Genomic DNA, 132,501 nt, shown 5'->3' with positions numbered 1-132,501 from the left:
ATGCAGAAAAGCAGTTTTTTCTGCTTTTCTGTACACATTCCCAGTGCTTTCTATGGTTAACGTCTGCCCTTGGGCAGGCGTTAATTTATGAGAGTAAAATGTGCGGCTTGGCCACACATTTTACTTTCAGTATTCCAGGGTAATAACTAATAGGCTCATCAACATGCATCTGCATGTGATGAGCACTATTAGTTTCAGGGTGGTTGGCTGTGCATTTTCCATGCACTATTACCCCTTACAGTATAAGGGGTAAGGGTTTCCACTCCCTGCCAGAGGTCCTGCGGCGGTGCAGAACTATGACATGCTGGCAGGGTTCCCACTCCCCGCCAACAAACAGAAGATCCCAGAGGCGCAGAACTGTGATGTGCTAGCGGGGTTCCACTCCACAATCCAGCGGCCGAAGAAGAATCACTGCGGTGCTGCCAGTGTTTCTCCCGCAGCTGGCAGCAGAGAGGCATTGCTGTGCAGACAGAGAAAACATTCAAAATATGTGTGTGAAAGAGACTTGCTCTGTGAGAGTGAGTGCTTGTGTGTGAGAGAGACTTTGTGAGTGTGTATGAGAGGGTGTGTGTATGCATATGAGAGGGTTGAGGTGTATGTGTGTGTGCATATATGAAAGGGTGGGTGTGTGTATGAGAGGGAGGGTGGGCTTGTCTGTATGAGAGGGTGTGTGTCTGTATGAGAGGGAGGGTGGGAGTGTCTGTATGAGAGGGTGTGTGTCTGTATGAGAGGGAGGGTGGGAGTGTCTATATGAGCGGGTGTGTGTATGAGAGGGAGAGTGGGAGTGTCTGTATGAGAGGGTGTATGTCTGTATGAGAGGGAGAGTGGGAGTGTCTATATGAGCGGGTGTGTATCTGTATGAGAGAAAGGGTGGGCGTGTCTGTATGAGAGGGTGTGTATCTGTATGAGAGGGAGGGTGGGAGTGTCTATATGAGAGGGTGTGTGTCTGTAGGAGAGGGAGAGTGGGAGTGTCTGTATGAGAGGGTGTATGTCTGTATGAGAGGGAGAGTGTCTGTATGAGAGGGTGTATGTCTGTATGAAAGGGAGAGTGGGAGTGTCTGTATGAGAGAGTGTATTGGGGTGAGTGTGTGTATGAGTAGGTGTGTGTATGTATGAAATGGGTGTGAATATGAAAGAGAGGTGGGTGTGGATAGATCTCTGTATGAGAGGATGTCTGTATGAGTAAGTGTATGTGTGCATATATATATTTGAGAGGGTGTGTGTATGTATGACAGAGTGGGGGGTGTATTATTTATTTATTTATTTATTTATTTATTTATTTAAGGAATTTTATATACCGCGGTTCGTTAGCAAACATCACCTCGGTTTACAAAGAACTTTAAATTAGCAACAAGCTTTACAATCCAACAGATAAAAGTAATGATATATAGCTGATAACATAGAACTTACAATAATTGAAATAAATTAAACTAGAAATTAGCTAGGGGTATAAGACTGGCGGATCAACTTAATAGTACATTATTAACAATACAGAAATTTTTCAGATCAGGATAAGATCGGAGATAATTACAATATTAATCATATTGCAGTAAATATTGCAGGTAAATAGGTGTATGTATGGGTGGTTGTGTGTATAGAGTGTGTGTGTATGAGAGGGTGGGTAAGGGGGTGTGTGTGTCTGTATATGAATGGATGATGTGTGTGTGTGTGTGTGTGTATGTCTGTTTGAGAGGGTGTGTGGGGGTGGGGTGTGTATGAGAGGGTGTGCGGGTGTGTGCATATATGTGTATATAAAAGAGGGGGTGTGTGTTTGTGTGTGTATGTGTATATATGAGAGGATGTTTGTGTGTGTGTATATATATATGTGTGTATGGGAGGGTTTTTGTGTGTGATTATGTGTATATGTGTGTCTTCGCACATGTGTGTATGTGTGTGTGAGAGAGAACCTGTATATATGTGTGTGAGAGAGGTTAAAGTTTGTGCTCCCTCCTCCAATCCACGACAATCTCAGGAGGACTGGAAATCTAAAGTTCCCAGGTATGGAGAGTGGGAAATTATTTTTTATCCTTGTTAGTTTTAGTTATTGGATGCAACGTGTCTGCTGTCTTGAAATATTTTATTACTGTTTGGTAATATTTTAAACATTTTTATACGTGTTTTTAATTAGCTGAATTTATCAGTGGCTTTGACTTTTTTTTATTGGTATGTTTAATGTTTTATATTTCTTGACTGTGTTTGCATTGCTTACAGAGTTTGACTTCTTGTGATTTCCAGTTCAGTTTTTGTCTGCACGTTTCTGTTTGTACTTTATGGTCTCTTCATTCTATATTTGATGAGGGTCTATCTGTGTTCTGCATGTGTGACTGAGACTTTAGGTAAGAACATAAGAACATAAGAAATTGCCATGCTGGGTCAGACCAAGGGTCCATCAAGCCTAACATCCTGTTTCCAACAGAGGCCAAACCAGGCCACAAGCACCTGGCAATTACCCAAACACTAAGAAGATCCCATGCTACTGATGCAATTAATAGCAGTGGCTATTCCCTAAGTAAACTTGATTAATAGCAGATAATGGACTTCTCCTCCAAGAACTTATCCAAACCTTTTTTGAACCCAGCTACACTAACTGCACTAACCACATCCTCTGGCAACAAATTCCAGAGCTTTATTGTGCGTTGAGTGAAAAAGAATTTTCTCTGATTAGTCTTAAATGTGCTACTTGCTAACTTCATAGAATGCCCCCTAGTCCTTCTATTATTCTGCTAGCATGTAGTTTCTGTGTAGGGATTTACAATAACCAGGCTTTAATCTGTTTTCCTAACAGGAGGTGTATTGATGTTTAAGGCCTGATGTAATATTTGCAGTATGGCTTTTTCATAGGTTGAGTGCTGGCAGTTATGATATGGAAGGCTTACTATATTGGAATTGTAGTTCAGTTTATTCCTGACTTTCTGTGGGCCAAGTCCTCACCCAGTGCTCTTTACCATAGGCCTAATACCATATGGGATCCAGTAAACCACCTTGATTACTATGAGAAAGGCAGTTTATTAAGTCTATTAAACTCCTGTTATTGAAAGAGGGAAAGTGAGAAACAGCAGAGACAGTGCAGGGGAGACTGAAGAGACAGGAGATACAGAGTGCTGCCAGAAATTAAAAGGATTTTGCAGCCACTGCCATGAAGACCCACATAGGATGAGGTAAGGGATGGGGGTGGGATGGGGGGCTGGCCCCAGTGCCCACCGTTGCTAACCTTAAGGCCTTTCCCTCCCCAAAACAAAACTCTTCAGTTCTGGCTAAGCCCATGTTGTGTGGGATGGCTTGACTATGAATCGCCGGAGGGAAAGCACAGTGACCCCTGAAGCAGGTGTATTTTGGAACGGGTAGACTGGTGCTAAGCTTACAGGCAGTGTTAGAAATCAGCATGGGGTGGGGGCGGGGGGGGGGGGTGCGCAGAGCACAGGAATTGTTTGTACCGGGCAGAAAAAAGCCTAGCACTGGCCCTGAGCGGTGATGCAGAGTTGCAAAAACTGTATTGTGATGGTGTGGTATGTATACATACATATATACAGTATTATATTATTACAGTGAGACTGTCGGGATGACGGACAGATCTAGCGTATGTGAACTTTATAGCTGCAATACGCTGAATGAGCAAAAAGTAAAAATACCAGGCCTGAAATTAGCTGCATGATAGATTCTGTGTGGGAAGAAGCTGGAGAACAGCCTGTTCCTGGCAGAGACCAAACCCGAGGCAGAAGAGAGTCCTGTACCACGCGCCGCGCTGCTCTGTGCAGAGTGCGCCGGGCCCTGGGCCTTCCCGCCTCCGAAAGGGCTTCTCTCCGGGAGGGAGGGAGCTGAAACCCTCTTCTCGTCACAGGAGACAGAAAGAGTCACTTTAAATGCCCTGCTCTGAAGGAGTGGACATTTTGTGGAGCTTCTAAAGGATCTTGGATGCTCAGTTTCCCTCCTCCCTCCCTGGGCTTTCAGATGTTTGCGTGCAGAAGTAAAAGGCGCCGAGCTCCTCGGGGGACGGCGTCTTCTCGGAGCAGAAGAGCTTCAGGAAAAGCCCACCTGCCTCTTCCTTGACTTTGCTACTCCCTTTTTCTTGTATTGATTTCTTTATATTTCAACAAATTTAAATGCCAGTTGCCTGGGTAGAGGACTGCAGCCGTCGAATATTCAAGCATAAGAAAGAGGGGTAAACCAGCTCGTCAGAGCCTGCGTTAGTCCTCCTGCTGGAGGGGAGGGGGAAAGAATGGGCGAAGGAGACTGCTGGAGCACAATCCCTGCGAATGAACTGATAAGGAAGGCCAGAAGCCAGGCCCCCAGGAGCCCGAGCTGGCTCCCGAGCTATTAGTGAGGTCCTGGGACACATCCGGAGGGCTCACTCCCCCTGCCATCCACACCTCCCCTCACGCCTAACATTAATGATTTAACTGAGCTGGGCCAAAAGTTGTTATCCACACATCTTCTACAAACACTTACAGGGGGACGGGGGACCGGAGGAAGAAACGCACTCCTGATGCCACCATGTCTTCTCTCTTACTACAAAAGCCGTAACCGCACAGCTTCAGAAAAACCAGGCAATGCAAATATTTTAGGGCCGGCGTTGGCTCTTTGTTGTTTTATTCCAAGGCCTCTTTTATCATTTTCTCCTCTAACTTCTTTTCTGCTTGGCTGGGAGGCTTTCAAGCAGCAGGCGCTCGCTGGAATACAGTGAAAGAGAGGGAGCATCCTTCCTGTATATAAAATGCTAATTCCCTTTTTTTTTCCTGCTTATCGTGATTTTAAGAGGCCGCTGAGTTAGCCCCCAATCTTTCTGCCTTCTGGGGCATCTGAAGAGAACCTCGCCTCTGATATTCATTCCCTGCTCTTTTCTCCCTGCAGATGGGCCTCTGCCACTTGTTTCTTTTTATCCAGGGGAATGACCTCCCTCTCTTTATCTTCGGCTGTACCTTAGGGCAGCCTAAGGGGCAAACATTCTCAAACTTGATTCCTATTTTCTTCCTTTATTTAACCTGCAATGACTGTATATTCAGTAGTTAAAGTCAACAAAGCTGGAAGGCCATCAACATCGTGTAGATGCGCTGCTTGTATCCCTCAGGAGATGGTCCCTGACAGCCGTCAATTAAATGGTTTGTTTGCAGGGGGTGGAGGGAGCTGATGATTCCTGTCTGAGAGTGTCTCTTTCAAATGTGGCGCTGCTACTCTTAGGATTTGATCCTCACACTTAAAATGTTATTCTCGTAACTTATCTCGCGCCGTTTCCATCTCGGCCTCACGCTGACAGGATTCCCGATCTGCCCCATGGATCTATTTGAAAAAAATAAAAATAAAAAAATGAAGAAAAATAAACTTTCCTGCTTTCACTTGTTTCCAGAGATTTGTAGAAAGAGCTTCCAAAGGAAAAAAAAAACAAACTACAATTAGAAAAACTCTAGACAGGTCTGTGGCAATACAGTCGTTTCCCTGGCACGGAGAGAGCGAAGGCGACTGGAAGATTCCGTAACCCGGCCTGATTTCTGAAAGGAGAGCCAGAGAATTAATCAACTGGGGTCTGTGGAACGTCAGCCGGAATGAAATGTGCAGGGTAGAGGGGGGGCCAGATCCCCTGTAACCTCAGTGCCCAGCTGCCACGCTGTGGCAGGGCTGTAGCGTTGGATGGCCACCTGCAGTTTTCTGTTAAGAGCCAGTCTGCAATCCTTTTTCTTAATTATTCCAAATGGGACAGTTTTAGTCTGCGAGATTAAAAATTCATTCCACATGCCTTCAAGATAGGTTTGGCCTGAGGTAGAGATGAGGAATGACCATTTCTTTTTTTTTTTAAAGAGAGCATGGAACACAGTTTCATGTGTGGCATGGAAAAAGTTAATAGCAGGCAATTATTTTACGCTTTTCACAAGGAACAGTGAGTGAGGCGATCAAACCTGCAGATGACACAAACTTATTCAAAGGCTGTTAAAACAGCAGCAGATTGCGAGGTACTGCAGAGGGGCCTTCTGAGAATAAGAGACTGGGCATCTGAATGGCAGGTGAAATTTAATGGGAAAAACTGCAAAGGGATGCACATAAGGAAAAATAGCCCCAACTACTGGTGTACGATGCTGGGTTCTGTGTCGGGAATCACCGCCCAGGAAAAGGACCTCAGAGTCCTTGTGGACGAATCCTCGGCACAGTGCACGGTGGCGGTGATAAAAGCAAATAGAACGTTAGGAATGATCTGAAAAGGAACCGAGAATAAAACGGAAAATCTCATACCGCCTCCGTATCGAATTATGGTGCGGTCGCGCCTTGAATACCGCGTGCAGTTCTGGTTGCCCAAATCTCAAAAACGACACAACGAAATTATAAAAGATGCAAAGGAAGGTGAGAACAATAATAAAGAGGATGGAAAGGCTCTCCTATGATGAGAGGTTGCGCAGCATGGGGCTCTTCAGCTCGGAGAAGAGACGGCTGAGAGGGGACGTGACAGAAGTTTAGAAAATCATGATTGGGGTGGAACGGGTAAATGAAGGACGGTTATTTACTCTCTCAAAAAATTCTAAATTGAGAGGACACTCCATGAAACCTACAGCCAGCAAATTTAAAACAAATGGTAGAAAGCACTTTTTCACTCAACACCCAGTCAGGCTGGTTAAGGTGACGAGCATCGCAGGGATTAAACGAGGAAAGGTCCACGAAACATTATTAGCCAGGTAGACTAAAGAAATCTATTGCTGTCCCCTGGGAGTGAGTGACAGGAATTAGATCTACTTTGTGGGATCTGCCAGGGTCTTGTGACCCGGACTGACCGCTGTTGGAGTCAGGATGGACCGTGCTCTGACCCAGCAGGGCCAATCTTATGTTCCTAGCAGTAGGACTAGGGGGCACAGCCTGAAAGTAACAAATTTAAGAAAGTATTTTTTTCAGTCAATCCACAATTAAACTATGGAACTTGTTGCCAGAAAATGGGGTTAAGGCTAGCAGGATAACTGAGTTTAAAAAAAGGTTTGGGCAAGTTCCTGGAGGCCAGGCCCATAAATTATTAGCCAGATAGCCTTTGGATTGTCCATCTCTAAATTCTTGGAGACAGAAACATGAAACAGATTTTCATATTGAGATTGTCCGGATACTTCCAGGCAACTTGGGCTGGTCACTGCCAGAGACGGGATGCTGGGCTCGATGGACCGTCAGTCTGACCCAGGATGGCACTTCTCATGTTCTCATATCGTGCTTCTATTTTGCCCTGCTTCTTTGGGATTCCAGCTCAGTCAGTACTAGGCCCTATTGGGCTATAGCTCCATGAACCTTCACGTGGCCCGGGCATTGAAGCAATGGTCCTCTGCCACGAGGCCACACGGACTCCGGCTTCTTCCAGCATGTGATGCTATGGACGCTGATTTTGGTTGGGGGCTTTCCTTCGCCCCCAGGAGCTGTAAGCATTGCCTCCTCAGCATCCTCGGCTGCTCCAGGGAGCAGAGTCCCGGGCTGGGAAGAAAACCCAGGCCCCGTGCAACATCAGAGGTTCCCTCATGCCTCTCTTTCTAATGTTTTAAATGTCATCTGTTTTGGAGCTCAGTCACTTGCCATTTTGGCATTTGTTTCCCTCTTCGTTGGGAAGCATTGCTCGGGACAAGATGTGTGGATGCATTGGAAACAGGTGGGTTGTTCTCTAGGCTTCAGTCCAGCTGCGGAGGCATCCCCACTGTTCCCGCTGCCAGCTGCATGTTTTGGGATGGCAGAGAGAGGAGCAGCATGAACAGCGGCTCGCCTGAGCACTGGAACACAAACATCGAGCGGCATTCACCCCACAGCTAGCTGGGATTTCAGGATATCCTTATCAAATAGAGGTGCATGCATTAAAGACAGCGAATGCAAATTTAGCTCATGCATAGTTGATCTGGATGTCCTGAACACCAGACAGTCAACAATTTTATTTATTTATTTATTTATTTATTTGTGTGTTTTTATATACCGAAGTTTGGTACCAGCCTTCACTTCGGTTTACAAATATAACAACTTCTTACAATGAATGAATGATTTAACAATTAAAACATATACATTGTGTTAACATTTAACAATTAAAACATATACATTGTGTTAACATTTAACTTTGTTATCGGTAACATGGTGATATTTCGCTTTCCTAATGGTGGGATGGTCATATTTAATAGGGTTACTGTTAAGTAATATTTATTTGTCCGAATTTTTGGTGCAGAGGTTTCTTATCTTGATGTGTAAGGTTGTTGAGGCTTTTGTTAACAGATGCCTTCTTTGTAAGTTTGTTGAAATAGCCATGTTTTATGTTGTTTTTTAAATAATTTCATGTCATTTTGTAACCTTAGATTTTCAGGTAAAGAGTTCCATAGACGAGTTCCGGCTATTGAAGCTGCTCTTTCTCTAATACTAGTGAGGCTAGTAGTTGTTACTGATGGAATGGCGAGCAGGGCCTTATTATCTGATCTGGTGTTGCATTGTGGGATATGTTTTTGGAATATAGTATTTAGACATTCCTTTTCACTGTTATTTATGTTTTTGTGTATTATGGAAAGTAATTTGTATTCTATGCGTTTCTCTATGGGCAGCCAATGTAGTTCCTTTAGTACTGGGGTGATGTGTTTCCTTCTTTTGTGACTGGTGAATATTCTCGCTGAGGCGTTCTGTAGTAGCTGAAGAGGGCGAGTGGTTGATTTGGGTAGTCCTATTAGTAGTGAGTTGCAGTAGACAAAGGTTGTGAATATTAGGGATCGAAGAATGGTTCGGAATTCAGGTTAGTTTAGGAGTGGTTTTAATCCTTTAAGTATTGAGAGCTTGTAGAATCCTTCTTTGGTTTTCATGGCTATGTGTTTTTTGAAGCTCAATTCAGGGTCGAGCCAAATCCCTAGGTCTTTTACATTTTCACTTAGATTGATCGTGGTGTTGTCTATTTGTATTGAGTTCTTGGGTTGGTTAAGTTGATTTTTTCTTTCAAGCACTATACATTCAGTCTTGTCCATGTTAAGGCATAAATTCATTTGATTTAGAGTATTTTTTATTGTGGTGAGATGGGTGGCGGCTAGTTTGAGAGCATTTTCAATGGTATTAGTTATGGGGATGAGTATTTGAATGTCATCTGCGTATAGATAGTAAGTGATGCTGAGGCTTGAAAGAAGTTGGCATAAAGGGAGTATGTAGATGTTGAATAGAGTGGCAGATAGGGCAGAGCCCTGTGGCACTCCGATTTCAAGAGGAATTAGTTCTGAGATGGAGTTGTTAATGTTTATCTGAAATGATCTGTTTAGAAGGAAGGAGTTGAACCAGTTTAAAGCTTTTTCAGTTAACCCAATTTCAGATAGTCTGTGGAGAAGTGTTTGATGGTTGACCTTATCGAAGGCTGCAGAAAGGTCCAGCAGTATGAGGATGTATTGTTGTCCTTTGTTGAAACCTTTTAGTATTGTGTTGGATTCTTCCAGATTGCACTGATCAGTCTCCGGCTCCTGCAGACTCCACAACAACCCCAGCTCTGGTCTCAGGGCTGTGTCAGGCCAGCTCAAGGACAGCGGAAAAAAGGGAAAAAAAAAATGAATTGGTGGCCAAGTTTATTCTCTTATTCGTTTTCTTAATCTCTGAATGTGCTGCTTAAAAAATGGTGGTTCACACGAGTTCCATCCCATAATCTCCATCCCCGTCAAAAGACTGGCCGGCTCTCTCCCCCCCTTTCATCCCTCCGGTTCCCTCACCTTCTCTCTGAAGAAACTCTGAGGATCTTTCTTGTTTGGAAGTTTAAGAAGGGGCAGTGACTTGAACTTTCTTTCTCACTTGTTTTCTTGCCTTCAAAGAAATTCTTAGAGCTGTTTTAGAAAACGGAGTGACAGAGGCTGAGCTTGTCAAAACAGCGGTCAATAAACCAATCAGCCGGCAACCGAGCTGGGCCTACTGATGACTGCTGGGGAGGCAAACCCTGGATAATATTTCGGCTCAGGTGACAAGGCCTGGTCCAGCCACAATAGAGACAGGGAGTGGTGGAACTAAAAAGACAAAAAAATAAAAAAGCCAAATAATAATATAGAATAAATTACCAAAGTATCTCGGGATTAAATTAATGCCTGCGAGCGTGTCGGCAAAACCAGCGTAACATCATATTTTACTTACAAAGATTCCTGTACCGCTTCCCTGCCCTTTTTCCGATCGCTCAAAGCGGTGCACGTACAACGTGAAAAGCAGTAAGAACATAAATACAGCAAAGCAATCTATAACCAGGTCTCAGGGCACGAAAGCTTTAAAACCGAATGCTAAAGAGCTGGACAAAAAAAAAAAGAAAAGTGCAATCAGGACAGGGCCACTTTTGGGCCTCCAAATGCCTGCTTCAGGAGCCATTGCAACATATCACTGACACACGCTGTGTGTGCCGAAATAATGAGCCATTGTTGAGGGTCTTTCCATGGGGAGCGCTCACACACAGGACGTTTTACAAACGCTTGCTCGGGACAGTGTCCAAACGAGGAGCGTTAATGCACTTGGACAAAATGTACAGTAACACAGTAAATGATGGCATAAAAAGACCCAATTGGTCCATCCAGTCTGCCCAGCAAGTTTATTTTCTGTATTATGCATTGATTTTTTTTTGGGGGTAGCCACTGCCGCTCCGTGCAGGTTACCCCTGTTAACTCAGGTTATGTAATGAAGCTGGCTGCTAGGAGGCTCCCCGCCAGCAGGGGTCCTCGGTGGGCCACTTGGACCCGCTCTAGCCTCCACCTTGAAGGCTGCACCATGCAGCGAGGTCAGCCCTATAACATCCTCCCTCGCAGCTCACTACCTGCCTTAGCGTGGAGCCTTCTCTCTGCCATTGGCCCCTTGTCTTTGTACTCTTTGCGTAGTATCCTTGTTCAGTCCCTTGCCTTGCTCTAGCTCTGTTTAGGCCTCCCAGTGGTCTTTCTAGTCTGTGCGCTCCTTGCACTGCTCTTGTCCTGTCTAAGCCCTCCAGTGGCATCTCTTGCCTGTGCGCTCCTAGCCTTGTCCTTGTCGTGTTTAGGCCTCTCAGTGGCCTTCCTTGTCTGTGTGTTACTTGTCTTATCCCTGTCTTGCCTAGGCCTCCCTGGGGCCTTTTTCAACGTTGTGTTCCTTATCTGGTTCCAAGCCCTTTCGAGGCCTCCCAGGGGCCTCCCGTGCCTTTGCGCCCCTAGCCCTGCTTTGGCATTGTCTGGGCCTTCCTGTGGTCCTTCCTACCCGTGTATTTCTAGCTGTTCCGTGCTTTGTCTATCTGTGGACCCCCGCTGCCCTGTTCTTGTCTGCCCCTGTCCTGCTGGTACACATCTTGTTTGAGTTCAGGATGCCCGGTCCCGGATCTGGCACAGCGTCTGCCATAAGACCTACCAGCCACCTGCACCGGAGGGCTCAACCTGAAGGGAAGGCAGAAGACCTCATGCCTGACCTGCCTGCTCCTGACCCCCTGCATTCCCCCACCCTTGGGGGGCGTCATCAAATTGGCTCACACGGCCGTGACAGGTTACTCCTCCTTTTCTTCACTTCCATCCTTCGCCACTAGGGATCTTCTGTGTTTATCCCATGCCCTTTTGAATTCCTCACCCGTTCTTGTCTTCACCACCTCCTCCGGAAGAGCATTACCTGCATCCACCACCCTTCCTCTGAAGACAGATTTCCTGATATTGTTCCTGTCCCTTTGGTTCTACAGCTTTCTTTCATTTGGAAAATATTTGATTCATTTGCAAAATTAATATTTTCAGGTATTTAAAAATCTGTATCATATCTCCCCTTAGGGACCTGCAGCTAGAAAAGTTTTAGGGTTTTTTATTTTTATTCGTTTCAATTTTATTATTTATTTTTGAGGGATTTCAGTTCATTTTTTAGTTAGTGCACACTATAAAAATAAGTTCACACTAAAAACGAAAATAAAAAACATTGAGTGCACATCCCCATCTCCCCAGTCCTTCCTCTCCTCCAGAGAATACATATTTAGGTCCTTCAGTCTCATCTTCACCATTTTGGTCGCCTTTCTCTGGTCTGCTTCCATGCTGTCTCTATCCTTTTTGAGATACGGTCTCCAGAACCGAACTCAGCATTCCAGGTGAGGCCTCACTAAGGACCTGTACAGGGGCATTGTCACCTCCTTTTTCCTACTGGCTATGTCTCTTTGCAGCTAAGCATTCCTCTGGCCTTAGCCACTGCCTTGTCACATTGCTTCGCTGCCTTCAGATTATCTGACACTTTCACCCGAGGTCTCTTTCCCTGAACATATACAGCTTTTTTGGATTTCTGCATCCCGAATGCATGACTCTGCACTACTTTGCATTGAATCCCACCTGCCAAACCTTTGACCACTCCTTGAGTTTTCTTATATCACGTCTCAGTATCTAAGCTCCTTCAGATGTGTCCACTCTGTTGCAGAACTTGGTGTCATCCATAAAAAAAACAAACGTTTCCTTCTAACCCTCCTGCAAGATCTCTCACAAAGATATGGAACAGAACTGGCCCCAGAGCAGATCCTTGAGGCTCTCCTCTTAACATTTTTCTCTGTGATCAATCAACCAAGTTGTAATCCATTCCACTACCCTGGGACGCACTCTCAAGCTTTTAATTTTGTTCATGAGCCTCCTATGCGGGACAGTATCAAAGATTTTGCCAAAATCCAGATAAATCACACCCAATTCTCGTTCCATAATCATACGGCATCAAACCTGTCATAATGTGCAATCACTGTTAATCTGCCGTACACACGAGTTCGTCTCAGTGATGTGAAAGAGGCAAAGTGAGAGTCAAACAGAGCACAGAGAATATTATGAATCCAAAATCCATATACAGGGAAAAATAATGTTGTGTTTTTAAAACAAAAGAGAAGATCTATAAATAAACCAGAGCCTCATTATTATCCATTACAATGAAATTAAAACCAGTGGAAATGAAATAGTAACCCATAAATGTTATGAGGATTTCAGTGCTTTTATTGAAACAGTGTAGAGACCACAAAACCCTAGCTACAGGTTCATACCATTGTCTCTAACGTTTGACTGAAGCACAGGCTCTATTACATGTCCTACAAGACAACGAAGATGAGACTCTGGAGATGGTTTTCTGGAAGGGGTAAAGAACAATCGGGCCAGCTCAGTGGCTCAGTGGCAAGTGCTGTGCAGAGGAGCTGAGTTCGGTGCCCAGGCCAGGACTCTGCTGCTCGGGTTGGCCAGGGCTGGGGGTACAGAGGGGTGAGAGAAGATGGCGCCCCAGTCTTCACTTAACAGCAACCCCTAGTGGCCAGATCTCGGTGTGCATTTTGGCCAGATTCCTGAGAGAGCTGCAGGATTATTGCCGCAATGGCCGGGTGGAGGCGGGAGAGGGGGTCAACAATACAACCCTGGTTCCGATCGAGCTGGAAACCCAAACAAGCAGGAAGGAATTGCCAGGCCAAAATAACCCCAACCTGTCAGCTATTTTGCCTTTTCTGCCTCCTAAAACCAGCACTACATCAATATGAATTGAGAGAAGCAGCCATGTTATCTACTGGTCCCGAGTGTCTATGTCTCGGATGATTTTGACAGACCGGCAGCACCTTGCATTGATTCTCTCTGTACAAAGACACGTGGTCCCGGACAGTTGGTGCGCTTTACAGCCTGGGGTTTTATGAAACACCACAAGCAAGGAGCGCACTCTCTCTCTCTCTGCAAAAGCAGAAGAAACATGCATAATTAATCAAAGCGCTTACCTTATTTATGGCAACACCTAGGGCTGCAAAGACAGGGAGATCCCGACTCTAATCACAGGCCGATCTGGTAGGGAAAACTGTTCAATAAAAATATGCTTTGATTGTCTTGTTTTAAGAACAGGTAAGCAAGACTCAGGGTATAAAGATGAAGTGGAAATATGCGAAGCTGACAGTATTTAAGGCCGGTTCCTCTGTTAATCTGTAAGACCGGAGCTGCTTGAATCTTGGGATAGTTGTTCTTAATATCTCTCGCTTTGATGTGTTGGAGTCCTCTGGTGCCTGCAATCACCTGTGGGCAGAGGTAACCGCAACCAGAAGTGACAGAATTCGTACACGAACGGGACAAATGCAGGTGGGCAGTGGGAAGGGTGAGGGAGAAGAGGAGAAAGGAAGGAAGGCCTGCAGTGACATAGTAAGCAGGGACAACTGGACAGAATTCATGATCCGAAAGGTCTTTGTCTGCCAATGGCTACTGTGTTACTAAGGCCTGAACCTTCTGTCTGAATGGAGAATGCAGCACTGCTGGGCCAGTGGCAGGCATTTGGCACAGAGTCTAGCGATGTATTCACACCACACCCAGTCTGGTACTATTATCAGAGATAAAAGAAAGACAGAATAATTTCTCAGCAAGTGCTAATCTTTCTGAAACACAAGCCAGAAAGGAAACAGCCTGTAAAGGAAATACATCAGCTTCTCATTCAGAGGTTTTTGTGGGACCTCACTATCCAGAGATCTTAAGAGGAGTTTTCCTGGGGCAGTGGAAGAGCTCAGTGGTACCGAGGTACTGCACACAGAAACAGAGAAGCACGATGGCAGATAAGGAACCTAAGTCTGCTCAGCCTCCTGCTCTGGCCGCCGTTCCCACTCCCAAGCGAGCGGCCACACCACCTCCCACCGATGACATCGTGGGCCGACCATTAGAGCCAGAGTGCTGCGGGAGCGAGAAGGTCCAAGGAGAAAGATGGAGCAGTGAGTTGCCGCAGAGGAAGAAACTGTTTGCCACAAGCTGCTGTTTCCATCCTGATGATGTCCAGAAGAGCTGGACTGCTGGGGGGAGATAGATCACTCCTGTAGGAGGGAAGGGATGGTTTTGGTAGTGTTTGGATGGGATGGGATGGGATGGGATGGGATGGGATAGAAGATCAGTCATCCCAAATGCTTGTGAGAGGAAACGCAGAGAAGGATAGTTATTGCCTTTTGACTATTTCTTTATATATGCTATTGTATTTGATATATTATGTATCTGATGCCTGTCTATATATATGCTATTGTATATGATGTATATATTTATGCCGATATAACATTGTAAGCCACCCTGAGTCCTTTGTTGGAAAAGGGTGATATATAAATACAAAATATAATGTAATTGCTGCGCAAGTGGACCCTTGGGCTGAGGTGGAGTTGGTGCAATCTGCAGGGAGGAGCCCTGCAGGCCCCCACCGTCGGCAGGCGGAGCTGGTTGAAGCAGAGACCCAACTGAAGCTTTACCAATACCAGCCCTCGGGTGCCGGTGCTGGCTGGGCTTAGGCAAGGGCCTCTGTAGAGGTGAAAATCCATCACATGGAAGACGTTGTGGGTCAGCACTGTAGAGGAAAGCATAGTCATGTCAAGCAGTGGTCAGGGCAGGCAATCAGTCAGGTTCAGGCTGAGGTCAGAGCCAAGTGGAGTTTACTCAGTGTCGTGCTTCTGGTGGAGGACTATCTAGCAGCTGAAAGTTGATGAACTTGCTATCCCTAGGCAGGTAAAGCTAGAGAAAATCCCTGGAGGAGGTCAGTGGCTGACCTGACATAATTTCTGTTCACCTAAGGCATCAACTGGGGAAAAGGCCAGGGATTCGAGTTTGGAAATTAATTTCCCCTTTGTTATTCCTTTGCTGATGCTGATTCTTGTAGTGGAGGACTGGATCCCCAGCATACCTGTCTCCCCTGAAAGCAATGGGAGAGCATCAACACACCAAAGCAGTGAGCGAGGGCCAAGGACTATGCAGCTGTCCAATGCATTCCAATGCATCAACTGAGGACAGGACCAAGGGAACAGGAATGGAGCTACAAACAATACCCCGAGGCACCAAGAGAAAAACAAGGCAGCAACAACACTCCAAGGCATCGAGAGAGGGGCAGAGGGACAGGACTAGTGGCATCTAAACCCTAAGGCACTGAGAGAGGTGCAAGATAGCAGGAGAAGTTGCATGAGCAAGCCCCAAGAACGAAGCATAGAGTAAAGACCAAGGAAGCAGGAGCAGAGATAAAGTCAGCCCCCCGAGGCACTGCAAGAGGGTGAAAGCACCAGAAACAGTGGCATGAAGACTGGCATGAGCAACCCAAGGCACTTGTGAAAGGGGCAGGGCATCAGAAGCAGTGGCATGTACTGTAAAAGTGTTTGACTTGTCCTTTAAAAATGGTATCACAACCTCCAAAGACTCTGACCAGGACTAATAGAGGTCCTAAAATTCTCCTTAAGAACTAAAGAAATATTCTCTCTGAACAAACACATTGTGGTGTTAAAAAAATAAAATTAAATGCAGCTTTTACCTCAAACCTGTAAACATGGGAAGGAAAAATGACAATATTAAGGGTTTATTCCATGCTGGTCACTGGAAGGCTGCTGGGAATGAAATATAGAAACATGACTGCAGAAAAAGACTTCATGGCCCATCCAGTCTGCCCATCCATCCAATTAATTGAGCATCACTTCCTTAGAGATCCCCTGTACTTATCCCATGCTTTCTTGAACTCAGTTACTGTTTTTGTCTCCACCACTTCCGCTGGGAGGCCGTTCCACGCATTTACCACACTCTCTGTAAAGAAACATTTCCTAAGATTACTCCTGAGTCTACCCCCTTTCACCCTCATCTCATGACCCCTCATTCTAGAGCTTCCTTTCCATTGAAAAAGGCTCACCTCCTGTGCATGGAAACCTTTGAGATATTTTAATGTCTCTATCACATCTCCCCTATCTCGCCTTTCCTCTAGGGTATACATATTTAGATTAATATATCCTCATATGCTTTAGAATGAAGACCACTTACTATTATAGTAGTCACCCTCTGGACTAATTCCATCCTGTTTATATCCTTTTGAAGGTGCGGTCTCCAGAACTGTATACAATATTCCAAGTGAGGTCTCGTTGGGAAGCTATACAGGGGCAATATCACCTCTTTTACTGCTGATCAGTCCTCTCCCTGTGCAGCCAACCATCTTTCTGGCTTTTGCTGTTGCTTTATCCACCTGTTTGGCCACCTTAAGATCATCAGATACAATTACCCCCAGTTCCTGTGCTTCCTTTGTGCTTAGAAGAATTTCTCCTCCAATACTGTACCTTTCCCTTGGATTTTTGCATCCTAAATGCATTACTCTGCATTTTTTAGCATTAAATCGTAGCTGCCACACCTTAGATCGTTCCTCAAGCTTCACTAGATCCCGTCTCATATTTTCCACTCCTTCCTGGCTGCTTAAAACACATGATATACTCCATGGATAAGATCAATTGTCAATAAGTACCATAGGGGAATTGTAAGACAGCAGAAACAGAGAAAAAACATCCAAAGGCACCAAGAGAGTGCAAAGCAGCAGATGCACTGGCATCAGCACCCAAAGACACTGATTGCAGAGCAACACAGCCAGAAAAGTGGCATCAGCACCCCAAGGCATAAAGTGTAGAGAAAGACAGGATGCCAGTGGCAACAACATCCGCATACATTGAGAAGGGGGAAAGGAAGGAAGCACAGTGGTTAACACCTCAAAAACAGAGTGAGTGGTAAGGCAGGAAAAGGAATGGCGTCAAACCCCCAAACTGCCAAAAGAGGCACAGCGGGCACTAACAAGACTGCATTAACACCCTATGGCACTGAAAGAGGGGCAAAGCAGCATAAACCGTAGCATGCCAAGTTCAAGGCACTGAAAGAAGGGGAAGGGACACCAACAACAGAAGCATGAAGACCCCCAAGACAGAAATAAAGTGAACACCCCAAGAGACCAGCAGAGGGGCAAAGGGCACCAATAGTAGGATGAAGACCTCAAGGCACTATAACAGGGGTAAAGGCCACCAATAACGCTGGCATAAAAACTTCAAGGCACCAAAAAAAAAAAGGGCACCAAAAGCAACATAAGCAAGTGATGGCAGCAAACAACCAAAATGGCCCATCCAGTCTGCCCAGCAGCAACCTGTTGACCCTGGGCAGAAGCGCACTCAAATCCCCACATGGAACTTGTTATCCCCTTACCCCGGGTCCCTCACCCAACCTCTCAAATTGTATCACCGCCTTTTGTTGAGCTATCGCTGCCACTCCATGCCTGATACTCCCGTGCCCAGGGCCGATGGTCTTCCGCAATTCTGCAGCCGTGGGAGGGGCCCCCAAAACACGCGCCCCTTCCCATGGAATGTCCTGGTCCCTGTGGAGTCGCTGCTGACTATCCCTGGTTAGCTTAAAATCAGCCAGATAAGTTTCTCCTGCTAACTCTAGGACTGCTCTTCAGCTGTCCTAAGCTTATCTGGGCTACGCTAGGTGGATAACGCCAATACAATGCCGCCCTGCCCTGGGATGCCCCCGACACAGCTGGATACGTTTTCAGACGGCTAAAAACTTCTCCATCTGCGTTGAGTAAGGAGACGGATTGGGATGAAGGTCAAGTAGCTCAGATTCTCCCAGCTAGCAACTGTGATATCTGTGAGATAGTGAGGTTGGCCAAATAGATCTATTTGGCACAGACAGAATGCTCCATTAACACCCTCTGCTGTGCCCACCATCCAGGCTACAGAGGGCTTATTCACCCACTAGCAATCTGGGCATTAAAACGCTTTGTGCTGGATTTCAGCTCATAATTGTAACACTCAGATTAAAAAATGTTTTTAAAACTGCAAATATGCTAATGATATGCTAATCCATTCTCACACTCGGATTAAAATGTTTTTAAAACTCCGGATATGCTAATGATATGCTAATGATAATGCATCGGGAGTTTAAAAAAAAAAGTGCCTGTAAAATGTGCATTCAGAATAGGGCAAAAATATATTTTAATCTGGGAAGGGGAGGAGAGGTGTGCCTGACAGGCAGATTACGTTCCGCAACCACTGCCACTTAGCCAGATAAGTACTGACATATTGGGCTATCTGGCGAGGTTTTGCCACTGCCACTTAGCTGGATAAGTTAGTACTTATCCGTGAAGTGCTTTTGTCTTTTTTTTGTTGTTGTTGTTTTTTACTGGTTTTAAGTGCCAGCGCAATAGTGTTGGAAATGTGACTCCATCTCTGACCCAGGAGTTAAGTTTCCAGTGCAGAGAGAGAGCCCGCTTTTGGCCAGCGCACATCTCTATGTCGTGGAGTATTGCTTAATGCCCTCGTTTACATGGGATTTCTATGCGAGGGCGCTATGCGGCAGTCCCGTTTCAGAGCGCACATTTTGTGAGCATAAGACTCCTCGCTGCACTGGTGGTAAGGTTTACGCTCACAAAATGAGCGTTCAAGTGCGGGCAAAGCTGTGCGTTGTCTAGAACGTTCCTTTCTGCATCGGCCTGAGAGTTAGGTGGCTTTTATTCATCATCCAGAACCCTCAAACCCAAACACATTTACACATGTCAGGGGCTGCAAGATCTCTGGAAAGTTCCTTGCTGCAGCTGTGTAGTTCTCATTGTTTATTAGAGAATCAATTTTGTCACTTTTATTTTTTCTTTTTTGCTCTCAAAGCAAAATTGACAAACCTAGCCCAAACAAACTGTGCTATATTGCATGTAATGAGAGGGAAACATGAACACACTTTCGGCTCTCTATAAATCGCTGACTGCATTGTCTTATGGTTAAGGCTGCTTTCACAGACATAGTCTGCCTTCTCTATAGCAGATCACAGCTTCCGTCTTTTTTTAATGTGCTTTGCCAGACCCTGCCTCCTGTACTAACCACCTAAAACTCAGTACACATGCCCCTTCCTTCCTTCCTATCCTACTGTATCTTCACCTCTTCTGTCTCCTACATACACTAGCAGTACACACACACACACACTATACACATGCACTCACATCCTTCATTCATGCTCATGTACATCTCTTAAAGGAATTCCTTAACCTTAAGCACGGTAAAGTTCATATTCACTATATTCCCACATCTCTCTTCTATGCACACTCAGGACTTGATAACAATCATGCATTATACCACTCTGGACTAGTTCACTAAATCTTTTTTCCCATTCTTTTTCAATGGGAAAAGAGTCTTGATACCTGGAATTATTGTTCTGATTCAAGTATAAGATTCAACATGGCATGCCTCAAGACTCAGAATTATCAGCCATTTTGTTTAATATTTCTTTATGCCCTTTGTGTAAGATGTTAGAAGACCAGTCTGTTTTCTTCAGGGTTTATGCTGATGATATTCAACTTGTCATCTCTGTAAGGGATTTTTCTTCCAGTTCTATTGAGTTTATTTCCTCTGCTCTACAATTGATAAATCTATGGCTTATACACGTGTTATTTTAGACTCTTAAATTCTAGTAGACGGTGTCAGCAACCAACTTAATTTGGCCTTTTGGACCACTTTTGAAGGATATCTGTGTTGTAAACATCTAATCCGCATGTCTGAGGCTTGTGTATTGAAATCATTGATGTTAGAACACAAAAGTTTTAATTTAGAAATTGGACCACAAATGAAGAGGATGGCAACTAGAAAAATGCAATAATGTGTTTGGTTTATGGGTAAATAGAAAACAAAAAAACTTCTGTTGCTTACATTAATAGTAATGTTAAGAAAAGAGATAGTATGACTGTCCCAAGAGTATGTGAATTGCAAATTATTGTTACAAGAATTTAACCAATGGAAAAAAATCACTTGACCAGATTATAAGCACATCATCGATATAGCGTTTCCATAGTTGAATAAACCATTTGAAGGGGCAGATAGGTAACCACTTGGCTCTGAAATCCCCTATGTAGAGATTAACAACATCAGATGCAATGGTCGCCCCCATGGCAGTCTCTTTTATCTGTTTAAATTTTTGTCAAAAAAGAAAAAATTCTCACAATTCTTGCTAGCTGCATAAAAAAGTGTGTAGGTACCCCAATCAGGTCCGCATGAGACTCCATAATGCAGTCAGTGATAGTTAAAGCCTCATCTTGAGGGATATTAGTGTAAAGTGAAACTATGCCGCAAGTCACAAGGATGAGGTTCTGATAGGGACCTTGATATTCTTCCAATAGCATGATGATATGCGTAGAATCTCTAATGTATGAGAGTAATATGGGAACAAAATCTCTCAAAATCTATCCACAAACACCGAGAGTGGTTCCAGCAAAGAGTTGCGTGATGAGATTATCGAGCGGCCTGGAGAGCTCACGAAGGTCTTATAAATCTTCGGCAGTGTGTAGAACACCGGACAGACCGAATGATGAACTTCTAGGAACCTCTGCTCTTGGTGGTAATCCAGCCATCCCATAGGGCATTCAAACTCAATAGAACATATGGTCAATATGCTTCTTTATTTAAAGAGTAGGGTCACTATGTACAGCAGCTAACAGATAACAAGTGCTTTAGAAAGGTGTTGAAGATCGTTTGTTTTATGAAGATTTTAATTATTGTATGACTTAAGTTTGATGTGTTTTAATTTGTATTTTAATTATTATTCTACAAGATTCTGGCAAGATGGCGGACTATAAACCTTGTAATAAATAAATAAGATTATCTTAATTGGTTTTATATAACCTTGCTGTGTTTCACAGGGAGGTTTGGCATGAGATCTGTGTTTTTATGTTTGTGTGCTTTGTTATTTTTTTTTTCCTAGTATCTGTTAGTGTTGATGTTTCTCTTGGGAAAAAGAGAGTTCCTCATTACAAAACAAAACCTTGATCACTTTTCTTTTTTTTTTTTTTTGCATGGTCTGGAATCCAGACAGCCTGTGTGCTTTCTTGGAATGGAACAGACATGGGATGGGGTGAGTTGAGGGGCTGAGAAGAAGGGAACGGGAGGAGCACATGGGTCATTTCTCTTCCCGCTGTGGAAGTCTTGCATAATCATTTTCAAATTTTGGTAGGGAATCTGAAACCCCCTGATTTGGATACAAATATATCAGCACTTGCTATTTCATTTACATTTCAATGCAGAATGGCCTCATAATCAGATTTCGAACTAAAGGAGCAAGCTTAAAATGAAGCACCTCTTTTAGCAAAAGTTCAGTCCCTTAAAATTAAATAATATCTGAGTCTACCTACCATTAAAGTGTATAAGACTAGAACAACCTGGAAGCATGCCCTGGGTGGGTGGGGGGCTTGGAGCGAGAACATTATTAGCTTGCCTTTTTCTATATGAGGTCAGGTAAACCCTGCTATTATTTAACTTTAGACCATGGAGTTTTAGTCTTGGTGGTGGTGGTGGTGGTAGTGGTGGTGGGGGAGGGGTTTGCCTCACATTTAATTAATTAGCCATTATCAATCATCTTTTGAAATAAGCAGCAAATAAAGATTTTTAAAAACCTAGTAAGTGATTTCTGATGATTGAGCAGAAATGAAAGCTTTCGTTTTAAAATGGCAAGTGTTTTGTTTTATGCTCACAACTGGCCATACCCAAGGAGGCAGAAAGGTTTACAACCAAAAGAAGGGATGCATTCAAAGTTTTTGAACGTCACTGGCACTGATCTAAATGATTGCTCCTCGGTGCTTCCCATGAAACAAAGTCCCCTGTTTCTTTCTTATAATAAGCGTGCATTTAATGGCAGAGTTGGCTGAATCTCTTGCAAGATGCAGGATGTGATGTCTTGGTTTGTCAGTGGTTTAGCAGCATTCCACACCCAGTGTAAAGGCTGCCTGTAATCTGCATAGGGTTATATAATATGTTTTGCTCTTGAAATGCCATCTGTCCTGCTGTGAGCGAGAACAATGTGAGCATAAAACTGGCAGTGTACCCCAGCTGGGTAAGCTGAAGATGTGAATCCCAGGTCCCCCTCCCCCCCCCTCCAGCTTCCGAAATTCTTCAGCAGGCTGCTTGCCCTGCTTCGGCTCAGCCTCAGAATGTATTCTCTCTCTCTTTGTTTTTTGCCTCTTAATTCTTTTCTGCTCCTGTGGGCTTCCAGCTCAGTCCGAACCTGCCCCTCTGTTCCCCGTCCCCCCCCCCCCCCCCTGCCATCTGGGTCAGTGGATGTCCCAGTGACTGGGACCGACGTTGTTTAACTTATTCATTAATGATCTGGAAAAGGGAGCAAGGAGTGAGGAGGTGATCGGATCTGCAGAGAACACAAAAATATTCAAAGAAGTTAAAACACAAGCGGAAAGATCTTGTCAGACTCAAGAACTGGGCGTCTAAATGGCAGATGAACATGTAATGTGGACAAGTGCAAAGTGATGCACATAGGAGAAAAGTAATCCTAACTATGAGTACACCAACCATGCTGAGCTCTGTATTAGGACTCACCACCCAGGCAAAGGATCTTGGGAGTCATTGAAATCCTCAGCTCAGTGTGTGGTGGGAGTGGACAAAAAAAGCAACTAGAAAGTTAGGAATGATTTGGAAAGGAATGGAGAATAAAATGGAGAATGTCATAATACCTTTTTATCAATCCATGATGTGGCCACATCTTGAGTGCTGCATTCAGTTATGGTCGCCCCCAACTCAAGAAAGATATAATGGGACTAGAAAAGGTACAACAAAAGGGCAACAAAAATGATAAAGGGATGGAAGGACTTTTATGAAGAAAGAGCTAAATAGGTTAGGGCTCTCGAGCTTGGAGAACAAATGACTGAGAAAGGATATGGTAGAGGTTTATCAAACCGTGAGTGTAAATAGGGGATGGTTATTAACACTTTCAGATAGTACAAAATCTGGGAAACAAATGGGTAGCAGATAGAAGAAAAACTGGTGAAAGCATTCTTTTTCAATCAATGCACAATAAATGTATGGAAAATGTTGTTAAAGGATGTGCTCAGAGCATCTAGCATAGCAGAGTTTAAAAAGGGTCTGGACAAGTCCCTGGAAGAAAAGTCCATAAACTATTATTAGCCAGGTGGGCTCAGGGAAACCCATCACTCATCCCTGGGAGTGGACAGTAAGAATGGGGTTTGATATTTGGGGGTCTGCCAGGTATTTTGGAAAGATCTGGACTGGCCACTTTGGAGGCAGGATACTGGGCCTGATGGATCCTTGGAGGGACTGGGTGAGGCGCTTCCTGCCTGCTTATGACCAGGGCTTTCTCCAGAACCTGCTGGCTGGGTACCCCAAGGTTGGTATTTTTGACTATTTCCTGATGCTGGGATTCCTCCTCACCCCACTTCCCCCACGCAACAGTGAACTCTGCCTCAGGGGCGTTCCCAGCCCCCAAAGCCAGTCTGGGGATCAGCTCCAGATCTCCGGCTACCTCTGCCTTTTCCGCAGCACTTAGCATTCCTTCATGTATGTTGTAAGCTTGTTGGTTCGATGACCTTTCAGTCTCTAATCATCTCTGCTCTGCAAAATTCAGAAATAAAGGTCACTAGCGAAGATGTAAGCGACACCTTTCAAAGGACTAATTAAGCCTGCAGAAATGATGCACAACAGTAAATCTGCTAAGGACAGAGCTAAATATCGAGGTACCTGACTTGACTGGCAGTTGTACAGCCTGAGAAAGATCAGTAACCAAAATTCTCCAGGTATTTGGACATTGAAATGTAACTCAGGAGTTCAGCAGTTGAGGGCTTCGTGATTTATTAATGCTGTGTCCAGGAATAGGTTCCTAAATCAGTAGGGGAGAATAAGCGGGAGAGCCCCACCAATAACTAGTCTTAGATCTATTTCACACTCAGGCTCATTTTCATTATTTTATTTCCCCGTAAAAAAAAACCCCAAAACTACTGAGAATATGTTTGAGCGTGACACACTTCGCCTGGGATCTATAAACTCCAGTCAACAATGTCAGGAAAATGACAACATTGCTCCCTACAATCTGTGAGACAAAATATAAAAAAGAAAGAAGAGATTTGACTGCCAAACCATAAACTGACGCAAACAAAAAATATAAAATAAAACCCAAAATCTGAATAGGCAACAGGATCGGGCCTCGACCGGCGCGTTAAGAGTTACTCAGACGCGTGTGCGCATCTAAACGTCTCAGCAATTCCTGTGTAGGAGCCGGAGAAAGGGGCAGCTTGAAACCGGCAGCGGCCGCCTTCCCATTGGCTGAAGCGCGACTCTCAGCATTCCAGGCACGGACCGCGCCCCCCTCCGCTCTGTCCACCCCGGAAGGAATTTCGCCCGCTGCGCCGATTCTCCCATTGTTATTATTGTCACCCTTTTTAGTGTTTTGGTCGGATCACGTAGCCACAATACCGAAACTCGACAAGGCTGCGGGATTTATTCCCTTTTCAAATATGCATTCTGCAATTATGACTTCACGGTGCATGGAAAAAGTCTGAGCAGCGCCGGGCTTTCCAGCAGATGATGTTTTCAATTATAAGCAATTTTTTTTAAAGTCACCCAAAATCCCCAAGTACCCGCCCGACCTCGTGAACTGAGTGTGTATGCGAGTCTCATCACTTCCAAGAACGATCAGGGAAAAGGCGTCTTATCCTAGCTTTGTCCAAAGGAAAATATTTTTAAAAAATATGCTGACACGCTCCCTTCTGAGTGCGAAGTGTCTATGCTGTGCATTTTTTTTTTTTTGGGTGGGGGGCGAGGGGATTTCTTCATAGATCAGAAGCAGTGAAATGTTTGAAAACAAAGAGATGGGAATATACTCTGGCGCTTGCAATTGCTGCTGCCTCGCAGAAGGAAGAGGCGAGACAACCCTTCCCCATCCTCCCCGAACTAGTGCGCCCCACCTAGTCTCGGCTTCTTTCTGCAGCCTTCCGACTCCCACTTGGCACAAAAGCAGGACGAGGCGTTCTGCTGAGACATCTCGCTAACTTTTGTATTCATCAAGCGAAAATGAGCGCTTCTGGGAAAGACAGGAGCAACACTGCCACCTGCAGGAGGCTGGGGGGCGAAGCAGCAGCGCCCACACACAGACTTGTCCTGGCACCGCACCATTGCCTGCTGGCAGAGAGAGAGAGAGTGTGTGTGTGTGTGTGTTCGCGGGGAGGGGGTTGTTCACTTCTCTTCCTTAACAGCCCCACCCTGCCACCACCGCAAGGGTTTCACTTCTTGAAGTCCTAACCAGACTTTTCGATGTCTGTACCAGGCTCCTTCCATCTAAGGTGGACGGAGGCCAGGGAAGGGTTTAAAAGCCTTGCGGGTGGCATCTAGCCACGTACGTAACGTAACTATCCTGAAGATTTTGTCCATCTTTATTTCTTTTATGTGAATCCAGGCTGTTGTTTTGTGCCTCAGGTTCTGAACCTTTTCCTTCTCTGTAATGGAGAACGTGTAGACCCCCCTCAGTCTCAGTCTAGCTCCCCTTCCATCCTTAATCTAAGTCCATGCCACTAGTTTGCCATCATTTCGTCTTTTCTTCTCATGCTCCCCAGGCCACCTTCCTTGTGGATTCTTGGTAGCTGAAGAGGGCAAACGACCTTCACTAGGGGGGAGACTTCCTCGATGCCAACACGAGTAAGATATGACGGGGCAGGGGAGAGCGTCCCAAGGTCCCATTCAAATGCACTATTCTGGAGGAGATTACAATTCAGTGGAAAGCTGAGGACTGGGCATTTGCTTTACATTCACAATGTAAGGGAGAGTTAGCAGCTCTGAGAGTCTGAGATCCTCCAGCTGGAACACCTCACTTTTCTCTTCTGACTGAATGACAAGTCTTGCTGAGCGGGTGGCACTGATTTTTATTTGGTTTTGGTTTTTTTTACAGTAGTTGGTGTCTGAAATGATTTTTCCTCTCTTGGTGTCTGGGAGGCTTGTTATTTTGTAGAAGTGCTTTTTTTTTGTCTCTCTCTTAAAATGCTTGGGGTAGATTCACCTATCTTGAGGACCTAAAGAAGCTCTGGATGAGCTGGAGCAGGCTGGGCAACTTAATCCAATCCCTTGTAGATACTTTTCTAAAGTCGTGGGAAGGACCATGGCGGTGTACAACCAGGAGAATACGTCAACATGAGGACATGAACAAAATAAAAACATTGAACAACAGACAAAGATAACATTTATTATTCAGCGTCAGACCAGAGGCTGAATGGGAACAAACAGAGAGAAAATGAAAGTACAACAAAGCATTTTGGGGCCTTCCTGCTCTGAGCTGTAGAATATATTAGTGGCCTTATTTCCTTATGTATGACCCTCCTTATCGGATTATGCCAAGTCCCTTTGCTAATGATGGTCAACTTGGATGTCCAATAAGGGATAATGGAAATAAGGAAGCCAATGCATTCCGCAGCTCAGCAGACAAAAAACATCTCCCCATACACCTCCAGGCCCTGCACCATCTCCTTTACACACTCCCTGAAACACTTATTCACTCTGGCTTCACAGGAATCAATGGGGAAACCCCCAGCATTACAGAACAAACGTTGCCCTCAGTAGCTTGGGAAGGCAGCAAGCCTCACATGCTGCAGCCTCCACAAGAAAACATGAATGCAAATCCCATCTCTTCCATTGCTGTATTTGACAAGGTGATGCCCTGGTCACAAAGGGGGTAACATGTCATACTCAGTTAAACAGACTCTCTGATGAATTTCCACTCCCATTTTCTCAATGCTAAGGTGACGACCAACTCAGATATGCTTAAAGCAGAGAAAAGCTGCATGGAAAGGCAGGGGCAGGGTGAAAAGGTGCCCTGTTGGTCCCACATGTGGCACACTATGGGGTACCTTCAACAGAGAAGCACCTGGAAAAAAAAAAAAGGGACAACAAAATTAATACCTTTAACAACTAACATTCTCAACAGTTTTGTCATAGAGATATGCACAGACCTCTAAATAAAACCTACTCAAGCTCTCTGGGATGCTGCACCTGCAGTGGCTCCTTCTCTATCCTCAACTTCCTTCTCTGCTTTCACAGTTCCCTCCTCGAGCCAGGGAAGACCCTGACAGACAGAAGCACACAGCACATAAATGTCTTGCAGACTTTCACTGGCACAAGTGTTAGGAAGCCTCTGATCAGTCTATGGAGTAAACATGCTTATCGGCAGCCCAAAGGCGTATTCACTCAGGGTCCTGGTGAAGTGATGGGCACCGTTGCATTGCTCTTCGGAGGCAGGGATGAAGGGAGCTAGCAGCCAGGCCAAAAGGGGGTAACCATTATCATCTACAAGCACAGAAAGAAAGTGACAACCTGTGAAAGGCTTTGTGTTAACCTATGGGCATTGTTTTGGCAATCAGGAAACTTAGCCATCACATCACAGTTACCAGTATGTGATGCTCTCACTGGCAATAGAGCCAGATGTTCAGATTGTGACAATCGATGTCTGGTGCCTTGGAGGAACTGCAGACTCTCCTGACCTTTTTTTTTTTTTTTTTTTTACTGCCTGTTACTTACCGGTAACTCACTCATTTCTTCTCTGGATAGTATCTTAATTTCCTTTACTTTGATTACTATTCTGGCTCTTTCCTTCACCTCTCTCTGACCACTCATTTATTTTTTGATTTTCATGCTGAGTTCACCTATGCCCACTTTCTGCTTCCCTTCTGTCGGCAAATGCCGTGGACGCAATTCAGTCCACTCCGCCACAGAAACTGTACTGCTTCACCTCTTTAACCACCTTCACCTATCCATTCTGCTTCCATTCCCTGATCTAATATCACCAGGTCCCAAGCAGGAGGCATCAGACAGTGACTCCCCCATTCCTCACCAGATCCCGAGCAGACATCGTCAGAGGGACGAGTCTCCCATTCTCTGAGGTCATCAGATCATGAGCAGGCAGCATCGGACGGTGACTTCCCTGCTATCTGATGTCACCAGATCTGAGTGGACAGCGTCAGACGGTGACTTCCCTGCTATCTGATGTCACCAGATCTGAGTGGACAGCGTCAGCTGCCATCTCTGGCGTCAGATGGCGTCTCTCCCAGATTCTGTACTCATCAGGCAGCTTGTAAAACAAGTCGCTTTAACCGGTAAATAGAGGAGACAGGAGCAGCTATACACAGACCTTTGGAAGGCCCTGATTCACTAAGCATTTTTCCCATAGACACAGAATGGGAGAAGAGCCCTTAGTGAATCAGGCCCTTACTTTTTCACAGTGACTTTTACCCCTGGAGGGTGTAAACCAATTTCTATACTGATGGTCTGTGAAAGGATACGCCAAATGCATGCAATGCCGAGGGTGAACCAGCAGACTTACATCCTACGAGAAATCCCTAACTCTGAAGCCTTTTCCCCTCCCTAAGAGCTACACAGAGCATTTCAGTAATACTCACTTCCCCGGCCAGCCCAAGCTGCTGGGAGGCTGGCTTGGCATTCCTGTGCTTGGCTTCTACGGGCCAAGAATGGCATTCGGGACTCTTGCACACATGATCATCCTGCAGAAAAGTGGATTCTGGGCAGGTTGGGGGAGCAAGGGGAGAATTATCCAGTCCACAGATGTATTGTGCACAGTTAAGAGCCTGCAAATGTTCTTCAGAGCACTCCTGGACAAAATGATCACTGGATAACCTTCATGTTGGTCCACTGAACAGTATCAAGCCTGGGCTGAATGGTGCAAACCACCGGTTCCTGAAGTTCTTACTATCTTGGGTTCTTTATTTGTCTGAAGCAAGACAACACAGGGAGTAAGAGATTTTTAAAAAGCCAGCTTCCCCCTTAGTAACGCTTCTCCTGGCCAGCCTCCATTTCTGTTTGGATGCAGTTTCGTCTGTAAGGTGTCTCTGTAGTTGCTGGCCCCGTATTTTCGAGAAAAAAAAAGGGACAATTATTTTAAGGGGGGGTTTCTAAAGACAACTCAACAAAGATCTATTTTTTGTTCATTATGGAATAAATAGCCTGATTAGAAATGGTCAAGCCGGGTCCAGGCTCAAGGCCCTGCAGCCGTGCTATTGGCTGTCACTCAGGGGAACCTGAGCTCGGATCCCATCCCTGTACTCTGTTCCCTGCTCGGCCGGGGCTGAGGATGCTGAAGAGGCAATGTTCACAGCCTCCTCAGGAGGAAGTCCTGGTCCTTGCTCAACAGCGAGAGCTAGCAGCCAGGCCTAGGGACCAGATGGGCATGCTCCAAAAGGGGTGCAAGGTCGCACAACTCCTGGCCACGGACTGACACCGCAATAGCTGGCCAAAGCGAGGGAGTGTGCTGTAAAACAGGTGCAAGGGACCTCCAGGTACCTGCACATGAATGCTCACGATGCAGGTTTCCAGCCCTGGCGCTGACTGAGGTGGAAGAATAAACGAGTAAGAAGTGCCTGAACCTCTGAGCCTTGTTCAAAGGTTCTAAAGAAAAAGTAGAAAAGAAATTATGGCCAGAGGATGTGGTTAGTGCAGTTAGTGTAGCTGGGTTTAAAAAAGGTTTGGATAGGTTCTTGGAGGAGAAGTCCATTACCTGCTATTAATCAAGTTGACTTAGGGAATAGCCACTGCCATTACTGGCATTAGTAGCAAGGGATCTGTTACCCTCCCCGCCCGCAGCCGCCCCGCGCATAGGCCTGCTCACCTTCATGATTCCACGACGACCTCCCTCACGGTAGTAGCCAGCCCTGCCAGGCCCCGGCGTCCCGCAGCGGCGGTCACCGGGCCTTCCACTGCACACCAGGCCTCACGCCAAGGCTCGGCGTCCTCTGCCATGTTAGCCACGCCCTTACGCGCGTGCGCACTGACCGCCCAGACTCATGTAGGGCCAAGGGCGGGTCTTAGCTCCACGGTGCACCCTGATTGATCCCTCGATATAAGGAAGTTCCTGTCTATGCTTCCTTGCCTTGGCAATCGGGTCAGTTTGTTCTAAGATTGCCTCTGCGTTTCTTCCTGCTCTTGCCTGTTCCTAGTCTCGTTCCAGGATCCTTCTGTTCCAGTTCTGTTCCTGACTTGTTCCTGCATCCTAGTTCCTGCGACCTGCTTGCTCCTGTATTCGTCTGTCTGTCAACCCAGGTAGTACCCTCGGACTGTCTTACTGGTACTGACCTCAGCTTGCTCCTGACCTGCCTGCCTGCCTCAAAGACCTCAGCTTGTTCCTCACCTGCCTGCCTGCCTGCCTCAAAGACCTCAGCTTGTTCCTCACCTGCTTGCCGTCTGCCTCAAAGACCTCAGCTTGTTCCTCACCTGCCTGCCGCCTGCCTCAAAGACCTCAGCTTGTTCCTCACCTGCCTGTCTGCCTGCCGCCTGTCTCAAGACCGCAGCCTGCCTTTGACCTCGTCTGACCTCCGGTACCTGACCCCTGCTTTACTGACCATTCCTCGGACTGACCTCAGGATCTTGACATTTGCCTGCCTGACCTTGTCTCCAGATTCTGGCTCTGTTCCTTGTCTTGTCATCACCAACTCTGTTCTGGTTCTCCTTCTTCCAACCAGCCTCCAACTTCGAACCCGATCGCGCTTCCCCTGTGTCCATGGGCATGCCGGACTTTCATTCTCTCAGGAGACTCTGCGAGGCCCACCTAAGTCCAAGCGGCCCGGGACCCTACGGGCTCCTCCTGGGGGGGACCTCGGGCTTCCAGTGGTGAAGCTCTTCCTAGCCTCTGTCTCCTCCAGTGCTCCGCCCCCTGGGGGCAGTTACCTCCTGTTCCCTTTCAGGAGGCCTTCCCTCACTGTCCCAGGACAAGGGTCCACCCCCGAGCGCAACAGGATCTACTTAGTGTTTGGGATCCTGCCAGGTACTTGTAGCCTGGATTGGCCACTGTTGAAAACAGGAGGCTGGGCTTGATGGACCCTTGGTCTGACCCAGTATGGCAACTTCTTATGTTGCTATAGATATGTTTTTTCCCCCAGTTCTGCGGTAATTCTGCTTTAACACAGTAGCACTTTCCCAGTTTAGGGTACAGGGAGGAATAGTTCTGGTATGGTAACTAAACACACACACACACACACACACACACACACATACTCACACTCACACACACACACACACTCACACATATACATACACACACACACATACACACACACTCACTCACACACACACACACACACATACACACACATATACATACACACACATACACACACACACACACACACACATGCTCCTCGCCCTACCCCCTCTGGCAGTCCCAGCTTAGCGGCTGAACAGTCCTGCACTCCCATCCTCTGCTTCCAGTCTCTCACCATATGCCTGTCTTTTACAGTTCTTTGGTGCATGACGTTCGTGGAGTGGATAATTAGCTAAATGAATTAATTGACATTCATACTTGTAATTAGCAAATGGTTACAAACAGCTAGCCTCATTGGGACAACTACAATTTCAAGGGGAGTTATGTTAAAATACTGAAAAATCATTAAGAGTAAATAATGAATGCTCATTGAACGCCATGATTACAATGCCTGTTACACCTCCCTCCTCGTAATAAAAGCATCCCTCTCCCCCCTCGTAAACAAGCCCTCCTGAGAGGAAAACAACTCTTGAAAGCTTCCTGCAGGCCCTCCTCTCCCGGGAGGTGGAAGGCTGGAAGGACATGTGTTGGAGATGAAATATAAGGCAGATGGAGAGTGAGGGATAATAACTGCATGTTCCTGTTGGTTTTTCTTCTTAGCACAATACACTAATAAGTATGGTGCCAAGGTTTGAAGGAGGTGCTTTCTTTTTTTTTTTCAGTGTGGCAGTAGTAATTTATGGATCTGCATGCAAAAAAAAGTCTTAATGTATCAAACATTCAGTGTCGCCCTTATGCCCCAGGCTTACAGAGTCAGAGGAGCTGGTGTCAAGCTTAGAGCCCTGTGTAGTGTGGCTGTGATTGTATCAGGGGATTCTGCTGCTGTCCGAGACGGGTGAAAGCAAAGTGTGGCTTCTTTACAGAATCAGAGACATAATGCCATCCCTAACTGGGCATTGTAAGGGAAATATCATGCACCCAGGGATCATATATTATGCTCATTAAATTAGGAGACGTTGCAAACAACAGGTTCACGGTTACATTATTTTTATGTCTTGGGATCGGCATGCTTGCGGACATCTTGCCTTCTATCTCTTAGATGCCAGGACGTATCCCAAGATGCACCTCTGTCAGGTGACATCAGAGTGCCGTTTCCTTTGCAGTCTGAGAGCTGCTATGTTTGTCAGAAAGCACCGCTGATGCTAACACTAATGTCAGCGGCTCACCACAAGCCTTTTGTTCATGCTAGATTGCTAGGGAGGGATAGGGGATACACGAGACATAGTTCAAATGAGAAACGGTTCTGCTAATTACGCACAAAAAGCAAATGCAGCACAGAACAGCTTCACTCTTTCTAGGGTCATAAGAACATAAGAAAGGCCAGACTGGGTCAGACCTAGCTCAATTGAGCCCAGCATCCTGTCTCCGACAGTGGCCAGTCCAGGTCGTAAGTACCTGGCAGCTCCCATAAGGTAGAGCTATTTCCTGTTACTGACTCCCAGGAATAGCAATAGCTTTCGTTAGTCTATCTAGCTGCATTATGGACTTTCCCTCTAGGAACTTGTCCAAATGTCTTTTAAACCCCACTATGATAGTCGTCTTGACCGAATCCACTAGTCAGATATTCCACAGCTTGATTGTGCACAGAGTGAAAAAGTACTTTCTATGATTGAACATAGTAATATACTAAATGATAGTAGATAAAGATCAAAAAGACCTAGCCAGTCTGCACAGAAGCAATTTTAGGTGCATCTTACCCAAAGAAGATCAAATTCCCACATGGAACCCAACCTCCATAAGAACATAAGAAATTGCCATGCTGGGTCAGACCAAGGGTCCATAAAGCCCAGCATCCTGTTTCCAACAGAGGACAAACCAGGCCACAAGAACCTGGCAATTACCCAAACACTAAGAAGATCCCATACTACTGATGCAATTAATAGCAGTGGCTATTCCCTAAGTAAACGTGATTAATAGCTGTTAATGGACTTTTCCTCCAAGAACTTATCCAAACCTTTTTTGAACCTAGCTACACTAACTGCACTAACCACATCCTCTGGCAACAAATTCCAGAGCTTTATTGTGCATTGAGTGAAAAAGAATTTTCTCTGATTAGTCTTAAATGTGCTACTTGCTAACTTCATGGAATGGCACGTAGTCCTTCTATTATTTGAAAGTGTAAATAACCAATTCACATCTACTCATTCAAGACCTCTCATGATCCTAAATACCTCTATCATATCCCCCTCAGCTGTCTCTTCTCCAAGCTGAACAGCCCTAACCTCTTCAGCCTTTCCTCATAGGGGAGCTGTTTCATCCCCTTTATCATTTTGGTTGCCCTTCTCCATCGCAACTATATCTTTTTTTGAGATGCGGCAACCAGAATTGTACACAGTATTCAAGGTGCGGTCTCACCATGGAGTGATATAGAGACATTATGACATTTTCCGTTTTATTAACCATTCCCTTCATAATAATTCCTAACATTCTGTTTGCTTTTTTGACTGCTGCAGCACACTGAGCCGACGATTTTAAAGTATTATCCCCTATGATGCCTAGATCTTTTTCTTGGGTGGTAGCTCCTAATATGGAACCTAACATCGTGTAACTACACCCAGGGTTATTTTTCCCTATATGCAACACCTTGCACTTGTCCATATTAAATTTCATCTGCCATTTGTATGCCAATCTTCCAGTCTTGCAAGGTCCTCCTGTAATGTATCACAATCCGCTTGTGTTTTAACTACTCTGAATAATTTTGTAGCATCTGCAAATTTGATAACCTCACTCGTCGTATTCCTTTCCACATCATTTATATATATATTGAAAAGCAACGGTCCAAGTACAGATCCCTGAGGTACTCCACTGTTTACCCTTTTCCACTGAGAAAATTGACCATTTAATCCTACTCTCTGTTTCCTGTCTTTTAACCAGTTTGTAATCCACAAAAGGACATCTCTTCCTATCCCATGACTTTTTAGTTTTCGTAGAAGCCTCTCATGAGGGACTTTGTCAAAGGCCTTCTGAAAATCCAAATACACTACATCTACTGGTTCACCTTTATCCACATGTTTATTAACCCCTTCAAAAAAATGAAGCAGATTTGTTAGGCAAGACTTTCCTTGGGTAAATCCATGTTGACTGTGTCCCATTAAATCATGTCTTTCTATATGCTCTACGATTTTGATCTTGAGAATAGTTTCCACTATTTTTCCCAGCACTGAAGTCAGGCTCATTGGTCTATAGTTACCCGAATCGCCCCTGGAGCTCTTTTTAAATATTGGGGTTACATTGGCCACTCTCCAGTCTTCAGGTACAATGGATGATTTCAATGATAGGTTACAAATTTTAACTAATAGATCAGAAATTTCATTTTTTAGTTCCTTCAGTACCCTAGGATGCATACCATCTGGTCTAGGTGATTTGCTACTCTTTAGTTTGTCAATCTGGCCTACAACATCTTCCAGGTTCACAGTGATTTTGTTCAGTTCATCTGACTCATCACCCCTGAAAACCATCTCCGGAACTGGTATCTCTCCAACATCCTCATTAGTAAACACGGAAGCAAAGAATTTATTTAGTCTTTCTGCAATGGCCTTATCTTCCCTAAGAGCCCCTTTAACCCCTCTGACGTCTAATGCTCCAACCGACTCCCTAACAGGTTTCTTGCTTTGGATATATTTAAAAAAGTTTTTATTATGAGTTTTTGCCTCTATGGCAAATTTCTTTTCAAATTCTCTCTTCGCCTGTCTTATCAATGTTTTACACTTAGCTTGACAATGCTTATGTTTTATCCTATTTTCTTCAGATGGATCCTTCTTCCAATTTTTGAAGGATTATTTTTGGCTAAAATAGCCTCTTTCCCCTCACCTTTTAACCATGATGGTAATTGTTTTGCCTTCTTTCCACCTTTCTTAATGTGTGGAATACATATGGACTGTGCCTCTAGGATTCTATTTTTAAACAATGTCCAAGCCTATTGAACACTTTTAACCTTTGCAGCTGCACCTTTCAGTTTTTTTCTATTTTCCTCATTTTGTCAAAGTTTCCCTTATGAAAGTTTAATGTTAGAGCTGCAGATTTACTTATTGTTCCCCTTCCAGTTATTAGTTTAAATTTGATCATGTTATGATCACTGTTGCCAAGTGGCCCCACCACTGTTACCTCTTTCACCAAATCCTGCGTTCCACTAAGAATTAAATCTAAAATAGCTCCCTCTCTTGTTGGTTCCTGAACCAATTGCTCCATGAAGAATCATTTATTACATCCAGGAACTTTATGTCTCTAGCAAGTCCTGATGTTACATTTACCCAGTCAATATTGGGGTAATTGAAATCTCCCATTATTATTGCACTGCCAAATTGGTTAGCTTCCTCTGATTTCATCATCTGTCTGACCATTTTGTCCAGGTGGACGGTATTATACTCCTATCACTCCAGTCTTCTTGTGTCCCCTGTAGGGTTGCAACTCTTGCTTTGTGCAGCTTACCCCATGCATTCCAGGAAGTACAATGCAACCATATCACTGCTGCCCTGGGCTGTAACCATCACTCAGTGAAGGCTTCCCAGCGCTTTATTACCATTTTCCTACCACTGGGGATCCTCAGGCCGATATTCAGCACCATTTACCTGGATAAGTGGGGACTTGTCCATCTATCAGGCCAATGCAATACTGTGCGCTCAGGCTAGCACACAGGTTAGTGCACATCCGTAACCCCCAATGCAATAAGGGGATCAGCGCATATAAACCGCGCATCTAAACCAGGGCGCAGCTAATAGCGGACATCACATGTAAGTGCCATGTTGATGAGGCTATTAGCTGGCATTAAGTCTTGAGAAGCCTCAAAAGTTGAACAGAAAAGCAGAAAATACTGTTTTTCTGTGGTTTCTCCAACTTAATAGTGTGGCGATATTAAGTTGGAGGAACCACAGAAAGCAACATGAAAAAAACATTTTTTTTTTAAAAGCCTTGACAGCAGTGAGACTAAGAAAAGGGATGCTCAGTTTAGAAGCGTCCCATTTTCCTAATCTGTGGCTGTAATGCCAGCTAATAGCCTCATCGACATGGTCAATACTGCATCATTGCTTATATTTGGACATTCTCCAGCATTGCCCCAAGGAAATTAGGTATGATGTCTGACTAAAATCTGGTTATTTATCCAGGCTTTTACAGTCTTCAATTAATTTTATCAGTTCTTGTTTATTTATTAGATTATTCTTGGCCTTATTTTGATTTAATTGGCTGAAGGAATTTCTATTCATTTACTAAGTTTGTTTTCAATTTATTTTCTTAAAATTGTTTGCAATTAATACTTAACATTGCTGGTTTATTTAAGTTTTAACATTGTTTTATGTGTTGCTATTGTTTGAGCTTCAAACATGCTAAAGCAGCCTGGAGAGACAAAATAGCTGGAGACTCCAGGAGGTAGAGGGAGCTCTGAACACTATTTCAAGGGGGAAAGAAAAAACTGAATAAGAGTTCCTTAGGAGACTGAAAAGCTGGCCGAACAGGATGTGCAAGGCTGCTGGGAAATGTAGTTTGGTGACTTTTTGCAGAGGACCAATTAAAGTGAAAGCAGCAGCCACAGAAAGCTGGGAGACGCAGCTGAGGCAAATTACAAAGCTGTTAGCTTTGGTCAGGGTGGTTACAAGAGAGAGGAAGAAGGAATCAGATGGAGACAGAGAGCCAGGAAGGAGTCCCCTGGAAGCAGAGATGTGTGCAGTCCCTTTGGTTAGGATTTGAATCTGCTAAAGGGTAGGAGATTATATATGATCCTAAGGAACTGGGCTTGCCTACAGCAAAGTGCCAGGAACCTTACTGGGGTGATAATGATATCTCAGAGAAGGAGTCAAACCTTACAAGTATGAAGTGAACCCTGATGTCTGAAATAAAGCTGTTTTTACCTCCATCTCCGAGCCCAATGTGATCCAGAGGACTATCAGCGGGTTCTTCAAGCCAAGGTGGCAACCTGTGACAGTAAACATTTGTCTATGTTTTTGATTGCTTTGAATATAAATGGGTAAAGGAAAGAAATACTACAAGGGAATCCAGCAGCAGCTCCCCCAGGCTCACTATCAGGCCGATACAGTAAAGCGCGCTCAGCTGAGTGCACTGTTTAACCCACGGTTGGATGTGCGTTTTGGATGCGCGTCCACAGCCCCTTATACCATAAGAGGTTTAGCGTGTCCAACACCCCCCCCCCCCCCCCCCAAAAAAAAAACCCTAATAGCGCTCATCACATGCAAATGCATGTTGATGAGGCTATTATCTATTTGCCCCGGATACAGAAAACAAATTTGTGCTTCATCTGCACATTTTGCGCTCAGAAATTAACGCCTGCCCAAGAGCGGGCGTTAATTTCTGAGTGGCCCAAAAAGGGGTACAGAAAAGCAGAAAATGCTGCTTTTCTGTACATCCTCCGACTTAATACCGTGCTGGCGGTCAGGTCAGGAAAAGGGACGCTCAATTAACAAGCGTCCAATTTCCTGTGCACAGGTTAGGAAAACGGTTGCTTGTAAAATCGAGCGTCCGTTTTTCTAACCCACCTGACAGCCACCTCTCCTGGTCCAAGGAGGCGCTAGGGGCGCGTAATTGTCCCCAGTGCCTCCTTTTAACGTGACCCCCCTCGTTTAAATATTGTATCTCGCGCCCAGGAGAGGTGGATGGGCCCGACTTACTGTATCGGCCTTTGCCGCGGTGTTCGGTTCAGCCCCTCGGGCGGTAGAAATTCGTCACGAGCAACTGGCGCCAGCCACCACCCCTCTCTGCACCTTCAAGCACTGCTTATGTCCTGCATCTCCTCCTGCTGCTGCTTTTCTGGCTTCCTTCACACCTCCAGCCATTCCCACCCCAGCACTTCAAGCCACCACTCTCCCTCCCCCACCTCATCCTTCTGCTGCCTTTTGGGTCCTATTACCCCCATCTATTCCAATGCCTACTGCTACTCGAGTCAGTTCCCACCACCAGCCGCTGCGGTCTCCACCCCCTGAGGGTCCTCCCCTTACCTCTTGCCACTGCCATCGCTCCATAAAACGTTCCTAAACTCTCCCTCCCTCCACCAATAGCACTCGCAGCTTCTCCTAGACACATGCCAACTCTGCGGCCTGTACACAACTAGTCTGGTCCTTTTTTTTTTCCTGCTGGAGGCTTCCCCAGCGAAACCAAAAGCCCCCATTCCTCGTTCTAAGGCGACCTTGTTAGAAGCAGCAGAATGGCACATTAAGGTATAGTGGCTGGCTGTAAAACCTTTCCCTATGGCATACCTGTTAAAAGGGGACACAGACCTGGCAAGAAAGACCCTCCTGTGGATGGATGTGAGATTTGTGCTTGGCGAGAAGATGATATATACTGTGTACTCGTGGGCGAAGGCTCTACCCAAGACTGCTCTCTGCAATGTGCTTGCCCCGTGGTGCTCCTCTTGTCAAAAATGCAAACAGTACCACACTTAGGAAATAAGAGGTAGTTTACACGTGGCGTGTTAAGGTCTGTTTTTTGTGAAAATGCAGGGCTTGAATTTGTAGACTGAAAGGACGTGGAACTATGGAGGGGGTGAGATGGGTGGGATCGGGGACGGGATTTACCTGTGCAAAGGGGTGGGGCTAGAGCCAGGTGTGAACACACACTCACACACCCACACACACACACCCACACACACTCACACACACACCCACACACACACCCACACACCCACACACACACTCACACACACACTCACACACACACCCACTCACACACACACCCACACACACACCCCCCCACACACACACCCCCACACACACACACACACACACACACTCATACTCACACACACACCCACACACACTCACACACACACACCCACACACACACTCACACACACACGGAGTGGCTGTCTGTCTCAGAGGAAGCAGCTCCAACACTCTCTGTTTTTCTCTGCTTCCTCCAAGGGCTGGGGGGGGGGCCATGAATGATCCATGCAACTGCTGACTCTGTTCTGTTTCCTCAGGGGAGCCAGAATGGAGGATGTACACTGCCAGCTGTGCTCAGTTTTCTCAGGTGCCAGAAGGCCGTTCTGGGGGTTGTTCTGCCAGAAATGAAGCCCTCGGTAATGGACACAGAAAAGGGGTTGAATAATAAGTTTGAAAGTTGCCAGCAGCAGTGCCATTCATCAAGATCAAGGCTGAAGCCTTAACCAGTGGTATTACCGCTTGCAACTTTCAAACTTGTGCTAACTCAAACCTTTTTTGCATCCATTCTTTGCTCTGCTTCAATATCACCCCTTTCCCTTCTGTTCTCTGCAATACAGGAGAAGAGATGGGGGAGGGGGGGGAACAAGAGAGGAAGGGCTGTGCTCTCCGTGTGCTTCAGACTCATTCTCTCTTCCCCTCTTCCCTGCACCCCTACTGCTCTGCCTCTTAAGCCTGAAAAGAAGTGCCGGAACTGCACTCCACCCCGACCCCCCACAAATGAAGCCCTGTCTTTCCTTGAATTTCTAGCAGAATTTTAAGTATAGAACACGGCTCAACACGTAATTAGATGCGCGTTTTGGACTCGTTTCCATAACCCCTGATGCAAAAGGGGGGTTAGCGCGCCCAAAACGCACGTCCAATCAAGCGCATGGCTAATAGCGCTCATCACATGTAAAGGACATCCTGACGAGGCTATTAGCTAATCCCCACGATGCAAAAAATTTCCCACGCCGTCAACGTGCCTTTGCAACATGGCAAATTTTGCATTGTAAAAACCTAAAATTCCTGCTTTCTGGGATCTCTCCTGCTAGTACCATCGTGATACTAAGTAGGAGGGACCACAGAAAGCGAAATCATAAAAAAAAAAAAGTTTGCAAAAAAAAAAAAAAATTCCGGGTGCCCAATATACATCCACAATATATACGGTCCAAGTCCTGTGTATTGTGGTTGTATATTGTGCCGGAAGTGGGAGAAAACTGATGCTCGTATTGAACGTCCGTTTCTTAACCCACTGACAGGCACCTTTCCTGGGCGCCCGATGCAGAGGAGGCACTAGGAATGCACAAAATATTCTTTTTTATGACTATGATTTTACAGTTATGATTGTTTGATTTCTTGATTTTAATGTTTTTTGAAGAATGTTTCTGTGTTTCCATTGTTGCTCTGCATATGGCTTGTTTGTGGGGGTTCCAGTTCAGTTCATCTCATAATGTTTCTATGTATACTTTCTGGTCTTAGTCTGAATTTGTTCAGGGTCTGCCTGTGTTCTCCATGTGTGACTGAGGTGAGATATTCTGCTACCATATGATTTATTTGTAGGGATTTACAGCAGTCTGATTTGTTCTGTTTTCCTAATAGAAGGTGTATTGGTGTTTTAGGGCCTGGTGTAATATGCGTAGTATTGCCTTTCAAAGATAAGGTCCTTAGGATTGTTTTGGGATGGGAGGTTTACTATATTGTAATGATAATTCCATTTATTCATGGCTTTCTGAGGGCCAAGCCCACACGCAGCCATCAGACAAAAAGTCTAATTTCATAGGAGTTCCAAGTGTCTTCTGGTTGGCACCGCAGCAGTGCATGTAAATACAATATCTATGTTGTAAGTGATGATTTTGCCTCAGAAGACTGTACTTTCAAATTTTCTTTGTGGTGCAAAATTTGTTCTAAATGCATAATTTAATTGTGTGTATCTGTAAAAGGTGTGGGAGGGTGTGTGAGGGAAGGGGGTTGACCTGTGTGCAAGGCTGTAAGGTTTGCCTAGGGTACCTAATACCCTTCCTTTGGCCATGGGTTCGTTTGGGGGTGGGGGTGGAGTGTCACTTTTTAAAAATAAGATTGCTGGAGGGAGCTGGGCTTTTCTATTTTTTTCGGATGGGCCGGGGACAGAGACTGAATAAATGGGATGGGGGGTAGGCAGCAGAGTAATAGTACAGGGCATAGCAAAAAAAGCCAGCACCGGCCTTGCTTGCAGGCATTGGGAGCATCAAATAAGGAAAAAAAGGCCAGCTCTGCATGAAAACTGTTCTACACACACATATTCGGTAATCAACCACTGCTATAAGAAAAGAAATGTACCAGATGGCTCCTGCTCATTCAAGGAAAGGCCGAGCCAGTCCTGGTTTTACCCGGCCGTGGTGCTTACACTGTGGAAGTAAGAGCCCGGATAACCCGTAGCCGCCTGGGATCCCCATAACAGCCCGATCCAGTAAAGTCCGTGGGAGAGCGGACTAACGCCCGCTCTCCCGGCGCGCGCACCGGCCCCTCCCCGGTGCGAGTGATCCAGTATTTAAATTAGGCGACGCGGTGCAAACGAGGAAAAGGAGGCGCTAGGGACACTAGCGCGTCCCTAGCGCCTCCTTTTGGCCTGGAGCGCGGCTGTCAGCGGGTTTGACAGCCGACGCTCAATTTTGCCGGCGTCGGTTCTCGAGCCCGCTGACAGCCACGGGCTCGGAAACCGGACGCCGGCAAAATTGAGCGTCCGGTTTTCGGCCCGACAGCCGCGGGCGGAATTCAAAATTTTTTTTTTTTTTTTTTTTTTACTTTTTTTTACTTTTGGGGACCTCCGACTTAATATCGCTAAGATATTAAGTCGGAGGGTGCACAGAAAAGCAGTTTTTACTGCTTTTCTGTGCACTTCCCTGGCGCCGGAAGAAATTAGCGCCGACCTTTGGGCAGCGCTAATTTCTTAGAGTAAAATGTGCGGCTTGGCTGCACATTTTACTTACTGGATCGCTCGGGAATACCTAATAGGGCCCTCAACATGCATTTGCATGTTGAGGGCCCTATTAGGTGCCGCGGGTGGGCCGCGTGTTTTCCTCCCCTTACTGAATAAGGGGTAAGGGAAAACACGCGTCCAGAGCAGGGTGACAGTGCGCTCCGACGGAGCACACTTTACTGGATCATAAGCGAATCGTTAGTGGAGGAAGCGCCGCTCAGCCTGCAGAATACCGCGGAGAGACTGCAAAGCGCCACCTTAAAAAAAAAAAAAAAAAGCCCTCGCGAGGCCCATTTAAGGAAGTAGGAATGTGTGCAGCCAGCGTGACGCAGAGCTCAGATGGAAGGCCCGGAGGGGTGAAAAGTCCCAGCAGGTGGTCCTGCGCTTTCTCCTTCAGGCAGGTCATTGGCCGATGGGATCGGCCTAATGTTTCACAGCTGGGGGGGGGGGGGAGGATCGGCGAGAAACTCCCAGAAATCGCGGGCAGGATCCCCCCCACGGGAGCGAAACTCTGGTCCGGGAGGGACGGGTCCGAGCTGCCGCTGATCCAGGAGCTCCTGCCTCAGGTTAGTTTGCCCGGCATTGTAAGGGTGGAGAATTTCACTGGCACGTATGCAGATCTAAGTCCCTGGTGCACATACAGCCGCCTAAGGCTTCTTGGGAAAGTTTAAACACTTTTGTTTTCCCCTCACGAGCCGGCGGACAGGGAAGTTTTCTTTTGACTCCAGTGCGGATTATGTAGATGGGTGGAGCAGCATTGGAATCTGACGGAAAAGCAGATTTAAGTTAGAAAAGTGCACCCTATGCTTAGAGCTGCTGAGAGGGGGAAATGCTGATCGTGCGGGGATAAAACGGCACGTTTGCCACACGTGTACTCTCCTTCACTTTAGCGATGTTTATCTGCCAGTTCCGCCGGGAATACTGTATCGCCCGCGAACCATCAGCTTTCGTAACGAGCTTTTTAGTTAAACGTCAGAAAATATAGATTGAAATGAAAGATCAAGCAGCCTCTTTTTTTTTTCCACGCACCGTAATGGAAAAAGAAAAAAAATATGATCTAATACGGTTTCAAGAAAACTGGAGTCTGCTGTTATTCAGGGCTCTTCTATCGGGCTATTAAGCTCCTCTTTGATTTTCATTTCAGGGTCAGGCTGTCATAAATTAACACACAAGAAGGTGTTAAGGACAAAGTCCAACCTGATAGCTGACAATAGAAGGCCTCGGCTTACAGCCCGTTATATTTTGAAATGGTCTTATTCCAAAGTTTACATTCTCAATGCACTTTACGGATTATTCTCCATCATCTTTGTCTTGCATCCCCTTGATTGTTAACATGATAGAATGATTTTTGGTTTTTTTTTACGTGCATACTAGAGAGGCCCGGCCATTCCTGCATGGGATAATGCTCTACAATCCCACACAGGGATAATTACTTGTTTAATAAAAAAAAAAAGAAAAGTTTGAGGCTTAGCAAGTACCAAAACAAGTCTTTTTCCTCTCTACTGTGGCTTTCGGTTCAGTTGGAAGGGGTGTGGTCCCACTGCAGCTCCCTCATAGGCTCAGCAGGTAAGGGCGTGCCCCCATTGCAGCTCTCTCATAGGTTCAGCAGAGAGGTTAGAGGGCAGTTGCTATTCCAGATGGGACTGAAAGATAGAAAAATACTTCATATGATAAGCTAACTCTCGTAAAATAAGAGAACATGGCTAACCTAAGAGACTGACAACCGATTTCATGGGGAGGACAATAGCAGCATGCTAACAATGTTGCAGAATTCACACTTACAAGCTAGTACCATGTTGTGGTGGCACTTGGTGATCAAGAAGTGTTATACTATCCTAGTGAGGCTGAAGAAAAGAACATTTGCATCTCTTGCATATTTGGAAGTTATTCTACTTGCCCTAACTTAATTTGGAGTGAGATAAAGAGCCAATTTCAATCCATGCAAAATGTATATAGACTCAGACTGAGTTCTAACCACATGATTGGAGGTGACTGGGAGTTGCTAAGAATTACTTAATTTCGTATTCTGTTCATTTTTAAGTGTTTGGCTGTGGGGTTGATTCCCCTCTGGTAGTTTTGGCCTGTAGGTGAATAGCAGCCAAATATTGGGTTTCCTTTAATAATTACTATCAGGAAAGGGGCTAGTTGGGTGGTTATTTGTTTTGGTTTAAACTCTGTGTTAGTTGGAAGAGCCTAGGAAAATATATGGAGTGTGAAGGAGGTGGTTTCTTATTGTTGGGCTCTGCTTCCACTTGCCCATCTAGACATGTGCTTCCTGGTGTCCCTACCCTGAAAATATTTCCTGTAACTTACAGAAGAAGTGAGTCCAGCTAGCATCATGGGAGCTGGCCCGAGCTATACTATTTTTTACTTTATCCAGTTTTATTGTAATGGGGGAGAAAGCTCAGGAAATGTTTCCAAAAAGGCCAGTTTGGAGCAGTTTCTGACAGTACCAAGATAGTGTTTATAGTCCCTACCTCAGGGCTTCCCAAACCTGTCCTGGGGACCCCACAGCCAGTCGGGTTTTTCAGGATATCCACAATGAATATCCATGAGATAAGTTTGCATATATTGAGTGTCTGTGATATGCAGATGTGCCTCATGCATATTCATTGAGGATATCCTGAAAACTTGACTGGCTGTGGGGTCGCAGGACAGAGTTGTGAAGCTCTGCCTTGCCTACTCCCATCAGCTTCTCATCATACCACCCCCTCCTCCCCATCATTCATACCTCTTTCTCATAACCGCTCTCACAGGTATATGCTATCAGGATACCCTGTACTCATGCATTCAAATTGATCATTCAGACACACACCACTAAAACTTAGAAAAACCATAAAGGATGCCAAGGACCTGATTCACTAATTTTATTTTTTTTCCCCATACATACAGAATGGAAAAAATCCTTAGTGAATCTGTGCAAAAATCATAAGAATATAAGAAGTTGCCATACAGGGTCAGACAGAGGATCCATCAAGCCCAGCATCCTGTTTCCAGCAGTGGCCAGTCCAGGTTACAAGTACCTGACAAGTACCCAAACACTAAGAAGATCCCATGCTACTGATGGCAGTAATAGCAGTGGCTATTCCCTAAGTCAGCCTGATTAATATGTCCGCCTTGGGACCTGAATCTGGTCCTAAGGAAATTGGCTGGACCACTCTTCAAACTACTGACTGACATTTCCCTGAAGGACCTGACACTCGTAGCAGTAGGCTCAGCTAGAAGGATATCAGAATTGCAAGCACTGTCATTTGGAGACCCGTACTTGTCTTTCTACAAGGAGAAGGTGACAAGCCAATGCTGGCCTTCCTACCAAAAGTAGTGTCAGATTTCCATATTAGTTTGTTTGTTTGTTTGTTTTGCGAATTGGGCAGGAACCTGACCGTCTAGGTGGTTTACAATACGACATACTCAATTATATTGCCGGGTTTAGAAAGTCTGAGTGCATAGGGAAACGCAGAGGCCTGAGATTCTTGGATGTTCGCAGGGTCTTGCTAAGGGTCCTGGAGGTGATCAACGAGTTCAGAAGGTCAGATAGGCTATTTGTAGTAAGCCCAGGCTAGATGGATTAAAGAAGCAATAGCTACAGTTTACATAATATTGGAAAAGGGCTTAGAGTGCATTCCACAAGAGCACCGGCCACATTGTGGGCAGAATATAGAGCAGTAGCACTGATTAGATAGCCCCCTGGGCGTCTGTGCACACGTTCACGAAACACTATAGACTGCATCCCCCCCAGGAAAGGAGGGAGGAGGACTAGTTTCACCACTGAGGTTTTCGAGGCACCGCTGGGCATCTCCCACCCGAAGTAACAGGGGCTTTGGCACGTCCCATCAGGACACCGGTCTGGCAGGATGATCAGGAAGATTGTCTTTCTGGAGTCCTGACAGACCAGTCTAAATCCTGTCCAGAAGAGAAAAACCAGAAGGAATTTTCAGAATAAAAGGACGTGCTGGAAGGACAGGAGCGCAGTAGAGGAGAGCTGATGATAAAGAAGGCAAGTGTCCACTCTGCAGAGAAGGTTCATGCAGGTCAGAGGGCGTAGGAGAAGCAGCTATTGGGAGGGGGGTGTCCTAACCCAATACTGACCTGGTACTCAAAGGCAGTGAGCTGGGGAGGGGGAATAACAGAGTATGTATCTGAAACCCGGAAATTTAATAACATATTTTACATGCATAATTTATTTTAACCAAAACACGGGCCCTCATTGATACACCCGGGGCCACATTAGGAGAGAGAGAGCTTCCGTTTCTGTTGTGCGCCCTTAGCCAGCGAATCTCAAAAAAAAAAAAAAAATTCCTTATACCGAAAAAAAAACTTCATCAATCAATCCCTATCTGGGTCAAACTTCAGAATAAAACTGACAGTACATTGACTTCTCCCTAAGTCCAACTGCTGACCACATCCTCCAGACACTTTATAATTTAATGTGCATTAATAGATACTGTGCATTAGCTTGTATTTTCCCCAAATCGTCTCCAATTCCAGCTCCTTAATTTTACCAGGGAAACTTGAATCTGAGTAGAAAGCGACTGAATTTGGCCACTCTGGGATTTTTCTGTAGTCATTGCCTCCCAGATCCCCCTTCGCTGACCATCTTATGCTTTACCAGGCCAGTTGACACCCTGACCGCTGGATTTGGACGCTCCGGATCCAGTTCCCCTTTCGGTTGAGCCTCCCTCTTGTTTATCCCCAGCCTCAGTCTGATCCCAGCACTGCAAGAGCTCTGGCGTCTTCCGCTTCTGAAGCGCGCCTGCCGTTATCCGTGGGTGCCGTGGCCTCGATCCGGCCGATGACCTCGCGGGCCGGGGAATCTGCCCGTGTGCCTTCTCTTGGCATTGCCTCCCAAGGCTGAAAGGGCAGAGGTTGCTGAGGGGGCCACCTGCGGGCCAGAGGACAGACCTGGGACTTCCCCCTTCCGGCTGCCCACCAGGAGGGCGAGTTGTGGACAGCCCAGCAAGGCTTGCAGGGTTCACAGGGCTCCACGTCCACTGTTCTGGACACGCACCCCTCCTTCCTCAGTTTCCTCTGCGTCCACGTGCTGATGCTCTCAGTTGGGCATCCTGCTGTATGTTGGGGGGGGGGGGGGGGGGCATGCAGCTCACTGGCAATTAGAAGTTCTTCTAAGCCTAGCTGGAGGAGGCCAAATGTAGGTGCACATTCGTTTTGTTTTAATTTAAATGACTACAGGGAAAGATCTGGCCCCAGTTTAGATTTTTTTTTTTTTTTTTTTCATTTAAAAGCACAGAACATTGTCTGGACTTGGGGGCGGGTGCTCTGGATATCAGGTCCAAGGGGGGGGGCCATCATCAGTGGGGCTGGATTTTACCAGTGGCATAGCAGAGGGGTAACTGCATGAGCACACCACAGGGCTCTGCCCCAGTGACTCTACTTGCCGCTGACCTGAATAGCCCTCTGCTACCTGTACCAGCCCCTTTTTCATGGACAGGTGCACGCTCCGCGCGAGACCCAAGCTCCTACTTAACAGGGCTAAGGCAGAGCTGCAAGACTTTCACATCACATCAGCACGGCCAGGGAGAAGAGCTCGTGTATCCGCCACCGGGATCCCGTGCCCTTTCTTGGCCTCCTCACCGTCCAAATCCCGGAACGCCTTGTACGGTCTGGGGCCCTGCCTCATTCAGGGCATGGATTCCTGCTTAGAGCCGTCCTGCTGCTCTACCCCAGGGCTTCCCAAACCTGTGCTGGGTGCCCCCCACAGCCCGTTGGGTTTTCAGGATATCGCCAATGTATATGCAAATTTCCCTCTTTGTGATTATGCTGACGGACCAGCACAGATTTGGGAAGCCAGCGTACTAACCGCCTTTTGCCCTAACCAATGTGTCGCGGTAAGTTAATGATTGCATTTTGTGCATGTGTTTTTATTACGTGTGTTTGTCGTACGCTGCCGCGATAATTTATACACTTTTTTTTTTTTTTTAAGTAAAATAAATTAAAAATTTCAAGGGTAGTCTTCGGAGAGCCCGGTTTGTAAACCATTGGCGGGATGGGGATTCGGGGCAGGAAGTGTTAAACAGCAAGGTGGCAACCAGAAGCCACAGCCCGGGAAAGCGGCATGCAAAAGGCTGCGTGAATGGAAGCACGAGGAGCGCGCGCGCGCGCCTTGTTCCTGAGCTTTCTTTACGCGGGTGTGAAATACAACAGAGCAGTTCTGCCGATTGCACAATGTAAATGAGCTGCTCGGCTGTGGTGCACGACAGGGGGGAGGGGGCTGGGTCCTGGTTTCCCTCCCGGAGAAGAGGACGCGTCCACTGGAAGGAAGACGTGAAGGGTGTTTTTAAAAGTTTGCAAGAAAACCGGGTTGGGTCTCGTCCCCTCTCTGCGCCTTAGCATGGAAGCTTCCTTCAGGAGGAGCTCGTAGGGAGGTAAGCGGGGCTGCAGCCTCTTTGAATCTTTTTATTGTAAAAGTTATGTAAGTTCCTGCTTTAAAGCGCCAGGTTGTTTTTTTTTGTTGCTGGCTTGCTCCGGGGCCTAGTTTTAGTATGAAAATGTGATCACTTTGGAATATTGAAACGAAAGCAAGCTGCAGTACAAGCTGGAACGCATGGGGTTAATCAGTCACTGTGCTGCTGTATTCCAGCTCTCTGGGCTTTGCTACTGCCTCTTCACTGCTTTGTGTTGCAGGTGAATCCTGTGGTCTCACCAGTGGCGTAGTCAGATCTGATTTTTTTATTTTTTTTGGGGGGGGGGGGGGGTAGGCACAAGGTTAACATGGGTGGGCAGTGGACATGCAGGTCTGAGACCTACTAGTTGTATTCCTATTGATAGAAACATAGAAGTGACGACAGAAGAAGACCAAACGGCCCATCCAGTCTGCCCAGCAAGCTTCACACCTATTTGTTTTCATAATCTGTTACTCTGACCGCTGAGGTCAGGGCCCTTATTGGTAACTTTTTGGTTCCAGTTCCCTTCCACCCCCACCATCGATGCAGACAGCTGTGCTGGAGCTGCATCTAAGTGAAGTATCTAGCTAATTGGTTTGGGGTAGTAACCGAGGTAATAAGCAAGCTACTCCCGTTTGTTTACCCTGCATGTGCAATTCAGCCATTGTTGGTTGTCTGAATAAAAATCCTCTTTACTTAATTCCCTCTGTTGCTGAAGCAGTGAGCTGCGCAGATACTTATTCCAAGTCAAGTATCATGCTTAATTGATAAATAATGTCATATACTGCACCCTAAGAAGTTTGCAACAACCATTATGCATCATGTGCGAAATTTTAAAACGTTTTACCTCTTATTTCAAGCACTTCCCAGAATTAAAAATTCCTTAATTTATTTTATATTTATTGCAGTTTATAAATGCACAAGATTATCATGTAAAAAAAAAAAAGCAAACATACAACAAAAATTAATGTATTTTCATGAATTCCCTTTGCCGAAAGCCAGATAGCATTAATCATCAGAACAGGTGCAGAGCTAGGATAATTCACATTACAACCAACATGAAAAAAAAAAAATACAAATTCTGGTGTCTCCTCAGCAAAAAATATCCCTCCACTGATATTTTGTGAAGTAGCACAAATTCCTGCAAAGAAAGAGGCCTCTGGAACCTTGCCATACAGTCACAGCACTGACTCTCAGGACTCAAATAAGAACATTTATTTATTTTATTTTAAGTTTTATTTTCTTTTAAGTTTATTTGTAAACCGATACGATGTGCAAATGGTTGTCGGTATATAAAATCTTTAAAATACAAAATTATTCAGAGTAGTTATTTATTTATCATCTGCAAATTTGATAACCTCACTCGTTTTCCTTTCCAGATCATTTATAAATATATTGAAAAGCACCAGTCCAAGTACAGATCCCTGAGGCACTCCACTGTTTACCCTTTTCCACTGAGAAAATTGACCATTTAATCCTACTCTCTGTTTCCTGTCTTTTAACCAGTTTGTAATCCACGAAAGGACATCGCCTCCTATCCCATGATTTTTTAGTTTTCATAGAAGCCTCTCATGAGGGACTTTTGTCAAACGCCTTCTGAAAATCCAAATACACTACATCTACCGGTTCACCTTTATCCACATGTTTATTCACCCCTTCAAAAAAATGAAGCAGATTTGTTAGGCAAGACTTCCCTTGGGTAAATCCATGTTGACTGTGTCCCATTAAACCACGTCTTTCTATGTGATTTTGAAAGGGTAAATATGCATCCCAGCTCACAAGTGATTTTATATACCTCTGTCATCCCTCTCATTTCTTTCTTTTCCAGCCTGAAGAGCCCTAACCTGTTTAGCCTGTTTCCATAAGGGAGCCATTCCATCTCATTTATCATTTTCTCTTACCCGTCACTGTACTTTTTCTAGTCCTGCTCTTATCTTTTTTGAGATTGAGCGACCAGAACTGCACACGATACTGAAAGAGCAAACTTATGAAAAAGCAGCAATGCAAATACTACACCAGGCCCTAGAACATTAATACATCACCTACGGGAATAACAGAACAAGCTGGACTACTACTACTACAGAGAAACTACACGCTAGCAGAAATAGCTGTATTTCAGTTGCCCACAGGCAAATTAGAAACAGAAACACGCAGAGAAAATTGAAATAGCCTGAGAAACTAAACTCTAAACTGGAATACTGAAGAAAGAGAGCAAATTTGAAAAATATAAGAAATGCACATTCAAATCGCTAAAATCTCAAATTTTTTTTGTTTACCTTTGTATTTTTCTAATCAGTTGGTCTCAGTTCCCCCCCCCCCCCCCCCCCCCCCCCCTTTTTCCCTTGTCAGTCATTTCCTTCAGGGTCTCTCTTCTCCTACTGTCTTCTTCCCTTCCTCCTCCCCACAGAAGCTCATACTTTCTTTCACAGACTCCCTCATACACACGAGCTCTCCCATTCTTATGCACACTCAGGCTCCCATTCGCTCTTGTATTCCACCCCCCAAGCGTTTTCACTGGGCACAGAAGACAAACGCCTACTTCCGCTGTCACGGGAATGGGATCCCACGATGGTATTACTCCAAGAGGCCTCTTCTGGTGTGAAACAGCCATGGCTATGCCACTGGGTCTCACAATAACGTAGCTTTATCTTCTCAACCACCGTGTCCTGTCTTCCTTGGGCTCAAGTAGCCATGGGTCAGCAGGCAGGAGCAGTGGTAAAGCTGCTTACACTAACGGGCTGATACAGTAAAGTCCGCGGGGAGAGCGGGCGAACGCACGCTCTCCTGGCGCGTGCACGGGCCACTCTCTCCTGTGCGTGCGATTCACTATGCAAATTAGGCCCGGAGGTAAAAACAGGCAAAAGGAGGCGCTAGGGACATTAGCGCGTCCCTAGCGTCTCCTTTTGGACCGGAGCGGAGGCTGTCAGCGGGTTTGACAGCCGCCGCTCAATTTTGCCGGCGTCTGTTCTCGAGCCCGCTGACAGCCACGGGTTCGGAAACCGGACGCCGGCAAAATTGAGCGTCCGGTTTTCGAGCCACGGGCCGACTTCAAATTTCTTTTTTTTTTTTTTTTTTTTACTTTTGGTAATATCGCCATGAAATTAAGTCGGAGGGTGCACAGAAAAGCAGTTTTTACTGCTTTTCTGTGCACTTTCCTGGTGCCTGAAGAAATTAGCGCCTACCTTTTGGGTAGACGCTAATTTCTGAAAGCAAAATATGCGGCTTGGCTGCACATTTTGTTTTCTGAATCGCGCGGGGAATACCTAATAGGGCCTTCAACATGTTTTTGTATGTTGCGGGCGCTATTAGAGTCGGGGGGGGGGGGGGGGGTTGGACGCGCGTTTTCGGCCCTTACTGAATAAGGGGTAACTCTAACGCGTCAAACGCGCGTCCAATAGAGGGTTAACAATGCGCTTCGGAGCACACTGTACTGTATCGCCCGTAAGTAATTAGATATTGTGAAACCCCCCCCCCCCCCCCCACTCATTAAACATCAGAAACGATTATTTTCATACGCTGCAATTTATATAACAGAACGTGGAATTTCAACTTCGTGAATTGAAATGCTGGTGAATTTGAGACCCTCCCAGAGGGTGTAGAGTGCTAACGAGTAGTGCTGTTAGTTCGTTTTCATGGCACTTCTGCTGTCCCTCCTTCTCTGCTTCCGGACAGGTCTGGCAGAGCCCAGGGAGCTGTGCTCTCACAGGGTCGGGTCTGAAACCACAGTGCAGAACAAAATCCTGAGAGCGTGCAGAGTGCACGCCTTTTAATTCCTCCCCCGCGAATGTGTGGGGAATTTCACTTGGCTCTCTTACGTTTTCAGAATGCCCCCCAGCTCCATCTGCGTTTTGTCCTCAGCTCAGCGAGGCCTTGGATAGCGATCAGACATCGGAAAAGAGTAGGAAGGAAGTGCTGTCCAGATCCAAACTGCACCTGATTCGCATTATTTTCTCTTTCTGGTTGTGCAGGCTTTTTTTTTTTTTTTATATAATAAACAAGGCTAAAAATGACGCATTGTTTCCTGTCAGGCCACGATACTCCAGCGTTTTAAGGTGCCTTAAATAGGGGTGTGAACTTCCACAGTTTTAATTTTGGCTTTATTATTATTTTTTGGTGTTTTGGTTCATGTAATTTTATTTCGGTTTGGTTCATTTGCCATTAAACATTAAAAAAAAAAAAAAAAAAATTTTTAATCAAAATGGGACCTTCCCGGGTCTCTCCGAACTTCCTCCAACCTTCCGTGGGGTCCTAGTTAATGAAAGGGGCAGGGGGGGATACCCCATGGAAGGCCCTTTAAAAATGGTGCCTCCCCCTCCCTGAGACCAGCACCACAGTGACATCAAAATGGCGCCATTCTCGGAGGCAGCGGGGGGGGGGGGGGCATTTTTAAAAGTCCTGTGAGCACTGTTTCGCTTTTAACTGTGAACAAGGCAGGCAAGAAGCAAAATGACTGGAAAGAGAAAATGTGTGGCCCTAGAACATTAATACATCACCTATGGGAATAACAGAACAAGCTGGATTACTACTACAGAGAAACTACACGCTAGCAGAATAACTGTATTTCAGTTGCCCACAGGCAAATTAGAAACAGAAACACGCAGACAAAATTGAAATAGCCTGAGAAACTAAACTCTAAACTGGAATACTGAAGAAAGAGAGCAAAATTGCATGTTGAGGGCGCTATTAGGTGCCGCGGGTTGGACGCGCGTTTTCCACCCCTTACTGAATAAGGGGTAAAGGAAAACGTGCGTCCAAGGGCAGGTTAACAGGTACTGAATCGGCTCGCTTATTACGTTGACCTCTTAGACTGTAAGCGCTGCTGGGACAGGGCAATCCTTAACTGTAACTCAGCTAGGCTTGAGCGAAATGTAACTATAAAAAGAAGGAGCTTCAGCTTGCTATGTGATGGAAGGAATTGCCCTCTGAAGGAGAACAGAAAAGGGTGGAATATTTACTTTTGGGTGTGGAGTCCCTAGCGCAGTGTAAACCAACGCTGAAGATTATTCCTTCAGTGCACAGAGAAGGACCTGTAACACTGGCACCGCCGAGTGAGGGAACAGCTCTGTCTGCCGTAAGCTTCTCCCGCATAGAGAGGGGTGGCTTTGACACGTGCTGGGACAGCCTGAAAGATCTCTCTCCCCAGAGACATTGCTGTCACTTAATACCAATAACCAACAAACATGACACTGTACATCCTTAGTAACCAATAAAAATACATCCCCAGTAACTAAAAACAGACTTCGGGAGCCAATAGGAAAATGACACCATAAACCTCGGCCACCAAAAAAATGTGATGTCCGAATTCAATTATCTACAGATCCATCTCCAACACAGTTTTCTTTTGCCTGATTGGAAGCCCAGCAAAACTTCAAACCTGCTGTGTGTGTGGAGTCGGGGTTTTCAGACGGGGAAGACGTTATAAAGTCCAAACTAAGAGCCAAGTTTTAGAATAAGATACAATTCCCAGAGGAGAAACGGACTTGCAGCTCATTATGATAGAATCAGTTGAGGCAGTGCTCATTAGTTTCTTCAAAATGTGAACCTGTCTCCACTCTCTTTTGCTTTTTTTTTTTCTGTCTCACTGTTTTACTTTTGTGCCTCTTTCTTATTTTTTTGGGAATGAAAAGTGTGCACACTTATTATGCCCATTAAATCTTTTCTCAAGGTCACACTTCAGATGTACACGCATCAGTGCAGTACTAGAATGGGATTCTGATGATGAACAGCAAGATGGCACCCTGGCTTACTTTGATAAACTGGGACTTGCGTTCAGGAAAAGGTATATTTACAAACCACTGGTGATGACAGGGGGCTCCGTGTTGCTGCTTTGCAGCTGAATGCTCTGTTCTTTGTTTGGGATTGAGACCCCATGGGACTGAGTACTGCACTTAGGATCCGATGCATTAAGCAGTTTCACCATAGACCAAAAATGTGAAAGATCTTTGAGTACCTTTGGCCCTTTGATCTTGACCAGAAGCGGTGGAAGTGGAGACGCTTCTAGCATTTTGAACTAGATGTGTAATATTGTGCATCAGATGCTGGGCAAGGATTGATATCACAGGTGACGACTGCCGGGGACAGGATTGGTCTGTGCTTTGCGATTTTGCTGTGTCCACGCCAATTCCAGGTAGATATGGGCACTGCAGTCCTTGTTGCCTAGTCTGCTAATATTTCATTAGTACATAAGATTTTGCCATACTGGATCCATCAAGCCCAGTATCCTGCTTCCAACAGTGGCCAAGCCAGGTCACAAGTACCTGGCAGGGATCCCAGGAGGCAGAGAGATTCCACGTTGCTTATCCCGGGGATAGGAAGTGGATTCCTGCAGCTCCACCCTTCCGTTCACTCTTCCCGTGGTGCACGACACCCATCTTCAGCTGCTGAAGGAGAAGGGGGTAGGGTAGGGTAGAGACCGGCAGTGCTTGGCAGGGGGACTGTGCTTAGCAACTTTTTATTTATTTATTTTGTAGAATCGGGTCCGCAATAGGGATGGCGGTGGAAGAACACAATCACCAAGGTGATGGATTTTATTGCCATGGCGACATTTCCCCCCCCGGCTGCATCAGTCTGCAGCTTTAAAAATGTGACACTGGAGGAAGACTGAAGATTTTAATGAGGGCAGGCACCAAGCAGGCTAAAAATAACCAGCCGTCTTTTTCATATTTCCAGGGTCCCCAAGGTGTCGGTGAATGCTGATAACCAGGGGGGAGGGGGGGTGTTTTGACAGCCGGCGTTGCTCTCCACTTTGGCTCGGCGCAGCGCCTGCATGGGGTTCTTCCTGGTGCACTGCAGCTCTTGGATTTCGCACTCTGTTTAGGTATTATTTTAGCCCCTGTGCTAATTAATGGTGGAGGGATGTGAGGCTGAGGCTTTATGATTACCGGGGGAAGGGCACTGTATCGTCCTCCAAGCGTGTTCTAAGGCTAGCCAGTAGGTGGTGCTCTTGTACAATGGCTGGGCTGCCCAGGGACTGTGCTTGCTACCTTTACAGAATGCCTTGCTCCTGACAGCCCAGTGAGAAGAGACCAGAGCCAGGCATAAGTACTATACACTTTTTTTTTCCTGGCTGAAATGTTTCTATTGTGAAATTCAGGTTTGATTTCCTGCATAACTATCCGTTATTTTTCGATTTTAAGTCAGCCTTCTGGGCTTAGGGAAATACCTACAGTATCTGGCCGTAATCCGCTTTGAAGTGGCTGAAAGGTGGAATATAAGTCAAACAAACAACCACCCATGGAACAAGGCCAGCCCGTGTGTGAGCTGGGTGTTTAGTAGAATCTGACTGGATTGCCCTGTTTTCAGTGTGAAGATCTTGTTGCACTGCCCAAATCTTTGCTTGTTACCCTTAGTCCCAGTTGAGCTACAGAGAATAACTTTTTAGCTCTGCTGTGTAGCATAATACTTTGGCTCAGGGACTAGCTGGCATCCTGTGGGAGTATGGAACCCGATTCAAAATGAATCAACGTAGCTCAAGCTGCAGCATTTCCTGGTACCTTTGAGGTGGTGCCTTGCTGTAAAGTTTTTAATCCCTTTCCCTCCAGATCGGTGTAATTCCAGCTTTGTTTAGTGTTTTTTTTTTTTTATTTACCATAATGCAGAGAACAGCATGGTATGCATATAGTTAGGATTATTTTCCCTATGTGCCTCACTTTACACTTGTCCTTGTTGAATTTCACCTGCCGTTTAGATGCCTGCTTCCCCGGTTTTGCAAGGTCCTTCTAAGTGAGGTCCCAACCTTCCAGTCTGTAACATACCGTCTATCCAGGTCCCGTGGCTGAATCCTGCGGCCTGATGAGAATCTGCAGATGGCTCCCGGCATTGGCTGCTGTTCTACATCCCTATCTAGGGGCTTAACAACTACTACTGTGTTTTATAGCTGTTCACGATCAGGGGTGCAATACAGAAGTGCACCAAGCAGGGGAGAGATCTGAGTGATCATGTCTGATCTCAAGGTAGCAAAACGGCGTGACAAGGCGGCAACGAAAGCCAGAGGAATGGCAGGGGCGCTTCGGAAGAGGCAACCTCGGGAAACGAGGACGTGATAACGCCTGTATATAGGCTGTTGGGACCTCACTTAGAGCATTATGTCCTGAGTCTCTGAAAGGATATGGACAGAGAAGGACTTCCAGAAACCCTGCGATGAGCTTAAGGACGTAAATGTGCGCACCCTAGAGGAGAGGAGAAATGGGAGAGATATATATTGTAAATACTCGTTAATGTTCTATATGGTTAACATTCCTCTCGTGTATCTGACTCTGCTACTCTAGCCCTTTTACCCCCGGTTCCAGCTCCCCTTCGTTACATGTAATTTGTAATTTCCAACAGTTAATTGTTACCCCTGTTCAATGTAAACTGATGTGATGTTCTAATGAATGTCGGTATAGAAAAGTTTTAAATAAATAAATAAAAATGGTCGGTACATTCGGGTACGTCAAAGGTCTAAATGTATGCGCAAGTAGCATACCCTTTTCAGTGGAAAGGAGGCTCTAAGACAAATGGCCTCGCTAGGCGTAGACTCAGGAGTAATGTCAGAAAATACTTTTCTTCAGAGAGAAGGTGGAGGATGTAGGAAGTGGCGGTGGTGGCTACAAACACCATAGCAGAATTTGAGAGCAGGGGGACAGGCACAGAGGATCCCCTAGCTGTGAAGGGAAAGTTGGAAATGACCAGAGGTCTGTGGCATTTCACTGGGAAGCAAATCGCTGCAGACCAGATAGCTGTGCCTTACGGTCCTCATCCGCCTTTGTCTTTTCTTTTATCGGGAATGTATTCCTTGTAATCCAGAGTAATTATTCAGTGCTGTCAGCCTGATTTGGGTAAACTGACAGTTCTGAACTGGTAAGGGGAATAACCTTTGACTAAAGGTCACAGATGTTTAGAACAAAATATTTTTTTAAAAATATTCTCTCTAGAATATTGGAAGAACTGGAGCGCTGTCTTAATTTCTCTTTTGTGGGGATAAATAAACGCGTCGGCGGGCGATTTAACGTGACAGGCACAATGATGTTGCTGTCTTCATTAAGTTTAAAAATACACTTTTTAAAGACTTGTTTCAAATGCTCGAGACATCTGATGTGGCTCTGATTACTGTTCCTTTTGGAAGGAGCCAGCCCCCGTCATTAACTTGCCCTTAATTATGTGGCTTTCCACTTAACTGCTTGTCACTTTTTCCCTCATGTTATTGTTCCTGTTGAATAGTCGTTTATTAGTGTCATTAACTTTTTATTTTTTTTTAATTTTGCTTATGGAAAGGCCAAGCAAACAAGATCCCAATTCTTACAGCTACTTCGGCACAAGATGAAATCCCTATCTCCGTTTTTTGCTTCCCCCATCCCGAAAGGCCCACAGCTTCCTTCTTTCTGTTCTTTTTGGGCTTTCAGATCCACTGACCGTGGCCTCTGTTAGATGACAGGAGCCCACCGTCACGACTCCCTGGGGTTTTTCCTTCCCCTCCCCCCCAACTCAGGCATAGACTTGGATCCCTCTGCAAGCGGGGGTGCCCTGAACCCTGCTTCTTATGTTAAACAGCCTGTGACCTGTCTTGCTTCCGGAGGTTTGTTTCCAGGATGACACCTCGTGACGGCGAGATCCTCAAGTTAACTCTGCTCAGGATTACAACTTTTTTATTTCTTCTAAACGTCCACATTGATGATATCAAGTGCCTCTTCAGGTAACAGGCGGCCTCTCCTAAAATCTTTGGCTTCTAGAAGGTTGAATAATGGAAAGAACCTGAAGGGCATCGGTCATAGAAAGAGAGAGATGTACAGAAGGCTGCCCCAAAGATGCTCCACTAATGACATTTGCACACACACACCTGTGTACTTCAATCCGTGCACACCTTGAATGCCCCTCCAGCAGCCCTGAGACCCTGAGGCTGGTGCAGATCTGGCCCAGAGCACGGAAAGCTAGCTGAAGCAACCTTTTTATTCTTTCTCGTGAAAGCCACTCTTAAATAGTCTTGGGTTTTTTCTACCAGGGGTGGACTGTGCTTATCTTGCAGTTTAGCCTGCCCTAACGGCTACAATCTCATCTCGGCGGCGCACACCATTTGTCTTGTCCTGATCTAACATGCAAAACAACCTCCGAAAGAGAACCATACAGTACAGTCTTATAGCTACCACAGAGCTATAGTGTAGCCAAGAAACTGTGGCAGCTCCCAAATGGGCAGAGCTGGCATTGCAGCATTTAAAGAAAGCTCCACGTTTTAAACCTAGGTCTCCTAAAACCCCATCCAAACTTTTTTTTTTTTTTTTTTACAGTTTTCTCATCGCAAATACAAAGCCAAAAATAGCTGAGCAGTCCTTATTTTATATATTAACTGCAGCCGTCCACACAACATAACTGCTGACTTTATAGTAAAGCTCGACACTGGCTGTGTGTTAATGCTGTCCTCGGGAGGCAGATTAATCCGAGTCTGCGTGATCGTTTAAAGGATATATACTGTGTGCAAGGATAAGACTGTATGCCTTAGCACCAGGCGTAATTTTGGGGGTGTGCTACATTTAGTGGAAGATGTGCTGCGCATGCCTTGTGATGTCACCATATTCCTGGGGAAAGGCACTACCAGCGCTCACTTAAACCCTTAAATGAATAAAACAAATTTTTAGCTTGCTGGCAAGACTGTTGCAAGCACGCGTATGGGCTTTGATAGATACTTTTATCCCGATGTAAGCCTACTTTTTATTTAAAAAGAAAAAAATGTAGTAATTTTTATTGAAGTTGTAAATTGTTGGTAACCAGGATATGACAAAACTAATAAATCTACATATTAGTTGTTGCAGACATGAACAACATTCAGTGGTTCTTGATTTTAAAAATTATCAAATTACTATATAGTAAGCTAAACAAGAATTGGCTACAAAAATTTTTCCAGGTGAACAGGCATATTAAGGTTTGCAGGTGAACACTTTTTTTTTTCCTTCTTTACAAGTTTATTCCCTCTCTGTTACAGCTGCACTATCTACATGCTTCAATAGGCCTTTGTTTCATCAACTAATACAGCACCCATCCCTGGCACAGTCTTTTCCCAGGAATATTTTACTAATTTCTGTTTCAGATTAGAAGGTTGTCCGAAGGCCGATGCTAGTGGAGCAGGGAATATTTCTTGGCGTTCTTCAGCTTCCAGGAATAGTGGCTGTAGGCCTCTTGTGATTTTTCTTAGTTTTTCCAGCTTTGGATTGTACGTAACTACAAGGGGCACTTGCTCTGTGGTTTTCCTTTCTTCGTATTGCAGTAGATTTGTCCTGGATGTTTTAAGTGAACAAGCAATTTTTCTGGTGATGATTTTGGGGTTATGCTTTTATGTTTGGATTTAGTCAGGTCTTTGAAGCAGTGATGCTAGCAGTGGGCAGGTCACCCCTTGTCTCCTGGCACCCCAGGTGACCGCCCAGTTTACCCTTCCCAAAAGCCAGCCTTGGTATCACCCTTTGTGATGATATCACTGACCAACGGGGGCTGACTTCTTAGTATTTGAGATACTTTGTAATAGAGAATTTCCAACACATAATTTTATGGTTTGGATTTTTCACGTTTTCTCCCATCGTCTCCTTCCCAGGATCAAGTGATGTTAAACTCTGGCAGAGGAGCAGGAAAGGAAGGGCTTCTGGAAGATCACCCCCCCCCCCCCCCCCGTGCATTCTTTGTGCTATGGGGTAGTATGCGCCTCCTTATTGACAGAAGCAGCGGCTGTCAGCGGATTTGACAGCCAACACTCAATTTTACTGGAGTCGGTTCTCGAACCCGCTGACAGCCACGGGTTCAGAAATGGATGCCGGCTAAATTGAGCATCCATCTTCCGGGTCGCGAGCAGACTTAAAACTTTTTTTTTTTTACTTTTGGGGCCTCCGACTTAATATCGCTATATTAAGTCTGTACACTTTCCCAGTGCCGGCTGCAAATAACACCTGCCTTTGGGCAGGCGTTAATTTCTGAAAGTAAAATGTGCGGTTTGGCTGCACATTTTACTTATTGAATCGCACAGGAATGACTAATAGGCCCATCAACATGCATTTGCATGTTGCAGGCGCTATTAGTTTCGGGGGGGGGGGGGGGTTGACAGCACATTTTTTCGATGTGCTATTACCCCTTACTGTAGGGGTAAAAATAGCGCGTCAAACGCATGGCCAAACAATGCACTCCGCCGGAGCGCACCTTACTGTATCAGCCTGCATAATGGGGGAAGTGAGCCTGCCTTCAGCACTGGTATGCAAAGTGAGCTCCGCCCTCCTCCCTGCCTGAATTCTTCAGTTCCATCGCCTCCTCTGTACTGTCCAGTCCACTCCCTTATCACACAGTACAGCCAAGCTCAGCGTTCGCTCGGTGCTACCGCACGTCTCCCTTATGCACTTCCTACACTTCCCAGTATTTTACTAATCCCTTAGTGATCTGTTCTGAACCAGGCGAGAGACATCCCCTCTAGAAACAGTGCAAGCCATTTAAACACTGCCTCATTGTGTGCTGTTGTACGTTGTGTGAAATGCACACGTGCAGGCGAGAGGAATGCAGCCTGCTGGCAAAACGCACCTGGGCTGAGCAGCAGGCGCAAGCTGCATTTATTCCCACGCTTCTTTTGTCTGAACTAGTTTGGAGGATTTGGATGCTGCTCAGCCCAGTTTTGTTTTTTTTTCCTTCTCACACCTTAATGATGTATGCTAAGAGCCTGGTTTATTAAGCTCCCCCCATGGACACAGAATGGGAGAAACCCCTTAGGAAATCCCACCCTGAATGATGGACTGAGGCAAGGCCTGTTGCTTTGCAGATGTGAATCGGCTTTTTAACTGGTAGTGACTGCAGCGCAGTAGTAGGCGCATGGGATGAAGGGAATGAAGCTGCATATCAGCGCAGGCTCGTTAAAAGCTCCAGGACTAAGGGGCTGATTGTACTAAAGGTTTTCATTCATTTTGTCTGTGGGAACCCAAAAGGCTCACTTTTGGCTGAGATTGATATAGTCTCCTCCTTTTTTTTTTTTTTTTTCTTTTTTTTTTTTTTTTTTTTTTAGAAAGTCCCAGCTCTCCTGTTTTCCTTTAGGGTATGAATTATTCAGAAATGAATAGAAAACAAAACTTGGTATATAATGCCTCCGTATCAATCCATGCTACGAACTTAGATTGTGAGCACTCTGCAGCCAGGGAAATACTTCAGCACCTGAATCTAATTTGCTTTGAAGTGGCCGAAAGGCAGAATATAAATAAATAAAAGGGTGCAACCCTACCTCGAGTATTCTGGCCAATTCTGCTGCCCCCACCTCTAAAAGACACAGCAGAATCGGAAAAGGTACAGAGCAGGGCAACAGTGCATAAGGGGCTGGATCGGCTCCCTAACGAAAAAAGGCTGAGCAGATTAGGACTTCAGCCGCAGAAGACCAGAGGTCAGATAAGTGGCTTATAAAATCATGAGTGGTGTGGAACAGTTATTTATACTATCAAATAGCTTTAGAGTGTGACGCCCTAGTTAAAGTACTAACAGGTGATAGATTTAAAACAAATCTAAAAATATTTTGGCAGTCAGCATCCAATTAAGGTGTGGCAATTGGTGCTGGAAGAGGTGGTTAAGAGTGGGTGGTATGAGATGAAATTAAACGTAACCTATTGCTGGTTAATTTCCTTTCATTTAGTCCTGCCAGAACCGTCCAGCACCCATTTGGCTGGAGGCATCTGGCAGGGAGGATAAGGAATGGAGTTTTGGAAAGGTCAGGACCTTTGCTTCCTCAGGTACAAACTTAGGGTCTTCTTTACTAAGGCTATGAGGAAAAATGTTTAGTAAACAAGGCCCTTAGATTATGAGCCCCCTCGGGATTTGGAAATACCCACACTCCCTGAATGTGACTCACCTTGAGCTACCATGGAAAAGAGGTGAGTTATAGCTGCTGGAGGCCTGGTACACTCTTTTTTTAGTTTTTCTGTCTCTGAAGTCGGGGCAAGTAATATGAAACAAGACTCTCGGACTGGGATTAGCTGGCTACTTCCAGGCCCCTTGGACTGGCCACAGTTGGAGACAGGATGCTGGGCTTGATGACTGGGCCTACAGGATGTCCACTTAATCCTGAACCGTTTTTCAAAAAGAATGGGGCATGTGCGTGAAGATGGCTTGAGCAGTAAGATCCATCACATTAGGACTGTTGCCTTTTAGTGGCACACGTTGAAAGCAGGCATTTTTTTGTATAGAACTTTTAACTAGCGATGGCCCTTTCTGCCAATCTTACATCTCCGCTGAGGCCTGTGTTTGCTAACCTCCCCTCCTTGACAGCAGTTCTACAAGTGAGCGCAGTTGCTGTTCCCTTGTTTCCATTACTTTAGCCAAATACGAGGCCAATGCAGTATCATGGGTTTAGGATGCGCGCCCATCACCCCTGATGCCATGTTGATGAGGCTATTAGCTAGTATCCCCATGTAAAAAAAAATAAATCACTGTACCCCAAGTGCATGTTTTAACCCTCAAATTAACGCCAGCCCTGAAGCTGGAGCTAAGTCTTGAGGCACTCCAACCCCTGTCAATAAAAGCAGAAAATACTGCTTTTCTGAGGTTCCTCCAACTATGGTCATGATACTAAGTATGAGGAACCACAGACAGCAGCAAAATGAAGAAGAAACAAAAAAAAAAAGTCTTGAGGTTGGTCAGGTTAGGAAAAATGGATGCTCAATTTACAAGCGTCCATTTTCCTAACCCGCACCCTCCTAGGCGACGATGCCATGGACGTGCTAAGGAGGCACACTTTATCCATGGCGCATCCTTTTTAGCATGGGGGCTCATTTGCCTATTGCATTGGGCGCCCAAGAGCGGCGAATGTGCACGCGGTAAATGACAGAGGCGCCTCGTTTTTGGACGCACGTGTTTTTACCCGCGCACTTCATGGCATCAGTCTGTGTTGCTATAACCCAACACTAGCTAGACTAAAGCCATCCCTTTGCTCTAATACACGCTGCCAGCCAGAAAAGGTTACGGTCCTCTCATTAAACCTACCACGTTGTTCTCATTTCCTGTAAGTCTAATCACTGGGCGTCCGTTCCGTAATTCTTAATGCTGGAATCCATTCGGTGCAATCGTTAAACTGACTCTCAAAATCCGATCTCGCCTCTGCCCCTCTCACCCTCAGTGCGTGGCTCGCAGGCTGATGGCCAGTGGGTGGCACAGTGGAGAAGCCTTGGATTGTCAGCGGTCACTGAACCACGCGCCCGCAGGGCAGGGGCTGCCGCTAGCTCAGCGCTGCCAGAGCCGGGGGGGGGGGGGGGGCGGCGAACTACATCAGCCCAGAACAGGCCCGCCCCCCTGCAGTGGGGGGGGGGGGGGTCTCAGCTGCGGGGGAGCCGGGCCACCCTCACGCTCTCTGTCTCTCCTGCAGGTGCGGCGAGATGAGCGCCCCGGAGCCCGGCCGCTCGCCCGCGGGCTACCGCAACCCCACCGAGGTGAAGATGAGCCAGATGGTGCTGCCCTGCCACGCCAACTACCGCGGGGAGCTCGGCGTGGGCCAGCTGCTGAAGTGGATCGACACGGCCGCCTGCCTGGCCGGTGAGTGCCGGGAGGGAAGGGGGGGGGGGGGCGACAGGCAGGCGCACGCAGCCCGGCTGGACCCGGAGGAGGGGGGGCGGGAGCTCCGGTGCATATCGGAGGGAGCCCCGAGCTCAGATCCCGCCTGCCCCTGCTGTATCTCTTGTGTTTAGGGCCTGGGGAGGGGGAGGTACGGAGCCCGCGCAGGCTTCCCTGGGCTCCCAACACGGCTGCCACTAGGACCCGTGCGGCCGATGCGGTGGAGGCCGTGCACGTGGTGCGCAGGAATGCTGCGCTGAGCAAGGGCGACCTCTCCGGGTGAGCCTGTCTGATCTCGAGATAACCGGGAGAGGCGGGGCTCGCGCCTCTGTAAGGTCCCTGGCGTGAGAGAGCTCAGCTGGAAGGATACAAAGAGGGGGAGGACAAGCAGCAGGATGCAGAGTCTGTCCCGTGACATGTAGAGAGCTGAATATGTGCACCCTAGAGGAGAGGGGAATGGAGTACGTGATAGAGACATTCAAACACCCCTTTAAGTGGCAGAATTCAGATAGTGTTAGGTATTGTCAAGGACCCTTCTCGTGCCGGATTTAGGGACAGAACTGAACTCGACCTGTGAAGATGCTGTCACCGGGCTTCCTGGCTTTGCAGCCGGTAAATAAAAAAAAGATGCAAAATGCAAACTTTTTCAGAGGAAAGGAGGCTCTCCAGCGAGGGTTGGCAGTCCCCTGGCATGTGTGCCACGTGATGGCATGAGAAGACCTCCCTCACGGCATGCCACGTCCTCTGCAGTTCAGGCACTGCGCACGATTTCAGAATTTGTGGGCTGGCTCTGTGTTTTGAAATGGGGTGCCAGCTTTTAGAGAGTGAGCAGCGCGCCGTGTGGGCACATCCCAGCCTCAAGGACGCAGGACTTTGCTGGGGGGAACCCTACACTGGAAGCAGTAGCTGGCTCATCAAGACCCTCCTAGTGAGATGTTCCCTGGGTTTTATGTTCTGGCATCTTTCTGTGACCACAGGTGCAGAGGATCCCCCAGTAAGGAAGACGTGAGGGGAAAGCCAGAGATCAGTGCATTGCAAAGGGACGTGATTTGTGCAGTAATGTGCCTTGCCGTCCTCATTTGGTGTCCTATTATCAGTTTCTGTGTTTAAACCCTCGGAAAGCAGTGATTTTAAATAAATATTTGACAAAGGTGTTTCGTGTAGATCTAAAGGTTAGCAAACAAGCTGCAGGTGAGACCTGTGCTTCCTGCATCCAGCCGGCGCAGTGCGTGCTGCGTGCAGACCTCTCCTGGACGGCGACTGCACAACACACTGCCACTGGATCGCAAGGCTGGCTCAGAGCTCCCAGCTTTAAATACGTTTCCTTATATTGTTGGGCATTGGGGGGGGGGGGGGGGGGTGTTTGTTTTTTTTCCCCTTCACTTTATCTCCTTGAGGAGTACACCTTTTCTCTCTGTATTTCAAAATGCTGTTTTGTTTTTAATTTTTGTACTGAATCCGTTCGATACAAAGTTACTGGTACAGAATAGCTGAAAGGTATGGTTAGTAAACCATGAGCCCCACAACATTTAAGCAAACAATGTAGCAAAATGTAAAGTAGCAAAGGGACCATAAAGGTTATTCCTGCATTAGTTAAAGTATAAACTTGGTTGGTTTTTTTTTATGCAAACAAAAAAGGGCCAAAGCCCTAGGAGAAAAAGAGAAATTAAAGACACGTTATCTGCTGAGAATGTGTGTGGTTAGGAAAAAGCACGCCATGCGTGCTGGGCACCAGAGGGTTGCTATGAAACGTCGCAAAAGAGAACCAAGACGTCTAATTGAGATCACAGAGCAGTTTACTCCAGAAAGCGCAAATGGACTTATTTTGGAAGAATTTGCTGAGTATTTTTTCCGATCAATTAATGTCAACTTTTTTTTTTTTTTTTTAAATACAAATGATAACCAACAGACAGGTAAATTGCTCATTCCCCCAAGAGTCCCCAGGGAGGCTTAACCTCTGCACTATATAAATCCCAGATGTATTAGTAAGAAGTATGTAAGCCTGAAACTGAAACAGACGATCTTGCTCCAGACTTTGCACAGATCACATTTTTGGGGCTTTGTATAGGGAAGCAGTTTCTTCTATCATGTATTTTGTTTTGTTTTGGGTTGGGTTTTTTTTTCCCCTGAACGATGCCGAGGTGACATCCTCCTGGCACCAGCGATGGGACGAAAACCTTCAGCTTATTAACAAGCTGGGCCCCGTTGCCGACTACTTCTTCCTTTATCTGGCACACGGTGTCTGTGTGGTTCATCGTTTTTGGTGCCGCTGCTTCTCTGGAGCGTCTTTCACTGCAATCCATGTTTTTTGTCAGATAAGTGAGAACTTTTAACCCCCAGCATCAGAGCTGGAACCGAAACCCAGCCTCAGCCACCAGGCCAAGGGGGCTCTGCACCCTTAGCTCCCCCTCTGGCAGCAAAATACATTTAAAGAATCCCTCACTCCCCACCCAAGAAGACACACACGCAACTCGGGGAGCAATGCATCAGGGAATGGCTCTGTTCTTTGTTCTCTCTTTCAGCTGAAAGGCACGCTGGTTGTCCCTGCGTCACTGCCTCCATGGACGATATGTATTTTGAACACACTATCAGGTAACGACCTTTCTGTTCGATTGTTAAATGCCCACCACGAAGACCAGGTGCCTCTTGTAAATGTTAGCTTATTTAACCTGCAAGTGAAGGTTAAGATACCGTAGACTTGTGACGTATCATGTCTACGCAGGCAACAGCTTAGATGCGTAGAGCTTGCATTACTTCGTGCCAGTCTGTATGTAGTTTTTGCACGAAGCCCGGCATCACTCTCCACCCACGCTTCTGAAAGGAAGATTTCCCCATGCTCTCCTGCCCCCATCTTTGTAACCTCTCGACTGAGACACTACTGCAGAGGGGCCCGTGGGAGCGAGCGGGCACCCTGGACACCCGCCCCGTGTCTGCCGTCATACACCACAGCCTTCCACGTGTCTGACCTCGGCACAGAACGAGCTCTCCGGGCTGAAAGTGCGCTAGAAGACTTTTAGTGGAGAAGGATGTAGTTTAAAAAAAAAAAAAAAATCTGGAGAGGAGGGTTGGGTGCGTTTTGGAGACTTGCGGCCCTAAATGGCTGAAAATCCCGTGCAGTCCTTTTCCAACGCGCCCCCATGGCCATTGATCAGTTTTAACTTGAGAGAGTCTCGATATTTGAGAGCATCCACCCCGAGGGTCCCAAAGTCCAGCCCATTGGTCTTGTAGAGCCACCTACAAGATCTGGCTTTATGGAGGTGAAATAGAATGAAAGTGAAATCATTTTAGGATTGTTCCTGCTGGCACTGGAAAAGAGGATAAGGAAGCCCTCGGTAAGCGATTATTCCTTTCACACCAGGTTTTCGGTAGCGCATCCTTTTCCGCAGATTAGAAACCACATGACCCTTGATGATATTTTGAATCGAATGCCGATTTAGGGAGTATTAACTCCTCTCCTGCCATCTTTCAAAACAGTTTATCTGCAGAAATTGGGCTGTGCACGGACGCTTGCTGTCTAATTACCGTCCACTAAATGGGAGGCGCCCAGGCATCAGCTCTTGATTTGGGTATCTTGATGGCGTGATCGGTTTTAGCAGCCCCCCCCTTCGGTTTCATGAATAGAAACTGCTTGTGTGAAATGTTGATTTGTGGCCTGATAGTTTCCTCCTGGGAATTCCCATGAAACAGGACCGGGCCATGAACCTTCGTGTGCAGATACCCGGGCTTTCCCCACCATTTGTCTGCCTCCCAACTCGCTTAGCCCAGTCATTGCAGTGGGGGCCACCGACCTGGGGGCCTGATGGCTGAGACTACTTACCTCACCCAGGACTGACGGGGAAGGGAGCAGGGTAACTGCCTGGTGCCCTGGTCCCACAGGGGGCCACTGAGCCACACCAGGCTGGGCCCCTTAAAATTATTCTTTTTATGTGCTGTAGTTGTCGCGTGTCCAGTGGTTTAAGGTAGCAGAGAGCTCATCTTCAGGTACCAAGAACACGGATTCAGTGTCCGTTCCTCGCCCCCCCCCCCCCCCTCCGCTAGCCGTTTGGACAAACCCTGGCCCTCCCTCATGGGGTTCATGCAGTTTCTAGAGCCTCGTGGTCATCCTTTAAATCGGCAGCATCCCTGGCTCCAAATATCAACTGGCTGCTTACCCTATTGTTTTTTTCTCTCTTTTTGGCTCCTTCCTTTGCCCTTGTGTATTTTATTATATTTTTATGCTTTTGGATTGAAGACGTACAGTTGTGCAATCACTGGGACTCTTTTTTTTTTTTTTTTTTTTTTCCAGCCTCCCCTCGCCCCAAGATAAAAAATTAAGCATTGCTGTTGGTGTTGAAGCCAAGACGAGAGCCCAGCACTGTGGCGCATTCCTGTCACTGGGGCGCTGATATCCTGCTTTCTTCTTCTTCTTTTATTTAGTGTTGGACAAGTTGTGAATATAAAAGCGAAAGTGAACAGAGCCTTTATCTCCAGCATGGAGGTTTGTACGCTGCGTCTGCTCCCTCCTGGGTCAGGTTCCCCTCTTCCCCCCCCCCCCCCCCCCCCCCCCCCCCCCACTGGCACTGGCCCTGGCCCGTTTTGCCTCTTGGTGGGAGGGACCTGTGGGCAGGGCTTGTTCCTACGCCTCACTTACTCTGTCCACGCTGCTGAGGACGTATCCCAGCTATCGGCCACAAGAGCGTGACCCGCATGCAAGATTTCTCCTTATTCCGGGAGAGCCCTCCTCCCCCCATGTACGTCACCATCTTGGGCAGCGGTGCCTGCAGCTCCCCACTTAGTTTTCCTCCAGCACCCACCTGTCCCACACCTAAGCACCAAAGCTCCACGGTGTTCCAAACATCAGGACGGCTGCTGCCCGAACATCTGGCCTCCTGGATCTGCAGCCTGCCGGACAGACCCAGCCACGCGAGGGCCCGTGTTACCGCTTCCATAAGAGTCTGCATTTGTATCCAAAGGGCTTTCTGGCAGAACGAGCGGATATGACCCGTTTGCTGATGGTGATTACTAATGCTGTCCCCCCCCCCCCCCCCCCCCGCTGTCATTTCCAGGTTGGCATACAGGTCAGTTACGAAGACCTGTGCAGCGGGAAACAGTGGAACGTCTCCAATGCCTACGCCACCTTCGTAGCGCAGAGCCAGGGATCTGGAAAGGTGCAGTACGCTTCGATTCTTTATTAAGACAAGCCGTTAAGCCCGTTAAAACGGGCTACATCCCTCTGTCTCTCACCTCCCTCTCCTCTCACTCACTCCCCTCCCCCCTCTCTCTGTCCCACTCCCTCCCCCTCTCCCTCAGTCCCCCTCCCTCCCCCCCTCACTCCTCCCTCTCCTCTCACTCCCTCCCTCCCCCCTCACTCAGTCCCCCACTCCTCCCTCTCCTCTCACTCAGTCCCTCCCTCCCACTCAGTCTCACTCACTCCCTCCCCCCTCTCTCTGTCCCTCTCACTCACACTCAGTCCCACTCACTCTCCCTCAGTCCCACTCCCTCTCTCTCCTCCCCTCTCACTCAGTCCCTCCCTCTCTCTGTCAGTCCCTCCCTCACTGCCGACGCTGCCACTCGACGCCGCCATTTATTTTTCTTTTCTGACGCTGGCTCAGACCGACGTGCTTGCCCGCGCATGCACGGAAGAGCTGCTCTCTACTGCGCATTTGCGGCACGTCGGTCAAGCTTCGTTTATCTAGTAGATGTCATCCTCTGTAAATATAAACTGCCAATGGTCTGCATGAAGTTCATGGGGTTGTGCGGCCGGTGTTTCACCCAGGGGCTCGCCTGGGCCCTTGCTCCCCTTGCCCCACCGCACTGTTTTTGCGGAGTAATTTAAGAAGTGGGTCCCTGGGGGGGGGGGGCCACCTCCAGCACATCTCCCGTGCTTTAGAAGTTCCCGATAGCTCTGTCGCCCTCCTCCGCGTTGAGCCCAGACGGCGCTTGGCGCGTGTTTCCCGATTTATTGCGTCTTGAGAAGCTTCGGTGCGCAGCTCTTGGGGGTTTGTTTTTACCACAGTGGTTTCGATGCTCACCTCATCCGCTGAGGGCGGAACCTGGCATCTGCTTCGTTCCTCCCCCCAAAAAAAACGGAACTTCAGAAATGGTTTTTGGCAACAGCAGCCGCCTTTTTCATTTTCTACAAGTTGTCTGGGACAAACCGAGCGATTCAACATGGATTCGTAGACCCTTTCTTTCCTTTGGGCACTCAGCACTACAAATCCCTGCATGAAGTGGAAGAAAACCAGGACTGACTTGGTCATGACTGAGCCATGTTACCCCTTGTCTCTGGTAGAAAAGGCATCATGAAAAGTGGGACGGTAACACCTACATCAGGGAGCAGATTCTCCCCTTCCTCGACTGATCCTTATACAGGGGAGACAGGGGCTTGTCATCCTAAATTTGTCTCATTTGCATGTCATTAACATCAGCTGTTACCTGTACATACCCAGATTAGTCCAGACTCCTGGGGTTATGCATCCCTGCCAGCAGATGGAGACAGAGAGTTTCACTGACACTGCTTCATAATCCCTGCTGCCACCTGCAGTTCCTCTGAATTGATCTGTACTCAAGCACAAAACGCTTGCAAAACTTATAAAATGTTGAAAAACTTTTCCAACAAGTCTGTATTCCATACCATGAAAATTTTGTATCAAATAATTATAGCTGAGCAGATGACTCTCCACTTCCATTAACTGGGCGGGTTCTGGACTGATCTGCGATACTACAGGAATGAAAATTAGCAGGTAAGAACCAATTTTCCTTTCCCTGTACATACCCGGATCAGTCCAGACTCCTGGGAAGTACCAAAGCTCCCTACTGAGAGTGGGACCTGGAGAATCCTGCTCGCAAGACACTCTCACCAAACGACCGAGACTCCGGATCCCCTACAACAAGACGGTAGTGCCTTGCAAAAGAATGCAGCGACTTCCAAGTCGCCGCTCTACATGTTTCCTGTGGCGAAACCAGCTGGGCCCCCACCCTTGAGGCCGACTGAGACTGTGTAGAGTGAGCCCTCAAACCTTCAGGTACCTGCCGCCCCTTTGAGAATGTCTGACGACCCAATAACCTCCTTGATCCACCTCGCAACGGTAGCCTTGGAAGCCTGGGAACTGTTCTTCAAACCACTCCGTAAAATGAAAAGATGATCAGGTCTCCTAAAATCATTCATTACCTTGAGATATCTCAACAAAGCCCTGCAGACGTCCAACAGCCTAAGCTCCCGCGCATGAGGCACGGAAGCATCCAAGTCCGGAAAAGCTTCCTGTTGGAGGGACGGGGAATGGGCCATGGGGGAGGGCGTGCACGCATGATGGCACGCTCATTCTGTTTCCGACAGAGCAGGAGAGCAGCGAGGGCAGTGACTGGGAGGTTCCGGCTGAGAGAACACGGCTGGAAAGTGTGGAGCTGGTGCTGCCGCCTCATGCCAACCGTCTGATTGACATGAAAGGCCAATACCACCTTGGGAAGAAATGAGGGGACCATCCGCAAGGACACTCCCGAGATCTGAAGGAATGGATCGCAGCAAGATGAAGCCTGCAACTCAGAGATTCTCCTCACCGAACAAATGGCCACTAAAAAGACGACCTTTAAAGTCCAATCCTTAAGCATCGCTCTGCGGGATAGGTTCAAAAGGTGCCGCCACAAACCTCTGAGAACGAGATTAAGATTCCAGGATGGACAAACCCTCCTCATTGGAGGGTGCAAATTCTTAACACCCACCCCCCCTGAAGAAATCTATCCACATCTGGATGAGAAGACAACGGGCAACCTTCAATCTCCTGGGCCACCTTTCAACTTTAAAAAAAAAAATCTGGCCAGCCTCTCCTCGGTATGGAATGCAGAGCTGTCCAGTTCAAGTTCAGCCAAATTAAAATAAATAAGAAAGGAGGGAGAGAGAGAGGCTGAATAAAAAAAAAAACAGCCAGAATTTTAAAAAGGAAAGGCACACTGAGCATCAAAGCACCAGCTGTCCCGAGTCCACAGCCACCTGAGCAGCCTCATGAAGGGGAGGGATCTGGACCACCAGATTTACACCCCACAGACCAACAGAGCGAGCGTACAAAAAGGTTCCCAACCTCCAGCTCATCCACCTCAACCAAACAGGGAAGGCTTCGCTAGGACCCAAACACCCCTGGGAAGAAAGGCTCAGAAAAAAATAAAGAACTCTTCAGACTGCAGAGCTGCAGGTTTATATGCACCAGCCACCATCTGCTGGAGACGGAGAAATACTGAGGAACTGCAGGTGGCAGCAGGGATTAGGAAGCAGTGTCAGGGAAACGTTCTCTGTCTCCATCTGCTGGCGGGGATGAATAAACCCTGGAGTCTGGACTGATCCAGGTATTTACAGGGAACAGCTGATGTTAATGACAGGCAAAGGAGACAGACTTTAAGGTATGCACCTATTTCACCTAAGGATATTACCACAGAAACTTAGCCAGTTACTATACCAGCCCTTCCCCCGCCCTGAGGAATACTTTGAGTTTTTTGTTTAAATGCATCTGCGAAGCAGCTGGCATGCATTGGTTTTCTCTGCACGGATAGGTAATGAGCTGTTTTGCATAGTTTAGCATCTCGTTACCTCATTAACAAGTTTTGTGTAATCCCTCATGTGCGCTAATTTCCACATGTGCATAAATTAGATTGTATGCACTGACCGCGCTGTTGATGCTTGTGTTCGTGGTGCCGCATGCTGGTCCCTCGGCCCCTTGGAGCGTTCCTGGATTCATCTCTTGGACCAGTTTTGAGGTTAAGGTCAGCTGGAAGAGAGCAGGTTGACATGCGGTATTCTGCTCCCCATCCAGGTCAAACTGAAGCCCCTGAATCCGCAGACGGAGGAGGAGCAGACGGAGTACAGCATCGCTGCAGAGCGTCGTCGCATGAGACTGGTTCACACGGATATAATCAAGGCCCTCCTTACCAAAAGCGCCATTCGGGACGGTAATGCGCCCAGATCGCAGTCCCCTAATAACGGGAGAGAGGAGGGAAGGGGGCTTCTCGTGTATTGAATTGCGAGACGCTGTTTCGGCATTGTATAAAATGTAGGCTGCGTGCACAGTAATACGGGGAACAGGCCGGTGCTATCGGGTGGGAAACTGGGATGGATTTTACCATCCGGTTCTTGACTCCTCCGGAGATTACCCAATTCTAGAAGGGGGGGGAGGAGCTGTGCCTAGAAGTTATCCGAATAGCAGCATCGGAAATGGATGCCAAGAGACCTGAAGTCTGTTGTCTTAGACCCAAGAGGACACTGTAGCGCCCGAGGGGGGGTGGGAAACACTGGGCTTGATGGCTCCTTGAATCAAAGCAGATAGAAAAAGAGGGCAGTAACATTTATTGAGATCAGTTTATGCGTGAAGATCCCAAAGGCGGCAAAGACCCAGAAGCGTTTAGCTAATTAAGTATTAAAGTAAAATAAAAAAATCTTTCTAGTCTCTCATGAGCAGTGCGTTTTGTAATTCACTATCATTTTTTCATAATAGCAGCCTATCACCTAAAATCTAGACTGAAAGACATGGGGGGAGGGGGAACGTGGAAGTAACGCCAGCTTCCTAGGGCACAGCTGCTTTTGGTCCCTGGTAGGGGGTGCCCCGTTGCTGGGTATCTGCTCCCTGTTGGAGGGAGGGGGAACGGGCCACGGGGGAGGGCGCGCTCGCATGACGGCACGCTCATTCTGTTTCCGACAGAGCGGGAGAGCGACGAGGGCAGCGATGGGGAGGTTCCGGCTGAGAGGACGCGGGTGGAAAGTGTGGAGCTGGTGCTGCCGCCTCACGCCAACCACCAAGGAAACACTTTCGGCGGGCAGATCATGGCCTGGATGGAAAACGTTGCCACCATAGCAGCAAGGTATGGTGACCGGACGTGCAAGGAGCGAGCGCAGAAGCGTGCGCACCTTTTGTAAAATCTGAACCGTCGGACACGGAGTTGTGACCGGGCTATTTCTGGTGCACGCAGTACCCCAGTGTTCATTAGTACAGCTTTTGGCCCAGTCTCTTCCATTCACTGTGTTTGTTTTGTTTATGTTGGCATTCAGGGTTTTATTTAGTGTTAGAGTCAAAAAAAAAAAAAAAAGTTGCAAGCCAGATTTGAACAGTAACAAACGTGTATTGCAAGTCATTCCTAGTGCTGAACAAGCAGCCCAATGCATGGTGGGTCTTGTTGCCAATAACTGCTGGTTTGGGGGTCCCTGGGCCTGGTGCTCTGTAATTCACTTCCTGTGGCTTGAGGGTCTAATCCGCACAGACTATTCTCCTCTCTCACCACGGCCCCAAGCTTTTTAATGTTTCCGTGGAAGCAGAGGCTGCCCGTTGTGGGGAAAATCTTTCCAGCACTTTTTTTTTTTTTCTATTAGAAACAAACCCTTCTTTTTACATTAATAGAGTGAAAAGAAAAAGAAATCCCTGAAAAATCTTTGAAAGTCAAGATTTCTTGTGCACATGCGAACCCGACCTTGCCTTAGAGACTGCATGTGGGTCAGTATCACTAGGAACACAATGAGGCGGGCAGGCCAGTGGTGATCATCTTAACAAGATGCAAAACTCCACGTGTCTTCTGTGACATGAGGGCCTGGGAACATTTTATTTCTTTATTTAAATTCCACCTCTCAGACACTTCAAAGTGAGTGTTTTCCCAGTCACCAGCAGACTTACGTTCTGAGAGCCTGATTTACTTAGGTTTGTCTCCCATTCTGGGAGTGCTTAGTAACTGAGGCCCAGAGTTTTTTTGTATTTGAGGCAATGGAGGCGTTTGCCCACGGTCACAAAGAGCGGCTGTCAGATTTGAACCTTGGCTTCCCCAGTTTGCAGCTGCTGCTCTAACCACTGAGCTACTCCTCCCACTCATTGAGTGCACTTAGGTGCCTGACATGAGGTAGAAAGAGCTTTTCAAAATCAGATGGATTAGAGAAGGATTTCTTGTCCGTATGCAGGGAGTTTTTTGAGTTTTCTTTAAATGCAGACATCGGGGTCGAGTTGCCATTGCAGTGCTGCCGCAGAATCCACATGCAAGCTGCCGCAGAATACAAAGGGCTCGTAACGAGACCTATTGACATGGAGGCTACATAGCCAGGATTAGATTTTTTATTTTATTTTTTTTTTATATTCTGCTTTTCAGGCACTTAAAAGCGGATTAAATTCAGGTACTCTAGGTATTTCTCTATCCCCAGAGGGCTCGCAGTCTGCCAGGCCGATGCAGTAAAGTGCGCCCAGCCTAGCAAGGAGGTTTACTCGCGGTTGGGCGCAGGTTTCGGGTGCGCTAGACTAGCGTCCAATGCAATAAGGAGACTAGCGCATCCCAACTAACGTCTGTTGCATTTAAATTCCCTGCAGATGAGGACATTGGCTGGACGCCCAACGCACACTTTAATGCGGGGAATTTAACTCCAGCCCCGGAGTAACGTTAACTCGCCGTCGAGGGCTCATGAGAAACCAGTAAAAAAAAAAAAAAAAAAAAATGTTCCTCTGGGTTGTGATCCGTGTGTCTTCCTCCTTAGTATCGTCGCGGCTCTTGAATTCACTGCTTGCGTGTTAGAAAAATAAATGTATGTTGACTTGATTCAATTTTCTTAGGGCCACACGGTTTAGACGGCCGTAGCAATGGGCACCTGAAGTAATGCACCAGCAACCTCAGCAAAATAAAAATAAAAAATGAAGCCGGATCATTACAGACGCTGGCACTGAGCCCCCGATGCAAGTGTGGGTGGGTGGCCACACGCGATAAACCAGTTTGAGTACCACAGACGCGCCCGTCTCCCTTAGCGAGCCCCTTTTTTTTACGCTTCCCTGCCTCTGTACTGCATCGGCACCCAGGGCACGTGGTTGCGCGTGCGTTAGGGCACCGCGCGCGCATTTTAACCGCATCGGCCTGTAGTCTGTGCCAGGGGAAGCGGGCAGGCCTGTCGACATTGACAGATTCGGTTTTGGGGAAGGGAGGTAAGGGATATCTGGGTTTCCTTTTTGGAATATCTGTTAGAGGAAGGGAGTTTTGGGAGGACAGTAAAGGAGATTAGGATGCGGTGTCCTCCTCGCGCAGAGCATTTTGAAGTCTGCTTGGGGGGAGAACTGTTGTATTCGTTACCTGTATTATAAACGTATCGCTCGCATATTTGCTGAAACGTGAAACAGGGAGAGAAACTTAAGGTCCTAAATATGTGGACCCTGGAAGCAAGAATAGAGGAGGGGAGGGGTATGATAGAAACTTTCAGATACTTTTGAGGAATAAATATACATGAGGGAAACCTGTTTCAAACAAAGGGGACCAGTGGAAGTGAGGGTAAAATAAAACTGAGTGGAGGAGTAACAGGAAGCCAGCGTTTAAATCCCGCCGACTCTCCTCGTGACCTTGGACAACTCACTTCACCCTCTGTTGCCTCAGATACAAACTTACGGAGACGTTTGGAAAAGTGAAAAAAAGGCCACTTAGATTGTGAGCCCCGTACGGTACTTGAATGTAATCCGTTTTGAAGTGTCCCGAAAGGCAGGATATAAATTAAAAAAAAAAAAAAAAAAAGACATAGCTGCAAAGTCAGGCAATGCTTCTCTATGGGAAGAGAGGGGTAGAGCTCTAGAACGTTCTCCCGTCGGAGGTGGTGTTGGATGTTTTAGGAGAACCTGGGGTGGGGGGGGGGGGTCTGTAGAAAGTGGTACAGGAGAAGGGAATGGGTAGAAGGGATAGACTTTCTGTGCAAACCCTAGCCCAACCAGCAAGAAGGCCGAGAGGGAAGGAACCCAGAATAATTCTTGGGGTGGGTAAGAAGATATCGTGAGAACTTATCGGGCCCTGTTTCTAATGCCGCCTGCCAAGCTGTAACACTCTCTTCATGGAGTCTGGAAATCGCAGATAGCGCCAAGTGTTTTATTTGTTTCTCTAACAGAGGACAAATTTGAAAAGCCATTTCCCCCCAGTCCATTTTTTTTTTTTTAGATTTTTATATTCTGCTTTTTGGCACTACAGAGCGGATTACATTCAGGTACTGCAGGTTATTTCCCTGTCCCTAGAGGACTCACTGTCTAAGTTTGTGTCTGAAGCAACGGAGGGTAAAGTGACTTGCTCAAGGTCACAAGGAGCAGCGGTGGGGTTTGAACCCTGGTTCGTAGCCCTGCTGTTACTCCACTCTAAATAGGCGGTCCAGAAAACTGCCCACCCCCCACCATACGTGGGTCAGAGTGTGAGTGGGGTCCAGCAGCACGTGCACCTTTACCTGTGGGGAAATGTAGGCAGGGCTCAGAGCCTGGGCTAGGCCGGGGGCAGCAACGGTGCACACAAGCTTTGGGTTTTTTTTGTATTTTCAAAGCCGTGTGCGCTGTTTTTTCAGGGGAACAAATCCACAAAAGCAGATGCAGATCTCTGTGAGTACCCCCCTCCTCTCCCCCCACCCCCTTGTGAATTCTCAGAGGGAAAGCTTAAAGGGGTTTCATGGACTACAAATCCTTCAGTTTTCTGCAGGGCCGCTGCGGTGGCCAGAGCTCTGCGCTGTACGTGGAAAGTTTCTGCCCGGGCTCTAACTCAGCTTTCATCGCTCCGGTTTTTGGTTTGTTTTTTTCACTTGAGTTTAAAACTCAAGTTTTTAGTCCGGGCTACCTTTTTTTTGGGGGGGGAGAGGGGGGATCTGAATCTTCCTTCCGCTTTGCTGGGCAGCCTGACCTCTGCCCCCCATAAGTGATAACAGAGGGTAGGGATGAACAAGCGGCTGCCCGCCCCTAGGTGGCGCTGTGGATAAAGGAATCGCTGACGCTGGTCCGTAGCAGGGCATTAGCAGGATCATGGGAGCCGCTTTAATGCCACAAACACACGAAACCTCCTGTATTTCTGCTTTATGGGGGCTACTTTTAATGAGACCTCTGTGGGGAGAACAGGGTCTTATTTATTTAAAAGAATTTATATACCACAAATTAAACAGGATCTGTCTAGCTAAGTGGTTTACAAATATATATGATTATTTGGATTTAGCTCAGGCAAATTACTTTCAGGTACCGTACGTAATTCCCTGTCCCCTAAGGGATCTATTTGCTAGTCCATTGTATTTCCCTGGAGGGGATAGGGGCCCTGCGGCCATCAGCACCGAAGATTATTCTGAGTGGGGGCCTGAAAGGGGGTAAGAGAACTTTTTTTTTTTTAAGAATAAGGGAGGGGCTACAGCCATAACATTTATTTTTATTTTTTTATTTTTACACGTTTGCGGCGCAATCCTGCAGCAGGAGGAGGGTTGGGAAGGGAAACTCCAGGAGCGTCGGGACATGCATTAATGTCCCAGTGCTCCCGAGGAAAGTGAGGCAAGCAGTGATTTTGCATTTAAATTTTAGCCCGAATGAGTCGATAGGCCCTGTCCTCCCCACGTGAAGAGTCTTGAGTGGCATCGCCTCTGGATCAGCAGAAGCAGGGATGCTTCCTGGATCTTTTCTTAGACAGTTCAGGGTTCCTCTGTTGTTAATGGGGGAAAATGACAAGGTAGCCATTTTTGGGTTGAGGGCGGGCACATGTTCGGATCACCTAAGGCCCTCAGTCTGCCATGCTGCTGAAAGACACTTTTTTATTGTTTTATCAAGTGAAAATTAGTACAAGGACTGCAGGAGGTATAAAAATGCAGCCCCACCCCACCCCTCCAAAACAAAATGCATATTTAAGAAACTCCCAGTGCTACTGAGCTTTTACTAATTTCTCTTCCATTGCCTTGCAGCCGGCTGTGTCATGCCCACCCGACCCTAAAGACCATTGAAATGTTCCATTTCAGGGGACCTTCCCAAGTCGGGGACCGTCTCCTTTTAAAGGCCATTGTGAACAACTCCTTCAAGGACAGGTAGGCGTCTCCCGGCCCCGAGAGCCTGTGATCAGGAACGCCGCCGCTGCTACCACTACCACCCCCGGGGGGATCAGTAAAATGGGAGCGGCCGGCCTTTTCTTTACAATATTGGTGGAGCAACAGGATTTGGCAGATCCTTCCTTCCGAGTTTCACTGATCTAAAAACCAGAAACGGCTGACGTGGGACAGCACGATAAGCCTGCAGCACCTACCGATTCATATAATTAAAAAAAAAACCAGCAGGAAGCTGAAGGAAACGTGCCGGCGTTACTGAGCTGTGATTGAAAAAAAATGAGATCATGACAGTAACGTTTCTCTGCTGCTGGGCGTCCCAGTGGATGTTTGATCTTCGAGCACCGAGTTGAATAGAGCGGCACGGATGTGACTGGGTGGCTAATCTTACATTTCACTGCAGTCTCTGAAGCCGTGCAGGAGGTTCAGGCCGGTTCCTGAATTACGTCACAGCGATCGTGTGGGGATAAGGGCAGCGCCAGCAGGCCTTCGCACGCAGGAATCGCAGAGGGGCTGGCTGCGCGCGCTTAGTGGGTTCCGTGTGCTTGGGCACGGGGTGGGGGAAATCCTCCCGCCAGGCCTTTAAGGCAGTTAGCTTATCTGGGTTTAAAAAAAAAAAGGTTTGGCTAGGTTCCTAGAAGAGAAGTCCATAAACTGCTATTAATCAAGCTGATTTAGGGAATAGCCACTGTTTATTACTGGCATTAGCAGCATGGGATCTACTTAATATTTGGGTAATTGCCAGGTTCTTGTGGCCTGGATTGGCCTCTGTTGGAAACAGGATCCTGGGCTTGATGGACCCTTGGTCTGACCCAGCATGGCAATTTCTTATGTTCTTATAGCTTTTGTTGCAGTGGGAATCGCATTCACCTCTTCTGAGTAAAAAAAAAAAAATTTTGTAAAAAGCATACTGGCACGATCCAGCTCTGGGAATTCTCCCTTTGCGCAGCGCCCTTTGACCTCCTGCAGGTTCCAGCCAGACGTCTGTAACGAGCGCTGCTCTCTGTGTGGTCCTTGCACGTCCTGGCAAGAGTGAAGCGGACGGGGGGTGGGGGGGGGTGGGGAGGGTGAGGGGCAGGTGTTGGCCCTGGGCAGAGATAATGAGGTCCATTTCAAAGTTCTGTAAAGCCGGGCTGGCAGGAGCCCCCGGCGGGAGCAGTAACGAGGCGGTGCGCTCCCACGGCCTCTCGTCTTGTTGCAGCATGGAGGTCGGAGTGTGTGTGGAAGCCTATGGCCAGGAAGGGGAAGTGGGCCGAAGACACATCAACAGCGCCTTTATGACCTTCGTGGTTTTAAATGAGCAGAACCGGCCGTGCATCTTGCCCCGTGTAAAGCCTGAAGCAGGGGTAAGCGTGGGAAGCTGCCTCGCATGACTGGATGTTCTTCCCAAATCTTTCCTTCCTTCACCACCCCCCCCCCCCCCCCCCCCCCCCCCCCTCTGCCAGTGGGAGCCGCTAGGGGAGATCAGGGCAGCCTCTCCCTGCCTGCTCCTTCAGTGGACTGAAGAGTGGGTGTAAATGCAGGCAGAATGCGTTTAGATTTATCTCCATGGCGTGAATCATTAAAAAATCGCCAACAAAGTGCATCCCTGTACAGCGTGCGGTAGACTCGAATGCTCACAAGAATGACGCGGATCCCTGGCTGGCATTTGGCCAAGCTCTGGTAAATGCTGCTGGGCGTGGGTTATTTCATTATTTCTATTGCTCGTATCCCCTATTTTTCCTGTCATGGTTTTGCATACCCCCCCCCCCATTCTCAGAGGTCATGCCCGGGAATGACTCCGGAACCTGCAGCCGCCCCAGAAACCGGAGGGGGTTCCTGGATGTGCCGGCAGGGGCATCCATGCTCCTTCCCTCCCTCCCTGGGCGAAGCTGTTCACGGCCGTGGAGGCCTCCCCCGCTGCGTGCTGCTTGTATCCGGCTCAAAATGCCGAGGAGACGCAATCTTCTTAGATAAGAGGCGGGTTGTAAATCTGTGAGAATTATCTCGCAGAGCCTTTTCACTGCAGGGCTGGCTGTAATGCTGTCTTTCCTTTTTTTTTTTCTCAAATGTGTTTTTAACAGGACGGAGAGAGGCGACACAGAGAGGCAAATGCAAGGAAGAAGATTAGACTGGACAGGTGAGCGCAGGGGGTGGTGAGCCTGTGTCCAGCGGAGCGTGGCGGGCTGCGCTTGGACTGTAGAAGAGAAGGCGTTCGCGGGCGCGGGATTATACTGTGAACCAGAGTCAATCCTCCCACCGCCTGTGCTTAGAGTTAATTAATGGCAGATTGGTGCTGCACCAGATGACACAAGACATCCCTAAACTCCTGGAGCACATGGGGGCAAACACTCTAGAGTTCATCTAATTATTCTGTGGGACGGTGCGACAGTATCCGGCCCACTGTCTCTTTTGGGGGGGGTGGGGGGAGCTACACGACACTGTGCAGCCCCTTCCCGTGCCCTGCTGGTGGTGAGGCCCAGCCCGCCGCTCACAGTTTGTGTGGCACGGTGCTGTCCCCCGCTGGTGGTTACATGGGAGATGGCCCCCGTTTTGTGTCAGCAGCCATGGTCATGTGGCGCGGGCCTTGCCCCGTGGATGAGTGCAGTAGAAGTGGCATCGACGCTGCAAAGTAAGAAACGTGTCCTCCCCCCGTGAGTTTATAAAATTGTCCATGCAGCAGGAGAAAGGAAAGAGATTTGAAGGCCACATAAGAAGACACCCCCCCCCCCCCCCCCAAGTCTTGACCACTGTCCACATCTCAGGAGCTGCTGATGCTGAGATCTGGGTATATTTACATGTGCGAGCGACAATTATGGGGCAGACAAAAGAAACAAAACTTGTTCGTTGCTGAGAGCTTGGCGTTCGACGCATGAAGCCATTCCTGGTGCTCTCCTTTACTCAGAATCTAATCCATTTGCTTACAGATTTATTATTTTCTTTTAAAAAGCTGCGGGCTGGCTCTGAATGCTTCCTCAATCTCTCAGCACTGCTGCCGTGCATCAGCCCGTACTGAAGACTTGTTGAGCCACGTGGGGTGGGGAGGGCGGGGGCAGCACGGTGGGATTACCGCTCTCACACCTGCATTAGCGATTCTCACACCTCGATCCTCCGCTTTTGTTACCTCCATCAGCAACAGGATCCCAGGTCTGCAAAGAAGAATTTTATACCCCCCGTCCCAGAATCCGTGGGGGGGGGGGGGGGGGGGGAGGAGACAGACTGACAGTGAGAGCTGCTCCTGTATCCAGCTGCTGTAACTCTGCCCCAGAGGGGTTTTTGAGCATTTGAAAAGGGCATGTTACCTAGAACCAGGCTGTGTGTGAGGCTGGAAAGGGGAGGACGAAGGTAAGGAAGGAGCTGCTGGGAAGCGTTGCAGCTCCTGGAGGCCGAAACAGTCACGGAATTCAAAAGAACATGGGACGAGCACCCGTGACGTGCTGGAGCGGCCCTCGGGTGATCTCCTTGCTAAATTATTTCATGAGAATGGTGCGGGCCTGGCGGGAGCACATCCCTGAAACGCGCAGAGGGTTCTTACATACGAGAGTGGAAGTGGAGTAGGGTCTGGGGGAGCTGCAGGCCGGGCGGGTCCTTACCCTATCGCCTGGTTCTCCGTGTGCCTGAGCTGCAGTGTGCTGGGATGTGTGTGTGGGTTGCCCGTGCTACTTTTTACTCGCGCGAATGTGTCCTGTGAAAGGCAAGCAAGCCGATCTGCTTCGCTGTGCCATGCTGTGCCCTAAGCTGAGGCCATGCTCTCTTCGTTTCCTAGAAAATACGTCATCTCGTGCAAACAGTCTGAAGTGCCATTGTCTGTGCCTTGGGATCCAAGCAACCAGGTGAGCGCGAGGACGCCCTGCGTCTTAGGCTGATGGCTTTGAGGAAGGTGAGGAGGCCAATTAAGGAAACTGAATACGGGTTATGTAGTTTGATTCCTCTTCTGCTGAGGGATCGGATGGCTCTGATCTCAAGCCTGTTGGAGGAAGGGCAGCTGGGCTGAAAATGAAAAATACATTAAAAGAAAATATATATAACCCGGCCCCCCCCCTGGAAAAAAAACTCAAAAAATGAGCCAAAAATCCCTGAAAAACAAATGAACGAAACGAAAATGACAAAAATGAGTGTGCACGGGGCTATTATTTTGCTTGTGTTTGTGCCTAGGTTTATTTGAGCTACAACAATGTCTCGGCACTGAAGATGTTGGTGGCAAAAACCAGCTGGGTCTTGGCTGCGGAAATCGATAAGGTACCGGGCGTGGGGGTCGTGCTGAGGATAGGCCGGCAGCCTGACCTGGGAGGGGGCTCCGGGCCGTTGCACGCTGAGGGAGGACGTTTGGGTGCGTTCCGCCGGGGAAGGGGGTTAATCCCCGTCTGTGACGTTCTGGTGCCGTCCTGCGCTTTTGCTTTTAGGTCCGGCTGTACACGCTGGAGGAGGATCGCTTTCTGTCCTTCAGGATTGAGATGACGGTGGCCATCGACGTGAAGCAGGCCTTCCTCCTCTTGTCGGACTTGTGCCGCAGGCACGAGTGGGACCATCACTACAGGTAGGGACCCTGTGTGAGGGGGAGGAGTTTGCCATCGCATTCATGAGGTTTAAAGCGTGGGAACCGCCTGAACCCCAGCTGCGCTTTACTGGGAACCATATATGTGGTGTTGCCCATGCATTCAGCTGTGTTTTGGGGTGTGGGTTGGGGGTTTTTTTTTTTGTTTTTTTTGAGGGGGCGAGGATGCTGAGAGTTAAAACCCAGCATGTGACATGAACCCTTCCGAGTTTAAGAGATGGCACAGCAGCAGTGTTGAGTATTTGCCTGCCTGGGGTGGTTCTTAGCCTCCCGTCGCTAGAGTACTTTGGAAGGGTTTCAGCAGCGTTGCATTGATTTTGTTCTGCAGCTCCTGCACATCCTCCCTTTTATTTAAAGGCACATCGCTGGCTGATTCGCTGCGGTCGTGTATTCCAAATGATGCATGAAGGTATCTGGGCCCCCCATAACTTCCAAACCTCCCCCCCCCCCCCCCCACACACACAAAAAAAATAGTATAAACAGCAGAAGATGGGAGCCTGGTGAAGGAGGAGAGCTGAACAGGCAGTGTGTTCCATAAGCTGGGGCCTGCCGCTGAAAAGTCGCTCTCGCGAGCCTCAGCCACCTGGACAAGCATTAGAGGTGGAACATCCGAAGGTACGAGAACAGCAAATCCTTAATGCGGGCTTGGTTATGTAAAGCCCTTTAGAAATGGTGGCGACTGCCCCCCCCCCCCCTGATTCTCAGGGAAGTCCTCGTGTGCCACTGCTGTAACGGGTGCCCAGCCCGGGAGCAGGCAGGGCGGGATCCGAAGCGTTTCCTCAAGGCGGTTGCGCCTCTGCTTCTTCCCAGGAAGTGCGAGCGGCTGCAGCAGGTGGACGAGGACGACGTGATCTACCACGTCATCACCATGACCCACAGCGAGGAGGAGAACAAACTGCAGGACTTCGTCATCCTAGCGTCGCGCAGGAAGCCTTGTGATAGCGGGTAAGGCTGCGCCTCTGCATCCCGGGCGGCCACCACCTTATACCAAAATATGGTAATGATAGAAGGAAACACACATTTTGGGGGGGGGGGTGAGAAGGGTGGGAGGAGGAAGACTGAGAGATGACTGCAGTGAATTGAAACGGAAGAAAGGTGCTGACACGTTGCTATCTTAAGCACTGGAGACTGTGCACTAAGGTCTCTTTAAACGCTGTTCTCTTGCGTACACCTCGTTTTGAGAAGGTTTTCTTCTCAGTGTCATGAACTTGGATTTAAAGCATGCAAAGATGGGCATTCTCTAGAGCAAGTACCAGAGGGGACAAATCCATGCGGGACAGGGAAGCCCCAGCTCTAATAAGTTCAGATATCCTGCATGCGGAGGAGCCATTTGTGCTGAGAGACAGGTGTTCAGGACTGCTTTCCGCATGGCATTGTAAAAATGCCATGTAAAAATGTTAATTTAATGTAAATTAATGTAAAATAATGTAAATTAATGTAAAATGCCATTGTAAAAATGTTAATTTAATGTAAATATCTTTATCTAATGTTATCCTCTCCCTTTCTTCTCTACTCCCAGTTCTAGTACCTTGTTATTTGTAACTGCTTCCTCCTCACTAATAGGTTACTCATTTGTTCTTTGTACACCCCTGTTCTATGTAAACCGGCATGATGTGATTGTATCATGAATGCCGGTATATAAAAATTTTAAATAAATGGCACTCCTCGGGCCTGCTGGCTGTACCTACTTATTGCAGAGCTCACCCACGTGCCCGTGTGTACGATAACCTGACCCCTTCCTCTTTCAGCGATCCTTATGTCGTCGCCTTCCGTTCAGTCACTCTTCCGACGTATCCAGAAAATCCCGAGTATGCTCGAGGCGAGACTCTGTGTGCCGGCTTCTGCATCTGGCAGCAGGACGACCAGCAAACGAGGGTGAGATTCCCACTTTTACGGGGCTTGATGGCAGGAGCTGAGTCCCACACAAGGGATGAGTGATGTCAGGCTGCACCTGTGCCTTACCTAAGCTCTGATGTAATAAGGTCCGCTCAGTTGTGTGCACATTTTTGTGTATACAATTTTACTATCTATGCACCAAGGAGTTTAGTGCACAAAAGTGAGTAAAACTGTGCACACAAGTTAGTGCTCCTCCATGCAAGTCCCATGTTAATCAAGCCATTAGCTATTAAGTCTACACACTTCTCTGAATTTGGGATTAACTCCTATTTTCTTAACGCTGGGAATTTTAATTCCCGGTAAGAGGTGGAATAAAATTTCTGGAGCAAGTGTTTAGTCTGTGGAGCTGAACCTGGAGTTTGTAGTTTGGGGGGGGTCTTCTATTTGAGATTTTTGTGCATAAAACGTGGTTTGTGTGCAGAACACAATTCGTGTGCATAAAAGTTGTTCTAACTCATGTTTTGTGTGCAGATTTTCAGGTTAGCGTGCTTTTTTAAACTCTTGATGCATTTGCATATCATGACTTTTTTTTTTTTTTTTGCATCATGCGAGTAAAGAAAGCGTGCCCTGAAGTTCAGCAGGCATTTTTTATTCGTGTCTTATCGCATCGGGCCTTAGAGTGGACCGAAGTCTGCCCCTTACAATCTTTACTCCTTGGCTCAGTAAAGAATTAAAAAAGCTACAAAATGAGGGTGCAATGCTCTCACGTTCGCTGTTCAAAAGTTTTGTCGTGTTTTATACGGTAACATAACGCCACAGAGTTACATCACAAGGGAACAAAAATACAAGGCTTATACCCCAAAGCAACAGGGCAGGAGGGAAAAATCACAGCTAAGTCCCATGTGACTTCATAGATCCCAAATCAAATGAAACTTAACATTACTGGACAGCAGGGATGTGCATTCGGGAGAAAGGAAATAGGAAATTGCATTGTCATTTTCTATTTTAGTGTGGTTTGTTTTCAAAATGAAACTATTTTAATTCCTGTGAAAATTTGTCAGTTTCGTTTTGAAAATTGGAAAAAAAAATATCACCCACAGGGCCTAGGCCAAACCCAAAGCAGGGGCCACAGACTACACCCGAGCACGATGTTGGGGTCTCAGCCGAGACTGAAGCAAATGCCCAGGCTTGAAAAATTTTGCCAGGCTCGGGAAATTTCCCTCCCCACCCCACTTATCCACTGGGGATCTGACGCTGCAACCAGGCCCAGGTCCAGGCCAGACACCGGCCGCTTGCTGTCCACCAAAATGGCGTCCTCCACTGAGGAGAATGTGCCAGAGTTAATTTACTCCAGCACGTCCCTAGCGGACACCATCTTTTGAAGAAGAAGACCTTTGTGGCTTGCATTTCAGCCTCTGGGTCTGGGTCTGACCCTAAGCCGAGGCCCTGGCATCTGACCTGGGCCCGGGCGTTGGGACCTGGCCTCCATATTGTTCTCTGATGGCCCTGAGCTTAGGCCTTGATCCAGGTGTTGGGACCTGGCTGGGCTTGGGCCGATGTCCAGGCTTCAGGATCTGGCCTCCAGTCCAGGGATCAGGCCCGGGCCCTGGCTTAGGCCCAAGTGACTGACCAAGGCCCCAGCATTGGGACTAGGCCTCCAAGCCTGGACCTACCATGACCTAGGCCTATGCAAGTCCAAGGCTTCAGCCTGGGCCTTTAGGCCTTGTCATCAGATCCCTCCTGGACTGGGTAAATGGTGGTCAGGGAGGGTCCTGGCATTTTTCCAGGTGGGAGGGATAGGTGGTGGCATTGAGAGGCCTTGTGTTTTGTTTTGTATTTTTTCTCTGTTTTTGGGGATTTAAACTTTTTTTTTTTTTTTTTTTTTAAACTAAAGAAACTAAACAAAACTTGTGGGGAATCACCCCCAAACTAAAATCATACAAATATTTTACCCCTGCACACCCCAACTTGACAGTTTCTCTTTCATAACTGTGTATAGGATATATAATATTCTGTTGCTTTCAAACTTAAAATTAAAAGACTATTTAATGGCGCCTCTAGATTAGTCTTAACAGGCAAGATCTGTGTATCTTTAGGGCAGAGGTTCTCTATACCAGTCTCTGGGGCCACAAATGAGTTCCACAATAGGTGTGTGTGTGTGTATATATGTGTATGTGTGTGTGTATATATATATATATATATATAATTTTTTATTTTTATTTTAGAGCAAATATAGGCATATGGGCCTTTTAAATATCATTAGGCAGGTTCCCTGTACGTATCCAGATCAGTCCAGACTCCTGGGTTTTGCATCCTCGCCAGCAGAGGGAGACAGAGAAAGTTTTACTGACACTTAACATGAGGTGCCACCTGCAGTCCCCCAGTATTTCTCTGCCTCCAGCAGAGGGTAGAAGAATTCGGAGCTATAGGCTTTGTTGTGTCAGGATCCTTTCCTGCAGATCTCTGACTCGGGGAGGGGGCTTCATTGCGTGCGGTACCTTCTTTTTTGGCCTCAGGTGGTCTCAGCATTTCATGTGAATCAAACCATTGAGCTTCTAGCCTTTCCCGAGTTGGACTCCTCTGTACCTCACGCAAGGGATGTTAGGCTCTTGGATGTGGGGAGAGCCTTGTTGGAGGTATCTGAAGGCAGCTCATGAATTTAGAAGGTTGGATCACCTGTTTTGTTTTGTTGAGTGGTACGAAAAGAGGTGGTCAAGCCTCTAAGGCCACTATTGTGCGTTGGCTTAAGGAGGCAATTGGTTCAATTTATCTATCTAAGGGCCGACCGGTTCCTGAAGGTTTGAGAACCCATTCGACACAGTCTCAGGCAGCCTCATGGGCGGAGGTTCAGCTAGGTTTCTCTGCAGGAGATTTGCAGGGTAGCGACGTGGAAGTCGCTGTACACTTTCGTAAGGCACTATCGGTTGGATGTTGGGGATCCAGCTTCCAAGACCTTTGGTGAGAGTGTTTTGGGAGCGGGACTCTCTAGATGCCACCCTCGTTAGGGAAGCTTAGGTACATCCCAGGAGTCTGGACTGCTCTGGGTGCATACAGGGAAAGGAGAATTGGTTTTTACCTGCTAATTTTCATTCCTGTAGTACCACAGATCAGTCCAGAATCTGCCCAATCTGTGAAGAAGTCATCCGCTTGTTTTTTTTGGGGTTTTTTTTGGGGGGTGGAATGCAGACTTGTTGGGTTCTTGCTATTTGGGTTCTTTTATGTTAGACTTCTAAAGAAGTCACCATCCTCTGGTTCTTGGGGGAAGTTAAGAATTTTTTTAACAATCAAGTGGTCTTACATTTGGTATACAGTTTTGTGGTTTTTTTTTTTGTTTTTTTTTTGCTTGGGTACAGGTCAATATTGAGGGACTGCAGGTGGCACACTGGGTTAAGTAGTAGTGTCAGTAAACCTTTCTCTGTCTCCATCTGCTGGCAGGGAGGCAAAACACAGGAGTCTGGACTGATCTGTGGTACTACAGGAACAAAAATTAGCAGGTAAAATCCAATTTTCCATTTGTGAAAAGGGATTGCTTGGGAGTGGGAAGAGGAGGAGGAGGATCAGACCATAGAATCGCAGGGCCAAGGCTATTATTTATTGGTTGACTCCCTTGCTAAACTCTTGCAGCAGGAGCTGGAGTCCCCCGATTCCCTGTCTGCCTGAGAAGGCCCAGTGTGTCCATGTGTGGGTAGCAGCACCGTGCTATTCACACGTTCTTGCTGAATGAAGTGTAAGGCTCTGGGAATAACTTGTGTATATATATTTTCTTTTGTGGTTTCCAGGTGTCCTACTACAACCAGTTCACTTCAGGATTTGTCTCGCATCTCACCACTAACATTGCGGGGTTCTCCTCTGATTTCTACACTACCTTTCAGGCCTGTGAAAAGTTTCTGGAAGAGAACAAAGATGATGTGACCATTCGTCTCCAAAATCTTTAACACCACCTATCCTCTCCTGGCCCCCTCTATTCCCAAACAAAACTAAACCCACATTTCTTGCAAATAGAGCTGAAACCATGGTTTCTAACCAGCAGAAGCAAGGGGCACTAAGAGGGGGGCTTACTTTGCTCAGGAGATTTCCAACAAATTCAGGGCCATTGCATTGTGCTTTCTACCTCTTTCCTTGAGCAATGTACCATCAATGAGTGTTATAATGAGGGTTACCGAGAGACTTAATGGAATTGGGATCTGTGCTACATTTGCCCAGAAGATTCTTGAAGATCCTCTGCGCTAAGCCGAAAGCCAGGATGTAGATTTTACATGCAGCATTAAGTTCAAGATAGGCCCTTGAGGGTGCAGTGCTGATGGAAGAGACGGACTTGCACGTTTTATCGTCACAGCCTGGACAATGGAGCACGCATCATATTCCGGAGGCAACTGTTAGCCTAGGGTGCTCCTCTCACCTCAATCTTGCCATGCACTAAGGGCTTGAGTCACTAAGGCTCTTTCTCATTTGATGGCTATGGAATAAAAAAAAAAAGCTTAGTGAATTTGGCCCTAGATGTTAACGAGATGGGGGACTCTTTTTTTGTATGATGCTACATTGGTTGTCTGGTTTTGACTCTTTATAATTCCATATAGTGTCAGAACCACCCTCTTGAACTGTGGGTTTAATTCAGAATCTGTGCGAGTGCTCTTCAGTAATTCCAAGCCACTTCCACTTTATTTTACTGCAGTATTTAAGTCAGGGGAGAAAATGTCATTGTGGGTCCCAAGGTGTAAATTGAAATGCAGGATCACGGAAGAGGTCAGAGTCCTGCAGCCTGTAGTTACTGTCACATGACATGAGAGGCAGTAACCACCTCCATGTAACAGCCCCGGGGCAGGAGCCGAAAAAGTCACTATTCAAATTAATTCTCTCACACAGCACCCCATAGTCTAGCAAAATCTAGACAGAGAAGTGGTATTTCACGGCCGGGAACTGTGAGCACCTGTTGCTGCTGTGTGTAAATAGGGGTGTGGCCTTCCAGCTGCTGGTTTCCTTTTTAAAAAAAAATCATGAATTGGTGCTCTTTCAAGAATCGCCATAATAAAGTTATTTTGTTGTAATTGAGCACTATGAGGCCCTTATTTTGTAATGGTAATAAACTGAATTAGTTTTCTAGGCTGCTTTCAGAGTGGGCCGCCTTCATGTTATAATAGTTACCTGTAAGAGACTGCCTGGCCTCTGCCCTGGTTTTATCATTTCCGATCAGTGTGTGTGAGGGGGAAGGGAACAGCACAGATTAGTAAGGTTGGTGTGGATATTTCTTGTGCTGGGTGAAAGAAGAAAAGGGGAGGGGATGAGCAGGGGACCCCAAGTGGGTGATGGCTGTCAATTCACTTTTAGCCTTGCAGCATAGGGAGGAGATGCCGAGAGTTGTAATCATTTTATGTTTTCCCATCTTTCACTGAATGGGATAAACGCAGGTGGGCCAGACTCTAGTGCCACGTTAGCCGTCTCACAGAGGAGAGCTGTAGTTTGCAACCCCACCCCCTCCAGCCAAAGACTGTCGCTGTGATGGGAGGGGGTGTAAAGGACAAGCTGAAGAACCCCTGCGTGGTTGCAAGCGAAGGCCCTGGTGCCGTAACCCAGAAGAGGCCGGTTCTGATTGATCTGGAACAGGAAGAAGTGGCTGGACACCCCCCCCCCCTCCCCCCCCAAAAAAAAAAAACTTCAAAGAATAAAAGGCCTTCTCTGTTAGAATCGCGTTGTTGCTCAGGCCTTTCTTGCTGCGGGGAAGCCCAGGTGCTGTCCCTTGGACAGAACCAAACTCCCAAAGAGCGAGAAGGAGGGGGAGGTCCAGCTCATTTTAAATTTGTGCATGGTAGACATAATTTCTAGCCTAAATATTTAGCAACCTCTAATAGCCCCGAGTCCATGGCTAAGATGGACAACCTAGCTTAGAATAAAAAAAAATAATAATAATGTAAGAAGGTTAAGGTGAGGTCCAATTAAAACAAAACAAAACAAAAAAGCACGTTGGAGAAACAAAGCTGAAAACTGGTAGGGAACAGAAGCAGCCTTCACTAGGATTACAGTAGCAATAGTCTAAAACATTTGAAGTCAGATTTTGAGCCTGGCAAAGTTTGGCCTGGTTCTAGTTTGGCTAAAGCTACAGCTCTCCCTGAACAGCGTGGGGAAGCTCCCTTCCATTGCACGAAGGGATGGATCTGCAGCGTACGAGTCTGGTTCTGCCGCATTCGTTTCAGTCTGATGCACATTTTTCCTTCACAGAAATTCACCCATCCCACTTTGCTGGTTCTTTTGTGTAGGCAGGGCTCCCCTACCATTGCACGTGACTTCCTCCCTTTCACCCACTGGACAGAACTGCAAGACCCATTTTTCTCTGCTATAACTCTGGCGTCTACCGAGAATTTGAGTTCCCATGAGGTCCATATTCAAAGCATTTGTCTGGCTAACTGTTGCAGTTAACTTTAGCCAGTTAAAGTTACTCAGTTCTTAAGAGGGATTGGTCTTTCTCCTGGAGTAAAGTGAATAAATGAATACTAATGTGTTGAGAATTGTCCACTCTGTGGCATTTAGTATTCAGCTCAATGGGGCTTCTTTTGGGGGGGGTGGCCAGTATATATATATTTTTTAAAGGTAGGGGATGGAGCTCAGCACCCCCATGGCATGCTACTATTATTTATTCAGTATTTATTCAGTATTTGGCGAGGGGTAAAAATTACTTTAGCTGAGAGGATGAGGCAGATTTACCTGCTTAAGTCCTGCCAAAGAACCTGACCCAAGTTAGCTGGCAAACTGCCAGAGCCATAGCTAACCTATGACCCCTGTGGCTTCAGCTGTAAGTGCCATCTGCCCCCGCTCCCTCACAGTGTCGCTTACGAACAAGGTGGCCCTCTTTCATCCACCCATTGGGGTGGAGGAGCTTCAAACACCCCCCCCCCCCCCAGGGCCAGAGCAGGCTCCTGTGCAACCTCCTCCCTCCTGAGACAGCAGAGCTGCTCCTGACTTCCTCAGGACCCACCGGGTTGCAAAACATTTTGCGGTTCCTGCCCTGCCCCTTCCCCACAATGATCTAGGGTCCCTCCTGCCGTTGGCTTCCTTCCTCCATGATTCCAGAGCTGCTCTGCTTAGGAGGCAGAGGTGCCTGTGACGAGAGAAGTCCAGAAGCGCCTAGCGCCCTGCTGGTTCTGCTCTCCTCCTGTCTTGAGTGCCCTGGGGGAAGGGGGTTTGAAAGACGAGCAAGAGGAGGGAAGGTACCCCAGTAACTATCTCTAAACGTTCGCTCAAGGAGAAAAGAGCTGAAACTGCACACAAGCGGAGAGCTCCCCTGCTACTTTAGAGCAAAAGAAATGTTTTCATACGTTTTCAGTTGTTTCAAAACCCTCTCCATACGAACGTTAATTAAATGGAGTGAAAATTCTAGTTCATAGCAATAATGGGTTCAAGCTTGCAGCGGCAGTGGGAGCAAGAGTCCTTACTGGCACTCGCATATGAGAGCACATCTCTCCTATTCTACAATCTCTACATTGGCTCCCTATCTCCTCCTGAATACAATATAAACTGGCAATGATCAGCCACTCCTCGATCCACAACTTAAACTCCCCATGGCTCACCCCAACAATAAAAAAAAAAACACACCCCCACCAGAAAGCTAAGATTATCTAACCAGATGCTACTAGATCCTCCACTCACAAAACTCACACACCTAGTGAAAATCAGAGAACGTGGTTTCTTCTCTGCTGGACCACTCCTATGGAACAGCTTACCAAAGCCAATAAGATGTCTCCGAGAGAGAACTCTTCAAAAAAGCCCTAAAACTTTCCTCTTCAAGAGAGCATTCCCCAACCACGCTGATAACTGACTACCCGCAACCGCTCCCCTAACGGGATGCTACCTAGCCTGCTACTCCCCTCTCTGATGATGTCGTCACACGTGAACTCAATCCCGGATGCTTGTTCTCCCCCACCCCCCCCCCCTGAGATTTTACATTACCTTCCCTCCTCTCTGTTGTCTGTATATGTTCCACATTGTACCCAGCTCTGAACGTAGGAAGGGCGGGTTAATAAATGCCTTTAAATAAATAAATAGAGCTTACTTACCATGCACTGGGTCAGCCTTATGACAAGGGTCCATCAAGCCATCACTACACCATCTGTTCAACTACTGTAATGTGAACCCATAGACCAGCGCAGGAACGTGATCCCTCAGCACCTGGTCCTTTTTATTTCTGTACCCCTCGTAAGCGTTAATAGGACTGAAAGAGAACTGAAAGGGGCAAAGGAAGAATAAAATCTAGCTATAAGTTTATTGGGTGGCAGAGATAGACATGGACAAGTTCCTAGAGGCAAAGTCCATTAACCATTACTAAGGTACAGATGTGGAAATCCACTGCTTATCTCTGGCCTAAGCAGCTTGGAATCTCTCTACGCCTTGGGATCCTGCCAGCTACTTGTGAGCTGCTTGGCCACTGTTGGAAACAGGATACTGGGCTTGATGGACCCTTGCCATGAGGCTGACCCGGTACATGGTAAGTAAGCCTTATGACAAGGAGAGAGCAGTGTCAGGTGTAGGGGAGGACCTGAACAAAGACACAGGAGGGAAAAAATGAAAAATGGACTGGAGATCCTAGAAAAGGAGTTAGAAGACCTACAAGGGGAAAAAAGAGATGAAGACCAATGTGGTTAGAAAATGTCCAGCAAATAAAAATAGAAAAAGCATTTTATTTTCACTTAAGTGAATGGAATATGTTATTTTTCAGGAATGTGCATCTTATGATGGCTTTATTTTGCTCAGTACAGGTGGAAATGTATTTTTATTTCTATTTCTTTGCTGTTTCACTGCATGTAGAGTCTGGCTGGATTTTATCTCTAATTTGTGATAACTTATTCTATATTGATTGAGGGTCTTTTTTTTTCTGTGGAGGGTATCATCATGGCTATAATGCACAGACTCTGTTTTCAATCCTATTTCTTAGCAAGATAGAACATAAGAACAAGCCATACTGGGTCAGACCAAGGGTCCATCAAGCCCAGCATCCTGTTTCCAACAGTGGCCAATCCAGGCCATAAGAACCTGGCAATTACCCAAACATTAGATAGATCACAAGCTACTATTGCTAATTAGTTGGGTAGAGGTTAAGGATCACACTTTTGTCTACTTACATCTTATAAATAATAATAAAATTATGTTTTAAATATAAAAATGTTTGGGAGACTCCATTAATTTGTGGTGGTGTATTCAAGGTGAGGATGGCCCTAGGTAACAAATTGCCTGGCTACGTCTCTGCTTCCTGCACCACTGAGTACTGACCTCTGTGGTACAGAGACAGAAAGAGACTCCCAGTTGTATTACTCCACTGAGCACTCAGATTAATCAACTCAATTAGTTATTCATATATATTAATGACAGAAAACTAATTCAAAACAACACCTACGCTAGGCTGGAAAATATTTTATTTTGACATATAAAATATGAAAACAAAAGATTAATTGTGTTGTCAAACTGAATCACTCTATAAATTCATACTTGATAGAGAGACCGCATATGATACAGGAAGCACACAAGCCTGTGTTTGTACAAAAATTATTTCTGGGCTTAACAAGATTTGTAGCTCAGATGACACTGGAGAGACTATTAGTCCACGTCTCTTTGATGTTAATTCCTTTTCAAATGTGAAAAATCAACTAAGTACATAGTGGATGTGACTCTCTTAACAATTTTGCGTCGGTACTTAACAAAGGAATTTCCATTGTGGGGGGAGTGAGCGTCTAGGAGGTGAAGATGTTCATCATGAAAGCTTGCCGGTAGTCCTTGGGGAGGCTGTAGTACACTCGCTCCTTTGTGTGGGTTCGGACAGACATGAGCCCCTGGTACCCGTCCCAGAAGGAGCCTTGGGCGTGGCCATGTTCCACGGTCAGCGTGTAGCTGGGCGACACCTCCAGCAGTCCGACGGCTGTTTTCCACGTGTCGGCCAGCGCTGCCGCCTGCAGCTGGAAGGACACTTCCTGCCAGAGCCCCTGGCACAGGCTGAGCATGTCTTCGATCAACGGGTCCGTGTAACCCCCCGCCAGGCTTTCCTTGGGCCAGCTGGGGGCAATAGTAACAAAAGGGAAGATGGCATTGATGGTGGCCAGGAAGTCCCTTCCTGGCATGTAACCCGGGGCACTGAATCTTCCATAGGAGACGGCCATGCTGATCCAGATCGGGTGCCACAGGAGGTTTCTGCCCTGCAGCTTGCTAAGGAGGTGAAGGGCTGGAGGCAGAGCTGCTTCCGTCTCGATTTGCAGGAAGACGCCCCAGGCATGTTGGCAGGTATAGATTAAGTCAAGGCAGTGCTCCAGGGGGAGGTCTGCTGCTGACTGGGGTAAACGCACCACGGGGATGAGGGTTCCATTCACGACCTCGGCCCCAATCGCCAGGGCCAGCATGCCCGTCCTTCCTGCAAAACAAAGCAAGTGGCTACGGTTCATAGTTCTAGGGGTTATCAAAAGAGGTTTGACCAGAGGCGCAGCAGGAGTGACGTTTCTTTCCGAATCTGGGCAAAACGTTTGGATTTCTGACAGGAGCTAATCGTGGCCCGCCGGCGAGCGGTACGGTGAAGCAAAAATCACAAAAGCAACAACATCAATTCCGCCGGAAACCGAAATAAGACTGGTTTGTTAGCCTGTTTCAAAAGAAAGGCTTCCCAAAAATATTTCAATCCAGTGCAGATTCAGAAAAGAGGAGGTCCTACAGGAATCGGCAAAGGACATCTGAACTGGCAGGAAACCCAAATCGATTTCTCCAGGCCCTCCGGGTAGGAGAGAGAGGGAGGGCTGGCACTGGAGAGGCAGGTTAGACTGAGTCCAGCCCGTGTTGCTGCAGAGCTGGGAACAGGGTCAGTGGGGCAGGGTGAATGTGCCCTGCACAGAGTGGCCTATAAAGATCTCAGGACGCCTGCAAAGAACCAAGTCCCGGCAGGAGCGGGTTAATTAGTCTGACTAGAAATTATCAGGCTCCTAAACTGGAAATTAGCATCCGGCAGAGCTCCACAGCACCAACCGCACAGGTCGCACACCCCTACACCCGTCCCCAACCAGAGTCCGGAGGAGTCAAGATGAGCAGAGGAACATGGAAAGGCCCATTCCCAAACCAGTTTATAATCTACCAGCCTGATTCACTAAGGCCTTCTCTGATTCTGTGTCTAGCAAATTAAGTCTTATCTAAAGCAAAATAAGAGTAAGGCAGGGGTTAAGAATGGGAGAGCTGAGTGACTTTCCCTGCTCTGTGCTAATCTTTACAGGTCTCTTATTAAGAAATGGCCTAGAAACCATCAGATGGGATTTATCATCTGAAGCACTCAGGATGGAAGAATTTAACTGCACCAACAAAGAATTGCTTTGTAGAACTATACACTTGTTCATTTTAACTAAGGTTTCTTATTAAGATGGCTAAGCGGGTTACCAATTATCCAATTTACATGGCAAGTTAGAATAAAATGGGTTATTTGTACACCAACATTTAAAGAGGCTTCACACTTCTTACCTGCGTCGAACAAGACTCTCCCTGCTGGGGATCTTGTACGTAGCGCCCTCTTACCTTACCGTCACGCCGGTCGCGGGACATCTGCAGCCCTATCTGGCAGCCTCAGCCTGTCACTTCCTCGTGTAACTGCACTAATGCCCTGATCACATGACGGTCAGAGCCAACAGAACCCAGATTCTGACCCATGAAAAAGCTGAGGGAACAGATTTCCAGTCTGCCTGGGTTTCTGCGGTGCAGTTGGAGAGAGAGAGTAGGACAGCAGAAGTGCTGCTGTGTACCCTGCAGGGTAACCCAGTTAGACTGAACCGTAATGCACCAGGAGTCACAGCGCCAGCTCTCTGCTGAACGCACGTTGCTGCTGTGGAGGAGAGCTGCCGCTGCCAGGCTCCCAGGATCCATGAATGGGGTGCGGGGCACAGAAGATAAAGGTAGCACAGAACAGAGGGAAGACCACCACTCAAGAGGAGGCACTTGGGGAGTGTGATTGACCCTTGTTACACACGTGCAAGGGAAGAGGTCTGCATCCGGTCCTTGTGCAAATCAGTGAGCCACCAAACTATTCTCCAGTGCCATCTGTCACCACATTAAAAGCAGAGATATTCGTCTGCACCACAGGGAAGCCTGCGGATTACAGTTAAACCCAAGTCCTTTACTGTGTCTAATTTTAACCCATGAATCCCCAGTCCACCACTTTACCCCGGGGCAGTAGGGGGCATCCCTTTTCGCATCTCAATTTAACTTTTCGCCTGTTTCTCTCAGCCACTGAAGGCACCTCACACTGCCACTAATGCCCAAGGATTACAAGACTATATATGTAGCAGGGGTATTGTATGTGTTTTTGTGTGTATTTTACTGGCCCGGTTATTAGTGTAAGGGTTATAGTGATCTCGCCAATAAGGCCTTGGTAGCAATAGATGTAAGGTTATAGCTGATTGCTCTAGGATGGAGTATTGCTGGAAATAGCTTTACTGTGTATCTGCGTTCATATCTGTTTATGGTTAACACTTTATCTGTATTTATTTTACGGCAGCCCTAGTTCTTGAAATAATAAAAGCTGCAGTTTTACCTTGGTGTGTTCATTGGCTCACAGGTAAAGGGGGTTGGGTGCACTGTTAAAATACTTATTTTAATGACAGCTCTATCCACCGAGATGGGAATCCATCATGATACAGACCACGCCTCTGGGCGGGGCTACATGTAGAATGCTGGTATGCTAATTTGCCAGAAATTCTGGCTAGAACAGTTCTAGATGTAGCCAGGGTAATTGATTCCAGTGAATACTCGCTATGGTTTCACGAGGAACTAAGAAATATTAAAAGACCAATGAGAAATCTTGAGAGGCAATGGAGAAAATCCTTAAACACTGAAGCCTAAAGCATATACAGGGCTCTTATCAGACATAATCAGATGTGAAGATGAACTTCAGGTGGCCACGGCAAACGCCAGAAGGAAGCTTGGGTGAATAGGGAGAGGAATGGTCAGCAGGAAAAAGGAGGTGATTTTGCCCCCGTATAAATCCTTGGTGAAACCTCACTTGGAATACTGGGCACAATTCTGGAAACTGCACCCCCCAAAGGATATAAACCGGAAGGAGGCAGGCCAGAGGGCGGCTACTAAAATGGTCAGCGGTCTTTGTTCTAAAGCATATGGGGACAGACTTAAAGATCTAAATAAATATATATCCTGGAGCAAAGGAGAGGAAGGGCAGGTAAGATAGAGACATTTCACTACCTCCAAGGAATAAATACACAGGACGCGAGCCTCTCAGTGGGAAGAAGGTGAAAAGGAGTTGATTTGGAAGTTATCCAATGAAATATTTCTTTATTGTTTTTGATGTTTTTAGATATTATGATATATTTTATGTTTATTTATTTTATTTAGGACTCTTATATACCGATATTCTTTGCCATGGGCGAGACCTGAATAAGAAAGTGAAATAAATAAATGATCGTATGTATATAAACACAATCAGAGACAGGTTCGGGAAGAGGGTGGGGAGAGCATGCAGCTAGAGGCCCCCTCTCCCCATTAAAAGCTAAGCCCGTGGCCTGTCTTGTAACCCATTTAGCAAAGGTGGTCACAAACTGGGTCGCGTCTGAGTACTTCCCTTACACCCCCCTGCCTCCCCTACGTAAAGCGTGAACCCGGGCCGCTGCAGGTGCTGCGTGCACCACTCACCGGTCAGGAGCAGCAGCAGCGCTGTCTTGTTCTTGACGACGTACCAGTTGACCAGCAGCCCATCGGAATCGTCAGGATGGAAATACTGCAGCAGATTGCCCCCGGTGTAAAAGAGTCGTCTTCTGTCAGGCTTCACTGCGGAAAAGAAATGCTGTTCGGAAGTGCAGGACAAACCGGAAAACACGAATCCCTCGCGTCCCTGCACAGCTTGCAGGTCGCACCTGTTGCATCTCGGTTCCTGGCCATGCTAGCTGTTTTTACATTAGGGGATCAACTGCAGAGAGTCTGTGTCAAAACTTTACCCACGAGGCGGGCGGTTCACAGGAGCGCAAGCTCTTACGATGGACCACAGAAATAGGACAGCAGTGTTTCCCCCAACCTCGTCCCAAACAGACGTGCAGATTCACTGCACCTACCCTGACAACTCGACTGGGTTGTGGCTCTTGAGGATCGAGTTCAGGGGCCGCCGGTAGACGAGATAGATTTATACTGGGAGTTCAATGTATGCAACTCTTACCTCATGCACATTCACTGTGGCTATCCAGAAACCCCAAACTGATTAGGTGGGCCTCTGGGAGTGGGCTGAGAACCACTGGAGCAGTACCAGCACAGCCTGCTAGCGCCATGTTTTCACAAGAGAACATATTACTTTTTTCTTTTATCAAATCCACTGTAGAGTTTAATTTAAAAAATTAAGTAAAATGTCAAAAAAGTGAAGCAAGCTTTCCGAATTAATGCAAGATCAGTGCCCAATCAATGGATCATTTAAAATAGGCTTCTACGGATGCACAAAGTTACATCTTTGTTTCACCAATGATTTGCAAGGACAAAACCTCCACCTTTCAGACTTTCACATGTCTTTGGTCTCAGTTCTGTTTTGCATTACTTTAACAGACAGATCACTTGTTTATTTTATTATTTAATAAGATATTTATATACCTCGTTATCTAAAATTCCAAGCAGGTCACAGCAAAACATTCATAATTCAGAACAGTAAGAACATTAAAAAGACACACATAATATTAAACTCACACTCAGATTTCATAAAAATGTAAATGCGCTGCTGATCTATCTAATGAGGAGGCCTTCCCATGAGTGTGGGGGCCAGAGATAGTTCTAGGCCTCTCTCAGTTCAGATCCAGCTCAGGGCTGGTCTAGCAATCCTAAGGAGCAGCAGCTGAGTTTACCAGTAACTACTCCAGTCCAAATCAAGGTGTTGGTAGCCGCATGTTTCACTCTGTTTTCTGAATAAGCCACCTCTGTGCAGGGGCAGAGTCTGAGTTCCAAGCATAGGGTCTGGTAGCCTTCAGTTGCCAGGAACAGCTTCCTGCTTCCCAGCTACCCCTTTCCAAGCCAAAGACCCAATCAAGTTCCTCAGGGGTGTGGTTCGTTTCCTTCAGTATCTCAGCTTTCCCTGTGCTGAAGCTTTAGCTTAGTGGCCAGAGACCCGGGATGCTTGGCCTCTGTTCAAACCTGGGCAGCTGCCAGACCTAGCATTATCACCCTCCCCCATAGGTGACCTCTGGATGTCAACGCATCCCATTCGAGAGGGTACCATAGAAAATGTAACTTGCAGTTTAGGGCAATGCCCATAAGTAGACTCTCTTGGGCAAAGTTCTGGGGGTACATCATAACCTGAAGTCGACATTGATTATTGATCTCATGGAAATGCCCTTGAGTTCCATCAAAATGATCTGGGAGCAGTAGTAGAGGGTCTTGAGTGCTACCCAAGGTGATTGCAAGGCTGTGCTTTTGGTCTGCAGCTGATTTAATTACTGGTGCAGATCCTGACCTATCCTTGCAGGAATTCAAGTAGTTGCAATGGGACAGTCTCTCTTATTCTGCATTGCTGGGAAGCGCTGGGGCTGGAACGCTAATCCTGGCAAAACTGTAGGGTTTCTGGCCTGGAAGCCTCCCCCTGGTGTGTGGAGGCAGAGTTAATTCTAGGCCTCTTACAGTTCAGATCAAGCTCAGGTCTAGCAATCCTAAGATGCAGCAGCTGAGTTTACCAGTAACCAGTCCAGTCCAAATCAAGGTGTCGGTAGCAGGCTGTGTCGCTCTGGTTTCAGAATAAGCCACCTCTGGGCAAGGGCAAGGCTTGGGTTCCAAGAATAGGGCCTGGTAGCCACCCCTTTTCAAGACCAAAGACTTAATCAGGTTGTAAGATTCGTGGACCCTTGTTGCTGTGGTGAGGTTGACGCAGCCTATGGGGAAGGCCCTTGTAGGCCCTCACCGACAGCTGGCAGAGCTACGTAAGGAAGAGACAGGTCAGGAGCTTCACCTCTATCAACCCCTTTCCCCTTGGATTCTGGGGGTCCAGCAGGTCTTAGGCGAGAGTCTCTATGGCAGTGACATAGGCGAAGGTCCAGGGCCAGGCTAGGGTCAGAGGCAAGCAGCAAGCTAGAAGGGTCAAAGCAAGTTAGAAGGGTCAATGTCTAGGCAAGGCTGGAGAGAAGAGACGAGGCAGGCACAGGATCAGGAATGCAGGAATCAGCAACTCACACTACACACTGGATCCAGGCAACCTGTTGATGGGGCATGGAAGGAGAGTCCCGGGAGCCCTCAAGCAGGAGAGCGGCTAGTGACATCATCTAAGAGCGCCATGGCCTTTTCCCGTCGTGGGCTGTTTAAATGGAGCCAGGTTGGGTGTGCTCGTGCCTATGGAGAAGCGGCAGCGATCTCGGTGTCGTCCTGCCATACATGGGAGCTCGGAGGGGAGGCCCAGCTGTCTACGGAGTTGGGGGACAGCCTGCGGGAACGTCGCACAGGCCAGCAAACGTAGCACGGGTTCCTTGAGGGTGTGGTTAGTGACCCCAGCATCAGGCTCATTCCCTTCACAACCTCCGCTGAAGTTTTAGCCTGGTGGCCAGGGTACTAGCATGCTTCCCTGAGCAGTCCCCACTTCAAACCTGCCCCATTCTGTCCAGTGCAATTTAAATATCAAATTTGTGGTTTAAGGGAATGAAAACACTTCCTGACTGATGGCCTTCTTGTGTGCTTCCGGGCATCCTTGTCTGAGAATCCACATCACCAGTGTCCCTCTCCCCTGTCCAAAGACAACTGCTCACCACCTGCTGATTAGAAATGTTTCCGTGAGGGAATCTTGCAACTTGAGCTGCTCCCGAACCAGCAGAGGAAAATTATGATAATTGGTTTGCCAGGTACATTGGCAAATCTAAAGAAAACGTGGATCGTGTGGGCCCTTTTCTTTAGTAGTAAATCACAGATGAAAAGAGCCTTCTCGTGGACCTCAGAGCCGTAGCCTCGGGTTACTATTTAGCCGATCCGGAGAAAGGTGAAAAAGGGGCGTTATGTACTTCTAGAGTTCCTTAGAAAAATTCCTTTCCGCCACTTAATTCTGGCACTGAACAGTTTTTCCTTATCAAGTCATTTAATACAGCATGCATGTAATTTGAAATCAAACAGCCATAACCTGATCGGAAAAAATTAAATTTCTAAACAGAGAGTGATGCTGGGATAAAACGTGTACAGCTATTTTTCCTTTTAAAAAAATACAAACAACTTTAAATATAAGATATGGAGATATAGTAATGACAACAGATAAAAACCAAAGGTCCAGCCAGTCTGCCCAGCAATTTGCTTTTGGTACTCCTGTGCCTACTGTTAAGGGAAGTAACTGCCTCTCCGTGCAGGTTACCCCCCTGCAGAAGTGTTACACTTAAAGTTAACAAAAGTTACCCCATTTCTTTCATTTCCATCCTCTAGCCTGTAGGGATCCACAGTGTTTATCCCATGCCCTTTGTGATCACTGTTCTCCCCTTCACCATTTCTTCCGGGAGGGCATTACGTGCATCCACCACTCTCTCTGTGAAGAAATATTTCTTGATGTTGATTCTGAGTCGTCCTCCCTGGAGTTTCATATCATGACCCCTAGTTCTGCAGTTTCCTTTCCAGCAGAAAAGGTTTGAAGTTTATGCATCATTTAAAACTTTTCAGGTATCTGAAGGTCTGTATCATCTCTCCCCTGCACCTCCTCTCCTCCAGGGTGTACATAATTCAGATCCTTCAGTCTCAACTCATATGGCTTTTGATGCAGACCCCACACCATTTTGGACTCTTTTCTCTGTATCTCTTTTCATTTTGTCTCTACTCTTTTTGAGATATGGTTTCCAGAACTGAACACAGTACTCCAGGTGAGACCTCACCAAAGACCTGTACAAGGGCATCATCACTTCCTTTTTCTTACTGGTTATTCCTCTCTCTATGCAGTCCAGCATTCTTCTGGCTTTAGCTATCATCTTGTCACCACCTTCAGATTGCCTGACACTATCACTCCTAGATCCCTCTTCCAGTCTGTGAACATTAGTCTTTCACCCCCATTCTCAAACAGTTTTTTTGGATTTTTTTCTCCCTAAATGCATGACTCTGCACTTCTTGGCATTGAATCCCGGCTCCTAATCTTTGACCACTCTTCAAGATTTCTTAAATCACTTTCATTCTCTCTATTCCTTCAGGCATGTCCACTCTGTTACAGATCTTACTGTCATCTACAAAAAGACAAAACTTTTCCTTCTATCCCCTCTGCAATGTCACTCACGAAGATATTGAAGAGAATTGGTCCCAAAACTGATGCTTGAGGCACTCCACTTAACACCGCTCTCTCTTCAGAGTAAGTTCTATTGACCATTACACAGTGTCTCCAGACAGTCAACCAATTTGTAACCCATTCCACCAATTTGTCACCCACTCCCAAGCTTCTGATTTTATTCATAAGCCTCCTGTGCGGGACCGTATTAAAAGCTTTGCTGAAATCCAAGTAGATCACATTGAGCATGCTTCCTTGATCTAATTCTCTAGTCACCCAATCAAATTCTTTTGACAGGACCTTCCTCTGGTGAAATTATGCCGGCTTGGGTCCAGCAATCCACCAGATTGTAGATAGCTCACTATCCTTTCCTTCAGCAGAGTCTCCGTTAATTTTCCCACCACTGAGGTGAGGCTGACTGGCCTGTAGCTTCCAGCCTCCTCTCTGCTGCCATCTTTGTGAAGTGGGATCACCACTGCTCATCTCCAATCCCTCGGCACCACTCCCGTTTCCAGGGATCTATTGAACAGGCCATTCAGGGGACCCACCAGCACATCTCTGAGCTCCCTCGGTATCCTGGGATGAACCTCATTTACCCACATGGCCTTGTCCACTTTCAGTTTTCCTAGCTCTTCCCATACATTCTCCTCTATAAACGAGGTTGCATCTACCCCACTCTCATCCATGCTATTGTCAACCAGCATCGGTCTTACTCCAGGGTCTTCTTTAGTGAATACCCAACTGAAGTATTTCTTTAATATTTCTCTGTTTTCCTCATCTTTCTCCACACACTGCTCCTTTTCTCCCTTCAGTTTTACGATGCCACCTATGGCCTTCCGCCTTTCTCCGATACATCTGAAAAACATGTTCTCACCTTGCTTTACCTCTTTGGCAATCTTGACCTTTTTCTTCTCTGATTTCTTTCACCAGGTTTTCTTCCCTGTGTTCCTCTTTTTGAGATCCTTTCTACTTCTTCAACGCCGTTTTGTTTTGTTTTTTGCCTTTGTTGTTTTCGCCACCTCCTTTCAGAACCAGATTGGTTTCTTTTTTCTCTTATTTTTGTTTATTTTTCTGACATAAATGTTTGTTGCCTTTCAATTTGGCCCACTGTTGTTCCGCTCACCCATCTTCTCCCACTCTAGCTCCTCCTCAAGGTACGTCCCCATTTTACCAAAGTCCAGATTTTTTAAATCCAAAACTTGGATCTTTCTGTGACTTCTCTCTCCATCCCGGCTGTGATATTGAACTCTACCATCTGACGATCACCTCTACTCAAACATTAGAGACATTACCGAACAGCTTTGGGAAATGAAGAAAGGGAAATCGGAAATAAGACTGTAAGACCAACTTTCAGGTACAAGAAACAGAAGTACATGAAATTTCAAGCCAGCTGGCTGGCACAGTTTTGAATTAACACCTCTTTCGGCCATGGCTTTAATTTCCTATGGCTTCTGGAAGGGAAAAAAAAAACAGAAAAGCAGTCTACCAAAAATATAATGCAAGCAAAAATGTGTGCCAAAAAGCACTGTGGGATTTTTGCCAGAGACTTAATTCTGGATCTAGGAGAAGGTGGTGATGAGCAAAGAAATGTGTAAATTGATATTCCAAGGACTACAAGCCGCAATTTCACAGAGCTGGCCAGAGCCTGGCTGTGCTGAAACCTTCCCTGGCGTCACAGCCTGCCATCATGGCAGGGAAGGTTTCAGCACAGGCGGCCTCTGGCTAGCTCTATGAATTTGCGGCTTTTAAGCGACACGGCTGCATTGCTTGGGATATCAATATACCCATGCCGTGTCTACGGTGCTAGGAGGAAACCAGAAAGAAGTTAACCCTGGCCCGGGCCGGTTCCGAGTTCTCTTCTCTCCAGGCATCCCCTTTTACAGACAGCAAACGCCCGGCTGCAGTCCAAGAGTGGAGCAGAGGCGCACACAAGCAAGTTATGGAAAACATTGCCTTTAAGGTTTGCCCATCAAGTACACGGCATTCTGTTGGACGTGTTCTCCCCATATACCGCATGCTGCGTAGGAATATTTCAATCTGGGTGACTGTCAAAGGTTGCAAAGCACTTCCCAAAAAAAAAAAAAACCCACCCCCAAACATCTGTGAATTACCTACATGCAACTTCTTTGAACTGCGATAAAACCGGATCGTAAATGTCGTAATAGATTTCCTCAGCACGGCTGTTGTCTCGGACGTACAAAAGATCTTCCACAGTGATGGGGTCTGTTTCCCCCTGCCACAGAGTCAGGCTGTACCTGCAGAGACAGCATGCTCCCGTCATGATGTTTTACAGCACTGTGGGAATCAGGAATATCCTACAAGGGCGTCGAAAATCAAAAAATGTCCCAACGCCAGTGGAGGGCTCTGTTGTTCTTGGACTCTGGAGGGTGACACTCGGGAGCAATTCAGATTTTGCCAAAAGGCACTTGTCATAAAAGGGGTTACTTGGGAGATTATTTTAGGCATTCAAAAGAAATTTGGTGCATAGGAGGTGAAATCACAAATCAGTAAAGATGCTCCATTAATGCTCTCGACAGCCCATGAAGAGACCCTGCCCACACATTGAAGGAGTTTGTATTCATCTCCCTATGCCTACAACCTAGCAAGGCTGAAACATCTCCAGAAGGCCCACTTTCCATAGGCAGGCAGCGCCCATTATATTCTCTGGGGGTGATTCTGTCATATTTATATTTTTTCCCCAAGAGAGGGAAACAGGACAAAACCTTCAGCTCCCAAGAAATGGCTGGCTGCACTTTCTTACGCAAAAGACACTTTTAAAGAGCCAGAACCACTTTCTCCCCAAAACTTTTTTCCACACTTGCTATTTTTTTAAATTGTATTTTGGGCCCATTAGTTTCCTCCTGCTTCTTTGGACTTCCAGTGAGCAATGGTGCTACTTCATTCACAACCACTCAGGATATCTACTCTCTAACTTTCCCTACTCTCTAACTTTCCCTAGTCACGGTGCCTTCCTTGCTGGGAAGCCACATACCATGATTCGTTCAGAACCTGGTACCTGTGCACCCTAGCTCCAACCACTAGGTGTCATCACTGAGCAACAGCTAGGCTTCCTGCCCCACTAAAGCAGGCCCTGTAAACACTGCCTGCACAGCATCCCAGCCCCAGTTAGCCTGGGGAACAAAACCGGCTTGAAGATGAAACCTGGGCATTCTGTGTAAGGTCAGGCCAAGCCAACACTTACAATAAAGCAGATGGGGACAGACTTAAAACATCTAAACACGGAGAGAAGGGAAAGGAGAGAGATGATAGAGACATTTACATTTATTTATTTATTTTAGGCAATTTTATATACCAACCTTCATATTGATTTCATGTCTGTTTACAGTACAGTAAAAAATTCAGCAAACATACAACATATAAGTATCACTCTTCATTTTACAACTTAATAAAATATGCACTTAGTCAAATTAAATATAAAACAAAATAAATAATACCTTAAAATCAATAAAACTAATTAGCAATAGAAACTAAAAGTTGAAAGACACTGATTTAGTTAACTAAGACTGCCTCCTATTAATATTTAAGGTAAAAAATATGAATAATAAGTTAGTATTAATTAACAATGTTTTAATAAAAGTTAGTAGAGGTTAATTAAGGGAGGAATCTGGACCTGGGGATTAACTCGCTTGGGTAAATCCCTGTTCAAATAGCCAAGTCTTTATCAGTTTTTAAAATCTATTTATGTTTGATTCTGTTCGGATATCGAGGGGCAGCAAATTCCAAAATTTGAACATGAAAGCTTCAATAAAAACTATAACGAAAGATGGCTTCTATAAATTGCAAATTGTAAGAAAATTGAAACCATTGCTACATGCTAATGATTTTCGCATTGTCCTTCAGGCACTCATTCTACCTAAACTGGATTTAAATACCTGCAAAGTTTCCATGTAGAGGGAGATGGGCCTCTTTCAATGGGAAGGAAGCACTGGAGTGAGGGCTCATGGGATGAGGGTGAAAGGGAGTAGACTCAGGAGTAACCTTAGGAAATATTTCTTTACAGAGAGGGTGGTGGACGCCTGGAACAGCCTCCCAGTAGAGGTGGTGGTGACAGAGTCTGTATCAGAATTCAAGAAGCACAGAAGATCCCCTGAGGGGGGTAGGAAGCGACTATAAAGCCGAGCAGATGTGGCTGGACGGAGTAGACGTGCCATGGTCTCTCTGTTTTCATGTTCTAAATCAGAATCGATATACAGGGTGGCCCACGGAAAGGTAGTCCGCCTCCAGTACCAGCGCCACGCAGGCAGGCTACTTTTCCGTGGGCCGCCCTGTGCAACAGGAGTGCAGGCAAAACATTAAGCATACGGAATGCCTGATTAAAATCAAAGCGACATCTGTTTAATATCATTTTCTGCCATCACATTTCTTTGTTTCTAACATGTAACCACACGTGTTTAATTGTACAGCTTCCTCCCTCTATCCACCCAGACCAGAGTCTCATGATCTGGAAATAACCTGGCATCAGCATTCATGTTAGGGTTGGGATAGAAGGAACTCGGGTCTTTTTCTGCCATCGTTTACTATGTTAATTAAAAATACTATAGCAATTGTTTTTTTTGGTTTTTTTTTTTTGTTTTCTGATGACAATTGGCAGTCACAGCCCAGTGCCCCTCTTACCTGTCGGACTGTTGCAGAAGCCAGCTGAAGTACTGCCAAGCAGATTTAATCATGACAGCCCTGACAGGGAAGGTGATGCGCTGGGGCAGGTCCCTCACCAGGGTGTACATTTTCCAGATCATTGGCCAGGTGTAGGTTTTGTTTGACAAGAAAGGTAAGTAGAGGGTCACCCATCCTGGAGAAATAGTGACGTTCGGAAACTTCCTTTGGACTAAGTCCAGAAACCTTAGTGGAAAAATAGACAAATAAAGTCACGTTTCTCTGCAGTAATGAATGCAACAATTGTTAAGTCTAGACGAGTCAGCCCCATTATGGTGCCAAAGGAGTCCGGGTGAGGTGGCAGTCCCGAGGTTAATGGCTGAGCTTCTCGCTTTACCACCAACAAAATTATGTTCAAATAAGAAAAGTAATTGCTGTTTATCCCAGGCTCAGCCTCTTCCCACTTACTTTAGGGCTGGGCACAGGTGCCACTCTCGTCCAGCACCCACTTCCTTTGCTTTCAGATCTCCAGGAGTGAACCTTCCCGCTGTCCAATCTCCAATAGGGAGACCCCCTACCCTCGCCCTTTGGTCCTGCCTACAGGCATCAAAATCTTAAGTCTGCACCCCCCCTTCCCCCACCACCGAAATCCTGAAACTGTGGCAGCTGTGTTTGAGGATGGCAATAAACAGCAGGTCAAAAGCAAAGGCATTTACATTCACATTCCATCTTTCTTTTTTTTTTGTATTGAAAATTTTTATTTGATGCACATAATAGCAACATTGTACAGAGCTGCAATGAACAATAACATACAAAGGCAACAGAGCTGCAACACAATGGAACATAAAGAGTAGTCATAAGTACATCATTAGATTATAGAACCGTCCTCCCCCCCCCCCCCCCCCCCCCCCAAGTGTGATCAAAACATAATAAAAACAAGATGATACGTAACCCTGATAGTCAGTCTGAATAAGCACCGAATTCAATGACTCTTCACCTAGAGATATGGACCAGGGGACTAGTGTATTACTGCTCTGGCTCAACCCCCATCTGTGTCTGATGCCACGTCCTATAGGGGCGCCACAAATCCTGGCGTTGCTTCCCGTCCCTGGGACCTTGTCGTCTCATCTTTTCATGCAGTAGAAATAATTTATGTAGTCTAGCAGAGACCCGTCCCATAGAAATAGGACCTGCTGTCCTCCACTCCAGAGCCGCCTCACATTTGGCGGCAGCTAAGATAAACAGGATCAGCTTCCCCTGAGCCGCTGTCACATCGTAAGGCAGGTTTAACAGGGTTTGTTCAGGAGTAAGGGTGATCTCTATTCCCATAATATTCCTGATTAGCTGGGAGACCCCTGTCCAAAAGAGCTGTAAGTAAGAGCATGACCACCACATATGTAAAAACGTACCCTCCATGCCACACCCCTTCCAGCATCGGTCACTATATTGGGGGTTAAATCTGCGAATTTTAGCCGGCGTACAGTACCAACGCAGTAGAATCTTATATCTATTCTCAGCCAATTGCGAATAGGGAAGTCCCCGCTTGGTAAAAAGAAAGATCTGATCCCAGGTGTCGTCCGCAAAGGTTCGGCCCAGGTCCCTCTCCCAGGTCCTCATAAAAGCTGGTTTTTGCTGTGGATCCTTATTCAAATAATTATAAACCTGGGATATAGCTTTCCGCAAGGTGTCAGCCTGATCGCACCAGGCCTCCAATTGTGTTCTGCCCAGGGCCAGTTCCCGCCCCACCGATTCGGTCATAAAGAAGTGACGGATTTGTAAATAGGGGTAGACGTCCAGCCCCGTTAGGTCATATTTAGCTTGTAATGTGGGGAACGAGACGAAGCTATCCACATCCCATAATTGCCCGAAATACATAACTCCCTTCCCCTGCCACCGCTGGAAAGAGCCATGGGCTGTACCGGCTGGGAATAAACGGTTTGTCTGGAGGCCAGAGCTGTAATAATATCGCCGGTCACCCGTCAACTGTCTACCCCACTGTGACCACACCTGAAGAGTGGTCTGTGTCGAGGGCGCCAATGTTCCCCAGGGAAGAAGTGTGTTCCTAGGCTGCCAGATTACCGAACTGAGGGGGGTCCCACCGTACAGGGCCTGCTCAATGTGCACCCACTGTTTCTGTTCCCCCTTGCGATTCCAATCAAAGATAGCCCTAATTTGGGCCGCAATATAGTACCACTGTAAGTGAGGGACACTCAATCCTCCCCTTTCCTTAGGGCGATACATAACCCCTCTAGAGACCCTAGGCGGACGCCTCTTCCAAATGTAGGAAAAGATCCGTCTCTGCCAGCGAGTGAGCACTGCCCTGGGCAGAAGGATAGGCAAGGCCTGAAATAAGTAGCCCAATCGGGGCAGGAGATTCATTTTTACGGACGCTATATGGCCGAACCAGGATATATAGAGTCCGGACCATCTATCCAAATCGTTGAAGATTTGGTGTATAAGGGGCGTGTAATTGAGCTTAAAAAGGTCGTCTGGATCCTTGCTAATGTAAACTCCTAGATATTTGATTTTGTTGGGAGCCCATCGGAAACGGAACTGAGCTTGTAAGGTCTCAAGTTCAGTGGCAGACAATGTGACATTGAGCAGTTCAGATTTTTCAATGTTTAACTTGAAACCGGATACCGCTCCAAAATCGCTAAGTTCCCCAAGAGCCCCTTGCAGAGATATATGGGGATCAGACAAGGTGAACAGGATGTCGTCGGCGAACAGAGACATCTTGTAAGCATTACCCGCTAATTCTATACCATGAATCGAGCGATTGCCTCGCACCCGAGTGGCCATAGGTTCCAAGAACAAGGCAAACAGCAACGGGGAGAGGGGACAACCCTGTCTAGTCCCTCTTTGAATATGAAATGCCTCCGAGTATACCCCATTGACTTTTACTCTCGCGGTTGGCTGATGATATAGTTGCTGGAGCCAGTTTAAGAAGTTGTCCCCAAAGTTCATGGCCCTTAGAGTGGAGAACAGGAAAGGCCAATGCACCATGTCAAAAGCCTTTTCCGCGTCCACCGAGAGCAAAACCAGGGGTGTTTGTTCCTTGCGTGCCCACCACATCAGATCAGTAATTTTGCGAATGTTGTCGGCGGCCATCCGTCCCGGAATAAAGCCTGCCTGGTCGGTGTGGACAAGCCGATTCATGACGCTATTCATTCTGTTCGCCAGGATTTTAGCTAGTAATTTGAGGTCAACATTAAGGAGGGAAATGGGTCTATAGGACCCGCAATGAGATAGATCTCTCCCTGGTTTCCCCAGGATTGTAATCCCCGCCACATTGGAACCAGGCCAGAGCTGTCCACCATCCCTCAGTGAATTAAACAACGCTCGCAGAGGCTCCAGCAATGAGGTGGAGAATGTTTTGTAGAACTGGGGAGTGAAGCCATCGAGACCAGGTGCTTTGTTAGCCTTGAGGTCTCCTATAGCCTGTTTAATTTCAATGAGAGTTATTTCTTTATCCAAAGCTGCTCTCTCTGCCTCCGCTAACGATGGGAGCGGGAGAGGAGCCAGGTACTCCCGAATCTGGTCCGGGGTGGCACTAGAAGAGGCCGCATACAAAGTCCCATAAATTCCTGGAACCTGTTACGTATCTCCGGAGGGGACACTAAAATCTCCCCGGCTAGGTTTCTAATGGCTAGAATTTGATTTTGTGTTTGCTTATGCTTGAGAAACCGGGCCAAGAGCTTCCCCGAACGATTGCCCCACTCATACTTTTCTACCTTCATCAAAAACAAGCGGGCTGCCAAATCGGCTTCCGTTAAGGCCCGCAAAGTGTCCCTCAGTTGCTGTAGTTGCCTATAAATACGTGGAGAGAGTGTTCTCTTATGCTCATGTGCTAAATGTGCTATCTCCCCCAGTATTCTTTGTTTCTCCTGGAGTTGGGATTTCTTAACGTATGTACCTCTAGAGATGAATCTACCCCTCAACACCGCCTTTAAGCAGTCCCATAGGAGGGCAGGCGCCCCCTCATTGGTCCCGAAGTACTCCGTAATAGCCTCTTGTATTTGGGTACGAAAAGTCTCATCACTCAACAAGGAATCATTCAGTTTCCAGGATTTAAACCCTGTATCATCGGGGGCCAGCTTAATTTCAGCCGTGATGGGTGCATGATCCGACCACGTGATTGGGTGGATCTCCAAAGCACCCACTCTATTCATGATTGACTTGTCCAGTAAAAAATAATCTATACGGGAATATGTTTGGTGAGGAGGTGAGAAAAATGTGTAATTTCTAGTCAGGGGATTCACCTGCCTCCAACCATCTACGAGATTCCATTTAGACATGAGAGATTTCAACCCTTTCCTATGGATTTTTGTACCCTCATGGCCGCCCCCTGAGTTGTCCAATCCGGGATCCAATGTCAAGTTGTAATCACCCACAATAATGATCACACCCTCCCCCTCCCTATCCAACAACTCATCCACCCGCTGATAGAAGCTCTTCTGCTCAGTATTGGGAGTATATATGTTCAGCAGGGTGAAGATGGTGCCCTGATACTCAAAGCAAACGAGGAGATATCTGCCCTGGTCATCTCCGCTATGCCTACGCACTATAAAATCATATCCTTGTCGAAATAATGTGCAAACGCCAGTATATTTGCCTGCCTTATTGGCAGCTGAGAAATATTTATGGGAAAACTGTGGCCAGTTGAGGAGATGTTCGTAACGCTTTTTTAAGTGCGTTTCCTGTAAGCAAATCACCAGTGCCCCCTGAGCTAGAATGTCCTGTCTAAGTAAGTGCCGTTTGCGAGGGGTTTGCATTCCCTTAACATTAAGGGAGAAAAGCCTTAACGCCATCTTAACATAGTACGGAGTACTTCATCTGCCGGACCCCTCTCGGAGCTATTTGGTCTAAATGCAGCCATCAGAGAGTGCCACCGCCGCTCTGGCCCTATCAATAATATGTACCTGGAAATATGTGAGAGGCACAAAAAAGTCCGATGAACACAGAAAAACATACCCAGCCTGACCATCTCGTATTGTTTCACACTACCCCTACCCCCCCCCCTTCCCCTCCCCATTCTTAGTCCCTCCTGCATGAGCCAACTCAATGAGGCCCAACAGGAGAGGTGTGAGATTAGTGAAGTCATAATGGCAGTAAACCTCTACTCCAGCGATGCCCTCAACTCGGACAATAACCAGCAACCCCTCCTCCAAATACCCTCCCTCCAAAAGCCATTAAGAGCAAGGATAATCTAACAGGCCTTCCAACTGTAACAGGAATAAACACAAAACCCGACTGAACATAGCTAGAAACAAATTGGTCATAACTACCAGGCCTCAGTCCTCCGCCCTGCTTAGTAACCTCTGACATTATGAAATGTTCGGCAATATCAGGATGCCATCGTTCAGTCTCCCTCTGGTCGCGTGAATCCGCTATTGTTCCGTCTCAGCCTCCGTCCTCCATTCTCCACCCGCTGCCATCGAGGGCGCTCCGGTTCCTCCCGCTGTTGTAATGGCGCAGATAATTTGACAGGGAACCCGGCTGAAGACAAGATGGCCGCCGCATCTACCACGGAGTGGGCTTTCGTTGTTATTCCTTTGATGGTAACAGCAAGACCCACGGGAAACAGCCACCGGTATCGCATGTTTTCCTGCCGCATCACTGTTGTCACCGGCTGATATTCCTGGCGCCGCTTCAAGGTGAGGGGGGATAAATCAGCAAAAACTGAAATTTGATGAGATTCCCACTCCCATGATTTTTGCTTGCGCGCCGCTGCAAGCACTCTCTCCTTGAGCGGGAACCGAAGGAAGCAGGCGATGATATCCCTCGGCTGATTGCCTGCTCTGGGTCCCAGTGTGCGGTGCGCTCGCTCAATGTCCACTACTGCAGAGTGATCCGTTTGTTCTCCAGTCTGATCCTGGGTCAGAAAAAATCTGCACAGAGAACTAACTACTGACGCGCAATCGCCGTACTGCTCTGTCTCTGGGATACCTCGAAATCGAAGGTTACACCTTCGGTTCCGATTTTCGAGGTCTTCAAGCTTAGCTGAGAGTTCCACTGTTGTTTGTTGCAAAGACACTCCCTGGTGTTGAAGCTTGTCAATTTTAATTGCTTGCCCCTCTAGCCGCACATCGCAATCATCAACTCTCCGGCCGATGTCCGCCATTTCCTCCCGTATCTCCGCCATTTTTTCTAACATTTCTCGTTTATTATTTTTCATGTCCTGGCGCAGATCTTGGAACCATTGCCGGAATTCGGTTCTCGTGGGCATTAGGGAGTCTGAATGTTGCTGTTCGTCTGATGTGTCGCCACCGGGGTCACTGGCAAGATCCATCGACGCTTCAGTGTCCCCCACAATGGAGGCCCCCGGACCTCCTTCTCCCTTAGTATAGGAGAATTGCCGTAAATCGGCACCTTTTTTTTGGAAGTCATATTAGTTAGGGAGATCAGCGGTGTTTTAAAGCAGAGTGAGCTCGGCTGGGTGGAGGATGGGTGCCGATTAAGCTGTAAGTTTGCTCTGGGCTCGCCGGAGCTCCGTGGTCAAGCCGCCATTCAAGCTCGTGACGTCACTGTCTCCCCCACATTCCATCTTTCTGTGTCTGAGTGACTGTGTATAATGTCTGTCCATTGGCTTAGACCAGGGTTTCTCAGCCTGGTCCTGGAGGCATTTCTGGATAAGCACAATGAATGTACACTAGGTCCCCAATCTATACAAATCTCTTCCTACAGATAGCGTGAAAACCAGGCTGATTACGTGTGCCTCCAAAACAGGATCAGAAACCCATGACTTCGGTCCATGTGGTCTTTCCCCATGATTTTGATCATTAAATTCAACAATCACAATCATCCCTCCTTCCCCCTCTCTACCCCTAGAGAAGAACAATGCTGTAAAAATACAGGACATTAGTATTCCTGAGATCCTGCTGGTTTTGTGGGGACTGGTTTGAAAATCAGCACCGACCACATTGTAAGATGTGCCGCTAGTTCCTTGTCCAGGGGCACTCACCAGCTCTGTTGCACTTGGTGAGGCACTCCCTTTCACAAAATTATTTAACCTTCCACTACCTTTCCCCATATAGCAAAAAAGTTTATTGTATATAGAACATGCAATAATTTAACACTGAAAACTGCATTCCAATCATAGGATTCCTGGCAGATTCCAAAACCTTTTATTAGATCAGCAAATATTATACATGAGCTTTTAATACATAGTAACATAGTAATGAGGGCAGAAAAAGAACAAAATGGTCCATCTAGTCTGCCCAGCAAGCTCCCCAAGCTAGTATCTGCCGCTCCGTGCAGGTTACCCCCATGTTTCTCTTAAGGGTAGTAACTGCCGCTCCGTGCAGGTTACCCCCATGTTTCTCTTAAGGGTAGTAACTGCCGCTCCGTGCAGGTTACCCCCATGTTTCTCTTGAGGGTAGTAACTGCCGCTCCATGCAAGTTACCCCCATGTTTCTCTGAAGGGTAGTAACTGCCGCTCTGTGCAGGTAACCCCCATGTTTCTGTTAAGGATAGTAACTGCCGCTCCGTGCAGGTTACCCCCATGTTTTTCTGAAGGGTAGTAACTGCCGCTCTGTGCAGGTTACCCCATGTGTTCTGTTAAGGGTAGTAACTGCTGCTCCGTACACGTTACCCCCATGTTTCTCTGAAGGGTAGTAACTGCCGCTCCGTGCAGGTTACCCCCATGTTTCTGTTAAGGATAGTAACTGCCGCTCCGTGCAGGTTACCCCCATGTTTCTCTTAAGGGTAGTAACTTCCGCACCGTGCAAGTTACCCCCATGTTTCTCTGAAGGGTAGTAACTGCCGCTCCGTGCAGGTTACCCCCATGTTTCTGTTAAGGGTAGTAACTGCCGCTCCGTGCAGGTTACCCCCATGTTTCTGTTAAGGGTAGTAACTGCCGCTCCGTGCAGGTTACCCCTACGGAAGTCTCTTCTTCAGATGTCACATCAGAGACATTCATCTATACTCTGCCTTTCTATCACACCCCCTCCCTCACCTCCCCTTCTGGCTCTCAAATATCCACCCCCTTCACCCCTCTCTTTCTCTCTCAAATCCTTCCTCTTGCCAATCACTAGCTCTGGTTCTCCCTTACCACTCCACCTCCTCTAATTCACCACCTCTGGTTCTGTCACCCTCCTGTCCCCTTCACCATCTCTGTTTCTCTTTCTCGCACACACCGAGTTTGGGGGACCTCTGCTTTAGACTTTTCCCTCCTTAATTTGGGGCAGAAAATGCAGTTAAGGAAGTATTTCTGGATATTCTCTTTGCACACTACTAATTAATCCTGTCAGCCAATCACTGAGAGCCAGGGCAAAATAACTGCAGCACTATGGGAGCAATTGAAAACAAAAGCAAAAGTACTAACTGGGTAGCATTGACTGCAATGTTAATATTGATGTTGGGACCATTCAAGATATCTGCATTAATCCACACCGGCCTGCTGATCTGCGAAGATTTCTTCACTAAGATATCCAGTGAAGGGCCAACTGCCTTAATGGTTTTGAAATCCAACTTGACGCCTGGTGATAGGGAGAAAGGACATTCTGTGAAATCCTGGATATGAACACAATGGTTTCAAAACATCCAACAAAATAAAGCTATACTATTTGCATTTTTAAATAAATCAAGGAAACTTTTTATTTGTCATTAATATAAAACAAAAGAAATTCAAAAAACACTTTTTTTTTTTTTTTTTACAAAGAGCATACATTCTTGGCCACCAAAACACAACATATAATGAATGCACACATACATTCAAATGTTTCTTTCATTGTATTAATTATAGCAAACAGTGCGTGCTATTTACCGACACATAAATGATAAAGAAAACAAAAAGAGATCCACAATGAAATTAAATTTGGTTGAAAACCTTCCACAACGAAATGAAAAGAAAGACCAGTTTGGGCCTGCAGTCTCTGCACCCCTCTATTTTGTAGCATTGTGATGTCACTTCCTCCTTCCCAGTGAGGTTTACTTCCTGGTCATTATATGATGCCCCGACATGGGCTCAGTTAAAAAGCAAGTATTGGATCCAAGAAGGATCCAGGAACAGAACAGGAATTCAAGGCAAGAGCGAAAGAAACTTTTGTTACATAAAAGAAAAGATATATATATTTTTTTTTATCGAGGTACATGATACCACTGAAAAAATGACCCCATCCCAAATCAACTTTGAGCAATAAAATGACAAGCACTAGGATTTCCCCCCCTCCCCCCCGTGAAATAGTCCTAAAATCAACAGCTGCTTTTCTGGATGAATACGGATTACCTTTGGTAGACATGAGGACAGCATCCAGCCATTCCTGGAACTTGTTGTCACTGTACACATCGGGGAAATGAGCCATGATAGGGGTTTGAGTCTCATTGGGGGTGTACAGCCCCTCGACAGTAACATCCGCCTCTAGGACCATGGCAGTACCTACATGTACAGGGAGAGATCACAGAACACAACATACAGTTTCCACAAGGGAGCCTCCTGCCCTCAAATATCAGGGCAGCTTAAAGTTAACTGAAAGGGGAGACACTGTGGACAGAGAGAGCTGAGCTGCTGGCAGCTTCCATTTTGTACTAACGTGCAACAGAACAATGTCGTCGGTGTACCAGCAGTCCGCAGTTCTGGTACTGAAGGGACGGTCCCCAGTCATGGTTTCATGATTTCCACAATGAATATGCATGAGATCTATCTGCATACAATGGAGGAAGAGCATGTAAATCACTCATGCATATTCACCTTGGAAATCCTGAAAAACGGACCGGGTTGCAACCCTTGATGACAGAATTTGGGGGACCCCCACTTCAGTGAACATTCCTTGCTCTGAGAAACAGAAAGCTGGCCGGTACCAGTAGACGCTGATGCTCCCTGTGGCCTTGGGGAGCTCTCCCTCCTTCAGCAGAGCGGCTCATAGCCTGCTTGCCTCTAAACCTCAGGGAATACTTTTGTGCGGCCGGACAGTCAGCATTCTTCAGTTCTGAGAGCAGGAGTCCCACTTTCAGCCTTGGCTCGAGCAGTTCATTTATTTATTTTTAGGTTTAGCTCAGGCCTTTTCATTGGTAGCGAAAGGTGAGTTACACTCAGGTACGGCAGATATCTTCCCTGTCCTCAGGGGGGCGACAGCACTGCAGCGCTATAGAAGTGATAAGTAGTAGTACAACCTAAGGGGCTCATTCACTAAGCTGCAGTACCATGGGAGTCACAAAGTGGCAGTAATTGGTCCTGGGCCCTGCTGTTTTGTGCCTCCTGCAGTATTCTGGCGAGCCACGAGACCCCAAGTAAGCCTCCCCCCCCCCCCCCCCCCCATCAAAGTGACAAAAAACCCTGGGTGTCTCCATAGACACCCCCCCCCCCCCCCAGCCTCACCCCTGCACCACCCCTAGAGTTCACCCTGTCCCAACCCCTCAACACCTTCCCTCCACATAAAAAATCTAGCCCGAGACCAGCCCCCTTTATAAACTGCAGTTTTACCCTGGTGCTGTAGTGGGGGCCCAGTGGCATAGTTTAGGCTAGTAGTGAGCCAACCAGCATGCATATCAGCTCAATGTAATACGTGGCGTGCCAGCAGCATAATAACACAAGCTATGTCACATAGCTCGCTTTACCCCTTCATTAGGGTGGCTTTGTGACTGAGCCCCCTATATTTGTAGCTGAGCCAATGGAATGCGGAATTGACTTTCTCAAGGTGGCACAGATGTTCCGTGAGACTTGAACCCTGGATTCTCTGGTTCTCAGCTGCTGCTTCATGCCGCTTAATCCCGTTGCTTCGACTAGGTGCACACCATGTGCCTGCTCTGTTAGGATTTTATGCTTAACTGAGTACATTCACGGAGCAGACAATGAGAAAGAAAACCTTAGCTGCTGCAGCAAATATATTTGCCTTACTATAATAACGGCTCACGCAATGTTGCTTTCTGCACGGTTCCCATTCGCGGACTCCCTTGTTCCTCTGTTTGTGGAGGGGCTATCTGCCACGATGGACTGGGAGGAGATACCCTCCTGCACTCGCGACTCAGCAGAACCGGGGACATGAGGCTGCAAGAGGCAGGGATTAGGTGGTTCCTCCTGCCAGGCACGCCCTAAGCTCCAGTGAGCCAGGAAAAATCCAAGAAAGCCAGCTAACAGATTGGCCAACAGCTGCCCAGCCAGCTGTGCATCCTGCAGAGAGCATGGACAGCTGGCATTTCAGATGTTCTCGCTGTATGTCATTTCTTACTAAATTGTTCTGATCTATTTTATGCCATATAAACAGGGTGGCTGGGGGAGCGAGGGTTCTCGTTCTCACCTAAATATCAACTTCTTCAAACCCTGCTTAGGAAGTCTGCCTTTGTGACACCTACAGATATTTCAGAAACTGAAGACAATTGTATTTGCTTTGCTTTTCATTAAGGCTACATAACTCTCTCTCATTTTTCCTACTACCCTTATCCTTCAGAAGCATCAGATTCTGGTGAATCACTCTCAGTGCTCCTTTATTTATCAAATTTAAGGCTTGGATACGCAATAAGAGAAAATCTTTTATAAACCCCGCCAAATATTTGAGTTTCTGGACTGAGGGCATTTTTTTTTTGGTCCACCCATGTCATATAAAGAGACCGTAAAGGTATGGAAAAGCCACATTCCTCCCCAAAAGTGTCCCCGACTCGGTGTCCCCCTGCACAGAGCGGCTATGCAATGCCCGGTCATCACATCCCAGTGACCGCTCCCACCCTGGTGTCCAGGGCCTTCATGAAAGAGGCAAAAGTGAAGGTGACGCAGAGACTCTCATCCACTCAATGGGACAGAGACCCCTCTGATCGAGCACAGGTTCCTGATCTCTCCAGATTTCTCGCCCTCAGACTTATCTCAGTAGTTATAAGAAAAAGGTTCCTTATCTCCTTGAATTGCTGGTTGCTGTTCCCTAATTATCAGCATTTTTGTTTAAAATATTGGTCTTGTGTTTTCTTTTCAAACTTCCTTCCCGAAACAGAAACAGAAACATTTTATGAACTCCTCAGGCCTTCCTCAGGCTGATTATTACCAGAGAGACAGAGGTTCCAGGCTTATCCGGCCAGTGAGGACATTTCGGTACTGACTGGCTGGCTAAGCCCTCTCCCCTCATTTCTACCTGACCTAACCACACCTCTAGAAACAGCCACTTTTCTGAGCAGCTAAATGTAACAGCAACACATTTTTTTTAATCCTAAAAACATAAGAACATAAGAACATGCCATACTGGGTCAGACCAAGGGTCCATCAAGCCCAGCATCCTGTCTCCAACAGTGGCCAATCCAGGCCATAAGAACCTGGCAAGTACCCAAAAACCAAGTCTATTCCATGTTACCATTGCTAATGGCAGTGGCTATTCTCTAAGTGAACTTAATAGCAGGTAATGGACTTCTCCTCCAAGAACTTATCCAATCCTTTTTTAAACACAACTATACTAACTGCACTAACCACATCCTCTGGCAACAAATTCCAGAGTTTAATTGTGCGTTGAGTAAAAAAGAACTTTCTCCGATTAGTTTTAAATGTGCCCCATGCTAACTTCATGGAGTGCCCCCTAGTCTTTCTACTATCCGAAAGAGTAAATAACCGATTCACATCTACCCGTTCTAGACCTCTTATGATTTTAAACATCTCTCATATCCCCCCTCAGCCGTCTCTTCTCCAAGCTGAAAAGTCCTAACCTCTTTAGTCTTTCCTCATAGGGGAGCTGTTCCATTCCCCTTATCATTTTGGTTGCCCTTCTCTGTACCTTCTCCATCGCAATTATATCTTTTTTGAGATGCGGCGACCAGAGTTGTACACAGTATTCAAGGATCTTGCTGCCTGACTCCCGTCTTAGGCCTAGATTTATCAAAAAGCTATAAATCTAGCGAAAATAAAAAAGGGGGTGCAGGCACGTTAGGGACCTAAAAGATGCATTCAGACCGGGGCGGGGGGGGGGAGGGAGGGAAGAGAGAGAGAGAGTGAGAGATAGAGAAAGAGACTCTGTAGAGAGCAACATGTTACCGTACTTTGCTATTTATACCACTGTAAGAGGGGGCAATTTTAACTCGGGGGGGGGGGGGTAGGTTTGGGGGGGGCAGTTTTACATACACAGTCAGAGGTACGAACAGCAAAGTTGACATCACTGAAGATATTCTGTCATTTAGAGCGCTGTTTAACACAAAATGATAAATGCCCCCGTTAGTCGGCTGGATCGTGTTAAGCATCGCCATCTTAGTGACCGGGGCGATATCCTTTTGGCATCTTGGCCCGCTCGTCCGTTACTGCACGGACCCTGAACTGCCCTGCAAGTCACGATATTGGCCTTAGAGTTTAGGATTACCGTTTAATTTCAGACTGGGAACCTAATTTGATTCCGGACTCGCGCGCGGTTCTGGTCTGGGCTGGCACGGTCAAGTGGCGCGCGGATGCCGCCGCGACGCTTGCCCTTGTGACCTTGCTCTCTCATCCTTCCCCGCCCCGTGCTCAGGAAAGGCAGGTCGGGCTGCTCTCTCTCACCTGGAGGTTTCCTTCTGTGTGCTAAGCACAGGCAGAAGTAACGTAAGGCTCTCCCTCGTTATGCGTTTGCATCCAACTCTAGGGAAAACTAGAGAGAGGATTAATCAGGACTCTCCGAGACCCTCTTACTGAGCCCAGGGTTTCTAAGAACTGTCAGCCAGAGTCAGGTACAGAGGTCGCCAAGTCTCACGTTAGGCAGGAGCTTTTTCATATCCCAGCTAACACAAGCAGATTTGGTTTCAGCAGGTGGAAAGAATTAGATTAACCTCATTGTGAGGATATTCTTACCCTTGTGGTGAGAAAGTGCCTCTTGAAAAGCACTAGGAGATGAAATACAAGCACGCAGGCGTTACCGTGTCTGGCGATTAAGCCTATTTGATGTCCTAAGCTCTAATGTACATTAGAGCAGTGACAATGACTGAAAGGCACGGGATCTCAGGGTTCTTCACGGAACAACTAATGAGCTCGTTTGGCATGGGACGTGGCACCTAAACCTCCCCGTTTCTGCATTAAACTGGTAACTGACCTTCAGATACCTGAAAGGTACCAACGATGCACAAACGTCAAACCTTTTCTGCTGGAATGGAAACATCAGAACTAGGGGGACACGAAATGAAACTCCAGGAAGAGAAGACTCAGAAGCAGCATCAGGAAATATTTCTTCACGGAGAGGGTGGTGGATGCCTGGAATGCCCTCCCAGAAGAGGTGGTGAGGACGAAAACAGTAAATGACTTCAAAAGGGCATGGGATAAACAATGTGGACCCCTAGAGGCTAGGGGTTGGAAATGAAAAAAGGGGTGCATGAGGATTACATGCACAGAGCGGCAGAGACTGCCCTTAACAGAAACATGGGGGTAACCTGCACGGAGCGGCAGTTACTATCCTTAACAGAAACATGGGGGTAACCTGCGCGGAGCGGCAGAGACTGCCCTCTGTGCAGTAACTTACCTCTTCGCACAGGTAATTAGCAATAAAACACACCCCTTTTGCTATCGCATGCGGTACTTACCGCATTTTGATAAATCCACCCCTAAATTTGGAACCTTAGTTGCCTTGTCCACCTTTGCCCCGAAAAGCAGCTGCCCAAAAGTCACAGGTTCTGTTTATCCTCGCGCTCGGCTTCATGCCCCCTTCCCCACGCAGCTCATTGCTCAAGCACTTCCGTGTACTAAAGGATTTCGCTCAGTTTATGTCTACGGGGGAAAAGAATCCTCAGTACATATGGGGGTAGATTTTCAAAAGGAGGGGAGGGAAAGACAGAGCGGTGCTCCCTGGGGAGGAAGGTGGGATGATGCAGTCTGCTGGGTGAAGGAAAAGGAGCGAGGAGTCCGGCAGTCCCCTGTAAGAAATGGTTTGAGGCCACTGCTTTGGTGAGAGAATCTTACGAATAAATACCGAATACTTCTCTCTCTCCTCTTACATGCTTCCTCCATCACCTCTTCCCCTCCCCTTTCACAATTTTTCTCCACCACTTCTCCTCACCTTCTCCTCCTTCGAACACTCCTTTTCTCCTTTTGCTTAAGGACGTCTGTCCTGGATCCTGGCCCGGCGCCGGCGGCTGCAGCAGCTTCTCTCTCAGGCCCCCACGAGCCATTGGTACCTTTTCCCCTTCCCGCCCGAGTCTTGACCAGGCCGCTGCCTTTCAGGGATGCGCATTCATTTCCAATGTACGGCCAGACGGCAAAAATGGCGCCGTCCGCACCGGAGTGATGCCACCCTGGCACCGTTCCCCAGGTGGACAGCGGCATTTTTAAAGCTTCCTGTACCAGGTGGGAGCGTCGGAGCGTTGCTCCTGCCCTATTTACAGGATCCAGAAAGAGAGTCAGCAGGAGCCAGGGTTGGAGCGCCCCGGTCTGAGAGAAGGAGGGAAAGAGAGCGACCCAGGACTGCCCCTGCAACCAGGCAACTCAGGCCAGCTCTGGGTCCAGGTAGGTCTCAGTCCCGGGCCGGATTTTGGCCTGGGGAAGCCTGGCCAGGGTTGCTGAAGGCCTTCTTTCTGTGCTTTTTTTTATTTTGGTTGTTTAATGTTTTTTTTTTTCATCTGTTGCCGACTCCTCCTTCCTTTTCCTCCTCAAAGCCCTTATTTGCTGCTGCCACATCACCCCTTCCCCTTCCCAAAAGCCGCTCTCATCTTCGGCTACCCCCCTCTCCTCGTTCTCTCCCCGAAGGCTCTGATCTGCCACTGCCCCCTGCAGGTTCCCACTGGCTCTCACTCAGCCTCCAACTCCAGATCGAACCACGTCCCACCATTTCCAGATTCACCTTTCTCTCTCTCCTCTCTTACCCCTCTGCTTCTGGCTTCCTGCTGGGGACTGGGAAATCCCACCAGTCCTGCGGATCCAGCTGCTGGCTCGGCTTCCTTCTCTTCAAACGGTGGGACCTAGGAAATGCTGCTAGCTCCGTGGCGGTGCCACCCCAGAGAAGATGCCATCTTGTGCAAATGCACGGTTTGCACATCCCGTCGTGCCAGCCCTGCAGGTGGCTCAGTGGCAATGCTGCGCTTTGCCACGGGGGCTCGATTCCCAGCTCAGATGTTCCGCTTTCTTGGTCAGCCAGGGCTTGGGATGCTGCAGAGGAAGTCCCAGTTATTGAGCAACAGCGTCACCTCGTGGCTTGACTTAGGGCCCAGCTCTGCAGGACTCCAGCAGGAACTCAGGTATAAGGCTCCCAGCTGAGGACTGGGTTATGTGAGTTAGTTAGAAAAGGGGCATAAAATAAGGGGAAAACTGCCCAGGTAGTTCTGAAGGAAGGCTCATGGCAGTGGCCCCCAGCCGAGCATAGAAAGGATTTTATTTATTTATTTGATTGTTTTATTTAGTGCACTTCTATTCCGCAACCCTTCTGGTGACCTGGCTCCTTTCCTTAACCTGTTTTCTCTCGCTTTTTTCTCCCCTTTTAATAAAATGTATCAAACCTGCTTATCTTTTGGGAACTTTTAGAAGAGAAGAGGAGAAATACCATACTCCACCCTGTTGCAAAGTTAACAGCTGGCTCCATTTTTCTCAGGAAGGGCTGAGTCTGACCTGGTTGTGTCCCACTCCGTGCCAGGAGCGAATCTTCAAGCCCGTGCATGCACTGGGATAACACCAGGCCTGGATAGGCCTTTCCCATAAAAATGAAGACAACAGGCAAACTCTGACTACCCCCCCTACGAAAGTCCCCAAGAGCTGAAGGTGGAGACGGGAGCTCGTACTTACTCTGCAGGGCTTCTGCAAGCTCGCTCTTTTTGTTGGCACGATGGTACCAGGTGACCAGTAACCCATCACTTCGGTTGATTTGACCCTGATTCATCAAGTACTCCAGCATGTCCCCATCAGTCCTAAACGAAGGCTTTGGCTGGGAGCCTGAAACAGCAAAACAGACAAGAAGGAATGCTGGAAAAACTATGAATAGTGAGAGACGCAGGTCTTACTTACTCATAGGAACAAAAGAGTGCCAGGCCCGGTTCACACCAAGCCCAGGATCCTGTCTCCGACAGCGGTTCATCCGGATCTCTAGGAAGCCCCTGGCAGATCCCGCAGAGTAGATCCTTTTCTTGTTGCCCACTCCCAGGGATAAGCAGTGCCTTCCCCCCAAGTCTACCTGGCTAATAATTCTTTATGGACTACTCTTCCACGAACCTGTCCAAACCTTTCTAAACTCGGCTACGATAGATGCCTTGACCACATCCCCTGGCAACAAATTCCACGGCTTAATTGTATTTTGAGTGAAAAAAATATGAACTCCAAATTTGTTTTAAATCTGCTACCCATTCGTTTCATGCAGTGTCCCCTAGTCTTTGTAAATTTATTTATTTATTTATTTATTTATTGATTTTTATATACCGCCGCTCATCAATGATATCACGTCGGTGTACATGGAACAAAAATACGCGGTTGCGTGTACATGTAACAGTATAATAATATCTGAATTCAACAATACATTAAAACAGTAAAATATGGTATCAAAAAACATTAAAACAGTAAACTATGGTATCAAAAAACAACTTATTTAGTTAATATTAGATGATATAATCGAGTAAGAATGCCTTTGATTGCACAAGATAATCTAGCATCAGACCCTATTCATCTTTTCCACCCAACTCATCATTTCATTAACCTCTGTCATATCCCCTCTAAGTCATCCAAGCTGAAGAGCCCTAACCTGTTTAATCTTTCTTCCTCAAAGAGTTGTTCCATCAACTTTTATTATTGTTGCTGCCCTTCTCTGTACTTTTTCTAGTTTTACAATGACTTTATTTGAGGTGGGGCAAGCAGAACTGACCGCAATTCTCAAACCACGGTCTCACCATAGATGTGTGCAGAGGCATTCTGGTATTCAGTTTTACTCTCCATTCTTAATGTTCTGTTTGCTTTTTTGATCGCTGCTGCACGCTGAGCTGAGGATTTCAAAGTACTGTCCACAATGACGCTAATTTCCTTTTCCTAAGTGGCGACTCCTAATACAGAATCCCTCATTCTGTGCCTGTAATTAGCATCATTTTTCACACTATGCATCACCTTGCACTTGTCCAAAAGTGCCATTTAGATGTCCAGTTCCCCAATCTCACAAGGTCCTTTTGCTGTTCCTCACAGTCTGCTTGTGTTTTAACTACTCTGAATATTTTTGTGTTATTTGCAAATTTGATCACCTCACTCACTGCTCCCTTTTCCAGATCATAATGAATAAGTTAAACAGCACAAGTCCCAGTACTGATCCCTGAGGCACTCCACTGTTTACCTCTTCCCATTTAGAAAACTGACCATTTACTGCTACTCTTTGTCCAGTTTCCAATCTACAGTAAGACCCCGTTTCTTATTCCATGACTTTTTAGTATCCTAAGGAGTATCTCATGAGGGACTTTATCATACGCCTTCTGAAAATCCAAAAACACTCTGTTGATGGGCTCATCTTTGTCCACATGCTTAGTCACACCTTCAAATAATTCTAATAAATTAATAGGGCAAAAACTTCCTTTGCTAAATCCATCCATATCTTTAATACTTTGGTCCTGAACAATAGCATCTACCACTCTACCCAGTGCTGAAGCTACTTGGGTAATGGTAATGATAACTTTTATTTGATAGACCGCTTTTCTATAAATCAAAACAGTTTACAAGGAGGAGGCAAAATATCATTAAAAAAAACCCCAAAACAAACAAAAAATACATGATATTAAGCATAAATACCATCTAAAGGCCCCAAAATGACTACATAATTGAGATATCCTAGAATAATACAATTAGATGCCAACAATTTATAAAACACTTCTTACTCATCAAATACCTGTGTAAAAAAACATGCCTTTACAAATTTCCTGGAGCCCTTTTTGAAAATTGGCATTACATTGGCTACCCTCCAGTCCTCAGGTACAGAAGCAAATTGAAATGATAAATTACAAGTTACCCGTAGCATGTCTGCAGTTTCATAACTGAATTCCTTTAGAACCCTGGGGTGAATACCATCAGGTCCTGGTGATTTGTTACTATTCAGTCTGACAATTTTCTCCAGCACCTCTTCAAGATCCACATTGATGTCTCCAACATCCTCCACATTAAAGACTGAAGCAAAAAATCCATTTAGTTTTTCTGCAATGGTCTTATTCTCTCTCACACCTTTTATTCCAGTTATCTAGAGAGCCAAGCGATTCCCTGGCAAGTTTCCTGCCACAAAGAACTGATATTTTGCCCCTTCCTGATATTGAGTTGTTATGATGAACTGACATATAGAAACAATACGTGCAAATAAAATATAAGAAATAGAACTATATTTAATGGGAGTGAAGACACTGATAATATAGTACTATTACATGTATTGAAAAACAATGAGAAAATAACATGGGACTTTTAAAGGTTATCCAGAATCTTGGGAGCCCCCCTCAGGCTATAATACCTTCTTTATGGCAAACAGTACTTCTGTAGATAGGAAGTCGGGCTTGAATCTTTCCCTGTCTTTGTCATTGTATTTTTCTTATAGCTGTGACACTGTACAAAACAAGTTTAGGTAAATCTGTGCCTCTACACAGAAATAGAGAGACTATGAGGGCAGATTATTGACCCCAAAGCCCAGCTTCTCTATTATCCCTTTTTACAGCAATATCATAGTGGGGCTTCCCCAACCCGTCCTGTGACCCAACCATGTGACTTTGGGGGAATAGGAGGTTGTTCTAGCGCAATGCATTCAGCAAGGTAGCCTGTGTAATGGGTTTTTAATCTTGTTGTCTTTTATGTTTGTTTAAGTGATCATGATAAGCATTTGTATTTCTTGAACACCAGCTGTTATTGTTTTTGGATGTATTATTGAGTGTTTTAGATTGTACCTTGCTTTGAGACATTCAAAAAAAGCCGGTCATGAAGTTGAAATTGAAAAATATAGCGTGAGAGAAAGTTAGCATGGTTCTCCATTGTATGCAAAATATATCTCATGCACATTTGTTATGGACATTCTAAAAACCAGCACTGGATGTGGGATCAGCAGGACTGGTTTGGAAAGCTCGCGGCAGAGGTTAGAGATGTGTGCAGAAAAAAAAAATGTTAATTTTAGTTCACTCATTCATTTCATATACCCCCAAAATTTGTTTTGGTTCAAACGAAAAAAATATATATTTATTCATGTCATTCATTTTCCATTAAAGTCAATGGAAGAAGCAATGCATCTGATTTTGGGCTCCAAAATTGGAGTTTTCTGATTAATTCTAAAGAAACTTGAGGGTAGACATCATCTGAAGAGGGAAGAGCATTCCAAGATAACAAGACTGTGTCAAAGTGGCATCAAAAGTGTCATGAACAGCCTAAGGCATCATGACAGGGCAAGTAGCCCAAACAGAGGTAGCCACACCTAAAATACCTTGAGAGGAGTGAATCAACAGCAAGAGTGGCAAGAGCACCCCAAGGCTCCATGATCGAAGGGCACCAACAGCAGTGGAATGAAGACTTCAGTGCACTAAAAGATGTGCAAAGCAGCACCAAGAGAGACACGAGCACCCCAAGCACCATGAGAGGGGGAAAGAAAACAAAAGTGGCAGGTAAAAACATAAGGCACCAACAGAGGGTCAAAGCAGCACAGTGACACGAAAACCCCAAAGCAGCATAAGAGGCATTAAGGAGCTATCCACAGTGGCAAAAACAGCCCAAGGCTCCAAATGAAGGGCAAAAGGCACCAATAAAAGTGGTATGAGGGCCCCAATGAACCTAAAGACGAGCAAAGGGCACTGAGAATAGTGGCATGAACACCACAAGGCCCTAACAATAGTGGCATGGGCAGCTATAGAGTAACAAAGCACAGCAACAATGGCACTCCAATACTTAGAGTATGGGATATGGCAAACAGCACCGTGGCATCTGAACACCCAAGGCATAGTGTGTAGGTTATGGCAAACAGCACAATGACATCAAAACCTCTAAGGTATAGTGTGCAGGGTATAGCAGAGTGGCATCAAAACCCTCAAGGCGTAGAGTGCAAGCTATGACAAACAGTAAAGTGGCATCAAAACTCCAAGGCATTGTGAGAAGGGCAAAGAGCAGCAGCAGCAACAATGGCATGAATAACCCAAGGTACTGTAAAGGGGCAAAATAGTATCAGCATTGTCAGGAGCTCTCCACTGGTCAGTGCCCACTGTGTATGGGAAGGCATTTGTCTTTTTACAACTACTGTAATGTTAGTGTGTGTACCTCTCGTCACACACACACACACTGCCTATACCTGTTAGTAGTGGTACTCTTTTTTTCTCCACAGATGAAGACACAGTTTATGTGAGAACAGAACACTTTCCCATTCCAAAGTGATACTCACAGAAGCAAAAAATGAAGTTTGTCTCAGTTTTCTAGTCAGTACACAGCACACACACACACACACACACACATTGCAGTTCCTCAGTTTAAAGGTCTCTGCATCAGCATCCACTAGAGAGAGCTCACACTGAATTTTCCATCTGCTCTGCTTTGGCAGCGTTACAGTTACAGTGAGTGTGTGTGTGTGTTGTATCCTTGCAAAATATAAAAGATTTTTGTCATGACAACACTCCACCTGATTCAGTTTGGTTTCTTTATGTTTTTAAACGAATGCCCACATCTCTCGCACATCCCTTAATCTCCACCTTTACTCCTGCTGGCTCTTCGTTAAGGACTTTCTGTGCTGGACTGAGGAACCCTTGCAATTCAGTATTGTATGAGCCTGCGCCATGTTAATTGGGTGGGAGTCTGCTCCATACAATGAATACAGCAACGTGGCACAGGCCGCATGCATCAAGGTGTTTTATGTGGCTCTGAATTTTTGCAGGGTAAAAGCTTGTTTAACTCTGTAACAGGAAGAGCCTCGTACATGACATTTCATATAGGAAAAGTATTTTTTTCTTCTAACACCTGCTTTGCAGCAAACAGCTGGCATGTCATCCCGCTTGTACATTTATTTATTTATGGCTTTTTTATACCGACTTTCTTGATACAAATCAAATCAACTCGGTTTACAGAGAACAGAGATCTTAACAATAACGTTAACAATTAACAAGAGGTAATAATTAGAAGAAGAGAAAAGTTACAATAAAACAAGGGAGTACAACTGGGAATCGGAAATGAAAAGGGGGTGTAAAATACCTAAAGATATGTGGGTAAATAAGATATGTGGGTAATAAGTACTAATACCTAAAGATACATTCAATTCATTTCTAAAAGTGGGAGTGGGCACTGCACTACTTCAGCAATTATTCACTAGCCACAGCTGGCCCGCATGCGAATTTCAAACCCTGACTCCAGGGCCAGGAGGGTAACCTCTCGGGGCTGGCCCTGCCTGGGAAGAGCACATACTGCAGGCCTAAGCTGCTATGGGTTTCAACAGGAATGGAAACGATGGTGCAATCTGAAAAAACATTAATCACCAGCATCAGAATATCACACGGGCTGTCTGGAAACACAGATATTCTATCCTACTCCTTTCTGATAACCACCTAGAGCCTGCTGCTAACCATGTTTTGCTCTGCTGTCCTTGGGTCGTCTTCCAGCCGGGAGATAAAATTCTAGACTTTTACCTCCTGTAATCTATACGACAAGAGGTAAAGCCTCGGAGCGCGCAGCCAAAGCTTCAGACTGTTCCTGCAGTAGGGCTGCGACTCCTATTAACCTTTGACAAAAAATAATTAAACTTATTAAAGGGAAAGGCCTCCTGCATGGAAAGAACTGTCCCAGTCAGCAGCAACACTTAAGTCCCTCTCAGGAGGAAGCCCCTCCCCCTCCTTTCTGGCCTTGTCTTAGAAAATGAGGTACAAAAATGGATCTAACGAAATGCAACGAACTCACGGAAAGTTCTGTTAGTAATAATAATAACCAATTGCAAACGGAGAGCTGATGCCAGACGATTTACTAATTAGCTGCTTGACAAGGCAAACTGCCCCTAAATCTTCATCTTCTGGGGATTTCCCCCCAAACCGAGGTGTACTCGCAGCCTTCCTCTACTCTGCAGTTCCCTGATGTGCAAAATATTATGCCCGAGGGTAACTTGCCACCAGAGTCATACATCCCCCTCCAGCCGGCCTGCATTTTATTTTTCAAAAAGAGAAATAAATAATACAGTGAGCTTCAATATCTTCAGAAATCCAACCGGTTAGGTGGCCGGGAACATGTTCAGAAGAGAGACCACAGCGCCCAGGCCCCATGCAGAGGGAAAGCAGGGCGAAAGCGGCCACAATCCGTTCCCTCTGCTCCTGGTTAAAACCGTGGCAGTCCCACTGCACTTTGAAGTACCTGAGACAGTACACCAGGGTTTTGTGCTGACCACCGGGTGCTAATTTGATCTTAGCTCCTCCACAAGCTCTACTGGGAGGCTGCCAGGGCATTCACCCTCCAAGGGCACAGTAATCAGCAAAGATTTGAAATGCTTTATTTAACGATCACATTTTGTCCTCACAAGAAAAAAAACCCCAAAACAAACAACAACCCATAAAGGATAAGCTGAAAGCATTTTGGAGAAGCGTTAGAAGTGCATTTGGTTTTCGCGTTTCAGTCCATATTTTCCTGAGCCGGACCCAGTCCTCCCCGGTGCATCACTGGACCTGCCTTTATTTCGGAGATTAGATTCAGCATTGACAGACTTGTGAACTTTCTGCAAGCTGCTGACAAGGGGCGCAGGCCGTCTCATTACAGCTGAATTCTAAGATTGCTGAAACCCCCCCGGGATTGTCCCAGCAGGCTTCCCTGCTGGGGAATAACGTGGCTGGGGGACCGGGGGATTGGAGTCGGGGAGCCGGGGTGGGATACCGTACCTTGGCTGGGGCTCCTGCCCGCGGTGACGCACACCACGATGATGCAGGCGCACACGGTCAGGAACACGGCCACGCCGCCGGCAGTCCGCAGGCCGTCCAAGGAGCACCTCTTCGGAGAAGGCAGCGGGCTCGCCTTGAAGCTTTCGCAGGCTGCCATGGAGGCTCCGCTTCCCCTGGAAAGAAGAGAAGAGTGGGGGGATCTGCTGCTGGGCGACTGAGAGGGGGCTCCCAGCTGGAAGACTGGAGCCCAGCACTGAAGCGGTCCCTAGGGATGGCAGCAAGAGGCTGAATTCGCAGAGCACTGGCTCCTATTGTACTGCACTCTGGGCACGGCTCTGCCCTCCCTCCCCCGAAGGCTCCACCCTGTGTCCCACCCAGCCACGGCCTCCTCCTTCTAGGGTTACCCAGGACCTGGCTTCTCCTGCCCACACCCATCTGGAGCCTCTGCTGCTCGCTGCCCCCCCCCCCCCCTGGCTCAAAGTTCGGAGACCTCTTCACTATCAAAGCAGCATCTGCATTTTATCGCTTTATGCCTAGATTGCCCTTGGAGAGCTGCCCTGTCCAGCCATGGCTTTTCCTGACTGCTTCCAATATTATCACCAGTAAATTTAAACGAGGGCATTCCATTGCCCAGTACCCTGCCTTTGGCTCTACGGCACCCAGTTTCTCTGCTGAAGGACAGGGGAGAAACTGGCTGAAAAGAATACCTCCCGGGAACAAAAGAGAATCCATCCCTGTTATTTCAGTAAGATCCTAAAGCGTAGTACAGCTAACAGAAGCCGAGGCTCATGTGCATCTCTGTGCATCACAGAATGTAACGCTGA

At 46.8% G+C, this 132,501-nt stretch overlaps 2 protein-coding genes and 1 long non-coding RNA gene across 11 annotated transcripts; 1 reads left to right on the top strand and 2 right to left on the bottom strand.

Moving 5' to 3' along the window:
• Positions 1 to 26,632: 26,632 nt before the first annotated feature.
• LOC115100162 lies at positions 26,633 to 41,669 on the bottom strand. Of its 2 annotated transcripts, none has more exons than XR_003858981.1 (4): positions 41,550 to 41,669; positions 37,364 to 37,428; positions 27,444 to 27,760; positions 26,633 to 27,341 (listed from the first exon to the last, which is right to left on the bottom strand). It is a non-coding gene; the product is annotated as an uncharacterized LOC115100162 (long non-coding RNA). The 2 variants fall into 2 exon arrangements; XR_003858980.1 differs by having other exon boundaries at positions 41,483 to 41,663.
• A 715-nt stretch (positions 41,670 to 42,384) lies between these two features.
• Positions 42,385 to 92,792, top strand: ACOT11 (acyl-CoA thioesterase 11). Of its 8 annotated transcripts, none has more exons than XM_029618853.1 (17): positions 42,527 to 42,688; positions 54,189 to 54,302; positions 63,861 to 64,027; positions 66,568 to 66,637; positions 68,462 to 68,522; positions 69,091 to 69,192; positions 72,826 to 72,961; positions 73,708 to 73,867; positions 78,696 to 78,815; positions 80,032 to 80,176; positions 80,894 to 80,949; positions 82,576 to 82,642; positions 82,965 to 83,048; positions 83,213 to 83,346; positions 84,175 to 84,309; positions 85,113 to 85,239; positions 88,980 to 92,792. In XM_029618853.1, exons 3-17 carry the CDS (start codon positions 63,871 to 63,873, stop codon positions 89,133 to 89,135), a joined length of 1,710 nt encoding a protein of 569 aa, XP_029474713.1. In that variant the 5' UTR covers positions 42,527 to 42,688; positions 54,189 to 54,302; positions 63,861 to 63,870; the 3' UTR covers positions 89,136 to 92,792. The 8 variants fall into 8 exon arrangements, with proteins under 8 accessions (XP_029474711.1, XP_029474713.1, XP_029474712.1 ...); XM_029618858.1 differs by lacking the exon at positions 42,527 to 42,688 and adding an exon at positions 48,484 to 48,505; XM_029618851.1 differs by lacking the exons at positions 42,527 to 42,688; positions 54,189 to 54,302 and adding an exon at positions 42,385 to 42,519.
• Positions 92,793 to 94,581: 1,789 nt separating this feature from the next.
• Positions 94,582 to 131,991, bottom strand: FAM151A (family with sequence similarity 151 member A). The gene is made up of 8 exons (XM_029618859.1): positions 131,678 to 131,991; positions 124,644 to 124,790; positions 117,234 to 117,383; positions 116,331 to 116,484; positions 108,029 to 108,253; positions 105,509 to 105,648; positions 98,848 to 98,982; positions 94,582 to 95,584 (listed from the first exon to the last, which is right to left on the bottom strand). The coding sequence occupies exons 1-8, from the start codon at positions 131,832 to 131,834 to the stop codon at positions 94,914 to 94,916; spliced, it is 1,779 nt and encodes a 592-aa protein (XP_029474719.1). The 5' UTR covers positions 131,835 to 131,991; the 3' UTR covers positions 94,582 to 94,913.
• Between the last annotated feature and the right edge of the window lie 510 nt (positions 131,992 to 132,501).

Source organism: Rhinatrema bivittatum, chromosome 10, assembly GCF_901001135.1.
Source record: "Rhinatrema bivittatum chromosome 10, aRhiBiv1.1, whole genome shotgun sequence".
In the NCBI taxonomy this organism is placed as follows: Eukaryota; Metazoa; Chordata; class Amphibia; order Gymnophiona; family Rhinatrematidae; genus Rhinatrema; species Rhinatrema bivittatum.
Note: the sequence above shows the minus strand (reverse complement) of the source record. Positions and strands in the feature narration are given on the sequence as shown.

What these genes read in the sequence shown, in the direction of transcription:
- ACOT11 (XM_029618850.1), top strand. Translation starts at nt 47,564, where the DNA reads ATGGACAGGTGCACGCTCCGCGCGAGACCCAAGCTCCTACTTAACAGG. An exon ending in CACGGCCGCCTGCCTGGCCG is followed by an intron (nt 64,028 to 68,461) that starts GTGAGTGCCGGG and finishes TCTTTTATTTAG; the next exon opens with TGTTGGACAAGTTGTGAATA. An exon ending in AGAGCCAGGGATCTGGAAAG is followed by an intron (nt 69,193 to 72,825) that starts GTGCAGTACGCT and finishes CTCCCCATCCAG; the next exon opens with GTCAAACTGAAGCCCCTGAA.
- FAM151A (XM_029618859.1), bottom strand. Translation starts at nt 131,834, where the DNA reads ATGGCAGCCTGCGAAAGCTTCAAGGCGAGCCCGCTGCCTTCTCCGAAG. An exon ending in GGGCAGGAGCCCCAGCCAAG is followed by an intron (nt 124,791 to 131,677) that starts GTACGGTATCCC and finishes TTGCTGTTTCAG; the next exon opens with GCTCCCAGCCAAAGCCTTCG. An exon ending in ATTGCAGTCAATGCTACCCA is followed by an intron (nt 108,254 to 116,330) that starts GTTAGTACTTTT and finishes TTTTCCACTAAG; the next exon opens with GTTTCTGGACTTAGTCCAAA.